Here is a 117878-nt window from a genome sequence, read left to right as displayed (position 1 = left end):
AAACCACTTATTCTGCCGAAGTTGGAACCAGTATTCCATGGACCCTGTATCCAGTATTAGTGGTTAAAACTGTGTAATTTGTGGTTCCGTACTTCCTCTATCCAGTTATTGTGATTTGAACTTTCTAATATGTGGTTCCACTAATCATATTTGTGAACTTTCTAATATGTGGTTCCGTAGTTCCTCTATCCTAACATTGGTTTCAAGTGGTTCGAAGTCTCTAAATAGTGTGTTTGTACAAACTTTCTGAAACATGGTTTTCTTTGAAGTATCTTTAATTTCAACTTTTCAACTATCTTCTCCCTAAAGTATCTTCCCCTCCAAGTTATTCTCCTGCTTTGTGCAAATAAGGACCGGAAGCGGCTCCCCTTTTACTTTGTGAACCCCACTAACCACCTAACCCAAAACCCCTATAGTCATGCAGCGCGCGAAGCAAAGAAAGAAGAATGTGAATGTAGATGCAGGGTCTTCCACCCGCAAATGGCGTGGGAAGGCTATCCATGAGCCCTCCCGTAGTCCTTCTGCCTCTGATGAGGATATGGGCAATGAGGATGCAGATGTAGAGGTTGGGTCCCTCGGTCGTGTAGAAAGGAAGGGTATACTCCGAGGTAGGAAAGTCATTTTTAAAGATGTCGAAGTTTATAATGTGAAACCCTTATTTCTGGCCTTTGGATGGGTCAATTTTCTCGAAATTCACTGTGACTCGTACCCGACTCTCGTCAAGCAATTCTATGCCAATTACAGATTCGACAGAGATTTGAAGGTCTTCCAATCCAGAGTAAACAACAAAACCATCCATATGACAGTTCAAAATTTTTGTGAAGTTGTCTCTCTTCCCACCACAGGCGACGAAATCTACTTTTGGCCCGGAACCATGGATGACATTAGTGCCTGTATACATGATCCAGTCGCCGCCTATGGGGAGCTTGGTTGCAAAGGCCCACCTACTGACGGGTCAACCAACGTATCCTACAATTCCCTGAGCCCAATGTGCAAAGTCCTACACAAGATTCTGACGAGCAATATCACGCCTCGCGGAGGCAATGCTGACATGGTCCGGCCTTTTGAGGCTTTTATTATGCACCGACTTCTTCGCGGCACGCCCCTTCACCTTGGCTATATCCTCCTTAGGTTCATGGAGGACACAAAGACGAAGGCCTTGGCTAGTCTACCATTCGGGATGCTTCTCACGGATGTCTTCAACCATGAGAAGTTGATACGAGGTGGTGAAGAACGCCTTAGTCCCGCAATTGTGTTCAATGCTAAAACTATAAAGGCCATGCAACTTGATATACAGGGCCCTGCTCCCCCTCCTCGTCAGCCTGCTCAGCGTTTTGCATCACATGAGTTTGTTGCGTAGGAGCTTCGTGCACATCGTCAGCACCTTGACGGGCAGTTTACCGCGGTTCATCAGCTTTTACAATCCCATCATCAGGACCAATTGGCGACTCAGCAAGCTTTGATTGGGGTACGCACCGAGATCTCCACCCTCCGCCAGGACTTCGTCACAGCGGTCACCTCACTCACGGAGCAGGTTTCTTCACTGACCAACTTGGTCCGCCATCTGTTGCCCCTAGATCATTAGAGCGTTGCTGTGGTTGATTTATGGATAGATGGATGTTATGTTTCTTTTTTTAAAAAAATTCTTTTTTTTTAATGGTTCATGGATGTTATGTTATATACGGGTTTCATATGTTATTATGGATGGATGGATTAAATGTTATTATCGTTATATTTCTGTGTCTTGCTTGCATGGTATGTTTCTGATGGTTCTTATGAATTTGATTCAAGTATCTATATAGCTATGGTTGTTTTAAGTGATTTTTGGTGGTTTAAGTTTGAATGGTTTTGCTTGAGTCTCGTACGGTTTGTTATGGTTGCTATTAGTTGGGGAGCCATATGTTGTTTGAACCGATGTTTGATTGTTTAAATTTGAAGGGATTAGCTACGGTTGTCATATATGGTGTTCATGATCTTTACGTCTGGTTGTTTCCAGTTATTTGGGGAGCCCTGTGTTGTTTAAAGTGATTACATATGGTTTCTCTATCCTTGTTGTTTCAATGGAGTAATACTGTGTTTGAATAGACTAATATTGTGTTTCAAGTGATTGTTGGTGGTTTCGGCAGATACAGACGAAGTTAACAAAATTGTTGATCTTTCCCATCAATTGTTTCCATTTTCGTGATGGTGAGTAACTGTTATATTTTCCGTCTGCATCTCCTGCTGTTTCTCGCTCAACTGTTTAATAGTGCCATTTTTGCAGGCGAAATATGTCTTATCTAGATGCTGTCCGTCACGCTTTCACGAGTCCCTACAAAATATTCAGTTACGGGATGTGCATAGGGATTTCATAAAGGATACCCCATTTACAGATTTGATTCTGCATGAGGGCCTCGAAGATGTCGAGTTGTGGAAGAAGATTTTGACGACAATGGTAAATAAATGAGATCCCAAACGGAAAGCATTTCGTTTGGGCGGCATCGTACTCCCATTTCTAGTTAGTGATGTAGTGAAAATATTAGGTTTAAGTATGATTGGGGAAAGGCCGCAATTTGATTGGTCTAGCAGGGATACTGTGGATGGTTGGAGGTTTGGGGCTCCAACCGCCACCTTTGACGAGTTGGTCAAGGTTATTCATGCCGATATGGATTCAGACGAAGAAGACTTCGTGAAGTTGACTGTGAAGCATTTGATATTGTTATTCTGCAGCACTGTCTTGTTTGCGCAGAGGGACCAGAAGGCATGTTCTTGCCTCTTCCCGTATATTGATCTGCAGACTATACGAAATGTTGCATGGGCTTATCCCGTTCATGAGTTCTTGGTCAGATCATTAGATTCACATGCTGCACTCCGTGGAAAGGGACATATATTGGGTTGCTCTATCATTTTACAGGTAATTTTCCATTCATTGCATATAGTTTTTGTCTTTCTATCTTATGCGGATCTAATCTACTTTGATATCAGGTATGGCTATTTGAGCATACCACGTTATGGGCACCTAATTCTCCTGATGCGTATCCGCGTCTATTTAAGTGGACCGCTAAGATGAATACGAAGAAGATGGAGCATCGACAGTTGATTAACTGTATTATTCATGGGACGGTGAAAGCCGCAGAGGTGAGAGTATAATGCATGGTGGTCGTTGTATGTTTTTCGTGTTATTTTTACAGTCGTATTTGTAATTAGTAATATGGAATGTATTCCAGGTGGTTAGGAGGGTCGAAGCTACGGCAGGGGAAGAATCTCTACTTCGACTCGATGATCAACACGACGATGGTAGTATTCCTTGCGATTCAGCCGGTTCAATTGTGGTCCCAGTGGGGGATTGCATGGGTCAAACTCTGCCTGTACTGAGGGATCCAATGAGGCCAATTGCGACATATCAGAGGAGGGAACGAAGGAGGAGAAGTACGAGAGGAAGAGGGGAACATGGGAAGTCTGAGGCACATGACTCTGTTACAAAGAGGTCATTGGGGGATGGCGTGGGTCCAATTGTGCGCGTAGTGGGGGATTCAATGGCGCCAACTGCAGCAGAGCAGAGGATGGAAAGAAGGAGGAGGAGTAGGAGTGGAAGTGGGGCACATGAGAAGTCCGAAGTAGATGAATCTGTTACAAATAGTTCATTGTTGGAGAGGTTAGCCAGAGTTGAACGTGAAATGAGGGAGGTAAAAATTCATTTGTTCGGGAGAGATTCCAGAAAGAGGGAAGGTTTGGACTCAGGGAATAATATCCCAACGAAGATAACGAGAAAGAGGGAACGAGAGGCCGACAATAGGGATGGGGAAGCCGAGATAGTGACTGCGAAGGGGGAAGTAAGGGATGGTGTTTTTGTAGATGATATGGGGAAACACATAGTTGATGATAGCATAGAACATATCTCTATTGATAGCCTAATTACTAGGGATGTCAGGGATGCTGCAGCTAAAATGGTTATCTTGCTTTACAGTCCTGATTTGAACCTCAGTAAGAGTAAGAAATCAAATAAGAAAGAAGATGAAAAAGTTATTGGGAGCATTGAAAAAAATGTGAAGCAACGTCGAAGGAAGTTACAACCTAGTAGAACAGTCAGTTCACCGTATGTCATAAGCAACCGGAAAAGCATGTATGCTCTTCGCAATATCACCGGGCCTGCAGCGATGAAGGTGGATGCACTGGGGGCGCTAGAACCTAGGTAAATTTTCGTACAACCTATATTGTTTTGGAATTCTAATTTCTTCGATTAATTTCATACATAGGTTGATTCAGTACAATTATATGACCAAAGGTTCATAGAGGTAGGTGACTTTTTTCTCGATTTGCAGTGAGAGAGTCATTCACAGTGATGGGTACCACATGTGTAAAGAAGACTTGCTTATACTAACCGATCGTAGAGGGTGGATATCATCTCCGGTAAGATGTTATGTGGTTCAATTAGTAACGTAAAACGTGAATAATGCGTTGGTACACATATCTTCTTAAATTCCTTCTCGTTGACCTATTCTCTGTTCTGTAGATTGTTAATGTATATACGGATTACTTGAACTTGCGGGACGAATGTTTGAGAACAACAGAAAAGGGATCATGCATTTGCCTTCCTACCCATCTACCTGTGAGATTAAATTCACTTATAAGTAATGGTTTTTGTTTTTGAAGCTGCGGGCAATTCTAACATTTCTTTTTCTGGTTGCAGCAACTTATTCTTGACGAAAGATGTGAACGTCCCGATGCATGTTCCAGATTCGTAACTCGTGTAGAGAACACCCCTCTTCAAGAGATACGAAAAGTACTCATTCCAATTAACATTGATATGGTTCATTGGGTACTTCTCGTGTTGGATATGGGGCATCGTACCTTCCTTCTTTACGATTCTCTTTACAGTCGCACGGATTGTAGGAAGGTGCAACCCCTTGTGAGTACTACTCTTTACTTCATTTGTATGACAATTATTAATTAATTTTTTGTTACTACTGCCCTAACATACGGAATTCTTGATTTGTAGGTCGATTACCTTGTTAAATGGTTCAGAATGGTCAAAGACATTGATATAAGTGCATTCCCCATTGATGTAGTGGTCGATCGGCCCCTACAAGGTAACGGTATGTTACGTGCAATTACTTCAGTTTACGATACCTCCGTAAACGATTAATTCATCTTCTCGGTTTTGCTTCATGTTTTGCAGCCATGACTGTGGGCTGTTCGTTTTGAAAGAGATGGAATACATTACCCGTGACGCTAGGCTCGATTTCACCCAGAAAGATATTACGGCTATGCGAGCTTCCCTACTTTCAGAAATGTTGAATGGGGTCTATGGGAAAGTATCCCTATAAGTTGTTCACATTCTTACCTCGGAGTCATTGTTGTTGGTTGTACATGCATTAGACTTCAATTGCTTGGCGGCTGATCCGATACTTGGTCTCCTCGTTCCTGAAGTGGGTGGGGGAAATCAACCTGCTAGGGTGAGTGGATATTTTGCAAACAATTGAGAAACATCAAAATGTTCTAGTTATTCATTATGATAATTGTGCTTGTTTGCAGGTAAGGGTTGTTCCAAATCCTGGCTCTCTTCAGCGTTAGTGCCAACTTGAAGAAGTCGTGGATGAGGAATGGCTTCAACATCTGCTCCTTCAATAGCAACCTTCTAAGTGACCAGGATCGGGAGAAGCGGAAGAAGTTGCAGGAAGAATGGGGGAGATGGGAGAAGCACTGGAGACAGTTGCATGAGATGGCGAACGTAGTGATGAATAGGAAGAATATGAAGCCAAAGAAGTGGAAGTTGAAGAAGTCGTGGATGTTACAGAAGAGATTGTCTCATATGATTTTTTAGTAGTAGTACTCATTGTTGACACTGATTTTTTTTTTCTTTTAACTTCTACATGTTGATTGTATCTTTATTTTGAACCCATAACTGACACAGCTGGGACTTTTTGTTTCAGTCCCTATGTTCAATGAAAGCAAGAGGCAGGTGCTAATTTCCCCCCCCCCGCCATTGGTCTCTCATGGGTCCATAAATGTAATCTGCAATTTATTATTTTCGCTGATATTGGCAGTACAATGTTTTGATATTAGGACGAACTCCTATTAAAAGTTTCATTTTCTATAAGGTAGTCCGACACAAAAGATATGTGCTTTTAAGATTAACTTCTTCACATCACGAGTTTACCCCCCAAATGATCATCATTAATATGTATTACACTTATGATCTAGGGCCACAAATGATGTACACATGTGATGAAGACCATTGAATTGGTAGATCCTCATGAAATAACCTACATGAACCCGGTCGTACACCACATGCACACTTGGCCTTGTATATGATCAACTCCCACAAAAATATTAGGGCGAATTCCACCATATTCGCTGTTGTTCTGGACTTTCTTCGGAATTCCAATTTTTTTTTCGGAAATCCGACGCGGAAATCCGAAGAACCGTCCGGAAATCCGAAGGAACTCCAGTGTAGTTGCTATGGTACTGGACTTCGTTCAGAATGCCGAGCTAAAATTCGGAATTCGTTCTCGGAATTCCGAACATAGTTTCGGTCTTCCGAAGGAAGTACAGGACAATGTCAACTCTACTGGACTTCCGTCGGAAGTCCGGACGTTGGTTCGGATTTTCGACTCGGAATTCCGAATTTGGTTCGGAATTCCGAAGCAAGCCCAGTACCATGGCAACTATACTGGACTTCCTTCGGATTTCCGGACCGGAGTCGGATTTCCGAGTCGGACATCCGAACAAAGGTTCGGACTTCCGAAGCAAGTCCAGAACAAAGTGTACTTCCATTTGTCTCCCCTCGGAAGTCCGAACACGTTATCGGACTTCCGACCGGAGACAAGTGATATTGCGCTTCCGCTCTCATCATTCGGAAGTCCGACGCTGGGTATGTGACGGCGCATCAAATGAACGATTTAGAGGATCCAAACAATGTGGGCCGACTGACGTTTTGGTAGTGAGTAAAAACCAATGATATTGCCAACACCAATGATACATTAATGATTACTTTTACAACAGTCACGGTCAGCTGTACAACCAATGTAATACTATAAGTCTATAATAACGTTTAATTTATACAAATTCTGTGTGAGTAAATATTTATGTGCAGTATGAAGAGTCCCAAAATCAATGTCACTTTGTACAAACAAACCAACAAATCCATCCCTAAGCAAAGAAAGGAGGTGCGAATGAGACACCGGACCTACAACAAAAACATGCAACAATCAATAAAATTATGAGTTTGATAGAGAAATCATATCGAGTGAGTAATAATGGAACATACGTATTTTCTGTAGGTGCGGATGGACCGATGGGCGTCATATTTAACTTAAGATTTACAAGGGGGGGATTTTTGCACGTTCTTTTGTTGTGTCCAGGTTCCCCACATGATTTGCAGTTGTGATGTTGTCCAAATTGTAGCCCTCTTTCCATTCGTACTTTTTTGGGTCGTCCAAGCTGTCTTCTTACTCGTGGTGGCAACACTACTTCTAAAACATGGGATGGCTTCGGCCATTGTGTGCGATCTAAAGTAGGGTGAATCACATCGTCATATGTAGTCCGATAAGTTGAAGCCAAAAACCAATCCTGGCAGTACCTATATCTGTCCAGCTTGTTGACTCCCATGGCTGCTATGGCATGCCCACACGGCAATCCCATAATTTAGAAAAGACCACACGTACATGTTCTCTGCTCTAAGTCCACACGATCCGTATTAGTTGACGATATCACTTCATATTCATTCCAACTACACGGCCGGGGTGTAAACTTACTGCCATACAGACATGATCTGGCTAACCATTTTTCTGCATTATGGGTCAAATGCGTTTTCCATTCAGAAGCAGCCTTGCGGCGAAGGTGGAAGTACTCTTGTACTTTCCATCTAGTGTGATCGATTAGAGCCGCGATCGGTAACTCCCGTGCGCCCTTTAATACGTTGTTGAAGGACTCCGCTGCATTAGTTGTCAACATATTCCACCTAGACCCTTTAAAGTATACATTAGCCCACTTGTCTTTAGGAATCTCAGATATCCATTTCTCTGCTTTTGCGTTCTTCGCTTTAATACATTCTATCGTCTCCTTATAGTCTCTCTCCCTTAAAGCATATGCGGCTCTGGAAAAAAGTTTGCAAAGTATTTGGCTCTCTTTGTCTTCAGGAAATTGGCATTGAGGTGACGAATACAGTAGCTATGATATGATCCCGACAATGCTTCGTCTATAACTCTAGGCAAACCCTTCATCATATCAGAGGAAATAGTGAATTCGTTGTTGTTTTTTTCTGCTGGTATCACCCTTTGCCGGAGTAAACGAAGAAACCATAGCCAGCTCTCATACATCTCATTCTCAACCACTGCATATGCTAACGGAAATAATCCATCGTCACCATCTACTGCAGTGGCAGCTAATAAAATTCCTTTATACTTGCCTCGGAAATGTGTCCCATCAATTAGTATCAGTGGTCTAATTGTTCGACTGAAGGCGCGAATGCTAGGGCCGAATGACCAAAATAAACGACAAAATGTATTATCTCCACCCGTCCATAGCTGACGACTTCGATATACACACATAATGGTGCCAGGATTGCATCTCTCCATCTCTTCAGCATATGCAGGAAGGATGCGGTAAGACACTTCGGCATTTCCGCACATTTTTTCGTGTATAATGACCTTCGCATTGAAAGCCTTGACATAGCTTATGGTTATACCGCACTTATCCTTGATGTATGCTCTTATCAAAGTAGGCCTCACGTCTCCTGGGCAGGGAAATAACCCAAGACAGGTGTCTGCTGCCCAAGCTGCTGTGACAAGGGGATGGTCATTACCCCTCATAGTACCTGAGCATGTATGCTCTGGCACAAACCGTTTTACCATAACATGATCCAAACAAATTCTCCCACTGATTCTGAAGGGGCAACTTTTATCCTTGCATCTAACAGCATACTTTGTAGGCTTTGAATCTACTGGGACGAATACAAACTTCCGTTCAATTGCGTACTCTTTCACTTTGTTATTAAATACTTTCAAATTCGGGAAGATTCCCCCCACCTTCATCTCCTCAAGTCCTATACGTCCCTCATTTAATTCATCTACAACCATCTCATCTACTTCCAACCGCTCCCTTCTATATGTATTACACAACGGGTCGCCCACAACGTTCTGTAGACCAACGAGGGGGCGTACAGCTTCGCACTCATCTTCCTTACCAAAGTCACCTTCGCTTTCACTGTCCTCAACGAAGTCATCATCACCCTTTATACTGTTACCATCCTCGCATTCAATGGCATCACTAACATGCATATCACTATGGAAATCCCTGCTGAACTCTGCATCATGCCTGCACAGTAGGGAGTACGTTACAATGCATATTGTATGAGAGAAACATAGAACTGGCGAAGTAAATGTAATTAGTAATTACAAGATTACATGGCAGTGCTCATATGTTGAGTTGTATTTTCCTCTGTCACATTAAAAATAGGGTGCTCATAGTCTTGGTTCAAGTCCACTGAATATCTTTTCGGATTCCGAGGAATATTGGTATCTACTCGGTTTATGCCCAATATTTGTATGTTCTTCGGAGCACCAACGTCATTTCGATTAGGTGTTGCTGACGCTGCACGGATGGATTTATTTATGAGGTTCAATGGCGGTTCAAGAGGAGGAGAAGAAGGTTCACAAATATTTCCATCTAAAATAGGATCTTCATAATGTTGAATTCGATCCCTCATATTCCTAAGCAATGACAAATTTCACATCACCTAATAGTGTAATGGAATGAGAGTTCACATAATGAAATTTTCCACCTTACTGAATATTTTACCTCCGGATGGGGATCGGTGCAGAACTAAGTCCTCCTACTCTGTACTCTTTGGTTATGTACAGGCTCATTAAATTGAAGAGGCTATTCTCAAAAAGCATCATCACCATAGCTAGGTCATCGTCATTTCGAATGTCGTACAACACGATTTGATATGGATCCACGACATATCGACATTTTATAGAGTGTGAGATACCGGTTGCTGTGGTATGAATTTTTTGGTGAACTAGAGACTCAAATTCTGCAAATTTTATATTTTGATTCACAATTAAAGACATCTTCGTCCCGCCAATATACTGAAATGATACTTTATCCTTCAAGTACCCATCAACGTGTAACATAAAAGAAGCCCTTCTTTCCACCATTTTCGCAAACCCTATTAGGATAAGAACCAATATGAAACCCTCATAAAATTAGAATAAAAAGTAATATATGAACAACCATTTACAATGATACAACCACAATTGGAACAATAAGTTACACTCTTCGAAGCACATTTTATTCCTTCGAACCACAGCGGATCCACATTTTATACCTCGGAACCACATTTTATACCCCGGGAACCATTTCGGATTCACATTTTATACCTCTGAACCACTACAGAACCACATTTTACACCCCACAACCACTATGGAACCACATTTTATACCACGTAACCAATACGGGATCACATTTTCTACCCCGCATCCACTCCGGAACCACATTTTATACCTCAGAACCACTACGGAACCACATTTTCTACCCCGGAACCTCTAGGGAACCACATTTTCAACCCTGGAACCACTTTGGGACCACATTTTATACTCTGGAACCACTAGGGAACCACATTTCATACCCCAGAACCACTAGAGATCCATATTCTCTACCCTGGAACCACTACGAAACCACATTTTATACCTCGGAACCACATTTTATACCTCAGAACCACATTTTCTACCCCGGAACCACTACGGAACCACATTTCATACACAAGAACGACTAGGGAACCACATTTTATAACCCGCAACCACTACGGAACCGCATTTTATACCTCAGAACCAGTAGGGAACCACATTTTCTACCCCGGAACCACTAAGGATCTATATTCTCTACACTGGAACCACTAGGGAACCACATTTTATACACCGGAACCACTTGGGAACCACATCTTATTTTCCGGAACCACTTCAAAACAACATTTTATACGCCGGAACCACTAGGGCACCACATTTCATACACCGGAACCACTAGGGAACCATATTTTATACCTCGGAACGACTACGGCACCACATTTTATACCTCAGAACCACTACGGAACCACATTTTCTACCTCGGAACCACTACGGAACCACATTTTCTATCCCGGAACCACTACGGAACCACATTTCATACACAAGAACCACTAGGGAACCACATATTCTACCCTGGAACCACTAGGGAACCACATTTTACAACCCGCAACCACTACGGAACCACATTTTATACCTCGGAACCACTACGGAAGCACATTTTCTACCCCGGAACCACTACGGAACCACATTTTATACCCTGGAACCTCTAGGGAACCACATTTTATAACCCGCAACCACTACGGAACCACATTTTATACCTCAGAACCACTAGGGAACCATATTTTCTACCCCGGAACCACTAGAGCACCACATTTCATACACCGGAACCACTAGGGAACCATATTTTACACCCCGGAACGACTACGACACCACATTTTATACCTCAGAACCACTACGGAACCACATTTTCTACCCCGGAACCACATTTCATAAATCGGAACCACTAGGGAACCACATTTTACAACCCGCAACCACCACGGAACCACATTTTATACCCAGCAACCACTAGGGAACCACATTTTATACATCGGAACCACTACGGAATCACATTTTCTACCCCGGAAGCACTACGGAACCACATTCTATACCTCGGACCCACTGCGGAACCACATTTTCTACCCCGGAACCACTACGGAACCACATTTCATACACCGGAACCACTAGAGAACCACATTTTACAACCCGCAACCACCACGGAACCACATTTTATACCTCGGAACCACTAGGTAACCACATTTTATACTCCGCAACCACTACGGAACCACATTTTATACATCGGAACCACTACGGAACCACATTTTCTACCCCGGAAGCACTAGGGAACCACATTTCATACACCGGAACCACTACGGAACCACATTTTATAACCCGTAACCACTTCGGAACCACATTTTTTACCCCATGACCACTCGGGAACCACATTTTATACCCCGGAACCACTACGGAAACACATTTTATACCTCAGAACCACTAGGGAACCATATGTTCTACCCTGGACCCACAACGGAACCACATTTTATACATCGGGACCACTAGGGAACCACATTTTATACCCCTCAACCACTACGGAACCACATTTTATACCTCAGAACCACTAGGAAACCACATTTTCTACCCCGCAACCAGTAGGGAACCACATTTTTTACCCCATGACCACTCGGGAACCATATTTTATATCCAGGAACGACTAGGGAAACACATTTTATACCTCAGAACCACTACGGAACCATATTTTCTACCCTGGAACCACTACGGAACCACATATTATACACCGGAACCACTACGGAACCACATCTTATACCCCAGAACCACTAGGGAACCTAATTTTATACCCCGGAACCACATTTTATACCTCAAAACTACTAGGTAAAAACATTTTCTACCCCAGAACCAGTACGGAACCACATTTTTTACCCATCACCAGTCGGGAACCACATTTTTTACCCCGCAACCACTACTGAAACACATTTTATACCTCAGAACCACTAGGGAACCATATTTCTACCCTCGAACCACTACGGAACCAAATTTTATACACCGGAACCACTACAGAACGACATCTTATACCCCTCAACCACTACGGAACCACATTTTATACCCGGGAATAACTACGAAACCACATTTTATACCCCACAACCTCTACGGAAACACATTTTATACTTCGGAACCACTACGGAACTATATTCTCTACCCTGGAACCACTAGGGAACCACATTTTTACCCCGGGACCACTCGGGAACCACATTTTATACCCCGGAACCAGTACGAAAACACATTTTATACCCCGCAACCACTCCGGAACCACATTTTCTACCACGGAACCACTAGGGAACCACATTTTCTACCGCGGAACTACTACGGAACCACAATTCATACCCAGGAACCACTAGGGAACCGCATTCCATACCCCGCAACCACTACGGAACCACATTTTATACGTCACAACCAGTAGGGAACCACATTTTCTACCCCGGAACCACTAGGGAACCACATGTTTGACCCCGGAACCACTAGGGAACCACATGTTTGACCCCGTCACCACTCGGGAACCACATTTTATACCCCGGAACCATTAGGGAAACACATTTTATACCCCGGAACCACTACGAAACCATATTTTATATTCCTGAACCACATTTTATACCACGGAACCAGTAGGGAACCACATTTTATACCCCGGAACCAGTAGGGAACCATATTTTATACCCCGCAACCACTACGGAACCACATTTCATACCTCGTAACCACTAGGGAACCAAATTTTATACCCTGGAACCTCTACGGAACCACATTTTCAACCCCGGAACCACTTAGGAACCACATTTTATACGCTGGAACCACTAGGGAACCACATTTCATACCCCAGAACCACTACGGAACCACATTTTATACCCTAAAACTTAGTACGAAACCAAATTTTATACCTCCGAACCACTGAGGAACCACATTTTATACGCCGGACCTAGTACAGAGCGACATTTTCTACCCCGGAACCGGTACGAACCAAATTGGGTAGAAACAAGTAATGGTCTTTTTCCAACAGAGAATATGGTGGTTCTAACTTTCTTTTAAAACCCAACAAAACAATGGAAACAATTATACAACCAACATAGAACAACTTGGGTAATTTCTCTCTTTTTTCCAACACAAAACAATGAAAACCTTCATAAAATGTTCAAACCTAACAAAACTGAAAACCTCCATAAAATGTAAAATCCCAACAAAATATGAAAACCTTCATAAACTGTTAAACCCTATCGAAGTAGAGGAGCATGGACATACTTGGAGCTATGTTTATCACCGACGTTCAAATTTCTCACAAGTAATGGTGTTTTTTTTTAACAAAATACAATGGGATTAGAGCTTCCAAAGGATAGGGATTGGCTGCACTGGTATTTTTCACGTTGCCTGGGTGAGGTGAGGAAGAAGAAAGAAAAACGTGGGGATTAGAGCTTCCAACGGATGGGAATGGCGGCACTGGTATTTTTCACGTTGGCTGTAACACCATCTTAGAACGGGGTCTCGGTTATGGTGAAACATTGGAACAAAAAATAAAAAACAAAAACAGTTACAAATCAAATCAACGAATTAAAAAAAAATCAAATTAAAGAATGTAAAAAAGAAAAAGAAGAAGAAGAAGAGAATGAAGCAAATCAAAAAAAGATACAAAACAGCTACAGAAACATGCATGCTTTTCAAAGTTCTTGATGTTCTTAGTTCTTATACTTCTTCGGCCAGATCACAAAAAAATCATGGTTAACAACGTTCTTGACCGGACATTGCAAATTTCTCAGACGGCAATCCAGGAAGAATCATTTTTCAGTTTTTTTGTAAAGAGCTGAGCTATCTAAGCATATTTTTTTAATCTCGACCCTAAAGTGAAGGCCGAGTTGTTACACAACCTCACAAAATTTATAACTGTTACCAAAATGAGTTCCTAATCTTTTTTTCAATAACCTCTCTCCTATCTTGTTTCTAGTAACAGCTATCTTGCTCTCCTCTACTGTTTCTTATTTCTAGCAGTGAATTATTAAAATCATATATGAGAATATCAAATTGTATTTGACCAAATAAACTCATAATACCCATATACTTACCGATGCTAATATAAGTATAGGTCTTTGGGCTTTTTCAATTTCTGCCACTATCAAGTCTTCAAGGAACTCTTAGCATGTAAAATTCCTTTCAAAAGAAATAAAATAGAAGATTAAAAAGCAATGCTAGAAAAAATTGCTTATTGAATTATAAATTACTCTTTTTTAAAACGTTAAAGATGATACCTCTTCCTCTTGCACTCGCAAAATCTGAGGAAATGAGGAAGAAGAAAGAAAAACGTGGGGACTAGAGCTTCTAAAGGATGACAATGGCTGCACTGGTATTTTTCACCTTGGTGAGGAGAGGAAGAAGAAAGAAAACCGTGGGGATTAGACCTTCCAAAGGATGGGAATGGCTCTGCTATTTTTGATGTTCCCTGGGTAAGGTGAGGAAGAAGAAAGAAAAAGAGCTTAAGAAATGGTGGGAAAATGAATGAAAGTGAGGGTATATTTGTCATTAAACTGATACTCTCTCACCTCCCAGCCCTTTTTTAATAATTTTTAAATATCTACCCTTTATTAACAATTTAGCATAATATTTGCATTTTTTTAATCATTTGCCCTATTTTCTAACTTTCTAATTAACCTGTAATTTCAATAATTATTTAGGAAGTACCCTATAAATTAGGGATTTGCATAAAAACACTCCACTTTTTATACTTGTAGTGAACCCACAACATGAGGTGGACTTTGTACGGTTGTGAGTCTTACTTAAATGCTTAACTCGATCGGTGATTTACTTACTTAAATGCTTAATTCACAACATTAGGTGGACTATTTAATAAGGCAACTGATATCAGTAACTGCACTAAGTCACCTTGTTTTTTTATTTGGCTTCTCACAGCTTTTTGGGAATTGTAATAAACTTTGACAGCAAGTTAATATAAGACAAGTTGGTTTAGTGCAATTATCAAAACATGCTAGGGGGGCCAGAATCATCGGCTTTTGAGAAATACTTTGTGAACTAGGGATTTGAATGAAAAAACGCGTACTTTCTATCTTGTAGAGAAGCTCCAACACATTAGGTGGACTGTACAGTAGCGAGTCAGTCTTGCATGCTTAACACAATCCATCATTTTCTTTCAGACGTCGACTTCCGGCACCCGGTCAACCATATGCCGGAGGCAGAGGGAGCAAGCTTCACCATCCTCTCCGACTCATGCCACAGAGGTGGACTCATCGACAAGGAGAAAGAACAAATCGGCCCCACCACCACTGATCCTGTGGGGTCCTCTCATCGCCCAAAAATCAGTCCCTTCTATTCAATTTGACCATCACCTATCATCCCTATCCTGTATCGAGTCTCCGAACATCGGCATTCACCTCTCTGAACTCTTTGCGAACAATGACAGCACCAAATTCCATCCGAATGATAACCACCCACGGATGGTACAGCCCAACGAGGGAATCCTACTAAGTGGGTGCCAGGCAAACGAGACGTCTGCAGACATGAATGCCGAAGGCAAAGGGGGAAAAGCGTATGGGGCGTTTAGTAACGCAGTTCAAATAATGTTGAAGGGAAACGAGAGTGCACTTAGCAATAGGGAATTGGTCACACGTGAGGATTTTGTGTTTTCTTGCATTGTCATTGTTCAATCAATCTATTTTAAGGCTGTTTGATCAGTGAAGTGAGGCTTTGTGTATGAACATTTTGAAAGTACGAAGTCATGATAAATCAAAGGTGAAGATGATCACTAACTAAAGTCTGTATATTAGTGTGGCCCCACACACACACACACCATATATATATATATATATATATATATATATATATATATATATATATATAGAGAGAGAGAGAGAGAGAGAGGAAACTGTTGGTGAGCTTAAGCTCACCAAACTTATGGTGAGCTAGCTTGCCCAATCACGGGTCCCACATTTTGGGGAGTGATCCAAACCATTCATTTGCAAGGCCTTATCATAGATAGGGGGTGTACCAAAAATCAGCTTCATAGGATCATCCTAACCCCTCCATTTGTGGAGGACAAAAATGGGGCAAATTTGTGTCTGTCCATTTTTGTCCTCCACAAATGGAGGGGTTAGGATGATCCTATGGAGCTGATTTTTGGTACACCCCCCCATCTATGTAAGGGACTTTCAAATGAATGGTTTGGATCATCCTAACAAAGTGGGCCCCCATGTGATTGGGCAAGCTAGCTCACCATAAGTTTGGTGAGCTTAAGCTCACCAACAGTTTCCTCATATATATATATATATATATATATAGCCACAGTATTTCTCAAAAAAAAATAAAAATAAATATATATATATATATATATATATATATATATATATATATATATATATATATATATATATATATATGAGGAAAGTGTTTCTACTCGGTCCCCTAGATAAGCTTATCTACTCCTCCCTTTAAAAAAATACAGTGGGCCCACGCTGTTTGGATGATCCAAAGCATTCATTTGATAGGTCTTAACATGGATAGGGTGTGCCCAAAAAATCAGCACCAAAGGGTCATCCTAGCCCTTCGTTTTGTAGTGCCTTGTGGTGCCCAGAATGGACACATATAAACGTCCACGTTTATATGCGTCCATTTTGGACACGGTGTGCCCAACAAAACGAAGGGCTAGGATGACCCTTTGGTGCTGATTTTTTGGGCACACCCTATCTATGTTAAGACCTATCAAATGAATGCTTTGGATCATCCAAACAGCGTGGGCCCACTGTATTTTTTTAAAGGGAGGAGTAGATAAGCTTATCTAGGGGACCGAGTAGAAACACTTTCCTCTATATATATATATATATATATATATATATATATATATGGCAACTGCCTCTTGTTTTGCTTTCTTGATGGAAGATAAATAGTTTATTAGAATGTTTCCATGACATACTCTGTAAGTGAAGATTGTTTTTCTGCTTGATGTTTTTGGTGAGCCCTTGGATACGAGCATCCCTCTATTCACTGCAAATCTGGTGCGGTGATATGATTGGAAAGTCAAAGAAGACTTCTGGTATGGATTGTGAAAGGTATCAGTCGATGGTAAAAGACCTCGTACCAACCAGGTCGGCCCAGGTGAAGGCCAAAGCGGAGGAACTTTTCCGTCTTACCGCTGACTCGTACACCGTGGGTTTGCTGACTGCAAGGCTATGGTGTCTGAGAAGTATCCATCTCTTTGGAGGAGATCTTCCTCGAACCGACAGCCCCTGAGGATGCTGAAGAAACAGTTCCTTTAGCCTCTCAGCCAATCAGGCAGGAGGATGCTCCTGAGGCTTGAGCCTTGTTCATCTTTATTGTCTCTCATTTGTGATCCTTGGCCTCGAAGCCCCCCTTATGTATCTCTTTTTGAATGACGAATGCAAGTCATGAAAATTTTCTAAGTCTCAGAGTTCAACTGCAAATTTTCGCCGATTTTAATGACTTGCATGTTATGATTCGTTATCGCTCGCTTCGTTTTTTATTCTTAACTTGAGGATGCTCGGATTATATTGACCGCTGAGACCGTAAGCGTAGTTGCTAGCTTTATATTGCTCGTGATTGGTGCCCTAGGTTTTATAAACTTTAACTAGCTAGTTCGGTTATAGTTCTTATTCCAAGGTTGGCTTTTAGTTCTCATTCTGAGGTCGTGCTCGGATTGGAGAGAACGTAACCAAAGTGGTCGGCTTTTAATCTACCTGAGCTAAATGACTTGGGTTTGGCACTCTTTAGCTAACCAGTTCGGTTTTAGTTGGAGATCTGGTCTTCCTCGGGTGGAGATCATGTCAATCGGGTGAGTGTGGATGTTGTTGGCACATACCGTTGCTCAGAGTTTGTTCTCTCTTGTCGGACCGGTGGAGTTTAGGGATGAGTTCATGGTGGGGGATGCTGAACCAAATTCTTATATTGATCTGCCAGCGGCCACTTGCTGGACCAGTGCATTGTATTGTTCTAAAGGGCACTGCTGCTGGAGCATGTGGCTCGGGTGGAGCCGAGGGTTGCCCTTCTATCGGAGGAGGGATGAACCTGAGGGGGTTGATCTAGACGTAGGTTATGCAACTCAGTTTGATACGGCCCGGCCGCTCTTCCTAACTACCATGTATTGAGATCTGTAATGGCTTCTTGTTTGGGTCGCACGGAGGGCGCCAATTTGTTGCGCTAAAAAATTGGAGATCTGCTTATATGGCTTCAGAAGAGCTCTTCTGAGGTGGACCTACACGAGTTAGCAAACGGTCAGACGACCGACCCAGAATGGTTACTCGAGGAAGGCCCTCTGATGCTTAAGTCAGTAAGTGCAACAAATAAGGAACATCTTTTATGAATAGTAAATTTTGAGATTCGGACCCCTACCTTGGAGTCATTGGAGGCTATTTATAGTTGTAGTCTGGGTATTAAATTACCCTTCTGTCCTCAGACAAGTGTCAACCTGTGATTAGGCAAAATTTACTCTAGAACCTTCTTCTAGAGGGGGTGGTATGATTACTTAGTTACCCCTTATTAGGTGGTATAATCACTTATCTATCCTTCTGCCACCTGTCGGTTTGTGATTCGAGGGTCATTTTTAGTCCCCATCACGCGTGAACTAGTTTTTTAAGAAAAACATTTCCAACTAAGTACTGGCCGTCGAAGAAAGAAGATGGCGGTGATATTGGAGGCCCCACTTAGATGTATTCTCCATAGTAACAAATTGCTATCATTCTTGGTTGGGGTCGACCATTTCGCAACTCATGTTTTTGTTGGATAGGGCAAACCATTTTACACCCATCCATTACATGGGCCCGGAATACTAGTATTCTTGTAAGAACATTCAAACGAAAGATCCCCTTTTTCACACTTTTTTTGATGACATAGGTTATCACCACCAATTTAGGGAAGGACTAACACCACAGATGCAAGCAACAAGGGGAGGGGCCCGACAGATTTGTGGAGGTCGGGGCGGTAACAATAGTGGAGAAGGGTCAGGGCAGCAGAAGTATGGGGATTAAGTTTAAGGTTTAGGTTTAGGGTTAGGATTAGGGAGTAATGGGAGGGAAGAAGGAATGAGGCTTCAAGATAGAGAAGAGGGGGCAGCAACATCAAGAAGAAAGGGAGGGGTGACGGCATGTATGAGAGGGGGCGGCACAGGGTGGCAACAAGGGTAGGGGGCGGAACTGTAGCAGCACTTTAGCGGTCTAGTTCATGCGGTGCTGTTCACATTTGTGAACAGTAATTTTTTGTTAGAGATTCTTCACTTCTCCTAAACGAATCAGAACGTACAGCTCCGATACCATGTTCGAAGCTCCATTGGAGAGAAAATGGAAGAGAGAAGAATGTCTCTCCCTCTCAAACATGCATTATATGCATGTGACTAAGGTTCATGTACAATAACTAAAATACCCCAACATGGATATGTATTTACATCACTACATCCAACACAACTGGATCCATTCTCTTACCAAGGAAGTCTAGGAACAGTTTCCATTGACAAAAATAATATATCAGTAGTCAATACCATGGATATTATAGTACACAGTATAGCTCAGGTTTGAATCCCAAATGTGAGATAGGTTTCAAGGGACAACAAAATACCCCCCGAAACAAAGAGAATGTGAGCAGCAACCATGATGAATAAATGAAACGTGATGTAGCAAAATTCATGGAAAGTTCTGGTTTTCAATGTGGCGAGAATAGCAATCAACACAGAATCAGTTATCAGGTCTGGGTCCCAACCTATCTCAAGTCCATTTGAATTACGCAACCAGCAGATTTTGTCAAAGATACCCTTTTCATGTACCTCTGTTTTGAACTGTAAATGACACTAGTCTACCAACAGATGCTCACACAGTCTTACAAACAAACACAAAGGCCACATTCGGATACCCACAAGATTTAGATTTGGATTTCTCACATTTGGCAATTGAGATTTAGATTTGGATCAAATCCTTAAATTTCCAAATCAGCAACGACAGTGGAAAAAGATCTGATTTTCAAATCTGTTCTGTAAGACATTATTTGGAAATTCATATTTGTGGCAAGTACCTTCAACCCCGCTGCTCCGCTGCTCCTCGAACTTGCTGCTGCAGCAGCAGCAAGACGTACCTCTCTCTCTCTCTCTCTCACACAACATGAGCATAAAGATGATTGATGTATTTTGTATCCAAAACTCAAATCCAAATACAAATACAAAAACATGAGGTATCCAAACGTGGCCTAAGTGTGTCTTGCAGGGAAGGGTTTTGGTTGGGGCTAATCAACATAAACTTGGTAGGCTAGTAATTAAATACTCAACATAGATCAACAAACTTCCAAAAGAGACTTAAAATGACCATAGGTTTCCACACTTTATCTCACGGTTAACAAGCAGGCATTCAACACATACTAGAGTTGTAATTGTAATCCTCAATTAAGAACTGTGGTGATATCAATCAACCCTCATTGTAGCAGATGTTAAGGCTTTCTTTTAATGATCCAAAGTTATCAGAATCATATAAAATGGAATAGAAGTTCAAGTTTTAAAGGGTTCAAAATTCATTGTTTCCAAGCAGCTCAAAAATACCACTCGTTTCTAGAATACATCTTGTCGTGTAATATTTAAATTCCTTTTTAATAGAGGACGTAAATGCCAATGGAGTGGCTAAACGAAACATGACAGAGAGGCACACAGATCCTATATTCTGATTGGATTTGGATGCAAGAATAGCCAAACAAAATTATAAGCACACAGATACAAGGCTACATTAATGTTGGCATAGCAACTCCATGGAGGAGGAAAATAACGGTCAAAATGGTACTCCCCTGAAAGTTCTAGACCAACTCTCCGCTTCCATAGAGAGCAAGAATTAGAATTTAAAACCTTGAAAATCGATCCAGATGAGTGTTGTCCAAAATCCAGATCTCTCATTTTAAAAAATGCCCAAAGTCTTATTTGATTTCGAATGCATTCCAGCAGGCTCCTTAGGTTTACTTGATTTATTTTGCTTGGATCAATGATCGAGGTACTCCTTTCTGGTAAAAACAAGTCTTTCCTTTTAGAGAAGATGCCAGGCCAGACAGGTGAAGGACCATTTTGTACAAAACGATTGGTTACAGGACCCGAGACATTTCCATCGGATTCTAGAGGATTCGGGACCAGGGTTCTTGGGGAATACCCCTTTCTCTTTTCCTTGTTTTTTCTTTGGTTGGTGTGGTTTGAATATTGAATTCAAGAGGGTGGGCCCTTAAGGTTCAACAGTCTTCCTTCCAAGGATCCTCCGGTCAGTCAACGGATGACTCTCAACAGGAGTCGCCGGTGATCTAGCACAATCGAACTTACGACCCACTAAAGAATCCATTCGATCCAAGACCGGCGAGCTCAATGGATATGGTGGATTTAGGCTTGATTTTCTATGGGAGTCGATGCTGAGGGAATCCGAGCATGATTGGGACCATTACTATCTATCGGATGGGATACTTCAATTCCTATAGTGAAGCATGCACCCAATATCCGAAGAAGAAGAGAAGGACAGGATAGCTTCCATCTAGCAGCGAGGATTTTAGCCGACGCAAAGCTCATACATTGTCTATGGCTTCCTTCCATCTTTAGTTCCAAAACCGGTCTAAAGATGTTTCCTAAGGCTTCAACCGTTGAAGTGGCCCATGCATGTAGCGGGATACCAGAAAAATTAACCCAAGTTTCTTCCGCACCCTGAACAAAGTTCCAATTCCAAGCAGAAAGAGAGAGCAACTTATTCCCACATGCCTCAACCCCCTTGGCCAGAATCTTGGCACCCAAATCCACTCATTCAAACATAAAAATAACTTCATTCCTTGCTAGGGCACAGGGACATGTGAGGGTAGGAATATCCCAAAATCTTTTAGCCCAATGCCAAAGATCATCTAAAGTCCCATTTTTATCCTTCTTCCTACCAACTAAACACGTTTTTAAGATATCCATTCGTACTTCCACTTCCTTACCCGAGATAGATAATGACGGGATCCCTTCCTCAACAGTTGTCGAGATAACCCCGGAGTCCGGCCACGAAATGCCCTCACCACCACCGCTTGCCGATGGCTTGTGTGGATGAGTGATGGGAGTTGAACCAAGTGAAGGGATCGTTTTCTTTTTTGTCCTGATAGCACCATCGACACCACCATCGACACCGATTCCGCCATTTGAAGTTATGGTAATCACAGAATGAGCAAGCCCAATCCCCAAGCCAACTACCCGTTTTTGCCTTCTTATTATCTTTAGGCATCCCTCTTCCCGACGATTTGCCTTTTCATTCAAACAGAATTTCTGAATTACAGGCTGATATTTTTATAAAAAGAGTTGAGCAGCAAACTGCATTTTCCACTATTCAAAAAAATCCTATAAAAATGATGCATACTGATCAATATAATATCATATGCGCCAAGGTTTCAGACCATGAGAATACCCATTTTAGCAGGAATACCTCAACATACATATATAAATGCATGCACCATGAAACAGGTAGAAGAACTACTCAACATGCACGTCAAAGCGTCCTCCCCACTGAAATATGCCCACGGAAATGTGGCATAGGTTTTAAATAACTATATACAAGGAATGACCCAAAGTATATTGCATACATCATTTAAATGGTGTATACGACACATGGACATAATATCATGACCTGATGGTGAATCCCACTACATTATAGACAGTCATGGGCCCAGAATGCAGGGTCATGCTTGAGCACGTGGTAGAACCAGCTGCCTGAACACTCAGATAGTGATCTGATGCATCTGATGGTAGTTTATTGTACATAAATCATTGAATAAGTTTATATCTGATGCATGAGATTTGCAAGTGACCATCACAGAAGGCATCTCGAGGGCCGGCTGTTGCATGAGAGAGCAGCCACATAGGCTCACTTTTTGTCTTATTCATTGAATTCATCCTATGTGGCTGCTCTCTCATGCAACAGCCAGCCCGCGAAATGCCTTCTGCAATGGTCCCTAGCAAATACCCTGATGCATTGGATCATTCCTCATTCCATGTACGTACGCATGTAAATATATATTATAAAGGCATGACTTATCACTGTTGTAAGAAGAAACTCCACACTACACTATACCGTATGCTCAACTCAACTCAACTCAACAAAGCCTTTGTCCCAAACTAGTTGGGGTCGGCTCAATGAATCCTTTCGAAAAATTTCATGAAGAAGGTGAAAGGAATCTACCCCGGCTCTAATCCTGGCTCTAGTTGGGTTCTTCTACGTGGATCATTTTCTTCCATTATATCCTATCCAAGGTCATGTTCTCTGTTATGTTCCTAGCTATCAAGTCTTTCCTCACTGTTTCTACCCAAGTTGTTTTCAGTCTGCCCCTACCTCTTTTTTTTGTTTTTTGAAAGATGACATATTTCATTAATACTGAGATAGCATTCGGGACCAGGAGTCCCAGCCTGCAATTCAAAATATTAAAATGAAGTGGGACGGGCATTCCCAGATCCAATTCAAAGTAAACCAAAACAGTTACAATGGATTGTAAGCTCTCCTATTCTCTATTCAGTGGATTACAACCTTTAGATCTTTCTTAGAAACATTTGCATCTATCATCTGTACCATTGTCACAGATACCAGGACACCCATACCCCATAAAAACTAGCAATCTTCACAGGAACACCAGGCCACCAAAAACCAAAAAGCTTTAGCACCGCCTCCCACAACCAGACTATGCCCCTACCTCTTTTTACTCCATCAATTTGGCACGAGTCGCCTCTTCTCACCGGAGCATCCAAAGGCCTACGTTGGATATGTCCAAACCATCTTAAGCGGTGCTCTCTCATCTTCTCCTCAATTGGTGCCACCCCTACCTTTTTACGAATGTCTTCATTTTTAATTCTATCTAACCTTGTGTGGCCGCACATCCATCTAAGCATTCACATCTCCGCTACACTCATCTTATGCAGATGCTGCTTCTTGATGGCCCAACATTCTGAGCCGTACAGCATGGCTGGCCTCATAGTTGTCTTATAAAACTTTCCCTTCAACTTGGTAGGGATTTTACGGTCACACAGAACTCCTGAGGCAAGCTTCCACTTCAACCAGCATGCTTTTATTCTATGGTTAACATTCTCTTCAATCTCTCCTTCCTTATCAAGAATTGAACCAAGATAGCGAAATATATCCATCTTAGGTACCTCCTATCCAGTCATATTTACTACATCCTCGCACCGCCTCCTTACATTACTAAAGTTGCACTCTAAAATATTAAAATGAAGTGGGACGGGCATTCCCGGATCCAATTCAAAGTAAACCAAAACAGTTACAATGGATTGTAAGCTCTCCTATTCTCTATTCAGTGGATTACATCCTTTAGATTTTTCTTAGAAACATTTGCATCTATCATATGTACCATTGTCACAAATACCAGGCCACCCATACCCCATAAAAACTAGCAATCTTCACAGGAACACCAGGCCACCAAAAACCAAAAAGCTTTAGCACCGCCTCCCACAACCAAACTATGCCCCTATCTCTTTTTACTCCATCAATTTGGCACGAGTCGCCTCTTCTCACCGGAGCATCCAAAGGCCTACGTTGGATATGTCCAAACCATCTTAAGCGGTGCTCTCTCATCTTCTCCTCAATTGATGTCACCCCTACCTTTTTACGAATGTCTTCATTTTTAATTCTATCTAACCTTGTGTGGCCGCACATCCATCTAAGCATTCACATCTCCGCTACACTCATCTTATGCACATGCTGCTTCTTGATGGCCCAACATTCTGAGCCGTACAGCATGGCTGGCCTCATAGTTGTCTTATAAAACTTTCCCTTCAACTTGGTAGGGATTTTACGGTCACACAGAACTCCTGAGACAAGCTTCCACTTCAACCAACCTGCTTTTATTCTATCGTTAACATTCTCTTCAATCTCTCCTTCCTTATCTAGAATTGAACCAAGATAGCGAAATATATCCATCTTAGGTACCTCCTATCCAGTCATATTTACTACATCCTCGCACCGCTTCCTTACATTACTAAAGTTGCACTCCATATACTCTGTCTTAGTCCTACTCAATCTAAAACCTTTGGATTCCAAAGTAGTTCTCCATAACTCTAACTTAGCATTTACTCCTGCTTTGGTTTCGTCGATTAATACTATGTCATCTGCAAATAACATACACCACGGCACCTCATCCTGGATACGGAGGTAAGCTCATCCATAACTAGCGTAAAAAGACAAGGGCTTAGAGCTGATCCTTGGTGCAATCCTATTGTAATTGGAAACTCACTAGACGTGCCATCCGTGGTTCTGACGCTAGTTACTACTCCATCATACATATCCTTAATCACATCAACATAATTTCGTATGCTATCCTAAAAAAATAAAATAATAATGAATGAGCTTCCTGCATTAATGCTTTTCATTAGTTTTAAGCATAAAGTAAAGGCTTTCGTTTGAGAGGGAAAGGCGTGACAAAGCCAATGCATTTTGAGGGTAAAATAGTGATTTTTTTTAAAGGCGATATAAATTCATTAATAACAAAAGGGGCATTCGGGACCAGTGGTCCCAGCCTGCTGGCACAACATAATATAATATCGGGCTCGGGTATATACCCATGATCCAACCACACCTCATCCGGGTACAAAATATTACAAAACCAAAACCAACTTCCCTGATCTGTTCTCCTAATTGGAAGTAATCAAAGAAATAATCTACGAAACGTTTCCCTATTGACAAGATCCACATCCCAATCTTCTAAACTTACTAGATCCCCTACCTCTTGTCAGAACTGACCTCAAGAGGAAACCCAAGAAAAGAAATGCAAGAAAAAAAAAAAAAACCTCATACAGCAAACCAGAGCAGAATTTAACCCCAAAATAAAACGGACAATACCTCCAAATCTTGCTATCAAACCAAAAGCCCCAAAGAAGAGGACCGACGTTCACCCATAATCCATTCAAAACCAAACCTTAAAAAAGTATATAAGAAAACCCCAGTCAATTGGCTTAAAGATCAAACTCGACCGACCCCCGCCAATGAAAAACAAATCAAAATAAGGTCAACTTTCCAACGCACCCTAGGAATAGTTAGGAAATTTGAAATTTGAAATTTGAAATCAGGCTGGGTGTCACGAAGGCAAACTAGCAAGAACTCGGCTACCTAACTGGAAACGATTCCGAGGCCAAACCAGGCAAGAGATAAGGCTCCTGGGAAGACAACTTGGGTGAGGATCTACTCTCCGGAAAGTCAAATGATTCAACACTAATTCCATAGATATGATTCATTAGGTTAATGGTAACACAAGACCCTGAGATGATCCTTCGGGGAGCCAAGATTTTTGCCGAAACAAAGCTCATGCAATGCTGATGGTTTCCTTCCATCTTAGTTTCAATGACTTTGCCAAATAGACTTCCCAATGCTTCCACCGTTGATATGGCCCAGGCATGGAAAGGGACTCCATAGAATTTAACCCACAAACTTTTCTCACCTTGGATAAACTCCTTACTCCAGGGAGCAAGAGAACACATATGAGGACTCAAAACCTCAGGGCATTTGGATAAAATCTTCGAAGCCTGGGCCTCAGATTCAAAACTAAAGATCAGCTCCTCTTCTGACAATATGCAAGGACATTGTAAAAATGGAGCATGCCAAGCCTTTTGCGCCCAAGCCCAGATATCCTCAGTCGATTCGTTAGGGCACTTCCTTTTCCCAATTAAACAGGATTTTAGGGATTCCATACGGGCATCCACCTCCCTACCCGAGATGACCAAATCTTCTCTATTCCTGTAAGATATAGAGCCAGAATCGGGCAATTGACCATCCTCTTCTCTAGTCAAGTTCAGGCAAGGCTGAGACGAAGACAGACGAGGAACCCATCTGGATGGCACTTTGCTCTGTCGACACCAACAACAGTTTTCTCGCCAACTGAAGTTAGAATATTGACATGGGGTGCAGAACCAATTTCCATACCCTGTTTTTTGAAAGGGCTTCTTAAGGGATGAGACCCCCTTTTCCTTCACACCCCGATTTTCTATTTTTCGATTACAAATTCTACATTTCCACCTCCAAGTAAAGTTCTGGTAAGAACAATGGTGACATTGCCAATCCGCCCATCAGCTCTTTTCCGGGCACATCATTGTTTCCTTGCAATCAATGTTCAACGCCCTGACTACTGAAAAAGATCTGATCCAGAAATTACCAAATGATGAAGCCTCTAGCCGGACGCCAGCAGGAGCTCCGGTGCCGGAGAAGATGGATCTAGAAGGAAAATCTGAACCACTCTCTCTCTCTCTCTCTCTCTCTCTCTCTCTCTCTCTCTCTCTCTCTCTCTCTCTCTCTTTGTGCTCTAAATTTTTTCAAAAATTGCAGAGCGTTCAAGTCTTGAACATGGTGGATAAGAAGCTTAGGTGGAGAAGATGAGAGAAGAAGTGATGGTAGTGGAGAGGGAGATGGCAACGTAACAGATCTGACCTTGAATGGTCGGAAATAGTTGTGGGGGAGATGGTTGCGGGGCTTTTAGGGAAAGAGAAGGGTTAGATCTGAAGTTAGCTAGAGGTGGAAGATAGTGAGTAAGAGGATTGGGGAGAACATATCCGAGTGGAGGTGTTGGCCGGAGCTCCGGCAATCCGGCCAGAGAAAATGGTGGTGCCGATGCCCGCTCTTCTCTCTGATTTTCCGATTCAGTAAAATAGTGATTTTAAACAAACCAGTCTCAGAAAATGAACTTCCTCAATTGAAAATGATGCCTTTAATTAGGCCGATCCTCAATTCCAAATAGAGCTAAATGGAATAATGGTCCAATGGAGTTGGACAGACACCACTATCTCCATAGAGGTTTCTCGAGCCTATTCTTACAAGCCACATATAGTTTTTTTTTCCAATAACAAAGAAGATTAAAGTGTTATTTTCGTGGTAGTTACTGCCGTCACTTGTGGAGAGATGAGATTGGAGAAAAAACTTGTCCAAACGTCCCTGGAATTGGAATTTGGCACCAAGACCAGATTTTAGGAAAAATCCTACTAAGAGTAGTAGGTTAGAGGAGTCTCATTCCAGATCAATGGCTGAGATATATTCAGTTAAAGAACTGGATTGCAGGAAAAAAAACTTCAAGGAATTCAGAATCTAATGATCAGAGATGAGGTCCTTCTTGTTCCATCTTGAAAATGAGCAAGAATCATAACAAAAACTTCATTAGAGCAGCAGGATACCAAACAAACAGTAACTATGGGATTCATGGCTCCATTTCTTCTAAACGATTTCATTAGATTTGGATTGAACTGATGATCATTTCAGGGAAGACACTTCAAAGCTTGTGCAGAAGAGAAGGTCTTTGCGAAAGCTATTAATTCAAAACTTCAAGGAAGATCAGCAACTCGCTGGATTAAAACGGAGGGAAAATCATCACTAACTTTGAGAGGATTCTATGCATTTCCGCAACAGCTGCTCATAGACCAATAAGGCACAGATCAGAGATGATATCTCTTAATTTCCTTGAAATTGTACAGAAAGTTCTCTAGAATCGGCAAGAGCTAGGAAGCCTTGGAGCAAGGCTCTCATACCAATTGACGCAATTGGATCCGGAAGGGTTCTTCGCCAATTACGGAGATCGGATAGATCTAAAAAAATTTCCTCTTTTTTTAAATTTTTTGTAGAAAATGATAAAATTTTGATCTGTGCCATGCGCAAGGGGACGCATGGGATCGATCAATTGCGGAATTGAAGTGATAACAATATTGCATTCAACAAGAATTGAGAAATTGATGATATGGAACAAAGATTAGGACACCAAACTTCAAATCCCATAATCCTAAAAGAAAAAGATGAAAGATAAAGAGAAGAGCAATGCTCTATCTCAAATTTCTCTCAAAGGAAAATCCCTGCCCAAAAAAACAGAGGCCTAATTATAAGAAGGAAAGGGGCCTTATATAGGCAGCCCCTAATACTCAACTCAACTCAACTCAACAAAGCCTTTGTCCCAAACTAGTTGTATAGGCAGACCCTAATACAACATGAAATTCGTAAACTACCCTTAATGAAACATGAGACTACTACTAAGGTCATCACTTAATGGCCTAATTATAAGAAGAATGCAGTCCAAACATATAAGGCTGATGCGCCGTGGAAAAATACCACATCAGTTTGTTCTCTACTCAGATCAGCAAGTGCTCCACATATAATAAAAGAAGTATAAGATGTGATCCAGACACTACGCCATTGAAGATACTATTTGATTTCTAAGGAGTTTGTTGGTGGAATACATCGCATCAACCTGGGAGCATTCGACGAGATGGACTTTACCAAGGATGAGAAAGGACCAACTATTAAATCTTGGATGGAAATTTCTTTTACCTACTTCTCTGGGTAATCTATTATTGACAACTTCGTGGCAACTCCTTTCACTGTAACAGTGGCTCTTTTAGGTACTTGAATATTTCCCAATTGTTCAGATAATAAGGTGGTTGACGCCTTAAGCAAGGTTGTGTATTTCTTACACTCCATGATCGTTCACGTCATTGGCTTCAACCAGTTGAAAAATCACTACTCTGTATACAAAGATTTCAGCACCATGGAAGATGGCATTCAAAACGAAGGACGAATTCTACGAGTGGCATGTTATGTCCTTCAACTTTTCCAACATCCCAACACATTTATGATAATTATTCACGCTTTCTTAGTTGTGTATTTTGATTATATTCCTATATATAGCAAATGAAAGAAAGAGCATCTACAATGACATCATCATCAGACAGCACGATAGCACCACGGACTACACTATTCACAATGGGTGTCATTTCAAGCATACTATCCTCTGTCTTAACACACATTCTTGTGTGATCAAGTAGTTTGGGAGTTGCATTCTAGGGGCGTTGCAGAGCATTTTGGTCGTTATAAGACCACTGTCATGGTAGAAGATCAATTCTTTCGGTCCAGCCTCAAGAACAATGTCACTAGAATCAGTAAGTATTGCCGCATTTGCCAGCTAGCAAAAGGACGACAGTATAACAAGGGGTTGTACATGTCACCATTAGTTCTACATGAACCTTGGCAAGACTTGAGTAAGCACCTAATGGAAGAATCGTAATACAAAGCTCCAATTATCTTTGCTTTCCATACACTGATCGACGATGAAACAAAAGTTGTAAATTGAAGTTTCGGTGACCTACTATGATACTTAATCGGTTATGATGTAGATGGGATCAAATATTGTCTACTGCAGAATTCATTCACAACACAGCTCCATTAACAGATCCACAGGACAGAGTCCTTTTGAAGTAGCATAGGTATCCAACCACGAAAGGCAATTGACCCCATACATTTACCATCGAAGCAAGAACAAGTATTGAAGTAGACGAATTCGATTGACATCTGCGTGAACTACACAATGAAGTGCACAAGAAGATTAGGCATAGCAATGAAGCATACAAGACAAGGACGGACCTACATCGTCGCTAGTTGACTTTCAAGAAGCAGATGTGATCATGTTCAGAGTTCCAAAAAGCAATTTCTTAAGGACTCCTATAAGAACCTAAATTCGTGAAGTGCGGTTCTATATAAAATTTTGAGGAAGATTAGTTCTACCACCTATGTACTAGAAGTTCAAGATGACATGGGAATCCGTCTGACTTTCAATGTGAAGGATCTCAAGGCATATCAAGGGAACAATGTTGACACTCAATCCACACTTCCCATTCCACGACCAGTCTAACACAAAAGAAAGGTAAGGCATCGCATTACAAAAAAAAAGAAAGAAAAAAAGAAAAATCCAATAATTCAGAATCAACAACAACAAAGTAATAAACAACCAACAACAATGACTTCATTGCTCCATTTCAATGGTCACATATGGTTTCTAACAAAATTATAAGTAAAGGGGAAAAGGCACAGGAAACTCTAAGTTATTACAACTTATAACAAAACCGTTTTCACGGTTTAGCCTGCTCCCATTTCGCTCTATTATAAATGAATTGGAAAACACACAAGTAATAAATTATTGCCAGCACACATCATAAGTTTCTTAATATCAGGCCAGACCCAGATTTAGGCTATCTTTTTTTTACCAAACATAAGGTTGAGCCAATGAAGAACATAAACCTAAAGGGCATGATTCATATAAGCAAGGAGAGAAAGGGCAGACTCTTGTAGAGGAGATGCGACGAGTCATTCCAGGACTATAAGTGCAGAACTCCTCCAATCTTGTGTTGTTAAGATGGTAGGAAAATATCTTACCCCATCCCTCAAGAAAAACAATGTCGAAATCTGGATGAAAAGCCTTGGCTTGGAATAGTATACAATGATATTTGTTTTCCAAGGTTGAGACATCAATACTATGCTTTAGGATCCACTCATTAGCAGCATTATCATAATCCTTAAGCATCCAGATTTGCAGCTGGAAATCGGAGCATTTTGCATAATGGAGATACCCACCAGTCACACCTAGACATCCTAAGGAGCAATTTTCCACGTCCTCGGGCAAACAGATCACTCGATAACTCTCTTCCTTCACATTGAATCCAAAAATGTAATACGGGTCTACTAGCTTATGCACAACTCCATTCAGAAAAGCATTTCCATCCAAGTACCTGCCTCCAAAGAAAGAAGATGGTGGCAGTTGGAAGACCAGCTTAGACTCAACCCACTTGCACATCTCCGAAGAGAACATCTGAAGCCCTATATGGGAATGTTGCTGGTCAAAATAGAAGAGAATGACTTTAAAGTGAGCGGAAGTGCAAGGATCGAAAGCTAATGCAGGATAACATGGAAGATCCATTTCTTTGCGGGGCGGACAAGGAGGCAAGACAATCCATTTCTTCGTCAAAAAGTTACAAACGTAGAAGATCCTTGAAACCCATTTAACTAAAAGAAGCAACCCATTTTGGCAATCTACCAATTGAAGATCAGAATAGGATGGCAAAAAACTGAGAACTTGTTCTTCTGCACCTTGTCCGGATGATGCATATTCCACACGACCAAGACGAGCAGATACAGTAACATCTATGGTCGTATATAAGAGACCAGAGAAGTTTAGGGTTGATCTTTTCGAGAGGAAATCTAAAATTAAAATGTTCCATAATTTACAAACACATTTGGATCTAATGAGATCCTTTGCAGGCAATCGAGAGAGGATTTCCATGCAAATATCACCATTCAAGTAGCCATCCATCAGATTAACAATATCCCTACCTTTAAACATCTTACGACTACAACTTATCTTCGAAGCCATTGAGAATTAATCTTCTATGTTGATCTTCAGAGGCTATTCGTCTAAATCTGAAGAGCTAAAAAACCCAAAACTACATTGATAAATATAAACCAAAGAGATAGGGAAGGGTTGTTACCTGGAGAGATCCTCGTGATCTTTTTTAGTACTCACGCCAACCCTCTTCTAAATTACAGATACCAACATCTTGAATCACAGAGAGGGCGTAGTAATAAACCCTACTTGTGTTTTTAAAGAAACCTGCGTTTGGATAGAATGAGATATAAGAATTGGCATCATATTCCTATTCCCATGTAAATAGAATGAAAATTTTAATTCAAAAATTTAATAAAAGTTTTACACTACTAGTATTAGCAATAGTCAGTACCATGTTTTTATAATATGGGCCTAACTAGGGGTGCAAGTTTGGCCCGGTCAGCCCTGAACCCGAACAGGGTCAGGGCTGGATTTTCTAACCCAGAGGGCGGGTCAGGGTTCATTTTTTTAGACCCTGACTCAGGTCGGGCGGGTTTTAGGTTAATGCCTCGGGTACCCTGACCCGGCCCGACCCTGAGTTTTCTATTATAGAATTGAACCATCTGTGCATGTTTCTTTTGCTAATGTTTTCTATTATCTTGGATTGATGTTTCTTAGATTATTATTATTAATTGTCTCTGTTGCCCGGCATGTTGTTGAATTCATATTGTCTTATTTTGTTCCCTTTCTCTATTTATTGATCATTTTGTTCCATATGATAAGTGGTTGCTTTATTTTTTGCACTCTTAACAGGTATTTGCACTAGGGTCAATTAAGGCCGGGCCGGCCCTGCCCAATCAGGGCGGACCAGGGACAACACAATACCCTGTAGGGCGGGTAATGGGTTGAGGTTTTCCGGCTCTGACTCAAGGTCAGGGCGGGTCAAGGCCGAGATAATGGGATCCAGGGTTGGGCTAGGGTTTTGAAAAACCCGACCCAACCCGACCCTGTTGCAGCCCTAGGCCTAACTTACCTTGTCTTTTATCATTTAACCATGTGTCAAAAGCTATTAGTACTCCCAATAACCTCTCAAGTAGCCAATTAAAAAAGAAACAACAATGTGAGATTGGCCCATTATCAAAACATGGGAGTCCCTTGTGTTTAGGAAACTCGCCCGGCAAATCCGATCCGATTGTGTACAGATTAAACAGAAAAGTAAAAGTAATAAATCAAACCACAAGATGAACACCGAGATTTTACGTGGTTCGGCCAAGCCTACTCCACAGGCAAGACTCTACAGGCAAGACTCCACAGGCAAGAAACACAATCTTCCACTACGAGAAAAACAAAATACAAGAATTACAATGAATTAAACCCGAAACCCAAAGCCCTTTCCTTGCTTCCCCACCAACCAAGACCGTACAATAGTAACCCGAGAAAAACCCACAAGAGAAAATGCAAGAAAAAAACCCAAGAAGAAACCCACTTCCTCTTTCTTCTTCTCTTTCTCTCTCGTCACTCTCCTCTTTTGCTCCTTCTTGTGAAACCGACACACAAAAAGTCCTCCCACGACTCTTACCCTAGCCGTGCATACACAAGAGAAAAGGTTCTCTTTTATATCATAGCTTTTAAGAAAATCTAAAGGCTACTTTCCTAATTCCATTTCCTATCTAATATGGAAACAAGGCAACTTTCCCAACAATCTCCAACTTGGGTTGTTTCCCAGCCACCTGAAGATTTTCCTTTGATGTCGCCACTGGTCCGCTGTCACCACAAACCACCATTGACCTTCTAAAGTACCAGCTACACACCCCTCGAATCATCCTTGTTCTAACTCCTTCTGATTCGATCAAAACGGCCAATGCACATGTGTAGCTGCTAACCCGTTGACCCACCCAATCAACCTTGGAGAAGGATATCAATTATGCACAAGCAGTTAGTTGTTCTACTCGTTAAATAATATCTAATCACTAGATGGAGGAGAAACAACCTCATTGTTAAATAAGATCTAATTACTAAGTTTTAATTAAAGTTCAATAAAACATGAATCGTGGATCATGTTAAATCAACTTGCTCGTACAAGATATTGTAGTAATGGATGAAATTTTGAGAAAATGTTATTGATTTTTTATGGGTGTTTTATGATGTTCCCACCAACCTGTGTTTGATTTCTTATACCCTTCTTTATTTCTGAAAAAACCTAGTTGTCTTTCTCTAGAAATAGAGTTTTAAATTAAATAACGGGTTTAATTTATAAGTTTTATTAAAACCATTACTAGATAAATAGCACGGAGTGATGGACATATGTGTGTGTGTGTGAGAGAGAGAGAGAGAGAGAGAGAGAGAGAGAGAGGGGAGGAGGGGGGGGGGGGTTGTGGGCGGTGGGATATGCCTGACAATTGGTATGTTTAATACAATAAAAAATTAGGCTTTTCTATAAAATTTGACACACACACACACACAAAAGATTGGGTCTTCAAAAAACACGAAGCGGGGGTACATGATGAGAGGTCGAGAGGGCATCGACTGAGAATGAACTTTCGTCAAGGAAGGAGGCTGCAAGCGGGAAAGAGACACCAAGACCCCAGTAAACATGGCAAGAAGGGCTGAAAACGTAGGGAGAGAAATAACATCCAGAAGGATGCGTTGTGGGGCAACAGAAGGGGGGAAGTTAGAAAAAAATAAGAACAAGAAAAACGAGGATTTTACAAGTAGGAAACGCGAAAAACCACTAAAATCAGGCTTTTCTATCCTGCCATATAGTAGTGATGAACAATATTTTAATTGGGATTTGCTAGCGTACATTGCTCGCGGATGGGCCGTTGCTGCATGCAACAGACCATCCGCGAAATGCCTTCCGCAGTGGACACTAGCAAATCCCATTTTAATAAGATCTAATAATTAAAGTGAAATGTTATCAGCATTACTTTATTTTGATGAAGGCACTCCTCACTTTATTAAAAGTACGGTATGGCCCGCACCATAGGATGATCCAAACCGTCCATTAGATGGGCCATAGCCTAAATAGGTTGTTCCCCAAAACTTATTTCATAGGTTGATTCTAACCCTCCGATCTATAGAGGTTTAGGATCAATCCTCTAACGTTCAGATCGGAGGGTTAAGGTCAGCCTATGGTAATGATTTTTGGGGCACAACCTATTTAGGCTGTGGCCCATCTAAAGGACGGTTTGGATCATCCTATGGTGCAGGCCATACCGTACTTTTAATAAAGCGTAGAGTGCCCTCATCAAAATACAGTAGTGCTGATAACATTTCCCTAATTAAATACATTTAGGTATGAAAGAGAAGATATTTTGGTATTTAATTTTGGAAGCAAACTGGTCGCAATGGTAATTTCATTTTTTTTAGACAGAGAAGTGGGGTTGTGGAGACTGAATTATCCGACGGCAGTGGTCTTTTGACAAACTTACAAACACTAGGTGCTGTTTAAAACTCCAAATCTTCAGGTTTTTTTTAAGAATATATCATACTATAGGCTGTGTCTTGTAAGAACCGGGAAATTCTAACAATTGGGCCGACCAAGATACTATAAAAATGATTTGTAACCAGTCATCTGGTGGCCCCTTTAATTTATAGACATGGCATAGCCCAAAAGTTACATCAATAAAAAAATGGAACCATCCATCCAAAGACAAATTCCAAAGATCTATATGACGGGCTTACCCGATATTGTAATCATCGTTGATCAGCAAGAAGAATATACGGCTCTTCGAGAATGTCTCACTTTAGGGATTCCGACGATTTGCTTAATCGATACAAATTGTGATTGAAGTGATTTTGGGGTATAGCATTTTTGTGGTGAGCCCTATCGGATGAACCATCAAGATCATTCTGGCATTATTTGGGACCGTTCGATAAATGCATCTCTTTGGAATTCTTAGATAAGTGCATCTTAGAATGTCTCTCTTGTAAATAATATCAAAACATGCCTTCTTTTTAGGGAAAGTTATGAAAAAAATGCAAAGTTTATGCTAAATTGTGAATAAAGGGTAGACATTTAAATTTTATAAAAAACGGGCTGTTAGGTGAGAGAGTATGAGTTTTAGGACAAATATACCCCCACTTGGTTTTTCCCACCATTTTTTATGCTCTAATCCCTAAGCTTTTTTCACCTACCCACTTCACATTTTTCTTTCTTCTTCCCCACCCATCCAACGTGAAAAACACCCTTTGCAGCCATTGCCATCCATTGGAAACTTCAATCCCATTGTATTTTGTAAAAAAAAAAACACCATTACTTGTCACAAATTTGAACTTGGGTGATAAACATAGCTCCAAGTAGGTCCGTGCTCCTCTACTTGAATAGGGTTTAACATTTTATGAAGGTTTTCATGTTTTCTTGGGTTTTAACATTTTATGAAGGTTTTCATTGTTTTCATTGTTTTGTGTTGAAAAAAACAGAGAAATTACCCAAGTTGTTCTATGTTGGTTGCATAATTGTTTTCATTGTTTTCTTAGGTTGTAAAAGAAAGTTAGAACCACCATTTTCTCTGTTGGAAAAAGACCATTACTTGTTTCTACCCAATTTGGTTCGTAGTGGTTTCGGGATAGAAAATGTCGTTCCGTACTGGTTCCGGAGTATAAAATGTGGTTCCCTAGTGGTTCCGAGGTATAAAATGTGGTTCCGTACTAGGTTCAGGTGTATAAAATGTGGTTCCCTAGTGGTTCTGGGGTACGAAATGTGGTTCCCTAGTGGTTCTGGGGTACGAAATGTGGTTCCCTAGTGGTTCCAGCGTATAAAATGTGGTTCCCAAGTGGTTCCGGGGTTGAAAATGTAGTTCCCTAGTAGTTCCGGGGTATAAAATGTGGTTCCCTACTGGTTACGATGTATAAAATGTGGTTCTGTAGTGGTTGCGGAGTATAAAATGTGGTTCCCTAGTGGTTTCGGGGTATAAAATATGGTTCCCTAGTGGTTACGAGGTATAAAATGTGGTTCTGTAGTGGTTGCGGGGTATAAAATGTGGTTCCCTAGTGGTTCTGGGGTATAAAATGTGGCTCCCTAGTGGTTCTGAGGTATAAAATGTGGTTCCGTAGAGGTTGAGGCGAATAAAATATGGTTCCCTAGTGGTTCCGGGGTATGAAATGTGGTTCCCTAGTGGTTCCGGCGTATAAAATGTGGTTTCCAAGTGGTTCCGGGGTATAAAATGTGGTTCCGTACTAGGTTCAGGGGTATAAAATGTGGTTCCCTAGTGGTTCTGGGGTATGAAATGTGATTCCCTAGTGGTTCCGGCATATAAAATGTGGTTCCGAAGTGGTTCTGGGGTAGAAAATGTAGTTCCCTAGTGGTTCCGAGGTATAAACTGTGGTTCCCTAGTGGTTATGAGGCATAAAAAGTGCTTCCGTAGTGGTTGCGGGGTATAAAATGTGGTTCCATAGTGCTTCCGAGGTATAAATGTGGTTCCGTAGTGGTTCAGGGGTACAAAATATAGTCCCCTAGTCGTTCTGGGGTATGAAATGTGGTTCCCTAGTGGTTCCGGCATATAAAATGTGGTTCCCAAGTGGTTCTGGGGTATAAGATGTGGTTCCCTAGACGTTCTGGTGTATAAAATGTGGTTCCGTAGTGGTTTCAGGGTAGACAATATGTTCCCTAGTGGTTCTGAGGTATAAAATGTGTTTCCCTAGTGGTTCCGGGGAATAATCTGTGGTTCCCGAGTAGTCCCGGGGTAAAAAATGTGGTTCCCTAGTGGCTCCGGGGTAGAAAATGTGGTTCCCCAGTGGTTCCGAGGTATAAAATGTGGTTTCTTAGTGGTTGCGGGGTACAAAATGTGGTTCCCTAGAGGTTACAGGGTATGAAATGCGGTTCTCGAGTGGTCCGGGGTAAAAATTGTGGTTCCCTAGTGGTTCCGGGGTAGAAAATGTGGTTCCCTAGTGGTTCCGACGTATAAAATGTGGTTATGTAGTGGTTACGGGGTATAAAATGTGGTTCCCTAGTGGTTCCGAGGCATAAAATGTGTTTCCCTAGAGGTTGCGGGGTATAAAATGTGGTTCCCGAGTGGTCCCGGGGGAAAAAATTTGGTTCCTTACCGGTTCCGGGGTAGAAAATGTGGTTCCCTAGTGGGTCTGAGGCATAAAATGTGGTTCCGTAGTGGTTGCGGGGTATAAAAGGTGGTTCCCTAGTGGTTCCGGGGTATGAAATGTGGTTCGCGAGTGGTCCCGGAGTAAAAAATGTGGTTCCCTAGTGGTTCCGGGTATAAAATGTGGCTCCCAAGTGGTTCCAGGTTATAAGATGTGGTTCACTAGTGGTTCTGGGGTGTAAAATGTCGTTCCGTACTAGTTCCGGCGTATAAAATATGGTTCCCTGGTTGTTCCGGGGAAGAAAATGTCGTTCCCTAGTGGTTTCGGGGTATAAAATATGGTTCCCTACTGGTTCCGGGTTAGAAAATGTGGTTCCCGAGTGGTCACGGGGTAGAAAATGTGGTTCCCTAGTGGTTCCGAGGTATAAAATGTTGTTCTGTAGTGGTTCCGGGGTATAAAATGTAGTTCCCTAGTGGTTCCGGGGTATAAAATGTGGTTCCCTAGTGGTTATGAGGTTTAAAATATGGTTCTGTAGTGGTTGCGGGGTATAAAATGTGGTTCCGTAGTGGTTAAGGGGTATAAAATATGGTTCCCTAGTGGTTCTGGGGTATGAAATGTGGTTTCCTAGTGGTTCCCAAGTGGTTCCGGGGTATAAGATGTGGTTCCCTAGAGGTTCTAGTGTATAAAATGTGGTTCCGTAGTGGTTCCAGGGTAGAAAATATGTTCCCTAGTGGTTCCGAGGTGTAAAATGGGTTTCCCTAGTAGTTCCAGGGAATAAAATGTGGTTCCCGAGTGGTCCCGGGGTAGAAAATGTGGTTCCCTAGTGGTTCCAAGGTATAAAATGTGGTTTCGTAGTGGTTGCGGCGTATAAAATGTGGTTCCCTGGTCGTTCCAGGGTATGAAATGCGGTTCCCGAGTGGTCCGGGGGTAAAAAATGTGGTTCCCTAGTGGTTCCGGGGTAGAAAATGTGGTTCCCTAGTGGTTCCGAGGTATAAAATGTGGTTCCGTAGTGGTTGCAGGGTGTAAAATGTGGTTCCCTAGTAGTTCCGAGGTATAAAATGTGTTTCCCTAGTGGTTCCGGTGTATAAAATGTGGTTCCCGAGTGGTTCTAGGGTACAAAATTTGGTTCCTTACTGGTTCCGAGGTAGAAAATGTGGTTCCCTAGTGGTTCCAAGGTATAAAATGTGGTTTCATAGTGGTTGAGGGGTATAAAAGGTGGATCCGGGGTATGAAATGTGGTTCCCGAGTGGTCCCGGGGTAAAAAATGTGGTTCCCGAGTGGTCCTGGGGTATAAAATGTGGTTCCCTAGTGGTTCTAGGGTATAAGATGTGGTTCCCTAGTGGTTCCGGGGTATAAAATGTGGTTCCCTACTAGTTCCGGCGTATAAAATATGGTTCCCTGGTTGTTACGGGGAAGAAAATGTCGTTCTCTAGTGGTTCCGAGGTATAAAATATGGTTCCCTACTGGTTCCGGGTTAGAAAATGTGGTTTCCAAGTGGTCCCGGGGTAGAAAATGTGGTTCCCTAGTGGTTCTGAGGTATAAAATGTGGTTCCGTAGTGGTTCCGGGGTATAAAATTTGGTTTCCTAGTGGTTCCGGGGTAGAAAATGTGGTTCCGTAGTGGTTCTGAGTTATTAAATGTGGTTCTGTACTGGTTGCGGGGTATAAAATGTGGTTCCCTAGCGGTTTCAGGGTATGAAATGTGGTTCCCTAGTGATTCCGGCGTATAAAATGTGGCTCCCAAGTGGTTCCAGGGTATGAGATGTGGTTCCCTAGTGGTTCTGGGGTGTAAAATGTCGTTTCCTAGTGGTTCCGGCGTATAAAATGTGGTTCCCTAGTGGTTCCGGGGTAGAAAATGTTATTCCCTAGTGGTTCCGGGGTAGAAAATGTGGTTCCTGAGTGGTCCTGGGGTAGAAAATGTGGTTCCTTAGTTGTTCCGAGGTATAAAATGTGGTTCCGTAGTGGTTCCGAGGTATAAAATGTGGTTCCCTACTGGTTCTGGGGTAGAAAATGTCGTTCCCTAGTGGTTTCGGGGTATAATTCCCTAGTGGTTCCGTGGTAGAAAATGTCGTGCCCTAGTGGTTCCAGGGTAGAAAATATGGTTCCCTAGTGGTTCCGAGGTATGAAATGTGGTTCTGGCGTATAAAATGTGGCTCCCAAGTGGTTCCAGGATATAAGATTTGATTCCCAAGTGGTTCCAGAGTATAAAATGTCGTTCCCTAGTGGTTTTGGTGTATAAAATGTGGTTCCCTAGTGGTTCTGGGGTATAAAATGTGGTTCCCTAGTGGTTCCGAGGTATAAAATGTGGTTCCGTAGTGGTTCAGGGGTATATTTTGTGGTTCCCTAGTGGTTCCGGGGTATAAAATGTGGTTCCCTAGTGGTCCCGACATATAAAATGTGGTTCCCAAGTGGTTACAGGGTATTAGATGTGGTTCCCTAGTAGTTCCGGTGTATAAAATGTGGTTCTCTAGTGGTTACAGGGTAGAAAATATGGTTCCCTAGTGGTTCCGAGGTATAAAATGCTTTTCCCTAGTGGTTCCGGTGCATAAAATGTTGTTCCGGAGTGGTCCCAGGGTAGAAAATGTAGTTCCCTAGTGGTTCCGAGGTATAAAATGTGGTTCCGTAGTGGTTCCGGGGTATAAAATGTAGTTCCCTAGTGGTTCCAGGGTAGAGAATGTGGTTCCTTAGTGGTTCTGATGTATAAAATGTGGTTCTCTAGTGGTTCCGGGGAATGAAATGTGGTTCCCTAGTGGTTCCGGCGTATAAAATATGGCTCTCAAGTGGTTCCAGGGTATAAGATGTGGTTCCGTAGTGGTTCCGGGGTATAAAATGTCGTTCCCTAGTGGTTCCGGCATATAAAATGTGGTTCCGTAGTGGTTCTGGGGTATAAAATGTGGTTCCGTAGTGGTTCCGAGGTATAAAATGTGGTTCCGTAGTGGTTTAGGGGTATAAAATGTGGTTCCATAGTGGTTCCGGGGTATAAAATGTGGTTCCCTAGTGGTTCCGGCGTATAAAATGTGGTTCCCAAGTGGTTCCGGGGTATAAGATGTGGTTCCCTAGTAGTTCTGGTGTATACAATGTTGTTCCCTAATGGTTCCAGGGTAGAAAATATGGTTCACTAGTGGTTCTGAGGTATTAAATGTGTTTCCCTAGTGGTTCCGGGGTATAAAATGTGGTTACAGAGTGGTCCCGAGGTAGATAATGTAGTTCCCTAGTGGTTCCGAGGTATAAAATGTGGTTCCGTAGTGGTTTCGGGGTATTAAATGTTGTGCCCTAGTGGTTCGAGGGTAGAGAATGTGGTTCCCTAGTGGTTCCGAGGTATAATATGTGGTTCCCTAGTGGTTCGAGGGTAGAAAATATGGTTCCCTAGTCGTTCCGAGGTATAAAATTTGTTTCCCTAGTGGTTCCGGGGTATCAAATGTGGTTCCCAACTAGTTCCGGGGTATAAGATGTGGTTTCCTATTGGTTCCGGGGTATAAAATGTGGTTCCCTAGTTGTTCCGAGGTATTAAATGTGGTTCCGTAGTGATTCCGAGGTATAAAATGTGGTTCCAAGAGTCTAACTTATTGTTCCAATTGTGGTTCTAACATTCTAAAGTGGTTGTATCATTGTAAATGGTTGTTCATAGTTTGTAATAATGGTTTTTATCCTAATAGGGTTTGCGAAAATGGTGGAAAGAAGGGCTTCTTTTATCATACACGTTGATGGGTACTTGAAGGATGAAGTATCATTTCAGTATATTGGCGGGACTAAGATGCCTTTAATTGTGAATCGGCATATAAAGTTTTCAGAATTTGAGTCTCTAGTTCACCGAAAAATTGGGACCATAGCAACCGGTATCTCGCAATCTATAAAATGTCGATATGTCGTGGATCCATATCAAGTCTTGTTGTACGACATTCGAAATGATGATGACCTAACTATGGTGATGATGCTTTTTGAGAATAGTCTCTTCAATTGTATGAGCCTGTAAATAACCAAAGAGTACAAAGTAGGAAGAATTAGTTCTGCACCGATCCCCATCCGGCGGTAAAATATTCACTCAGGTGGAAATTTTTATTCTTTGAACTCTCATTCCATTACACTATATCTCATGTGAAATTTGTCATTGCTCAGGAATATGGTGGATAGAAATCAACATTATGAAGATCCTATTTTGTATGAAAATATTTGTGAATCTTCCTCTCGTCCTCTTGAACCGGCATTGAACCCCAGAAATAATTCCATCCGTGCAGCCTCAATAACACCTAATCAAAATGACGTTGCTGGTCCCAAGAACATACCAATATTGGGCAGAATCCGAAAAGATAGCAATATTGCTCGGAATCGGAAAATATATTCAGTGGACTTGAATCAAGACTATGAGGACCCTATTTTTAATGAGACAGAAGAAAATACAACTCAACATATGAGCACTGCCATGTAATCTTCTAATTACTAATTACATTTACTTGGCCAGTTCTATGTTTGTCTCATACAATATTCATTCTAACATAGTCCCTACTGTGCAGGCACGATGCAGAGTTCAGCAGGGATTTCCATAGTGATATGCATGTTAGTGATGGCATTGAATGCGAGGATGGTAACAATATAGAGGGTGATGATGCATTTGGTGATGATGACTTGGTTGAGGACAGTGAGCGCAAAGGTGACTTTGGTAAGGAAGATGAGTGCGAAGGTGTATGCCCCCTCGTTGATCTACAGAACGTTGTGGGTGACCTGTTCTGTAATATGTATACAAGGGAGCCGTTGGAAGTAGATGAGATGGTTGTAGATGAATTAAATGATGGACGTATAGAACTTGAGGAGATCAAGGTGGGGGGAATCTTTCCAAATTTGAAAGTATTTAAGAACAAAGTCAAAGAGAATGCAATTGAACGGAAGTTTGTATTTGTCCCAATAGACTCAAAGCCTACAAAGTATGCCGTTAGATGCAAGGACAAAAGTTGCCCCTTCAGAATCAGTGGGAGAAATTATTTGGATCATGTTAGGGTAAAAAGGTTTGTGCCACAGCATACATGCTCACGTACTTTGAGGGGTAATGACCATCCCCTTGTCACAACAGCTTGGGCAGCAGACACCTGCCTTGGGTTATTTCCCCGCCCAGGAGACGTGAGGCCTACTTTGATAAGAGCATACATCAAGGATAAGTGGGGGATAACTATAAACTATGCGAAGGCTTTTAATGCGAAGGTCATTATACACGAAATAATGTGTGGAAATGCCGAGGCGTCTTACCGCATCCTTCCTGCATATACTCAAAAGATGGAGAGATGCAATCCTGGCACCTTTATGCGTGTATATCGAAGTCGGGAGCTATGGGGGGGGGGTGGAGATCATACATTTGGTCATTTATTTTGGTCATTCGGCCCTAGCATACGCGCCTTCAGTCGAACAATTAGACCACTGATACTAATTGATGAGACACATTTGTGAGGCAAGTATAAAGGAATTTTATTGGCTGCGACTGCAGTGATGGTGACGGTGGATTATTTCCGTTAGCATATGCAGTGGTTGAAAATGAGATGTATGAGAGCTCACTATGGTTTGTTCATTTACTCCGCCAGAGGGTGATACCAGCAGAAAAAAACAACAACGAATTCATGATTTCCTCTGATCGGATGAAGGGTTTGCCTAGAGCTATTGACGAAGCATTGCCGGGATCATACCATAACTACTGTATTCGTCACCTCAATGGCAATTTCCTGAAAACCTTTAAGAGTCAAATACTTTGCAAACTATTTTCTAGAGCCGCATATGCTTTAAGGGAGAGAGACTATAAGGAGATGATGGAATGTATTAAAGCGAAGAATGCAAAAGCAGAGAAATGGATATATGAGATTCCTAAAGAAAACTGGGCTAATGTATACTTTAAAGAGTCTAGGTGGAATATGTTGACAACTAATGCAGCGGAGTCCTTCAACAACATATTAAAGGGCGCACGGGAGTTATAGATCGCGGCTCTAGTCGATCACACTAGATGGAAAGTACAAGACTACTTCCACCTTCGCCGCAAGGCTACTTCTGAATGTAAAACGCATTTGACCCATAATGCAGAAAAATGGTTAGACAGATCATGTCTGTATGCCAGTAAGTTTACACCCTGGCCGTGTAGTTGGAATGAATATGAAGTGATATTATCAACTAATACGGATCTTGTGGAGTTAGAGAAGAGAACGTGTACGTGTACGTGTGGTCTTTTCCAAATGATGGGATTGCCGTGTGGGCATGCCATAGCAGCCATGGGAGTAAACAAGCTGGACAAATATAGGTACTGCCAGGATTGGTTTTTGGGTTCAACTTATCGGACTACATATGAGGAGGTGATTCACCCTACTTTAGATTGAACACAATGGCCGGAGCCATCCCATGTTTTAGAAGTAGTGTTGCCACCACGAGTAAGAAGACAGCCTGGACGACCCAAAAAAGTACGAATAGAAAGAGGGCTGCAATTTGGACAACATCACAACTGCAAGTCATGTGGGGAACCTGGACACAACAAAAGAACGTGCAAAAATCCCCCCCCCTTGTAAATCGTCAGTTAAATATGACGCCAATCGGTCCATCCGCACCTACAGAAAATAGGTATGTTCCATTATTACTCACTCGATATGATTTCTGTATCAAACCCATCATTTTATTGATTGTTGCAAGTTTCTCTTGTAGGTCCGGTGTGTCCTTCGCACCACCTTTCTTTGCTTAGGGATGGAGTTGTTGGTTTTTTTGTACAAAGTGGCATTGATTTTGGGATACTTCATATTGCAGATGATATTTACTCACACAGAATCTGTAGAAATTAAACGTTATTATAGACTTATAGTATTAAATTGGTTGTACAGCTGATCATGACTGTTGTAAAAGTGATCATGAATGTATCATTGGTGTTGGAAATATCATTGGTTCCAAACACTACCGAAAACTCAGTCGGCCCACATTGTTTAAATTCATCCAAAGCGTTCATTTGATAGGCTATCAAATATATAGGGTGTGCCCAAAAAATCAGCTCCATTGGATCATCGTAACCCTTCCATCTGTGGACCAACAATGTGTACGTAGGCCTACTCGGAAGTCCGAACAAAACTTCAGACTTCCGAACAACCTTTCGGAATTCCGAATGAAGTCCAATAGAATTGCCATTCCACTGGATTTCATTCGGAAGTCCGAAACGTTGTTCGGACTTCCGAGACAGACTTCCGAAACACCTTTCGGACTTCCAAGTGCAGTCCAGTAGAATTGCCATTCCATTGGACTTCATTCGAAAGTCCGAAACTTTGTTCGGACTTCCGAGACGGAATTCTGAAACACCTTTCGGACTTTCGAATGCAGTCCAGTAGAATTGCCATTCCAACGGACTTCATTCGGAAGTCCGAAACTTTGTTCGGACTTCCGAGACGGAATTCCGAAACACCTTTCGGACTTCCGAATGCAGTCCAGTAGAATTGCCATTCCACTGGACTTCATTCGGAAGTCCGAAACTTTGTTCGGACTTCCTAGACGGAATTTCGAAACACCTTTCGGACTTTCGAGTGCAGTCCAATAGAATTGTCATTCCACTGGACTTCATTCGGAAGTCCGAAACAAAATTTCGGACTTTTGAAAGAACTTTCGGACTTCTGACTGAAGTCCAGTGGAATGGCCATTGTACTGGTATTCATTCGGAAGTCCGAACGTTTTTTCGGAAGTCCGAAGCGGAATTCTTCATTACCATTGCTTGTCTTTGAAAGAGGGGGCTACCTTATACAAATTCAAACCTTTAAGGGGGTTTACATGTAACTGTTTAAGTAATATTGGGTGCAATTCCAGTAATTTTTTCGTATGGGCAGAATTCAAAAATGTTTGTCGAGCCGAGAAAAATAAATTTCAGGTGAAGGGGTGAAACAACGGCAGAGAGAACGATGAGACAGAGAGACTAAAAGCACTGCCTTATATACGCATTGATCCACAAACAAACCTGAAAAGTTCGAAGGGGAGAAACATATCTCATGCTTTGATAATAGAGCAAACTCACCTTCTCTTTTTTTATTTAACTACCTAAGTAGTACAATTACCAAAATGCTGTCATAAGCCAAAGATAAGAGGAGTTCGCCCTAATATCAAAACATTGTAGTGCCAATATCAGCGAAAATAATAAATTGCAGATTACATTTATAAATAGTGAGAGACTAATGGCTGAAAGAAAAATTAGCACCTGCCTCTTGGTTTCATTGAACATAGGGACTGAAACAAAAAGTCCCAGCTGTGTCAGTTATGGGTTGAAATTAAACATACAATCAACATTTAAAAGTTAAAACAAAAAAAAATTAGAGTGTAATCAATTCGTACAACTACTAAAAAAATCATATCAGACAATCTGTTCTGTAACATCCACGACTTCTTCAACTTCCACTTCTTTGGGTTGATATTCTTCCTCTTCATCACTAGCTTCGCCATCTCATGCAACTGTCTCCAGTGCTTCCATTGAAGGACCAGATGCTGAAGCCATTCTCCATCTCATGAACTGAAGGAACCGAGGTTGCAACATACCTGCAAATTAAAAGATGTTGCTTTTAAGGTTTAGAAATCTATATTCTAAAGAACCGAAAAGCATGGATGACTGGCAAACACATACCTTCCAGTTGGATCCCACTCAATGACAGTTGCCATGAAATGCTTAGCAGTGGCTATGGTTTGAAGTTTAGAATGTCAACAAGTTACAGGGATATTGTCCCATACACCCCATTCAACATTTCAGAAGGTAGCGAATCTCGCATAGCCGTAATATCTTTCTGGGTGAAATCAAGGCTAGCGTCACGAGTGATGTAGTCCATCTCTTTCAAAACGAACAGCCCACAGTCGTGGCTGCAAAACATGAAGAATATATGCAATAATAAGAATTAATCGTTTACGGAGGTTTCGTAAACTGAAGTAATTGCACGTAACATACCTGTTACCTTGTATGGGCCGATCGGCCACTACATCAATGGGGAATGCACTTATATCACTGTCTTTCACCCTTCTGAACCATTGAATAAGGTAATCGACCTACAAATCAATAATTCCGTACGTTAGGGCAGTAGTCAGCACAAATTAATTAATAATTGGCCTACGAATCAAGTTTAGAGTAGTACTCACAAGGGGTTGCACCCTTCTAGAATCCGCGCGAGCGACTAGAGAATCGTAAAGAAGGAAGGTACGATGCCCCATATCCAACACTAGAAGAACCCAATGAACCATATCTATGTTAATTGGAATGAGTACTTTTCGTATCTCTTCAAGTGGGATGTTCTGTAGACGATTTACGAATCTGGAACATGAATCGGGACGTTCACATCTTTCGTGAAGTATAAGTTGCTGCAACCACAAAAAGAAATGTTAGAATTGCCTGTAGCTTCAAAAACAAAAACCATTACTTATAAGTCAATTTAATCTCACAGCTAGATGGTAGTAAGGCAAATGCATGCTCCCTTTTGTTTTGTTCGCAAATATTCGTCCCGCAAGTTCAAGTAGTCCGTATATACATTAACAATCTACAGAACAGACCATAGGTCAACGAGAAGGAACTTAAGAAGAAATGTGTAGCAACGCATTATTCACTCTTTACGTTACTAAGTGAACCATATAACATCTTACCGGAGATGATAACCACCCTCTATGATCGGTTAGTATAAGCAAGTCTTCTTTACACATGTGGTACCCATCACTGTGAATGACTCTGTCACTGCAAATCTAGTAAAAAGTCATCTCCCTCTATGGACCTTTGCTCATATAATTGTACTGAAACAACCTATCTATGAAATTAATCGGAGAAATTAGAATTCCAAAACAATCTAGGTTGTACGAAAACTTACCAAGGTTGTAGCGCTGCCAATGCATCCACCTTCATCGTTGCAGACCCGGTGACATTGCGAAGAGCATCATTGCTTTTCCGCTTGCTTATGACATACGGTGAACTGAGTGCTCTACTAGGTTGTAACCTCCTTCGACGTTGCTTCACATTTTTTTTCAATGCTCCCAATCAGTTTCTTATCTTATTTCTTATTTGATTTCTTACTCTGACTGGGGTTCATATCAGGACTGTCAAGCAAGATAGTAACCATATTAGCTGCAGCATCCCTGACATCCCGAGTAATTAGGCTATCAATAGAGATATGTTGTATGCTATCATCAAACAAATATTTCCCCATATCATCTAAAAAAACACCATCCCCTACTTCCCCCTTGGCAGTCAGTATCTCAGCTTCCCCATCCTTATTTTTGGCCCTCCTTCTCTCTTTCTCATTATCTTCGTTGGTTAGGATGTATATATATATATATATGTATATATATTTATTACTAGATTAGGGCCTGCTTCATAGTTAGGTTTTCTTTCCTAATCTAATCCATTTTTCCCATTCACCCGTCTTTTGGATTATGCTCAGATCATTGGTTTCACATCATTATCTTTATAGCCATGATCTATCTTCCCTGAGCTTGATCCTTTGATCGATCTTGATCAGATCGCTCTGCATGCCAATTATGAGTCTACTTTGCCATTATCACTACCAGAGTGTGTTATTGCTGAGAGCCCTGTTTCATCTTGACCTTGTCGGCATATTCTTTATGCTTGGTTGCCGAGACTCTCCTTGTACAGTCGTTATGCTGCCGGATTTTCTCCAAAAACCTTAAGCGTAACCATTATCCTTTAGGGTTATTGATAAACCATGTGCTTACAGTACCATATCTCCTAGTACAGCTGTCATGCTGCCAGATTTTCTCTAAATGTCCTGAGTGTGGTCATCATCTTTTTAGGCTTGTTGCTAAACCATGTACTTACCTTACCACATCTCTTTGTACAGTCGTTATGCTGCCGGATTTTACCCAGAATATATTGAGTGTGACTTCCTTAGGGTTATTGATGAACCATGAGCTTACCTTACCATGATCCTTCTATGGGGCCGTCATGCTGCCGGATTTTACTTAAAACCTTATGAGTATGGCCCTATGCTTTACTGTTAGTGATAAACCATGAGTTTACTATGCCATGATCCTTTTGTAAGGCCGTTATGCTCTCGGATTTTTATCTGAAACACCCTAAGTGTGATGGTTATCCGTTTAGGTTTGATGGGCCGTCATGACCCTTCTTACAATTGTTGTACTGCTGGTTCTTACCCAGAGGAGAGATGTGTTTGTATTACCTCTTGTTTCAATTTGTGCATAACATTCTTTCTGATTATCTTAATTTAAATTAGTGTTCTTACTTCCATTTCAGGAGTCTGAGTTAAGCAATAGCCATTGCTTCGAAAAAAGTTACCATTTCACAGCCTACTTGGTCCCGGCAATCTTCTACGTCGAGGCTAAGTCATAGATATTCTTCACCTCTCCCACCAGCTTTATTTCCACTTTTCTCCCCTAGTCTTAACCAAATGGCCGAGTCAAATGAGATGCTGGCTGAAATGAGAGACATGATGAGGAACCTTACAAGAGAGGTATCTTCCCTAAGGAAGAGGTTACTCAGTTGAAGAGCGAGAAAGCCACTACCTCGAAAGCACCTATCGTCCAAAATCCTACTAATGTGATTCCAGGCTTTAATCGGTCTGTCATTTCCCCTGAAGATGATTTCTATGATGAGCAATATATAGAAGAGAATTGTCTTCCGCAATCAGCTAAGCCAGGCATAGAGAAGGAATTGGTTGATAGAGTTGAAAAGTTGACCCAACAAGTTGAAAGCATGCAAGTTAAGGGCCCAAAGAAGGTCAATATGTCTGATTTTTCCCTTTTCCCTGGTGTCACCCTTCCTCCAAAATTCAGAATGCCAGACTTTGATAAATATGATGGGACGGGGTGCCCGTGGAGTCATCTGAGGTCGTTCATTTCAAATTTAGAAGGGTATGGGCTGTCTCCAGAGCAGATCGCTAAAGTGTTTCCGATGTCTCTAACAGGAGTAGCTAAGAAGTGGTTCCTTCATCTGAAACCCGAAGAACTCGGAACTTTATACGAAATTGCTAACAAGTTCGTTGAGCAATTTTTGATGGAAGAAGGGATAGAGGTTACAAAGAGGGATCTGAAAGCGATCAAGCAAGGACCCCAGGAAACGTTTACCTCTTTTGTAAGAAGATGGAGGAGAAAAGCTGCCCAGATGACTAGCCGCCCTTCTGAAGAAGATCAGATCAAAATTGTGGTCAAGAATTTGTCTCCGCAATACTACCACTTCATGGCGACACAGTATTACTCTGATTTCAATCACTTGATCAAGATAGGAACCATAACTGAAGATGCGTTGTTGAAGGGTTCTCTGGCAAAGTCATCTTTTGATCCAAGGAATGGAAAGAAACCAATGGTAGCTTCCAAGCCTGAAGTTAACAATGTGGTTGCTGCGCGCCCTATGAGAAGAGTTGTAGCAGAGACAGAGCAGCCAGCGAGGAAAGCACCAAGACATTTTGACCCGCTACCTTACCCTTTATCTGTCGCTCTCAAGAAGTTACTAAGAGACAAAAAGATCACTCTCTTAGAACCGAGACCTCCACCGCCTATTCTCCCCAGATATTGGCGTGAAGATCAGCATTGTGCATATCATCAAGGAACAGGGCACCTAACAGATAACTGCATGGCCTTGAGGCATAAAATTTAGGATATGATAGAAGCGAAAAAAGTTGCTGTATTTATGCCAAACACTACCCGGAATCCATTACCAGCTCATGCTGCGCGCCCTCCACCTACAGTTGGGGCAGTTTTTACTGAAGAGCCTATTCTTGACCCTGCTTCCTTGATTTGTGCTATCACTTCCGATTCACCGACTGTCTTAGCATTTGGCGAGGAAATTGAAGAAGTAGAGGAAGAGAAGCCTTATGTGCTTGGTGGAGATGAAGATGATTATGCTGAGTCTTCTACTGGTCCCTACATCCTTCAATGTGATGAAGAGGAAGTTCAAGATGTGGTTCCGTATGTTCTGAGCTTTGATGACGATGAATTTGAGTTTCTGAACGATCAATGTGACAAAGTCCGCCATGTTACTCGAGGTGGGCGAATTTTCAAACCCGCCGAGTTAAGAGCTGAGAACCCAGCTGAAGTCGTAAGGGCCGCAGAAGTGCAGAAGCAGAACAAGCCGAGTTGCGAAGAAGAGGATGAGAATCTTTTACGTCAACTTAAAAAGACTCAGGCTAATATTTCAATTTGGGGTTTGCTCATGGCTTCCCCAAAGCACCGTCAAGTTGTACTAAGAGAGTTGAATGCTGGACAGGTATCTGTAGATATTACATCTGATGAACTTGTTGGTTTGGTAGCGATGGCCAGGGTGTCCAAGACTCTTTCTTTCACTGATGAAGATCTGACATCTGAGGGTCATAATCATACGCGTCCACTGAAGATCACTGTTGTCTGTAACGGTAAGAAGGTTCCAGATGTATTAGTTGACAACGGGTCCGCGCTGAACGTATGTCCGTTAGCCACTGCTGCTGTCCTGGGATTTGGGCCGAATGACTTCATCCCTTCTGAACAAGGAATTTTGGCGTATGACGGTACCAGACGCGATGTTATTGGAACGCTAGCAACCGAAATTCTGATAGGAGGAGAAATCTTTGAAGTAGAGTTCCAAGTGCTCGATATCAAAGCGTCCTTCCTTCTCTTGCTTGGCTGACCTTGGCTCCATAAGGTTGGAGTTATCCCATCTTCACTGCACCAGAAACTGAAGTTCATCAGAAACAACAGGGTGATAACAGTCAAGGGTGGTCCTGATTTAGAGGTAGGCCAAATTTCGCAGGAGGGTACCTCAGAAAAGAAAGGTGATGTTAGTCTGACCGGGTTCTCTGTAGAAGTCACGGCCATATCATTTGAAAAAGCAAAGAATGAAGAGATTTTGTTCCTCACCAGCACTAATCCCCAGGTTGAAAAGATGATGCGTAGACAAGGGTACCTTCCCGGTGCAGGTCTGGGTCGCAATCATCAGGGGATAGTCGAATGGCCTGTAATGAGAAAGAATGAAGGGTTGTTCGGACTCGGATATGAACCTTCTCGTGATGAGATTAGAGAAATGAGGAATTACATGCGGAAATGGTCCGAGCTCCAATGCCAGGGTCTAGAGCTGCTGATGAAACTGTTTAGTCTGATCAGAAATGGTAAGTACCGCAGAGAGGGAGATGACTTTGCATTCTGTGGGTTCGCAGAGCCGTAGGTTGATGAGTTAACAGGGCAAGAGCTGCCAGGGTTTGAGATATTTTTCGATATGGAGCTGCCAGATGAGTACCCGAGTTTGCAGATTCATGAGATCTAACCAGAGGTTGATTGGGCTGATATCCTTGAGCCGTGTCTTCTGAATTCCCTGTTCCAGGTTGAGTTACCGATTGTAGCCATGATCGGAGGAGATGCGCTGATCCTTGATCCTGAAAGCCTTATCACCCCAGCCAAGGGACCCCTCACGAACTGGAGTTCCTAGGTCATACCCCAAGTCGTCATCCAGTACAGTCCTGTTTCTATCAAAGAGTCCGTTGTCTCTAGCTATATGTCCATTTCCAAGTCAAAAATAGAGTTTGCTATATCTGATGTTTCTTTTGATGCAGGTACAGTTGTGATCGAGCCGGTTGATGAGGAGTTTCCCGATGCCGTTGTTCAGTCCGATGCAGAGTCCGTTGCATCTTCCGTTGAGTCTACTGAGTCTGTCGAGTCTGTTCATACGATAGTCCAGTCTGATGAGTCTGTAAAGATCTTTAAAGATTTCAATACTGAGCCCATTGAAGGTGCGTCAATAGATGTAACTTCGATTTCTTTGAATGAAATAAAAGACTCTTCTTTTTATTCGCCTGTCTCTACTTCAATTTCTGCTTCTTTATCTGATCAAATTGATAATAATAATAATTAAGACTCCCCCTCTAATGAGGATGCCGACGAAACTCCCCATGAAATCAAACACATGATTAGGCAGGAGGAGCAGCGTCGAGCAAAACCATTCGAAGAGGAAATCGAGACCATCAATATTGGTGATGAAACCCTAATTCGAGAAATTCGAATTGGCAAAACATTAACTCCCGAAGAGCGTGCGGAATTAATTGCCCTATTAAAGGAATTCAAAGAAGTTTTTGCTTGGTCCTATGATGACATGCCGGGATTAAGTGAAGACATTGTTCAACATAGACTTCCCCTAATCCCGGGTGCCAGGCCGAAAAAGCAAAAACTTCGAAAAATGAAACCAAAATGGGACTTGCTAGTCAGAGATGAAGTGCAGAAACAATTGGATGTTGGCTTTATACAAGTTGTTGAATACCCTGAATGGCTAGCCAACATAGTACCGGTGCCCAAAAAGGACAGAAAAGTCAGAATGTGTGTGGATTTCAGAGATCTGAACAAAGCAAGTCCGAAAGATGATTTCCCTTTGCCACACATTGACATCTTGGTGGACAACACAGCATGCCATGCTCTCCTTTCATTTATGGATGGATTCTCGGGATACAACCAGATCAAGATGGCTCCTGAGGACATGATCAAGACGGCCTTCATCACTCAATGGGGGACATATTGTTACAGAGTTATGCCATTTGGACTCGAAAATGCTGGAGCAACATATCAGAGGGCTGCTACCACTTTACTGCATGACATGATACACAAAGAGGTCGAAGTATATGTTGATGACATGATCGTTAAAGCGAAGACCAGGGAAGAGCACGTAGGGGCATTGAGAAAGTTCTTCCAGCGAATTCAAAAGTTCAAGCTCCGTCTCAACCCGAATAAGTGTGTATTTGGGGTTACGTCAGGAAAACTGCTGGGATTCTTGGTCAGCCAGAGAGGGATTGAAGTAGATCCGCAGAAAATCAAAGCTATCCAAGAAATGACGCCGCCAAAGACTGAGAAACAGATCCGTGGGTTCTTAGGCAAAGTCCAGTACTTGAGAAGGTTCATTGCACAGTTGACAACCACTTGTGAGCCGATTTTCAAGCTCTTAAAGAAGAATGCTTCAAAGAAATGGAACGAAGAGTGTCAAGAAGCTTTCGAGAAAATCAAGCAGTGTTTGGCTTTACTACCAGTGTTGTCACCAATCATACCAGGACAACCGATGTTGCTGTACTTGTCTGTTACTGACACAGCGATGGGGTGTATGTTAGCGCAGCAAGACCCAGAGTCGAAGCGAGAAAGAGCCATTTACTACGTCAGCAAGAAAATGTTGGAGTACGAGCAGAAATACACCATTCTTGAGAAGACTTGTCTAGCTCTGGTTTGGGCTACTCAGAAACTGAGGCATTACTTGTTATCGAATAGGGTTCTTCTACTCTCACGGATGGACCCATTGAAATACTTGTTCGAGAAGCCAGCTCTCACCGGAAGAACCGCCAGGTGGTTGTTGTTATTGTCTGAGTTCGATATCACTTATGTCACTCAGAAGTCAATTAAGGGGTGAGTGATAGCTGAACAGTTAGCCGATTCACCAGCATAAAATAATGATTTTTTGAAAGCAGAGTTTCCAGATGAGGAGATAATGACTGTGAAAGATGAAGTTCCAGACACAAAGTGGTTGATGTACTTTGATGGAGCAGTCAACAATCGAGGCCAAGGTGTAGGGGCGGTGTTGGTATCACCAAGAAAAGAGTATATCCCTATATCCATCAAACTTCAGTTCAAGTGCACAAACAATATGGCAGAATACAAGGCATGTATTGCAGGTTTGGAAGCAGCCATGGCCTTGCACATTCGGGACCTAGATGTATTCGGGGACTCAATTCTGATATTCTGTCAAACCAACGGAAACTGGAAAACAAGAGATGATAAGTTGATCCCGTATAATACGTACCTAGAGTCTCTGGTCAGAAAATTCAGAAATATCACATTCACTCACCTATCTCGAACAAAGAATCATTTTGCGGATGCATTAGCTATTCTGGCTTCAATGCTCGATATTTCTGCAGCAATGGAGGTTCAACCATTAGAAGTACGGCTTCAATGGGCCCCGTCGCATGTTAACGCTATTGAAATAGCAGCGAGGTGTTCAGATGGCAAGCCTTGGTACACAGATATCAAAAACCTCATCTTAGGCAAAGGACATCCGCCGGAAGCTTCAGGAAAAGAGCGAAGGTCTCTTCAGAAATTGGCCTCTAACTTTGTCATCTGTGGTGAAGAGTTGTACAGAAGGTCGTTCGATGGAATCCAACTTTTGTGTATAGATGAGGATCAAGCAGTTGAACTCATAGAGCAGACACATGAAGGAGTATGTGGGCCGCATATGAATGGAAAGATGTTGTCAAGAAAGATTCTCAGACTTGGATATTACTGGTCGACAATGGAAGCCGATTGCTACGCCTATGTGAAGAAATGTCACAAATGTCAGGTCTATGCCAATCTCATCCGTGTGCCGCCTTCTCAGTTGCATTCTCTCACTTCACCGTGGCCGTTCTCGGTATGGGGAATAGACATTATTGGGAAGATAAGTCCGAAGTCTTCTAGTGGGCATGAGTATATCTTGGTTGCCATTGATTACTTCACAAAATGGATAGAAGCTGCTTCGTATGCGTCATTGACCTCGGCTTCTGTTGCAAGATTCATCAAAGCGAATACTATTTGCAGATATGGAGTACCACATGAGCTAATTTCAGACAATGGGTCCCATTTCAAGAAGGAGGTGGCGCATCTGTGTGAAGAGTTTAAGATCAAGCATCATAAGTCTTCGCCCTATAGACCTCAAACGAACGGAGCTGTTGACGCTGCTAACAAAAACATTAGCAAGATGACCGAGACTTACAAAGATTGGTCGAGCAAACTCCCGTATGCTTTGTGGGCCTATAGGACGTCGATCAGGTCCTTTACAGGTGCAACTCCGTATTCTCTGGTGTACGGAATGGAAGCTGTCTTGCCTGTCGAACTGCGAATTCCATCCCTGAGAGTGATGATGGAAGCTGGGTTGCAAGAATTTGTTTGGGCTCAAGCCAGATATCAAGAGTTACAAATGATTGACGAAAAGAGGCTGAAAGCATTGTACCATGTTCAGGGGTATCAACGCCGCATCGAGAGAGCCTTCAACAAGAAGGTTCGAGTTCGAGACCTCAAGAAAGGAGATCTTGTTCTGAAATCCTTCCGAGCACCGGTTTATGATCCCAGGGGTAAATTCAAGCCGAAATGGTCAGGTCCATACATTGTTGACGAAGTCCTGCCTGGAAAAGCCATCAGACTCCTCGATGAAAATGGAGAAAAGCTAACAGAGCCAACAAACCTTGACCAACTCAAGAAATACTATGCTTAAGGCACCAGAAGGCCTTCCTTGGCCGACCAGAGCTTCAAACTAAAAATCCTTACTTAACATATCAAAAGAATCCTTTGCAAAACCCTTTTGAGCTTACACAAAATCAAAACCATTCTATTTTCATAACCCATAAACTAGGGGCATTTGTGCCTTGAACTACGCTCGACCTGATCCTCATCCTTTGGGGGTACGTAGGCAGTCTGGCTAGTCCGGATTCGGTCGAAACCTTGGAAAACTTATCAAAATTCCATCCCTTCAAACCCTAACCTACCTAAAAAGTCCTTTTGGTGCAATAGGCAAATGTTTGTGGCTAAGAAAAAAAGTAAAAAAAAAAAAAAAAAGAGTCTGAAGGCCTGTTAGATTGAGAACCCGCATGGCGATCTAAGCAAAAGTTAGGGTCATTCACCTACTAAGTTGAAAACCCGAAAGGGCGACTTTGGCAAAAATCAAGGTGTGAGGCTGCTGGATTGAAAACTCGCAAGAGCAATTCAGGCAAAAATTAAGGCAAACGGTCCGCCAGATTGAAAACTTAAAAATGACAATCTGGTCAGTGGCAGTGACTTCTAAAGAAGCTAAACAACTGGAGGCACACAAGACTTGTAACCCAATAACGGCATCATCAAAGTCTGAATAGTGCCAGCATGACTTACTTTGATATTCCTCTGAATTAGGGGCATTTAAGACTAAGCAATCAAAGGGATTTAATGACCATGACGGTAATACCGAACAGGGAATGAATCACTTTTAAGCATGGTATTCGAGTCACTCTAAGAGTGGTTAACCTTCACCAATTTAAAATATTTGTCAGGTCAAGAAGCAAGTTGAGTCTTTCTTGAAACCCAAGTCCTGTGCTTGTCAATGTCTTTTACGTGTCACTTGTCGAAGTCTGTCGCATGTCAAGTCAAAATCTCCAAGGTCTTGTATGGTCTGTACCTTTCCCAGAGCTGGGGGTGACAAGCGCCAAAGCAAGAAGTTGCTTCTTCGGAAGACGGAATAAATCAGAACAAGGTTCAGAAGAGTGGCAGGCTATCAGGCCTATTGAAATTTTGTTAGCTGGCAGATTTGAAAGAGACCTTTCAGGCAGAATTGATCTTATGGTTCTCATGTTTCCTCTACACACAGAGCTTTGTAAATCCAATATTCATGAAATGAAATATTTGTTTCCCTGCATTTGTATTGCTTTATTAAGACTCTAGTCATGGAAGTATGAAATAACTAGGGGCATCTTTTATGACTTGGCAAATCACGCCAAGTCATAAAAGCTGTCAAATCCACAAGGACAATTAGAATAAACTAATGTCTCCAGCAAGTTGAGATGAGAGAAGCTCGAGCATATCTCGAGTCAAACCTCCACATTCCCCAGCTAAGCTTACTCTATAGTCAGCTCATCATCAGAGCTAGTCCCCAATGGAGTCTAGCATCTGCTTCCCAGAGAGTCCGCTGGCAGCTGCTCAAAGCATTCAATCCCCAGCAAAATCCAATTCTTTAAAAAATGGTCAATATCCAAAATCCCAGCAAATCATGAGAGTCCGGTCCTCAGCAAGGAACTCGCACTCCCATTTTCTCGGCAAGAGACAAAGCAATTCTCAAGGGGATCAATATGATCCAAATCAATCAATCAAGCAAGCATAAAAAAAAAAGTTCCCGCTTCTTTGGAGAGACAAAGTAATCTCCAAAGAAATCAATCCAAATCCATCAATCCAAATCAATCAATTCAAATCAATCAATCAATCAAAAGCAGGAGAGTATCAATCTTTTCATAAGAGTTTTACTCCTCGATCAAATTTCCATTGCTTGTTACTGCGTGAGGGTTCCGCATAACAAAGTTTTTCCCTTTGATTAGTGCGTGAGGGTTCCGCCTTATTAAAGTTCACCTTTTGTTACTGTGTGAGGGTCCACATAACAAATTTCCATCGCTTGTTACTGCGTGAGGGTTCCGCATAACAAAGTTTTCCCTTTTGTTATTGTGTGATGGTTCCACATAACAAATTTTCATTGCTTGTTACTGCGTGAGGGTTCCGCATGACAAAGCTTTCCTTTTTAATTAGTGCGTGAGGGTTCCGCCTAATTAAAATCCACCTTTTGTTACCGTGTGAGGGTTCCACATAAGAAATTTTCATTGCTTGTTACTGCGTGAGGGTTCCGCATAACAAAGTTTTCCCTTTTGATTAGTGGGTGAGGGTTCCGCCTAATTAAATTCTCCTTTTTGTTACTGTGTGAGGGCTCCACATAACAAATTTTCATTGCTTGTTACTGCGTGAGGGTTCCGCATAACAAAGCTTTCCCTTTTGATTAGTGCGTGAGGGTTCCGCCTAATTAAAATTCCCCCTTTTTTTGTTACTGTGTGAGGGTTCCACATAACAATTTTTTCTTGCTTGTTACTGCGTGAGGGTTCCGCATAACAAAGCTTCCCTGTGGTTAGCGTGTGAAGGTTCCACCTATCCAAATCTCCCGTTAGTACGCGAAAGTCCCGCCTAACTAAAAATTCTATTTTCAGAGCGTGAAGGTTCCGCCTGATTATTCCAGCCTGATTTTCAGTGCGTGTGGGTTCTGCCTGGTTGTTCAAAGTCCAAATCGCCATTCAATATAAAAAAAATAGAAAAAATCAAATCCCTTTTGTATTTTTTTCATTTGAAATCTCGGGCCGATCAAAATGTGTTGCCTCTTCAGCTTTGGCATTCGTGCGACAAGCACCCTCTACCAAAGAGGGGCATTGTAGACACCCCATTTTGACCGGACCATTTTCCCCAAAATCGAATAAATCTCTGAAATCGAATAAATTCTCGAATGAAATTCCGAAGCCGAATCCCAGAATCCCAGAATTCCCGAGAGAGGTGGGCCCTAAGTGCAGAGAAAACTCAAAATGGTACCCACCCACTGCAGTGCAAAATCCCTAAGAGGCTGCTAATATCCCTAGGAGTGCATTTATCAAAGCATGCGTGTGTTAAATCACTTTTCCATGTTAAGCAGGAGGGGAGTGAATTAGGTAGCTTGGGGTTGCTTGGAGAAGAGAGAGGGAATAATATACCATTCCCTTTAAGAGAAGAAAAGCCAAATAGGGTATAGTGGCAAGAGGGTAAAATTGCCTTTTCCTTGGGGTATTTAGTAAAATGGGCATTTCTTCCTTTGCAAGCAACAGGCATGGGCCATGGGATTAAGGAGATGAGGTGTAGGGCTTAGATCAACTAGACACTCTAGGTTTCTAGGGTTTCTAGGATAGAATTAGGGCAAGAGGGATAAGGAATCAAAGGCCATAGGATCAAGAAAGGAAGGAAATGGATGGCTGAGATTAGAAGAGGGTTTTAACCCTAGCTATAAAAATAGAAAATCTCGTGGGTAACGAGGAGAGGAGGAGATTTTTTTTTCTAAAAAAAAAAAAGGAAGAGAAAGGGGTAGTAGAGAAGAGAGAGGGAGAAAAGCAGAGAGCTAGGCGGCCATCTTCTCCGGCCTCCTTCTCCACCCAAATTAGCACAACCACCACCAAACTCTCATCCATTCTCTTCCCCAAACCACCATCTTCACCCCATCCCACCTTCATTTCCACATCCGACCATTTTATTTTTATTTTTTCCCTTTGCCATTAATTCCGGCAACCTTGCCGGAATCCGGCGAGCTCAAGACCATCGCCATCACCATCAAGAACCATCTCTGACTCATCTCATTAACCCCAACCCTAGATCTAAACTTCAATCCCCCATCTTCTCCGGCCACTACTCCTCCAGCCGACACCATCCCCCACCATCTCCACCGCACCACCACCAGCCACCATCCTCAAACCCGAAACCCAAAACCCATCTCCATTTCCATCCTCTGCAACCCACCTCTTCCACCCCCATCGTCTCTACCACCACCTCCACCTTCAGCTTTTTTTTTTCTTTTTTTCTTACAACCCTAAACCCACTTCTCAAAAAACCCGAATCCATCAAAACAGCCACCACCACTCTGCACCTCCATTTCAGCCACTCACGCCCAACTCCCATCTCTTCTCCTCCATACAACCATCATCAAACCCACATCGATTTCACCCCATCTCCATTGATTCCAGCAAGCTTGTCGGAATCTGACCGAACCAACTCCTACCCTATTTTGCCCCAAACCCTGCCACCATCATCCCTTTAAACCCATCATCTCCATCTTATTCCCATCAGCCACCATCGATCTCTACTCCCTGCGAACCCAACTCATGTTCGTTTGTCTGCAAAAGAAGAAAAAAAAAAGAAAAAAGAAGAAAACCCTCTTCGTTTGCAACCCAAACCCACCTCATCCTCGCTTGAGAATCCAAACCGATCCCTCTTCTTTTCTCCTTTTCTCCCTCACCATATACTAACCCCAATTTGCAGACTCTAGCAGCAGCTACCTCCATCTATTTTGGTCTCATGCCCAAATTGGGTTTGTGAGGTGGGGTTTGAAGGGAGATTAAGGTAGGTTTTATATTTGAAGGCCTTGGTGGCTTGATCTCTAGGAATAGAAGGAGATTTGCAGCAGCTTCATCGGCCACCATCTTTCGCCATTGTCGTCACTATCACCGTCCGACCGTCTTCTTGGCTCCATTGATACGGCAATCGTCATTGTTCATGCTCCATCCAGGTGATTTCCTATCTCTCAGTTATGGATATTAGTTCAACCATGCTTAATAACTGCACAAGCTCAATTAGGCTTATCTGTTCTCATTATTTTTTCTTGTAGTCTCTAGTTGGGAATTGTAATAGCGATAAAAGACAAAGTGAATCTGTGCAGTTATAGGAACAAGGTAGTGGTAATATCATTTTCCTGGGACAATTATAAGGGTTGATATTCACACTACCATATTTCGAAGGTAGCAGCACTACTCTACTGTTTTGCTCTTCCATGATCAACCTTTAATGGCCATTTCACATGAGTAGTATTTCACTGAAATATTCAATCAGACATGTATGTAACATAGCATGTAATGCCATTGTTAGAGTGTTGTAGTGCGGATATCAGCCGCTATTTATTGATATTAACCTTACCAGATTTGAATAATTGCACAGAACCATCTTGTTTTCTCTATAGTGATTAGGTTATCAAATTTTTCCTTTTGAATTTTGATAATGATAGGATGCAATCTCAACAATGAGAGACAAGATGGGTTGTGGGGATTCCTCATTCTTTGAGGCCTTTGCTCCTCATAAGGTTCAAGGGTTCTATTTTCTCCTTCTTCGGGTCTACTCTCTTCGCGTTCCTTGGGATTCTCCTTGCATTTCGGGATTCCATCGATTTTGGGGACGCATCATCGGGTTTAGGCGATGACGGACGGCAACCTCTTGAGCCAAAACCCCCTTTAGATCAAAAGGGATAAAAATACATAAAAATCAAATAACAAAAATCCAAAAAAAAGACACTCAAAAGCGTTTTTCAAAAAGCTGTTTCGAACTACGTTGGCTTGATCCCTTTCCACAGGGTACGTAGGCAGCTTGGGATCTTCATCCCAAGTTCAGTCAAACTTTTCAATAAAATCATTTAAACCCTTCAAAAAAATCATTTCAGCATCAAAAAAATATCTTTCAATCTTTTCTCAAAAATACAAAAACCAAAATGGGCAAGGATGGTGATTGCCAGGTCACTCGAAGCCTTCTTTCCATTTTCATTTCCGATTTTAATCGTGGTTTTCCGGTTTTATCGGTTTTCCGACGTTTTATCAGGTTTTGGGACGGGCGACGACGTAGCGTGGCCCCTTCGCAGGGATTGTCCTCGCTGAGCCCAACGATAGGCTATGACGATCGTGAGACTTATCCGATCTTCAGCGGATCAGGATTGCTGAGCTTGATTCATTAGAATCGCTCCCTGAGCCTATCGTACGCTCCCTTTTATTTTCCCTGGCATTCTCGGTCCTCATGTACCGTTGATTTATCGATTCATTTCTTTCCTCGCATCTTTTAGCTTATCGTGTGTTTGTCTTTGGTTCCTTGTGTGTTTATTTGCAGCTTGCTTATTCCTTGTGCGTTTAGTTTCACATGCTTAGCTGTAGATATTTACTGCTTCTCTGCTTATCATATCTGCTATTACTTGCTTAGCTGTAGCTGTGCATGCGGATGTTATTGCTTTCCTAGATGTGATGGGTTAGGAGTAGATGCGGTGGGTTAGGATTTGGATGTTTATTTTCTTTTGCCCATCCCCGAGTCATGCATGCTTAGATAGACGTTTCTTCGGGGGTGCTCGTTCCCATGTCACATGATTTTAGCCCAAAACTCTTCAAAATTAATTAAAAATGGCATAAGAGACTAGGTGCTTGCACTTGGGCGAATTGGGGGCGCTTAATACCTTCCCCATTCGTCATCAGGCACGGACTTTTGTATCTCTGGTTATCCGTTGCAACAGAGTATTTCATGGGATCCAGGGCCTACTTCCTTGGATGGCGACTCTTCTTTGTTATAGGTACATCTTGGTTCCGGGCTGGTCCTTGAATCGAGAGGTATCTCATTTATATCGCCACCCATGCTGTGAGTGGCATCATTTCGAGAGTTCCTTGGTAGAGCTCTCATTCACATTGTGGAGATCTTAGAGGATCGGCGTGGGATCTCGTGTCCCTCGCCCATTCGTCCTCGGGATCGGGGTCCACAGTTCATATCAGGACTGTCAAGCAAGATAGTAACCATATTAGCTGCAGCATCCCTGACATCCAGAGTAATTAGGCTATCAATAGAGATATGTTCTACGCTATCATCAAACAAATATTTCCCCATATCATCTAAAAAAACACCATCCCCTACTTCCCCCTTGGCAGTCAGTATCTCGGCTTCCCCATCCTTATTTTCAGCCTCTCCTTCTCTCTTTCTCATTATCTTCGTTGGGATATCATTCCCTAACTCCAAACCTTCCCTCTTTCTCGAATCTCTCCCGAACAAATGAGTTTTAATCTCCCTCATTTCACGTTCAACTTTGGTTATCCTCTCCAACAATGATCTCTTTGTAACAGATTCATCTACTTCGGACTTCTCATGTGCCCCGCTTCCTCTCCTACTCCTCCTCCTTCTTTCCCTCCCCTGCTCTGCCGTAGTTGGCCCCATTGAATCCCCACTACAGGCACAATTAGACCCATGCCATCCCCCATTGACCTCTTTGTAACGGATTCATGTACCTCAGACTTCCCACGTTCCCCTCTTCCTCTCCTACTCCTCCTCCTTCGTTCCCTCCTCTGATATGTCGCAATTGGCCTCATTGGATCCCTCAGTACAGGCACAGTTGGACCCATGAAATCCCGCACTGCAACCACAATTGAACCGACTGAATCGCAAGGAATATTAGCATCGTCGTCTTGATCATCGACTCGAAGTAGAGATTCTTCCCTTGCCACAGCTTCGACCCTCCTAACCACCTAGAATACATTCCATATTATTAATTACAAATACGACTGTAAAAAATAACACGAAAGACATACAACGACCAACATGCATTATACTCTCACCTCTGAGGCTTTCATCATCCCATGAAGAATACAGTTAATCAACTCTTCTTCGTATCCATCTGAGCGGTCCACTTAAATAGACGCGGATATGCATCAGGACAATTAGGTGCCCATAACGTGGTATGCTCAAATAGCCATACCTGATATCAAACTAGATTAGAACCGTATAAGATAGAAACAAAAAACTATATGCAATGAATGGAAAATTACCTGTAAAAGGATAGAGCAACCCAATATATGTCCCTTTCCACGGAGTGCAGCATGTGAATCTAATGATCTGACCAAGAACTCATGAACGGGATAAGCCCATGCAACATTTCCTATAATCTGCAGATCAATATACGGGAAGAGGCAACAACATGCCTTCTGGTCCCTCTGGACAAACAACACAGTGCTGCAGAATAACAATATCAAATGCTTCACAGTCGACTTAACCAAGTCTTCTTCGTCTGAATCTATATCGGCATAAATAACCTTTAGCACCTCGTCAAAGGTGGCTGTTGGAGCCCCAAACCTCCAACCATCCACACTATCCATGCTAGACCAATCTAATTGCGGCCTCTCCCCAATCATACTTAAACCTAATATTTTTGCTACATTAGTAACTAGAAATGGGACTACAATGCCGCCCAAACGAAATGCTTTCTGTTTCGGATCCCATTTTTTTACCAATGTGGTCAAAATATTCTTCCGCAACTCCACATCTTCGAGGCCCTCATGTAGAATCAAATCTGTAAATGGGGTCTCCTTTATCAAATCCCTATGCGCATCCCGTAACCGAATATTTTTTAGGGACTCGTGAAAGCGTGACAGACAACATATAGATAAGACATATTTCGCCTGCAAAAAATGCCACTATGAAACAATTGAGGTAAAAACATGAGGAGATGCAAACGGAAAATATAACAATTACTCACCATGATGAAGATGCAAATAATTGATGGGAAAGATCCACAATTTCCTTAAGTTGGTCAGTATTTGTAGAAACCAGTAACAACAATCACTTCAAACACAATATTTGTCAATTCAAACACAGTATTACTCCATTGAAAAATAAGGATAGAGAAACCATAGCTAATCATCTGAAACAACACAGGGCTCCCCAAGTGACTTCAAACAACCATACGTAAAGATCATCAACACCAATTACGACAACCGTACCTAATCCCTTCAAATTTAAAGAAGCAGACATCACTTCAAACAACATACGGCTCCCCAACTCATAACAACCGTAACAAACCGTACGAGTGGGAGCTAAACCATTCAAACTTAAACCACCAAAAATTACTTAAAACAACCATAGCTATATAGATTCTTGAATAAAATTCATAACAATCATCACAAACATACCATGCATCCAAGACACAGAAATAGAACCATAATAACATATCATCCATCCATCCATAATAACATATGAAACCGGTATATAACATAACATCCATCCATTCATAATATCAACCACAACAACCATAATAACATACCATCCATATACATGCCAGAAACAGTAAACCAAAAAGAAAATAATTGCACAGTCATCACGTAAAGGTCTCATCAGCAGTAACAGTCTAATGATCTGGGGGCAACAGACGGCGGACCAAGTCGCTGAGTGAAGAAACCTGCTCAGTGACTAAGGTGACTGCCATCGCGTAGTCCTGGCGGAGGGTGGAGACCTCGGTGCATTACTCAGTCAAAGCTTGCTGAGTCACCAATTGGTCCTGATGATGGGATTCGACAAGCTGATGAACCGCGGTAAACTGCCCGTCAAGGTACTGACGATGTGCACGAAGCTCCTGCGCAACAAACTCCTGTGATGCTAAATGCGGACCCGGCTGACGAGGGGGTTGAGCAAGGTCAGGTACATCAAGCCGCATGGCCTTTATAGTTTTAGCATTGAACTTAGTAGAGGGACTAAGGCGTTCTTCACCACCATGTATCAGCTTCTCATGGTTGAAGACATGAGTGAGAAGCATTCTGAATGGTAGACTACCTAAGGCCTTCGTCCTGGCGTCCTCCATGAACCTAAGGAGGATATAGCCAAGGTGAACAGCCCTGCAGCGAAGAAGTTGGTACATAATAAAGGCCTCAGAAGCCCGGACCATGTCAGCATTGCCTCCGCGAGGAGTGATATTGCTCGTCAGAATCTTGTGTAGGACTTTGTACGTATGGCTCAGGGAATTGTAGGATACGTTGGTTGCGTTGTCAGTAGGTGGGCCTCCGCAACCAAGCTGCGTATAGGCGGTGACAGGATCACGTATACAAGCACTAATGTCATCCATAGTACCAGGCCAAAAGTATATTTTGTCGCCTGTGTTGGGAAGAGAGACGACTTGACAGAACTTTTCAAGTGTCATATGGATGGTTTTATTGTTGACTCTGGATTGGAAGACCTTCGAATCTCTGTCGAATCTATAATTCGCATAGAATTACTTCACGAGAGTCGGGTACGAGTCACAGTGAATTTTAAGAAAATTGATCCATCCAAAGGCCACAAATAAGGGTTTAACATCAAAAGCTTCGAGATCTTTAAAAATGACTTTCCTACCTCGGAGTATGCCCTTCGTTTCTAAACGACCGAGGGAGCCGACCTCTACATCTTGATCGTCATCGCCCATATCCTCGTCGGAGGAAGGAGGAGTGGGGGAGGGGTCACAGATAGCCTTCCCACGCCGTTTGCTGGTGGAAGACCCTTCGTCTACATTCACATTCTTATTTGTTTGCTTGGCGCGTCACATGACTATAGGGGTTTTGTCTTAGGTGGTTAGAGGGGTTCACAAAGTAAAAAGGGAGCCAATTCCGGTCCTTATCTGCAGAAAGCAGGAGAATAAACTTGGAGGGGAAGATATTTCAACTAGAAGATAGTTGAAAAGAAGATACTTCGAACAAAACCATGTTTCAGAATGTTCGTACAAAAACCACTATTTGGAGAGTTGGAGCAACTTCAAACCAATGTTAGAGGATCCATGAAACCCCAAATACGACAATTGGAACCACATATTAGAAAGTTCAAACCACAGTTATTGGATAGAGGAACTAGGGAACCACAAATTAGACCGTTCGAACCACTATTACTGGATAGAGGGTCCATGGAATATTGGTTCCAACTTTGTAATATGTGGTTTCATGGATCCAAATTCCATGGAATAATGCTTCCAACTTTCAAACCCCTAATTGAAACCCTTCAAACACATTCAAAACATTGCAACCATTGAAAACCATTGAAACACCAAATGAAACCCTTCAAACCATTGAAAACCTATATGCAACCATTGAAAGCCTAAATGAAACACTAAGTGAAACCAGTGAAACCATTGAAACCACAAATGCGACCCTAAAATATTGAAACCTTTTGCAACCAAAAATTAACTATTGAAATCCTTCAGAAACAAAAATGCTTCAAACTATATACAAAAAAGAAACGAAAGATGTACCCATTGAAAAATGCCGAAATAGAGGATCCTTGGAATCACAAATATGAGGGTTGGAACCACAAGTTAGAGAGTTGGAACCACAATTGAACAAAAATTGACAATTATGATAATTATTTCAACAGAAGGAACAATAGGAACCACTATTTTCAGACTTCGAACCACTTGAAACACAGTATTAGACAGTTGAAATCAAAATCAGTGGTTACAAGGATCCTTGGAACCATACTTACTGGTTTCAAGGGTTCTAAAGTTTCAAAAATCCCAAAAATAATGGTTCTGCTTCTTTGCCTTCTGTCAAAAGAGTGCAAAACAAAATCGATAACGGTCATTCTGCCAACAAAATCAAATGACACCCTTTGAAAACAAAAATAAAACCCTTCGCCACCAAAATGAAACCCTTAAAAACCTAAAAATCCTGAATGAACTCCTAACAAACCACAGTTGCACCTTTCATAACAAATGGAACCCTAAATGAAACCATTGAAAACATAGAAACCCTAAATTAAATCCTTCGAAACCATAGTCAAATACATGGAAACTAAGAAAATATTTGGTTTCTAAAATATATTTCTTTCATTCCATCCAAACCCTAAAAAAATGAAAATCAACAAAATGAAACCCTTTCCAAACCATTTGAAACCATTGATAACTTAGAAATCAATTGAAACCTTTTGAAACCCTAACACAGGAACTAATTATAGCTTTATACAATTTCAATAATGGTTCCAACTATTTCATATCCAACCCCCCAACAAGAAAACTCAAAAAATGAAACCCTAGATTAAATGGTTTAAAAAATACCTTGGAAGAGTTTCCATAGTGGTTTTCGCAAGAGGACCTACACTTTCCGGCTAGGAGAAAAGCTTTCCGATGCGGACCGAAGCTTTTCGGCAAGAATAGTCATCGCCGGCGAGGTAAAAAGGGGAGAACGAGTGAAAAAACGAGTGAAAAAAGAGTGAAAACCCGTGAAAAAAGGTAAAAGGGGGAGAAAGGGTAAAACGAGTGGTTAAAGTGATGGGAGGGTATTTTAGTCATTTTCCATTCCCTACTGTACCTGACAGCCCTTTTCTCATGAATTTTTAAACCCCACCCTTGATTCACAATATAACGTAAACTTTGCATTTTTTCATAATTTTTCCTTCTTTTTATGAAGAGTAACATATGATGTGACCATGTAAGATACTTTATGACCAAAAAACTATTCACTTTACATAAAGGGAAAGTAAAAGCTCTCAAAATGTTTCTCTTGGATCCAGTAGAGAGGAAAGATAAAGAGAAAATTCTGTCTATATTTTCTTCCCCCCTCCTTTAACGGTTTTGTGAGAATGGTTCACTGCATAAGGATAAATCCACCCATGTAACATTTTTCTTTGCCTCTAAAACTTAACGGATAACCATTAAAGGGGGGAATTTTGTCCGTCAGAGGGGGAAAAATATCATTCCCCTTTTCTATTGTGTTGGAGTATGGGATCCAAATGGAACTAAATAACCCAGAGAGAAATGGTGATTATATATTTTGAAAATCAAAAGGGAACTTTGTAATAATTTCAAGGCCAATAGGAAATACAGCATTTGAGTTCGAAGTTCAATCGTTATACACCCGGTTCTCATATCATTTTCTGAGTCTAAATTGTTATTTTCCCTCTTTTTTTTTATTTTTTATTTTTGAATCTTCAGTGTTAAAATTGGTCAATTTATGTTTTAGCTTCTTTTCTTTACCAAAAGTAAGCAAATTTAAAAATTTGAATAAATCATCTTTTTCGTAAGTCACTCTCCGAACAAGGTGGGTAAAATAAGGGAAATACTATGGGCACAACTATATTTTGATATTTTCACTAACCCATCTTGTCTTTTAATATTTATAGAGCTGTCAAAAGATTATTACATTTTCCAAAATGCTCTCACAAGAAGGGGTCCAACTTGGGTCCAACGTAGTTCGGAACAGAATTTCTTAACTACTCTCCTAATGATTCAAGAATTTTAGAATATTTTTATGTTTTCTAGATGTTTTTGATGTTTTTGAGTTTTTGACTCTAGAGGACAGAATCATCATAAGGGTAGGACAGACTCCTGATATCTCGCAAAGGTTGGACAGAATCCTATACTTTGCGAGGGGTCAGACAGAATCACGACTCTGCAAGGGTTGGACAGAATCCTAGGCCTTGCAAGGATTGGATAAATCACATGACATGGTGAGAGGTTGGACAACATCCTAGCTCCATATGATGATAGGACTGACTCCTGAAAGACTGAAGGACCGACTCCTATGCTAAAGACTGACTCTTTAACTAAGGATAGACTCCTATGCTAATGGACTAACTCCTAGACTAGTGACTTTAAGAGGGGGGCTAATGAGACAAGGCATGTCTCCTAGAAGAAGAGGAGATAAAGAAGGGTGCTAGTGAGACTGGGCAAGTCTCCTAGACACAGAGGTGGGCTCCAAGTATCCTTATCATCGTCCTTGCAATGATGAATAGGGTCAGGGCAACTAACAAGATTAAGTCTCCTACTAATAAAGGGGTGCAACGTGTGAGACTTGGATAACCTCCTATGAGGAAACATCTAACTCTAATGAGACAAAGCATGTCTCCTATGGGTTGACTCACTTATAAGACAATGCCCGTCTCCAAAGGGTTTGACTTTTCTATCAAGACATAGCTTGTCTCCTAAGAGGGGGCTTTAGATGACTCTTTCATTGCCCTTACAATGAAGAAGGGACCTAATGTTTTAATGGATACACATATAAAAGACTGGGCAAGTCTTTTAAATAAAAGAGGGGAGTGCTATATAGACCGACCAAGTCCCCTAATGATGGGCTTGGGCTAACGCCCTCATTGCTCTAGCAATGATAGGGGGTTCTAATATCTAAAGCGATATCTAACTAAAAGACTAAGCTAGTCTTCTACAAGAGAGAAAAGAGAAGGAAATGTTATTGGGACTATGCAAGTCCTCCTAAAGGATGGGCTTGGGCTAACGCCTTCATCGCCTTAAACATTTCCTAAATCATCTCGATTAAGAAAATGATACCAAGACCTAAATGTTACATTGCATTCTCTTGATAAACATATGTGAGGCCCGAAACCAATAAATTTTGAGCTGAAGAAGACAAGGATCAACAAATATAATCTCGGTTTATGACCCAAAATCCTACCCCCAAACAATGCAGAGTATGATCGAAATGAGTAATACTGCATTAAAGCCTAAGGACTCAGGTGAGTTAACAAAGCAAGACCCAAGAATCCCTATATTTTAGCAATTTGATCAATGTCAAGCATAGATTGAGAGAGGGATATAAGACTAAACTTCACGAGCTGCAAAATCTATGAGCATTTGGAGCATAACAGACACAAAAGCTAACAATCATTCAAGATTTATTAGATATAAAGATCATAAATGGAGTGCTAAAACTAGTATCGATGCTCTAACTTTGAGATACAAATCCCAAGAAATACGAAGATCTAAATGAGATTCTTAACGGCCTAGAATTCACAGACGACAGATCTACATAAGTAACAAAAAGAGTTGGAAAGGGAATCTACTCAAGAAATACCATTACCAAGTTATGGCTGAATTGGTATTATATGCCCAACAATCTGATGAAAAGGGAAAAGGTAGCTTACAGGGGTTACTAGAATCAATAGTAACTAGAATCAACACATGTTATTACTTCTAAAACCTTCACCATAACAATCATTTGATTTTCAGTACACTTTAAACCATATGAAATTTCCAATGTTCTTCACATTATAAATCCAAGGAAAATCTGTTTCTAATTGAAAGGTAAAATCCTAGCAATTGACCTAGATCAAAATCATAATATTAAATGACTACAATTCTCAGAAATTAACATCAGGAATCCAAATTGTAAAGCCAAATAATTTTCAAATGTCAAAATCAATGCCAAGCTCTTGATCCATATCGAAATCATAACACCAAATAAGCTATAAATTTTAGAGATTAGGCCTAAGAATCCGATCTAAATTCAAACCAACATGTCAATATGAGATGCTACTAATTGAAGAGCTTGATTTGAATCTAAATCACATTCATATTGGATAGAGATATTCAAGATCCAAAGCAGAATCAGGTATATGAAACAAGAAAAGCAATAAGAAAAATTCAATGATTATTACCTGATCCGGTAGTGGAAGAGACTGTTGATTCTAACAAATGTGAAGCTGCTAGGGTTGATGGTTGTTGACCGGTGATGATAGAATTTGTCGGAGATCCGCCGAGGAAAATGGAAAGAGCTAAAGATAGGAGAAGGAAGGAATTCGCCGGAGATCTGCCGGATCTATACAAGATCAACAAACCTGAAATGGTGTAGATGATGGTAGAATCTAAGATAAGTGTAGACACCCCATTTTGACCGGACCCAAGTTCGCTATGCTTGGACGTGTAGACACCCCATTTTGCTCTGCCTTAAGAAATTAGGGTTTTTCCATCGGTTTTCCAATGTCTTTCCTTTTCGCGTCCGTTTGTTACATTTCTAAATATTTTTGGTCGTTTCCGCCATGTTTCGTATTTTTCTGTTGAATATTGAGAAGGGTTATTCATGAGAATCCGAGCAAAAGAGAATGTGGGACCCACTGGTGTGGGACCCGTTTGTGTGGGACCCGCTAGTGTGGGACCCGTTTGTGTGGGACCCGCTGATATGGGACCCGTTGGTGTGGGACCCGTTTGTGTGGGACCCGCTTGTGTGGGACCCGCTGATGTGGGACCCGCTTGTGCGGAACCCACAAAGTGGGACTCACCATTAGCATGACTTAACTTTCTCTACCATTTCCACCAACTTCATTTTTCCCTTTAAAATAACACCATTATCTCCATTACCATTATATATTCCATTATTCCCACCACCATTCCCACCATTACCATTATATATTCCATTATTCCCACCACCATTCCCACCATTACCATTATATATTCCATTATCCCCACCACCATTCCCACCATTACCATTATACATTCCATTATCCCCACCACCATTCCCACCATTACCATTATATATTCCATTATCCCCACCACCATTCTCACCATTACCATTATATATTCCATTATTCCCACCACCATTCCCACCATTACCATTATATATTCCATTATCCCCACCACCATTCCCACCATTACCATTATATATTCCATTATTCCCACCACCATTCCCACCATTACCATTATATATTCCATTATTCTCCACCACACCCACCATTCTCATTATTTATTTCCACCTCTCCACTAAGTTTTTCACTATATAAAGAGAGGTGATGAGGGGAGAAAAAAAAAAGGGAGAGAAGGAAGAGGGGAAAAAAAAAGAAGAAAAAAAAAAAGAGGAGAACAAAAAAAAAAAAGAAGAGAGAGAGAGAAAATAAGAGAGAAAGAGAGAGAGGAAAATATAAAAACAAAGAAGGAAGCGGAGCGGATCGCACGTCGGCCGGATTTTTGGATTTCTTTGGCTCTTGGATTCGGCGAGGAACTCATCACAGGTAGGTACACTGTTTTCGGAATTTTTTAGAATTATTTGGTATATTTTCGGATTTTTGCATGATTTTTAACAAAGAAAACTAAAAGATATACTAAACAGATTCCACAAATAATGAAATTTCGTGGGAAAATAATATGATAATGATACATTCTACCATGAATTTGTGAGAATTTTTGGATTTTGTTTGGTATATTATTTTATGCATTCTTTGAAAATTATCAGATTTTGGGAGAATTGTTACTGATGTCAAATCACAGATACAATTCTCCAAATTTTTACAGTAGTCTTAAATTCTATACTTCTTGCTTCTGTAAAATTTTCAAGTGATTTTGATCTTGTTTCATATGAGCTGTAGTGTTAATTCATAATCTGGTTTGAAATTTAAAAAATCCGAAACTGATAGTAAATAGTTTTCTAAATTCATGGAAATCTTACAGCATGCTATTTTCACTTATATCTTACTAATGTAGAAATTTCATGGAATTTAGATTTCTATTTCTAGTAGTTTCTGTGTTATTTTTGCAATCTGGTCTTATTGTTGTTAAATCAAAATTAAATATGAGCTTAATGTACAAATCCACAAAATTCATCCCGTAAGCTGCATGGATACCCATCTTACTGCTGTAGAAATTTTGATTCATTTCGAATTCGTTTGCTACAGTTTCACTTGTAAAAACACTCATATGTTTAAAATTGATAAAATCCATTGAAAATCCGAAATTAATTGAAAATCATCTGAAAATTTCTAAAGAACCTTAAATCTCTGTCACATGTTAACTCATTAATCCATTGAAACAGAAATCTTAGGGTCTTTAGATTTCCCTCGAAAAATGGCCAGTGCATCCATAATCGTATCCCAATTGCAACCAATCTTTGACAATTTAGATATTTAAGCTATAACATGTTATTGGCTCCGAGGTTACTGTCCACAGAAATCCTGAGATCTGCCAGGCAATAAGATGCTATAACCTAAGTATTAAATTGCGCAAGGAAAGAGCGCACGATTCCCTCCCTTGGATGCCATTCTGGGCCGAAATTGGTGTACCCATAGGAGGCATGCTTTGCCTCATATAAGAGTCTTTGACTCATTTGTTTGTGTGATGTTGTTGTCAGTGAGTCTTTGACTTGTGTTTCCATCTCTTTTAGGGAGTCTTTGACTCGTCTATCCTTTAGTTGTTATCAGTGGAGTCTTTGACTCGTTTTTCCACCGCTATTAGAGAGTCATTGACTCATTTGCTCATTTGTACCCTTCTTTAATATTTTTAGTTAGGAGTTTCTCCTTTAGAGTTGTTGATTACTTCGTTTTAATTAGAGGCTAACTCAGTCTTATTAGAGCTTTGCTTGCTTGGGATCTTGGATCGTTTTCTCTCTTCTTGGGACGCTATCTTTCTTGTTATGGTTCGTCTCTTTGAGACGTTAGTTGTTTGTTCGGGGTTTCCCCTTTTGGATTTAGGGCTTTGCCCTAGTTTGTGGTTGTTCTTGCGTGTTCCCTTTAAGATTGAAAACATCTAAAGGTCCTGAGCATTGAAAAAGCTTTAAAATCCAAAAACATTAGAAATTTAAAACTCAAAAACATTTGAAAACTTTAAAAATATCAAAAACATTTGAAAATATAAAAAAACCTTAAAAAATCTGAAGTGTGGGTGTTTCTTTTAGAAGCGTAGTTTGAGAGTTCGTTTTCGAACTACGTTGGCTTGATCCTCTTCCGAGGTACGTAGTGCAGCTTGGGATTTATATCCCAAGTCCAGCCAAACTTTTTTTGTAAATAAACGTTTTAAACCTTCTTCAAAAACCTTTAAAATATAGTTTTCAAAAGACCTTCCTCTAGAGTTAGGAGTTTCTCCTCGATAGAGAATTTTAGAGTTAGAGTTTTTCTTTTGATAGGTTGTTTGATTGATTGTTTGCTGTGTGCTTGTTTTAGAGTTAGAGGTCTGTCCTAGAGTTATAGGAGCGCCTCCGTCCGGTCAGTCGGCGATCCATATCGCCGAGTGATGACTAGAGTAGGATACGCTAGTCCACCCTTGGTTTTCCGTAGGAAATACAGCCTAGTCACACATAGGTTGTAAGAACCACCTGCATTAGCTTAGGGCTAATCTGCATTTAGTTAGGGCATATAGGGTGTCATAAAATCCACAATTCACTGAAATTTAAATAATCGTACAAGAAACTTTAATAACCGGTTCGGTCTTTTAGATCGAGTCTAGGATAGAAGTCTAGGTGTCTTAGGCATCCTAGCTTAGAATAGGCGCGAAGAACTACGTTGCCTTGATTCTCGTGGAGGCGGGGATACGTAGGCTTCTTTGGATGAATACCAGATCATCTGAGGACTCGGGCTAATCACTTTTAAAACTGTTGAAACAATCAAATCACTTAGGATTTTCCATGAAATTAGAATTTTAGGAGAACTTTCACTTAGATTGAATCCAAACCAATTAAGAAATCAAGATACACATTTAGGATTCACATTGAAATTAGATCATAGGATGCATGTCACATAGATAGCACATTAACAGAGAGTTGAATGAGCCATTAAAAATGAATTTAAAAGAGTTAACTTTTGGAATTGAAGACCGATTATCGGGCAGGAATGGTGCATGTGGTGGATAAATCCCCATACCTTCCATTCTTGTAACCAGGTAGCGAGTCTAGATTTCTGGTTAATTATGGGTCCTAGATCCCACATCTAGGTGGCGACTCTGTCAGTCTCTTTTGTGTGGAATTCGGATTGCCTTAGTGATCCCAAGTTCACATAAAAGATGAATTAAAATTAATAATAAAAGGCACACGCCAATCGCGTGGGTACGAGAGACCAAGAGATAGTGCGTGGCGGCTCTCGCGCCACCACCCCTCTCGCGGGATCGGGTCCCACAGACTGGCGACTCTGCTGGGGACCACCTAACTTCATTACAATTCCAAAGGATAACTCATTTGAATCTATTTCAACTGGCTCATGAAAACTCTATCTCTTTTATGCTTGTTAGATTAGTTTGTATGCTTTATTTTCTCATCACATTTACTCAAACTTAATCTAACAAAACCTGAAGGCATCATAGATTGCGCGAATTTATTGCACACACTTACATCACTTTCATCTAAACCCCTGCATCTCACATGCACACACGTCCTATTTTAGGAACCCGGAGTGTTATCTAGCATGGTTGACTGGGATTTCATCACCTGGTGCCTCTGTGCTAGAGAAGCATTCCACCCTTAGCCTAGTACCTTTATGGTACGTAAACGGATCTCTTGTTCACGTACTGATACGCCGGACACTGGTACAGTATATCGAACATGGATTCGCGCTAAGGGAACTCTTGGCCTTACCCCTAGATTAACCCACACATGCATGTAGTATACGAACACATGTGCATCACGTGTGTGAGCCTAGTTTAGGATATCTTACCCAATTGTGTGTGTGAGCCTAGTTTAGGATATCCTACCCATTTGTGTCTAGATTAGGCCGTAGTCCATCTTTCAATGGCTACGATCGGTCCTAGGTACACAAACAAAGTCATGAGTCGAGATCCTCTCTCCACTCCGCTAGATTAGGGTTAGGGTTGATGCCTTCAGGTAACACTGATAAAATGTGCGAAAATTAAAAAACTTTTCCTTTGGGGTTAGGATGTAAATCCCATTCATTTCCAAAGATCTCATAGGATTAGTCATTCATGATCCATCTGTTGAAAGCAATCTTATGCTATCTCATCTCATCTTGATCTCATCTTGTTGTTGATATCCATCATTCAGATTTTAGATCTGGTCCTTGACCCGACTTTTGTCATTCTTATGGCCATGGTCTATTATCTGAGCCATTGATTTTTCATTGATCAATGTTTACCTATCATATATCTTTTACCTCTGGATCATATCGAAATCATTGATGAAAAAGTTTGATCTCACCTGTATTCTTTGAGTGCATGATCGTTGCTGAGATCGAAACTTATTTTGATTAGGGATGTTTATCGTTCCTGACTCTTTCATTCCCAAAAGAAGAACGGTTATACCCTTAAGGAATAGATTGAGGATTCTTTCCAAATTAACATACCCGTTGATGTATTTCAAGATTACTCTTTTCTCTATTTGTTCAGAATCTTTATCTCATGATTATTGATCTAGTATGTTAACTTCCAATCAGGATTCTGAAAGATAGCAACCATCGCTTCAAAAAAGGGCACCCAAGCTAAACCTACCTGGTCTAGACCTACCTCAATATCTAGACTTGTTCGTCACTTTGATCCCACTGTGTCACCAACAGCACCTTTACCATCTTCACCAGAGTTGTCAGGTTCTTTTGAAGTCAACCAAATGGCTAATGATCCAGTGGACCCCATGATAACTATACAGGAAATGTTGAGAAATATGTGTCGAGATATAGCAGGGTTGAAAGATGAGGTGACTCATCTAAAAGACCAGAGTACTCAAAAGGTCTCTACTTCTAAAGATCCCGCCATTCAGCCTCCTCCGGCCACATCTCCTAACCTCACCAGACCAGTCATCTCTCCCGTAGAGATCGATCTAAAAGATGAGCAATATGCTGGGGAATACTTTGTCCCTCCGGTTAACAAGGAGAATGAGTTGTTCGATAAGTATGAGAAGATGGCTCGTGACATTGAGAGCATGAAGGTTCAAGCGTCCAAGGGATTCGATATTTCTGAATTTCTGATGTCCCCTAATGCCATATTCCCGCCTAAGTTCAAGGCACCAGACTATGACAAATATGATGGAACTGGGTGTCCGAGAAACCACGTCAGATGGTTCATCACTCTTTCCCAGCAGCATGGCTTAAGTCGAGAGCAGATGGCTCATTTGTTTCCTATGTCTCTTATAGGGGTAGCCAAAAGATGGTTTTTGAGGTTGAAACCAGAAGAGATTAGGACATTAGAAGAAATCTCTAACCGATTCGTAGAACAATTCTCCATGGAGGAAGGGATCGAGGTCACTAAAAGAGATCTGAAGCTGTTGAAGCAGAATCCTCAGGAGACATTCACATCTTTCATTAGGCGCTGGAGGCGCAAGTCTGCCCAACTGAGCCATAGAATGTCAGAGGAAGACCAGATAAAGTTGGTCCTCAAGAGCTTGTCCCCGCAGTACTTTCACTTCATGGCGCCGCAGCACTATCAGAATTTCGATCATTTGATTAAGACCGGCACCCAGATCGAGGATGCTATTGCTAAGGGCCTCCGAGCCAAAACGCTATCTGATGTCCGAGAGGGGAAGAGGCCTATGATCCAACCGAAGGAAGTACAAGCAGTCAGTTATACCAGACCAGTGACCAAGCCTGTTGATGAAGTTGTTAGACCAATGGTGACGAAGCAGTTCAGGCAGTTTGACCCATTACCATTTCCACTGCCCATGATACTTAAGAAGTTGATCAGAGACAAGAAGATCAGACTTCCGGATGTCAAACCTGTACCTAATCCGCTGCCCGGAAACTGGAGAAGGGATCAATACTGTGAATATCACAGGGGCCCGGGACACATGACTGAGAACTGTTTGGCCTTGAAGCACGCGATTCAGAACATGATCGATAAAGATGAGCTTGCAGTTGAAAGGCCGAATATCACTCAGAATCCTCTCCCCAACCACCGTGCTGTTGCTCCTCCCACTACAAACGCTATCTTTGTAGATGAGCCCATCCTTGATCCCTCTGCTCTCATTTGCGCTATTACATCTGATAAAACATATGTTTTGAACTTTGACGATGAAGAGCTCAGAGAATTCAGAGAAAAAGAACCTTATGTGCTGTCGTTTGACGATGCTGAACTCGCTGAGTCATCTTCAGCCCAGTCATATGCGCTTCAGAATGTTGGTCTGGAAGAAGCAAAGGAAGCCACCTATGTTCTAAGGATGGAGGACTTTGAAGAGGATGTCAGTAATGCACCTTATGTTTTCAGAACGGACGAAGACGAACTGCTATTGCTGGATGATCAGTGTAACGAGATGCGTCACATGACCCGAGGTGGGCGAGTGTTCAAACCACCAGAATTGAGTGTAGAAAACCCGGCAGGGGTTGCAAGAAACTCAGAAAATCAGAGGCAGAATAAAGTGAGCGCAGACGAAGAAGATGAGAGCCTGTTAAAGCAGCTGAAGAAGACTCAGGCTAATATCTCGGTATGGGGTTTACTAATGGCCTCATCGAAGCACAGAAAGCTAGTCCTTCAAGAGCTTAATGCAGCACAAGTTTCTGTTAATACCTCACCTGACGAGCTTGTCAGTCTCGTAGCCATGGCCAGAGCTGCGAAAACATTGTCATTCGCTGATGACGATTTACCTCCTGAGGGCCGAGACCATACTAAGCCTCTTAAAATCACAGTCTTCTGTAACAAGAAGAAGGTGCCAGAGGTGTTGGTTGACAACGGCTCTGCACTGAATGTTTGCCCATTAAGCACCGCAGCAACCCTGGGGTTCAGTCCTGAGAATTTTATTCCATCCGAGCAGGGTATTCTAGCATATGATGGCACTCGCCGAGATGTAATCGGGACTTTGGTCACTGAGATACAGATTGGCGGAGAAGACTTTGAGGTAGAATTTCAAGTCTTAGATATTAAGGCTTCATTCTTACTGTTGCTTGGCCGTCCTTGGATGCACAAGGTCGGGGTTGTTCCGTCTACTCTCCACCAAAAACTGAAGTTCATTCGCAGGAACAGAGTGATAACAGTAAAGGGGGATCCTGATCTCGAGATAGGGCAGATCACTCCGGACATAACTGGGGAAAGATCCAAAGATGTCAATTTGACGGGGTTTTCACTAGAGGTAACTACGATCACTTTCAAAGAGGCTTTGAATGAGGAAATTTGTTTCCTGACCAGTACAAATTCGAATGTCATCAGAATGATTCGCCGACAGGGCTATATGCCAGGCGCCGGGTTAGGCAAATATCATCAAGGTTTGACCGAGTTTCCTGTGTTCAAAACATTCAATGGTTTGTTCGGACTGGGTTACAAGCCTACAAAGAAGGAAATTGTAGAGATGAAGCAGTTGATGCTGAAATGGGCAGAAAACCGTCGTCGGGGCTTGGGGCTACCAATGGCACCCATTGATTTGAAAATGAACGGTCGATTCCGAAAAGAAGGCGCAGCCTTTCCTTTCTGTGGCTTTGCAGAGTTTTGGTTGGATGAGAGCACAGGTCAGATGCTTCCGGGGTTTGAGATTTTCTTCGATCTTGAGCTAGAAGATGAGCCAGTGGGTATGCAGATTGTAGAGACAGAGTCTGAGGCTGATTGGACAGAGCACATAGAGCCGAGTCTTCTGAATTCACTTTTCCAAGAAGGGTCACAGACTGTGGCCGTGATTGGCAGGAGCCCGCTGATACTTGACCCAACTCGTCTTATCACCCCGGCTGAGGAACCTCTGACTAACTGGACTTCTCAAGTCCTACCCCAGGTTATTTTCCAGTACAAACGAATCCCTTCAGAAGAGTCAGTCGTCCATAAATACGTGTCAGTCTCCGGGTTTGATTCAGAGTCTATATCTTCTAATGAGTCTTTTGATGCAGGTACCATAGAGGACCATTCACCTGAGATCGGCGACGTTTCTTCCTTTTCAAGCGAGATTGAGTTGGAGTCTGTTCATAATAAAGCATCTGTTGCTGTTTCCTTTTATAGTTCTGAGTCAGTTGACGCAGGTGTCAACATTTCCATCGAGTCTGTAAAAATGAGTCCAAAGTTCATTGTACCCCCCGATGAGGGTAATTCGTCTGTTGATGTATATGATTCAAATTTCAATGAAATGAAGGATTCTTCTTTTGAGTACATTCCTGTCTCTATTTCATCTGCTGAATCTGCTATAAAATCTGATAATCTTAATAATAACAATCAAGACTCCCCCTCTGATGAGGATGCCGACAAAACTCCCCCTGAAATCAGACATATGATCCAACAGGAGGAGAGTCGCCGAGCAAAACCACTTGATGAGGAAGTTGAAACTGTGAATATTGGTGATGAAACCTCAATTAAGGAAATAAAGATTGGCAAAACTTTATCCCCTGAAGAACGCGAGGAATTGATCACCCTGCTTAAAGAGTTCAAAGAAGTTTTTGCTTGGTCTTACGATGATATGCCAGGATTAAGTGAGGAAATCGTCCAGCACAGATTACCCTTAATCCTTGGTGCTAAGCCAAAGAAGCAAAAACTCCGAAAGCTCAAAACAGAATGGGAGTTGAAAGTCTATGAAGAAGTGAAGAAATTGTTAGAAGTAAAATTCATCCAGGTGGTGGAATATCCTGAATGGCTCGCTAACATAGTACCGGTGCCCAAAAAGGACGGGAAAGTCAGAATGTGTGTTGATTTTAGAGATTTAAACAAAGCAAGTCCTAAAGATGACTTTCCTCTTCCAAGCATTGATCTCCTGGTGGATAACACTGCTGGGCATGCTCTTTTATCCTTTATGGATGGATTCTCAGGGTACAATCAGATTAAAATGGCACCTGAAGACATGTTGAAGACAGCGTTCATCACTCAGTGGGGTACATATTGCTACAGAGTGATGCCGTTTGGCTTGAAAAATGCTGGTGCTACATATCAGAGAGCCGCCACGACTCTTCTTCATGATATGATTCACAAAGAGGTTGAAGTTTATGTTGATGACATGATCATAAAGGGGAAGACTCGGCCTGAGCACACTGTTGCCCTGAGAAAGTTTTTTGAGCGGATCAGGAAGTATCAGCTTCGTCTGAACCCGAGTAAATGTGTATTTGGCGTTACGTCAGGGAAACTCTTGGGGTTTATGGTCAGCGAAAGAGGGATCGAAGTGGACCCGCAGAAGATCAAGGCGATTCAAGAAATGCAGCCGCCGAAGACAGAAAGGCAGATCAGAGGTTTCCTTGGCAAAGTTCAGTATCTGAGACGGTTCATAGCACATCTGACGATGACATGTGAACCCATTTTCAAGCTTCTGAAGAAGAATTCCTCGAAGAAGTGGAATGAAGAGTGTCAGGAGGCTTTTGAAAAGGTTAAGCAATGCCTATCCTTGCCCCCTGTTCTTTCACCAGTTATTCCAGGCCAGCCGTTGCTGTTGTACTTATCTATCACGGATACAGCGATGGGTTGCATGCTTGCTCAGCAGGATCTTGAGTCTAAGAAAGAAAGACCCATTTACTACATCAGCAAGAAGATGCTAGAGTATGAATTAAAATACACTGTTTTGGAGAAGACTTGTCTCGCATTAGTTTGGGCAACCCAGAGGCTTAGACATTATTTGCTTTCAAACAAGGTTCTTCTGCTTTCACGAATGGACCCTCTAAAGTACTTGTTTGAGAAACCTGCCCTTACAGGAAGGACTGCAAGGTGGTTATTGTTATTGTCTGAGTTCGACATCAGTTATGTCACTCAGAAATCAGTTAAGGGGCGGGTTATAGCTGAACAATTGGCCGATGCTCCAGTTGAGGAGAATGCTGTTCTAAGAGCCGAATTCCCTGATGAAGAAATTATGGATATCGAAGAAGAAGAGGTTCTCAGTACCAAGTGGTTAATGTACTTTGATGGAGCCGTAAACAGTCGTGGGCAAGGAGTAGGTGCAGTCTTGGTCTCTCCGAAGAAAGAATACATTCCTATCTCCATCAAGTTGCAGTTCGAGTGCACCAACAACATGGCAGAGTACGAAGCCTGTATTGCCGGACTTGAAGCAGCCTTAGCATTGCAGATTCAAGATATTGATGTGTTCGGGGATTCCATCCTGATCATTTACCAGATTAATGGGCAATGGAAAACTCGAGAAGATAGATTGATCCCTTATAATATGTATTTGGAATCTCTAGTCCAAAAATTCAAGAGCGTCACATTTACTCACTTATCAAGGACCAGAAATCATTTTGCTGATGCTTTGGCCACTTTGGCCTCGATGTTAGATATCTCCGCTACAATGGAAGTTCAACCGTTAGCCATCAGACTGCAATGGGCCCCTGCGCACGTAAATGCTATAGAGATTTCAGCTAGATGTCCAGATGGGAAGCCTTGGTACACAGATATCAGAAACCTCATTTCAGGCAAGGGTCATCCTCCGGAAGCTTCAAGCAAGGAAAGGAAAACTCTCCAGAAGTTATCTGCGAATTTCATCATTTGCGGTGAAGAGCTATATAGAAGGTCATTTGATGGCATACAACTCCTTTGTGTTGATGAAGATAAAGCTGCAGAACTTATTGAGCAGACTCATGAGGGTGTTTGTGGACCTCATATGAACGGGAAGATGCTATCTAGAAAGATCCTTAGACTTGGATTCTATTGGCCTACAATGGAAACAGACTGCTTCGCATTTGTAAGAAAATGCCATAAGTGTCAAGTCTATGCGAATCTTATTCATGTTCCTCCTTCGGAGTTGCACTCCCTGACTTCGCCGTGGCCGTTTTCGGTATGGGGAATAGACATCATTGGGAAGATTTATCCGAGATCCTCGAGCGGACATGAGTACATTCTGGTGGCTATTGATTATTTCACAAAGTGGATAGAGGCTGCATCTTATGCTTCCATCACTTCGAACACAGTTGCGAAGTTCATCCGTACCAATATAATTTGCAGATACGGAGTACCTCACGAGTTGATTTCAGATAATGGATCACATTTCAAGAAAGAAGTGTTACACCTGTGTGAAGAGTTCAGGATAAGGCATCACAAGTCGTCTCCTTACAGGCCGCAGACGAATGGGGCCGTTGAAGCAGCAAATAAGAACATCAAAGTCATTATCAGTAAGATGACTGAGACATATAAGGACTGGTCGAACAAACTTCCTTATGCCTTATGGGCTTATAGAACATCGATCAGGTCTTCAACAGGCGTGACTCCGTATTCTTTGGTGTACGGAATGGAGGCTGTTCTCCCTGTTGAGTTAAGAATCCCCTCTTTGAGAGTGATGGTGGAGGCCGATCTGCCAGAGTCAGAATGGGCGAAGGCCAGACACAATGAGCTACAGATGATAGATGAGAAGAGGCTGAGAGCCTTATATCATATCCAAGGATATCAGAGACGGATTGAGAGAGCTTTCAATAAGAAGGTTCGTGTCCGAGATTTGAAGCCTGGAGATCTTGTATTGAAGTCCTACAGGGCACCGGTATTTGACCCAAGAGGAAAGTTCAGGCCAAACTGGTCTGGTCCTTACATTGTTGATGAAGTCCTGCCTGGAAAAGCCGTAAGACTGCTCAATGAAAATGGAGAAAAATTAAATGAACCTACAAACCTGGATCAATTAAAAAAATATTATGCTTAAGTACACCAGGAGGCCATCCTTGGACGATTTGAGCTTCAAGCCAATACCCAAATGTTTTAAACTATTTGCAAACCCGTTGGGCCTAGAAAAAAATGAATAATGAAACCCCTTTCCGCTAAAAGAACCTGTGAGCCAAAAGCAAAATCAAAATTTCTTTGTTAAACTTAAACCAGGGGCATCTTTTATGACTTTCGTCATAAAAGATTTTAAACCCGAACTACGCGTGACCTGATTCCCAATTTCTTTAAGGATACGTAGGCAGTCTGGAGGATCCAGATTCGGTCCAGATACATGCAAACATACCAAAGTCTAACCGGTTTGAACCTAAGCCCACCCGAAAGTCCTTCTGGTATACTCAGGCCCAGGTTTGTAGAGAAACAGAAAGAAAGAAAAATGATGGAGTCTTAGACCCGCTAGACTGAAAACCCGCAAGGGCGGTCTAGGCAAAAGTTAGGGTCATTCACCCGCTAAGCTGAAAACCCGAAAGGGCGGCTTAGGCAAAAATCAGGGTGCTGAGCCTGCTGGATGGAAAATCTGCAAGGGCAGACAGTCCAGGCAAAAATTAAGGCATATGGTCCGCCGAATCGAAAACCTGAAAAGGCGATTTGGTCATGGCAGTGACTTCATGAAGAGAGGACAAGGCTTTAAAAAGCCAGCTAAACTTTCGATTTTCTCTGGCACCTTCTCAAAGTCTAAGTAAGCACCATCAAGACTTCTTTTGGTACTCTTTGAGCCAGAGAAGTTGAAATCGAGCAATCTGAAGGGAGGATAACCATGGCAGAAATCCTGAAAAGAGGGTTGAAACACCTTTAAACACGGTATTCAAAAGACTCTAAGAGAGTGGCTTTTACCATTTTTTTTGTTTAAAAAAAAAAAAAAAACCTATCAGACTAAGAAGCAGATTTCAGTCTATCTTGGTATTTGAGTCAGGTGTCCGTCAATGTCCTCGTTCGTTGTTTGTCAAAGTCTTTCCTTTGTCAAGTCGAGTTCAATTCTTCAGAGTCCTATTCCTCCCCAAGCCGGGGTGGCAAAAAAAAAAAAAAAAGAGAGAGGAGGGAAAGCAGAACTCTCAGAGAAGCAGAGAATTTATGGCCCCTGTGAACAAGTGCAAAGCAGAGCAATTCAGAGGTTGATAGGCTTTCAGCCCAATTCCAGCATTAGCAGATGGTAGTGATGAAGCAGGATTTTGAGCAGAACCATGTTCTTGTATTTTTAAGAGCCTTATAAGCCCAAGTGTTCATCAGAAAAGTTTGTAACCCCAAGTGTACATTAATGAAAGCCTTTGGCCCATTTTTCTTGTGTTGCTCTCCAAATGAATTTTGTTATGGAAGTAATCATACTAGGGGCATCTTTTATGACTCACGTCATAAAAGATGTCAAATACACATTGATATTTGAAATGGACATTCTCCTCAAATAAGACTAGAGAGTTTGAACACGCTCTTTTTGTTCAAGCTCTCCTGTCGAGTATTTGGCTCGTGTTGCTTTGGTAAAGCTTCAATCTCTAAAAATAAAAAATAAAAAAAAAATAATAAAAAAAAAAATAATAAGAATGACTCTTTGAGTGTGGCATTTGGGACTTTTTTAGTGTCCGCAGCGTGTCCCTACCTAACAAGTTGGGAGTCAGGCATACCTGCGAGGGGGTTTGTATGGATCCGTGTTGCATGACGGGCATACAAATCTGGATTTATATGGAACCGTGTTACACCACGGGCATATAAATCTGGGGTCTTATGAGATAATTTAGCAATTCCTTTGTTGATGTGAGACTCTTTGAGTAGTTGAGACCCTTCGAGTGTTACAGACTCTTCGGGTAGTTGAGACTCTTTGAGTATAAATGTTTTGGTGTATTTAAGACTCTTTGAGTAGTTGAGACCCTTTGAGTGTTACAGACTCTTCGGGTAGTTGAGACTCTTTGAGTATAAATGTTTTTGTGTTGGTTTGAGACTCTTTGAGTAGTTGAGACCCTTTGAGTGTTACAGACTCTTCGGGTAGTTGAGACTCTTTGAGTATAAATATTTTCGTGTCGGTTTGAGACTCTTTGAGTAGTTAAGACCCTTTGAGTGTTACAGACTCTTCGGGTAGTTGAGACTTTTTGAGTATAAAGGTTTTTTGTGTGTATTTGAGACTCTTTGAGTAGTTGAGACCCTTTGAGTGTTACAGACTCTTCGGGTAGTTGAGACTCTTTGAGTATAAATGTTTTTGTGTTGATTTGAGACTCTTTGAGTAGTTGAGACCCTTTGAGTGTTATAGACTCTTCGGGTAGTTGAGACTCCTTGAGTATAAATGTTTTGTGTTGGTTTGAGACTCTTTGAGTAGTTGAGACCCTTTGAGTGTTACAGACTCTTCGGGTAGTTGAGACTCTTTGAGTATAAATAGTTTCTTTGATGTGTTTGAGACTCTTTGAGTAGTTGAGACCCTTTGAGTGTTACAGACTCTTCGGGTAGTTGAGGCTCTTTGAGTATAAAGGTTTCTCTATGTAGTTGAGACTCTTTCGAGTATAAAGGTTTTTGCATGTGTTTGAGACTCTTTGAGTAGTTGAGACCCTTTGAGTGTTACAGACTCTTCGGGTGGTTGAGGCTCTTTGAGTATAAAGATTTCTATGTGTTTGAAGCTCTCTGAGTGTTTGATTTGAGACTCTATGAGTGTTACATACTCTTTGAGTAATTTGATTTGATATTCTTTGAAGGGTTGATTTACGTCTGCATCGATAGTGGTCTGCTTTCTTTGAGGTAATTTTATTGGGTTCGTTTTCTTAAAAGCTTTGTTTTAACAGAGTATGTTTGTGTTTGCTTTAATAGAGTCTTTGCGTATTGATTTAAACAGTTGAGTCATGAGTATTAGGGAGAGACTATCTCTTTGAGTTGTCGTTGCCGAGTTAAGAGTCGGTGAGAGGCTATCTCCCTATTGTTGGTAGAGTTTTATCTCTGTGAATATCGTTTTAAAACTAAAAACCCAAAAATTTGCTTTGCTTTCGGGTCAGTCAAAATGTGTCGTCTGTTCAGCTTTGCCATTCGCGTGTTACACACGCTTTGCCAAAGAGGGGCATCTGTAGACACCCCATTTTGACCGGACCCAAGTTCGCTATGCTTGGACGTGTAGACACCCCATTTTGCTCTGCCTTAAGAAATTAGGGTTTTTCCATCGGTTTTCCAATGTCTTTCCTTTTCGCGTCCGTTTGTTACATTTCTAAATATTTTTGGTCGTTTCCGCCATGTTTCGTATTTTTCTGTTGAATATTGAGAAGGGTTATTCATGAGAATCCGAGCAAAAGAGAATGTGGGACCCACTGGTGTGGGACCCGTTTGTGTGGGACCCGCTAGTGTGGGACCCGTTTGTGTGGGACCCGCTGATATGGGACCCGTTGGTGTGGGACCCGTTTGTGTGGGACCCGCTTGTGTGGGACCCGCTGATGTGGGACCCGCTTGTGCGGAACCCACAAAGTGGGACTCACCATTAGCATGACTTAACTTTCTCTACCATTTCCACCAACTTCATTTTTCCCTTTAAAATAACACCATTATCTCCATTACCATTATATATTCCATTATTCCCACCACCATTCCCACCATTACCATTATATATTCCATTATTCCCACCACCATTCCCACCATTACCATTATATATTCCATTATCCCCACCACCATTCCCACCATTACCATTATACATTCCATTATCCCCACCACCATTCCCACCATTACCATTATATATTCCATTATCCCCACCACCATTCTCACCATTACCATTATATATTCCATTATTCCCACCACCATTCCCACCATTACCATTATATATTCCATTATCCCCACCACCATTCCCACCATTACCATTATATATTCCATTATTCCCACCACCATTCCCACCATTACCATTATATATTCCATTATTCTCCACCACACCCACCATTCTCATTATTTATTTCCACCTCTCCACTAAGTTTTTCACTATATAAAGAGAGGTGATGAGGGGAGAAAAAAAAAAGGGAGAGAAGGAAGAGGGGAAAAAAAAAGAAGAAAAAAAAAAAAGAGGAGAACAAAAAAAAAAAAGAAGAGAGAGAGAGAAAATAAGAGAGAAAGAGAGAGAGGAAAATATAAAAACAAAGAAGGAAGCGGAGCGGATCGCACGTCGGCCGGATTTTTGGATTTCTTTGGCTCTTGGATTCGGCGAGGAACTCATCACAGGTAGGTACACTGTTTTCGGAATTTTTTAGAATTATTTGGTATATTTTCGGATTTTTGCATGATTTTTAACAAAGAAAACTAAAAGATATACTAAACAGATTCCACAAATAATGAAATTTCGTGGGAAAATAATATGATAATGATACATTCTACCATGAATTTGTGAGAATTTTTGGATTTTGTTTGGTATATTATTTTATGCATTCTTTGAAAATTATCAGATTTTGGGAGAATTGTTACTGATGTCAAATCACAGATACAATTCTCCAAATTTTTACAGTAGTCTTAAATTCTATACTTCTTGCTTCTGTAAAATTTTCAAGTGATTTTGATCTTGTTTCATATGAGCTGTAGTGTTAATTCATAATCTGGTTTGAAATTTAAAAAATCCGAAACTGATAGTAAATAGTTTTCTAAATTCATGGAAATCTTACAGCATGCTATTTTCACTTATATCTTACTAATGTAGAAATTTCATGGAATTTAGATTTCTATTTCTAGTAGTTTCTGTGTTATTTTTGCAATCTGGTCTTATTGTTGTTAAATCAAAATTAAATATGAGCTTAATGTACAAATCCACAAAATTCATCCCGTAAGCTGCATGGATACCCATCTTACTGCTGTAGAAATTTTGATTCATTTCGAATTCGTTTGCTACAGTTTCACTTGTAAAAACACTCATATGTTTAAAATTGATAAAATCCATTGAAAATCCGAAATTAATTGAAAATCATCTGAAAATTTCTAAAGAACCTTAAATCTCTGTCACATGTTAACTCATTAATCCATTGAAACAGAAATCTTAGGGTCTTTAGATTTCCCTCGAAAAATGGCCAGTGCATCCATAATCGTATCCCAATTGCAACCAATCTTTGACAATTTAGATATTTAAGCTATAACATGTTATTGGCTCCGAGGTTACTGTCCACAGAAATCCTGAGATCTGCCAGGCAATAAGATGCTATAACCTAAGTATTAAATTGCGCAAGGAAAGAGCGCACGATTCCCTCCCTTGGATGCCATTCTGGGCCGAAATTGGTGTACCCATAGGAGGCATGCTTTGCCTCATATAAGAGTCTTTGACTCATTTGTTTGTGTGATGTTGTTGTCAGTGAGTCTTTGACTTGTGTTTCCATCTCTTTTAGGGAGTCTTTGACTCGTCTATCCTTTAGTTGTTATCAGTGGAGTCTTTGACTCGTTTTTCCACCGCTATTAGAGAGTCATTGACTCATTTGCTCATTTGTACCCTTCTTTAATATTTTTAGTTAGGAGTTTCTCCTTTAGAGTTGTTGATTACTTCGTTTTAATTAGAGGCTAACTCAGTCTTATTAGAGCTTTGCTTGCTTGGGATCTTGGATCGTTTTCTCTCTTCTTGGGACGCTATCTTTCTTGTTATGGTTCGTCTCTTTGAGACGTTAGTTGTTTGTTCGGGGTTTCCCCTTTTGGATTTAGGGCTTTGCCCTAGTTTGTGGTTGTTCTTGCGTGTTCCCTTTAAGATTGAAAACATCTAAAGGTCCTGAGCATTGAAAAAGCTTTAAAATCCAAAAACATTAGAAATTTAAAACTCAAAAACATTTGAAAACTTTAAAAATATCAAAAACATTTGAAAATATAAAAAAACCTTAAAAAATCTGAAGTGTGGGTGTTTCTTTTAGAAGCGTAGTTTGAGAGTTCGTTTTCGAACTACGTTGGCTTGATCCTCTTCCGAGGTACGTAGTGCAGCTTGGGATTTATATCCCAAGTCCAGCCAAACTTTTTTTGTAAATAAACGTTTTAAACCTTCTTCAAAAACCTTTAAAATATAGTTTTCAAAAGACCTTCCTCTAGAGTTAGGAGTTTCTCCTCGATAGAGAATTTTAGAGTTAGGGTTTTTCTTTTGATAGGTTGTTTGATTGATTGTTTGCTGTGTGCTTGTTTTAGAGTTAGAGGTCTGTCCTAGAGTTATAGGAGCGCCTCCGTCCGGTCAGTCGGCGATCCATATCGCCGAGTGATGACTAGAGTAGGATACGCTAGTCCACCCTTGGTTTTCCGTAGGAAATACAGCCTAGTCACACATAGGTTGTAAGAACCACCTGCATTAGCTTAGGGCTAATCTGCATTTAGTTAGGGCATATAGGGTGTCATAAAATCCACAATTCACTGAAATTTAAATAATCGTACAAGAAACTTTAATAACCGGTTCGGTCTTTTAGATCGAGTCTAGGATAGAAGTCTAGGTGTCTTAGGCATCCTAGCTTAGAATAGGCGCGAAGAACTACGTTGCCTTGATTCTCGTGGAGGCGGGGATACGTAGGCTTCTTTGGATGAATACCAGATCATCTGAGGACTCGGGCTAATCACTTTTAAAACTGTTGAAACAATCAAATCACTTAGGATTTTCCATGAAATTAGAATTTTAGGAGAACTTTCACTTAGATTGAATCCAAACCAATTAAGAAATCAAGATACACATTTAGGATTCACATTGAAATTAGATCATAGGATGCATGTCACATAGATAGCACATTAACAGAGAGTTGAATGAGCCATTAAAAATGAATTTAAAAGAGTTAACTTTTGGAATTGAAGACCGATTATCGGGCAGGAATGGTGCATGTGGTGGATAAATCCCCATACCTTCCATTCTTGTAACCAGGTAGCGAGTCTAGATTTCTGGTTAATTATGGGTCCTAGATCCTACATCTAGGTGGCGACTCTGTCAGTCTCTTTTGTGTGGAATTCGGATTGCCTTAGTGATCCCAAGTTCACATAAAAGATGAATTAAAATTAATAATAAAAGGCACACGCCAATCGCGTGGGTACGAGAGACCAAGAGATAGTGCGTGGCGGCTCTCGCGCCACCACCCCTCTCGCGGGATCGGGTCCCACAATAAGGCCGCTGGATTCCGGCAAGATTCATAGGAGAAGACGACTATTTCTCTCTCTATTTTCAGATCCGAGCTTCCCTCTGCTTAAAAATTGAGTTTTCAAGCGAAAATGAAAGAGATAATGGTGATGGATGATGCAAAAAGGTGAAGAATGATGAAGGTTAGGGTTTAAAAAAATGAAGGTGGATATGGCTTTACAAGGCTCGAATCAGTAACAAAGAGGTGACAATTGAAGCAGGAAAGTGAGGAAGAAAGATCCGATCAAAAATTGGCCGGAATCCGGCAAGGGCTTGATCGGAGAAGGAGTAGTTAGGGTTTCAACATGAACGCTCTCTCTCTCTGAAAGAAATTTCAGATCTAAAAAAAATGAGAACCCCTCTGATGCCCTGTTCGATTAATTTTTATAAGTAAAAGGGGGCCAATTTCATCATACTCTTGCTTTGATATCCACACCCCTATTTGTTTTTTTTCTCTTCACAAATTTACATATAGAAATGGGTATTGGCACATCTCTACCTTAATATTCCACCCCCCCTTCTACTTCCTTTGATTGGGCAAAGACATCATCAGCCCATGTTTTGTTATTTGTACTCCCCCACTTAATTTCTTCTCTCTCTGTTCTCAAACAAAAAAGTGAAATCCTCCCTGCCCCAAAAGACTTCCTCGAACTCCCTTTTATAGTTGTAGGTGGGCTGATGTTAACACCTCTCGAAGTTGGTAATAGCACCTCTCTCATATGATCTTTTCATTTCTTTGGTAATATAAACACCTGAATTGGTAGTGGCACATCCATGTGCTGATAATGCACCCCCTTGTCTTAAAGAAAATCAGCCCCCTCCAACCTTAGCCGATCATTCCTTTTTGTAAGTAAAGGTGGGGTGTGTGCTAATATTAGCACACCTTTGTTTTGGTACATGCACCTCTTGCCCTTTTAATGGGTAATGAACAGCCCCATTCATCTAATTCACCCCCTTCTACTTTAGATAAAAGTAAATGTATCAATATAACCATGTTTTGATAGTTGCACTAACCCATCTGGTCTTTTCTTCTTTCACTGGCTTGTGCATGGGGATAAGTGCCGAAACATCTCTGTTGGATATTACACCCATATTTAACCCCCTCTGCTTGATGAATTTTAACAGGAACACTCTTGGAGAGGGTAAGAACTCACTGGTACATCTTTACACACTACAAACAAGATAGGTTAACGGAACTACCACAATGAGGTTATAGTCCACCATTCAGAGCTTGCGTGTAAATAAAGGAATGTCACTACCAAAACTCAGGGGTATTCTGATTTTTCCAAATTAATGAGAAGACAAAGGGACCACACAAAAGGGACCCAACGAGGCTTGGGAAAAACACTCGGGCTTCCAAAAGATTTCAAAAATTACTCGCAACTGATCATTTTTCAGGTTCTTTCACATTTAGGTTTGATTCTTTGGGGATTTCATTCGATTTCAGGAATTGCTTTGACAGAATGGGGTCTGGTCAAAATGGGGTGTCTACACCTGGTAAGCTTACCAGAGAATTCCAAACCAGCCGTAGTCATGCCCTGGTTTTATGTGTCTACTTCAGATGGTTACTTTCCCAAGATATCCATTATGCTTCTCCTAAACTTTTGGACTTCGTATATCAAATTTTCAAAGGGATTAATCCAATCCCCACGATGCTTGCAGAAATCCTAAATGGATTGGATGACATTGTCAATGGAGTCCTTACCACTTTTGCTGGATCCCCAGTCCTTCTGTTCGTTTGGCTCTGTTTAAAACTCCAAATTTATGTCCCTTTGCAAAACAAAGACTTTACCTTGTCCAAGTTTGACCAATGGGAACACAAAACTTTCTCCTATATTAAGGATGAATGGATTGAGTGGTTAACTTCTCGTCAAGCTGACCAAATTACTTGGTGGTTCCCTGTTTATCATCAGCTTGTATCCCAGACCCGAGCTAATAAAATTGTTCAATTTCTTGGTTTGGAAAAAACCTCATTTTATATCCCGCACCGTATCTTCTGTCAGTTTAGAGGACTCCAAACCGAATGTCCGCATGGGGGTTTTCGAACTGAGTTTTATCTCCCAACGCCTGACTGTCCTCTTGCAAAATCCAATCGTCATATTGCCGAAGAAATCTGTAAAGATTGGGATCATAAAGTAATACAGTCATCATGGGGCATACGAGGCAAAACTTATTGTGGAGTGTTTGAAGGGTATTATCAATGGTTGATTGAAGACATCGAAAATCGCAAGCCTAAGAGGACCAGACTGGAGGAAAAAGACAATTGAGAATCTTCATCTATCTTATGTCCTAAGCATCTTGTTGTTCAGAATTTCAATGTTATGACCATGTTATCCTTTATGTTACCAATTTATCTTTGTAATCAGACCAAGTTTTATCAATGAAAGTGTGTTTGTTTTCTCTTATCTTTGTTTGATCAGAATGTCTTATTTCACTTATCATTTATTTGATCTAATATGTTCATTTCCATCCAGGATTCTAAAAGGGAGCAACCATCGCTCCAATAAAAGATAACCAATCCAAACCTACTTGGTCTAGACCTTCCTCTGTCTCTAGACTTGTCTGTCACTTTGACTCACCTGTAACATCTAGAGAGTCCTTATCCCCTGCGTTGGAATTACCCAATTCACATGAATCCTGTTCAATGGCTGATCCTACTGATATTCTAGTGAGCATCCAAGAGATGATGAAAAACATGACTCGAGATATAACATGATTAAAAGAGGAAGTCACTCAGTTGAAAGCCCAGAATACTGACAAAGCCTCTACTTCTAGAGGGCCTGCCATTCAACCTCCCCCTGTCACATTTCCTAACCCTGCCAGACCTGCTATCCCTCCTATGAAAATTGATTTAGACAAGGAATAATATGCCGAGGAGTATTGTGCCCCGCAGATGAATAAGGAAAAAGAATTATTCGATATGTGCGAGAAAATGGCTCGTGACATTGAAAGCATGAAACTTCACGAGCCCAAAAGGTTCGATATTTCTGAATTTCCGATGTCCCCCAGTGCTATATTCCCACCTAAGTTCAAGGCGCCATACTACGATAAGTATGATGGAACTGGGTGTCCGAGAAACCACATTAGGTGGTTTATTACTCTTTCTCAGCAGCATGGTCTGAACCGGGATCAGATGGCCCAATTGTCTCCCATGTCTCTTACAGGGGTGGCCAAAAGGTGGTTTTTTAGGCTGAAACCCGAAGAGGATAGGACTTAGGAAGAGATCTTTAACCGATTTGTTGAGCAATTTTTTATGGAAGAAGGGATAGAGGTTACTAAGAGAGATCTAAAACAGTTGAAGCAAGGTCCTCAGGAGACCTTCACCTCATTCATCAGGCACTGGAGGCGCAAGTCTGCACAGTTGAGTCAGAGGCTTTCTGAGGAAGATCAGATTAAGTTAGTGATCAAGAGTCTATCCTCCCAATATTTTCATTTCATAGCACCGCAGCATTATCCGAGTTTCAATCATTTGATAAAAACCGGTACCCAGACAGAAGATGCTATTGCTAAGGGCCTTAGAGCCAAGACTTTGACTGACATTCGAGAGGGTAAGAGGCCTATGGTCCCACCTAAGGAGGTCCATGCAGTCAACTATGTTAAACCATCTTTTAGACAAGAGGCCAAGGCTGTTACTAAGGTGGCCAAGCCAGCAAGGAAAAATATTTTTACACAATTCGATCCACTCCCTTACCCTTTACCCATGATACTGAAAAGGCTGATAAGGGACAAAAAGATAAAACTTCTGGATATCAAATCTGTGCCAAATCCATTACCCCCATACTGGAGACTAGATCAATATTGTGAATATCACAGAAATTCATGTCATTTGACTGAGATTTGTCTAGCCTTGAAGCATGCGGTCTAGAATATGATTGATAAGAAAGAACTCGCTGTCGAAGGGCCGAATATTACTCAGAATCCTCTTCCAAACCATTGAGCTATTCCTCCTCCTGCTACTAATGCCATCTTTGTAGATGAGCCCATCCTTGATCCCTCTACTCTTATTTGCGCTATCACGTCAGATAAAACATATGTTTTGAAGTTTGACGATGAAGAACTCAAAGATGTGAAAAAGAAACAGCCGTATGTGTTGTCGTTTAGCGACACCGAACTTACCGAGTCATCTTCATCTCAGTCTTATGTGCTTCAAAGTAATAACATGGAAAAAGAAAAGAAAGCTTCGTATGTCTTAAGGATGGAAGACTTTGAAGAGGAAAAGGTCAGTGGAACTTCTTATGTTTTAAGAATGGAGGAAGATGAACTGTTGTTGTTAGATGATCAGTGTGATGATATGCGTCACATGACCAGGGGAGTGCGAGTCTTTAAACCTCCTGAGCTGAGTGTTGAAAATTCAGCAGAAGTTACAAGGGCCAGTGAGAATCAGAGACAGAACAGACTTGAAATAGAAGAAGATGATAATCTTTTGAAGCAGTTAAAAAAGACCCAAGCCAATATGTCAATTTGGGGTCTCTTGATGTCATCCTCCAAACATCAGAAGGTTATGCTAAAAGAACTGAATGCAGCTCAGGTGTCTGTTAACTTAACTCCTGATGAGCTTGTCAATCTAGTCGCTATGGCCAGGGCAGCGAGAACTTTATCGTTTACAGATGAAGATTTGCCACCAGAAGGGAGAGACCATATGAAACCCCTTGGAATAACTGTTATTTGCAACAAAAAGGAAGTACCTGAAGTACTTGTTGATAATGGGTCTGCATTGAACGTATGCCCACTAAGCACAACAACTACCCTGGGTTTTGGACCCGAGAGCTTCATTCCTTCAGATCAGGATATTTTGGCCTATGATGGGACTAGGCGTGATGTGATAGGGACCTTAGTAACTAAAGTGCAAATAGGTAGACAGGAATTCGATATTGAGTTCCAAGTTTTGGACATTAAGGCCTCCTTTCTGCTGTTGATTGGTCACCCTTGGTTACATAAGGTTGGAGCTGGCCTATCCACGTTACATCAGAAATTGAAGTTCATCTTGAAAAGAAGGTGAAAACTGTTAAAGGGGACCCTGACCTAGAAGTGGGACAAATCTCTCAGGAACTCTTTGTTGGTAACTCCAGGGATGTTAGTCTGACCGGATTTTCCTTGGAGGTGACATCTATAACTTTGGAAGAAGTAGTGAATGAAGAAATATTTTTCTTAAGCAGTACTAATTCAAACGTAGTAAGGATGATACGTCTACAAGGTTACATCCCAGGTGCAAGACTTGGCAAAAACCATCAAGGTTTAACAGAATGGCCGTTTGTTCACACCTTTAATGGTTTGTTTGGGCTTGGGTACAAACCAACCAACGCATAGGTCAAAGAGATGAAAAAGTATATGTTGAAATGGGCAGAGTGCCGATGAAGGGGTCAAGACCTACCAATGGCACCGCTTGATTTGACTATGAATGGGAGATTCCGCAAAGAAGGATCTGAATCGACCGGACAGTGGCTACCGATCTTCTAGACTTTCTTTGACTTAGAGCTTGATGATGAGTTGATGAGTCTGCAGGGCACAGGAACTAAAACAGAGGCTGAAATAGACTGGGCAGATGCAATGGAGCCTGACGCATTGAGCTCACTTTTTCATGAGAGGTCACAGACTATGGCCGTGATCAGCAAGAGTCCGTTTGTACTGAACCCCACTCACCTTATCACCCCGGCCGAGGGACCTTTGACTAACTGGACCTCTGAGGTCCTACCTCAGGTTACTTTTCAGTCCTGTAATTTTTTCTCAAAAGAGTCAGTTGTTCATAGGTATGTGTCAGTTTCTGAGTCTGATTCAGAATCTTTTTCTTCTAATGATTCTTTTGATGCAGATACCGTAGAGGTCAAGTCTATTTCTGAGGTCGGTGATGGGTCTATTTCTCCAAGTGAGGTCGAGTTGGAGGCTCTTTCTGTTGATGGATCTGATGTTTCTTCTTTGCATGTGTTTGAGTTAGTTGACACTCATGTCAACTTGTCAATCGAGTCTGTAAATACGAGTCATGAGTCCATTGTAAAGCCTGATGTGGGCTCTTCATCATCTGATGTATTCAATTCTACTTTCAATGAAATAAATGGTTCTTCTTCTGTATACATTCCTGTTTCTATTTCATCTGCCGAATCTGCTTTAAAATCTGATAATGTTAATAATAATAATCAAGACTCCCCCTCTTATGAGGATGCCGACGAAACTCCCCCTGAAATCAAACATATGATTCAACAGGAGGAGAGTCGCCGAGCAAAACCGCTTGTAGAGGAAGTTGAAACCGTGAATATTGGCGATGAATCCTTGATTCGTGAAATAAGGATTGACAAAACTTTATCTCATGAGGAGCGCGAAGGATTAATCACCCTACTTAAGGAGTTCAAGGAAGTTTTTGCTTGGTCTTATGATGACATGCCGGGATTGAGTGAGGAGATTGTTCAGCACAAATTACCCTTAATCCCTGGCATTAAGCCAAAGAAGCAAAAACTCTGAAAACTCAGACCAGAATGGGAGTTGAAAGTTTATGAAGAAGTCAAGAAACTTCTAGAAGTGAAATTCATCCAAGTGGTCGAATACCCTGAATGGCTCGCTAACATAGTAGCAGTGCCCAAGAAGGACGGGAAAGTTCGAATGTGTGTGGATTTTCGAGACTTGAACAAGGCAAGTTCTAAGGACGATTTTTCATTGCCAAACATTGATTTCCTCGTGGATAATACGGCTGGACATGCACTCTTATCCTTTATGGATGAATTTTGTGGGTACAATCAGATTAAGATGGCACCTGAGGACATGATAAAGACAACATTTATTACTCAGTGTGGTACATATTGCTACAGAGTAATGCCATTTGGGCTAAAGAATGCTGGTGCTACATATCAGAGCTGCAACTACTCTTCTTCATGATATGATTTACAAAGAAGTTGAAGTCTTTGTAGACGACATGATCATTAAGACAAAGACTAGACCAGAGCATACAGTTGCCTTGAGAAAATTCTTTTAGAGAATCAGAAAATATCAGCTTCTCCTAAATCCAAATAAGTGTGTGTTTGGAGTTACATCAGGAAAACTTCTTGGATTCATGGTCAGTGGAAGAGGAATCGAGGTTGATCCTCAAAAGATCAAGGCAATCAAGGAAATGGAACCGCCTAAGACAGAAAAGCAGATCAGAGGTTTCCTTGGGAAAGTTCAGTACTTGAGAAGGTTCATATCTCATTTAACTAAGACATGTGAACCAATTTTCAAGCTTTTAAAGAAGAATTCCTAGACGAAATGGAATGAAGAATGTCAGGAAGCTTTTGAAAAAGTTAAACAGTGTTTATCTTTGCCTCCTGTTTTATCTCCCGTTATTCTAGGCGAACCATTATTGTTGTACTTGTCAATCACAGACACGGCAATGGGTAGTATGCTTGCTAAGAAAGATCCAGAATCTAAGCAAAAAAGGCCCATTTATTACATCAGTAAGAAGATGGTAGAATATGAGATAAGTATTCCATTTTGGAAAAGACTTGTCTAGCATTAGTTTGGGCAACCCAAAGGCTTAGACATTATTTGCTGTCAAATAAGGTACTTTTACTTTTACGGATGGATCCGTTAAAGTACTTGTTTGAGAAACCCGCCCTTACAGGAAGAACTGCAAGTTGGTAATTATTATTGTCTGAGTTTGACATAACTTATATCACTCAGAAATCAGTTAAGGGGCGGGTCATAGTTGAGCAATTGGCTGATGCTCCTGTTGAAGAGAATGCTTTTCTGAAGGCATATTTTCCTGATGAAGCGATTATAGATATAGAAGAAGAGACTCTCAGTACTAAGTGGCTTATGTATTTTGATGGTGTAGTAAATAATCATGGACAAGGAGTAGGAGCAGTACTTGTATCCCCTCAGAAAGAGTATATTCCTATTTCTATTAAGTTGCAGTTTGAGTGCACAAATAATATGGCAAAATATGAAGCATGTATTGTTGGTTTAGAGGCAGCCTTAGCTCTCCGAGTTCAAGACATAGTTGTGTTTGGGGACTCAATCTTGATCATTTGCCAGATTAATGGGCAATGAAAAACTCGAGAAGACAGATTGATCCCTTGTAACACCTACTTGGAATTTCTGGCCAATAAGTTCAGGAGTATTACTTTTACTCATTTGTCAAGGACCAAGAATAATTTTGCAGATGCTTTAGCTACTCTTGCTTCGATGTTGGATATTTTTGCTACAATGGAGGTCCAACCCTTAGCTGTGAGATTACAGTGGGCTCCAGCTCATGTGAACACAATTGAGATATCAGCCAGGTGTCCAGATGGTAAGCTGTGGTACACAGACATAAAGAACCTCATTTATGATAAAGGGCATCCTCCTGAAGCTTCGAGCAAAGAAAGAAAGACTCTTCAGAGATTAGCTGCCAACTTCATCATTTGTGGTGAAGAGCTATACATGCGATCTTTTGATGGCAAACAACTCCTATGTGTTGATGAGGACAAAGCTGCAGAACTTATTGAGCAGACTCATGAGGGAGTTTGTAGTCCTCATATGAATGGAAAAATATTATCTGGAAAGATTTTGAGACTTGGTTTTTACTGGCCCACAATGGAAGCAGACTGCGCCTTTGTGAAGAAATGCCACAAGTGCCAAGTCTATGCGAATCTCATTCATATTCCTCCTTTGGAGTTGCACTCTTTGACTTCGCCATGACCATTCTCAGTATGGGGGATAGACATCATGGGAAAGATTTATCTAAGATCCTCGAGTGGTCATGAGTACATTTTGGTAGCTATCGACTAGTTTACAAAGTGGATCGAGGCTGCATCTTATGCTTCCATAACTTCGAACACAGCTGCGAAGTTTATCCGTACCAATATCATTTGCAGATACGGAGTACCTCATGAGCTGATTTCTGGTAATTGATCATATTTTAAGAAAGAGGTAGTACACCTGTGCCAAGAATTTAAGATAAAGCATCATAAGTCATCTCCCTACTGACCTTGGACAAATGGGGCTGAAGAGGCAGCGAACAAGAATATCAAAGTCATTATCAGTAAGATGACTGAAACTTATATAGACTGGTCGAACAAGCTGCCATATGCTTTGTGGGCTTATCAGACATCGATCAGGTCTTCTACAGGTGTGACTTCGTATTCTTTGGTGTACGGAATGGAAGCGGTTTTGCCAGTTGAGTTGAGAATTTCCTCTTTGAGATTGATGATAGAGGCTGATTTATCGGAGTTTGAAAGGGCAAAAGTCAGAAACGATGAATTGCAGATGATAGACGAAAAGAGGTTGAGAGCCTTGTACCATATCCAGGGATATCAGAGGCGGATAGAAAGAGTTTTCAATAAGAAAGTTCGAGTCCGTGACCTGAAGCCAGGAGATCTCGTCTTGAAGTCCTACAGGGCACCGGTGTTTGATCCCAGAGGGAACTTCAGGCCAAACTGGTCTGGTCCTTACATTGTTGATGAAGTTCTGCCGTAAGACTCCTCGATGAAAATGGAGAAAAATTAACAGAACCTACAAACCTGGATCAGCTTAAGAAATATTATGCCTAATACACCAAGAGGCCATCCTTGATCGATTTGAGCTTTGAGCCAATGACCCACATGTTTAAAAACATTTGCAAAACCTTTTGGGCCTAAAAAAAAACTTGTTTTCTTTGATAGCCACAAACTAGGGGTATTTTATTTTTTATTTTTTGTTTGAACTACGTTATGACCTGATCCCTTTCTACAGGGGTACGTAGGCAACCTGATCAATTCAGGTTCGGTCGCAACCTTTTAGAAAAAATAAAAACAACAAACAATCTTTGAAACTCCAAATGGGCGAACTACGCATACCTGATTTTCATTTCCTTAGGGATACATAGGCAGTCTGGAGGGTCCAGATTCAGTCTAAATACATACAAACAAACCAAGGTTTAGCCTTTTTGAACTCAAGCCTACCTGAAAGTCCTTGTGGTGTATTTCGGCCTAAGTTTGTAGATAAATAGAAAGAAAGAAAAATGATGGAGTCTTAGACCCGCTAGACTGAAAACCCGAAAGGGTGGTCTAGGCAAAAGTTATGGTCATTCACCCGCTAAGCTGAAAATCCGAAAGGGCAGCTTAGGCAAAAATCAGGGTGCCGAGCCTGCTGGATGGAAAATCTGCAAGGGCAGACAGTCCAGGCAAAATATAAGGCATACTGTCCACTAAATAAAAAATCTAGGAAGGCGATTTGGTCATGGCAGTGATTTCATGCAGAGAGGACATAACTTCAAAAAGTCAGCTAGACTTTTATTTTTCTTTGGCATCACTTGAATGTATAAGTAAGCGCCAGCAGGGCTTCCTTTATTACTCTTTGAGTTAGGAAGGTTGAAACTGAGCAATCTAAAGGAATAATAACCATGACTGAAATACCGAAAAGGGGAATGAATCACCTTTAAACGCGGTATTCAAAAGACTTTAAGAGTGGTTGACTTTTACCAGTTAAAAAAAACACTTATTAGACTTAGAAGTAGACTCAGTCTCTTTTAGTGTTAAAGTCATGTGTTTGTCAAAGTCCTTGTTTGTCGCTTGTCAAAGTCTTTCTTTTGTCGAGTTGAGTTCAAGTTTTGAGGTCTTGTTAGTCAAAGTTCTCCCAAAGCAGGGAAGATAAAAAAACAGAGAATTTGTGGCTCCTGTGGATAATGTGAAACCAAGAAGAGTTCAGAAAGTGACAGGTTCTTAAGCTCTTTCACAACATTAGCATATGGCAGAAATGAAGAAAATTTTGAGCAGAACAAGTTTCTTGTACCTGTGAAAAGCCTTGTAAACTCAAGTGTACATGAGAAAAGTTTTTTGTAAACCCAAATGTTCTTGTGAAAAACTTTATAAACCCGAGTGTGCATTAATAGAAGCCTTTGGCCTATTCTTTTTATGTTGCTCTCCAATGAATTTTGTTGTGGAAGTAATCATACTAGGTGCATCTTTTATTACTTACGTCACAAAAGATGTCAAACAAATGTTGATATTTGAGATGTTTATTCTCATCAAATAGAGACTAGAGAAGTTTGAACACTCTTTGAGATGAACTCCTCAGTCCAGTTGTTCTCCTTTGGAGTCAAGTCTTTTGGAAATGCTTTACCCCAGCAGAATCTAGAATTCATTCTAGCAATCTTCAAACCTCCGCTGAATGTTCTTCACCTTTGGAAAAGGATTGATACACGAAAATTCTTTCAAGTTACTTGAGTCCGGTCTTTGACCAAGATCATGAACTCTCAGTTACTCTCTGTGAGAGATGATTGGTTCATCAATGAAATCAGTAAGAGTCGATCTTTTTCCTTCAATTGTTTTGAATTTTTTTTAATAAGGAAGAAATTTCCCAGAGAGTGTGTTTCATGGCGAGGTCATTTTCTTCCATCATTTTGAAAGTTTATAATAAGTTCTTTTTTCTTCAATCATTTTGAGTTTTAATAAGGATAGAGCTTGAAGGCTCTGTGTTTTGTGGTCACAATTATTTTCATTGTTTTGAGAAGTTTTCAATAAAAGGAAAAATTACTAGAGTCCATGTTTCGTGGTTCAGTCTTTTCTTCAGTATTTGGGAAAGTTTTTAAAAGAAGATATAAAGAAAAAGGAAACTCTTTGAGTGTTTGGTTTTCGTTTACTTTGACAAAATTTTGATACAAAAATGATAAAAAATAAAATTCTTTGAGTGTTTGGCTTTGTTCTTGTATGGAGCTGGTTTATGTGGCACCATATAAGTTTAAGATGATCCGCAATGTGTCGCTACCTAACTAGTTAGGAGTCAGCATATCTGCAAGAGAGGTTCATATGAAACTGGTTTGTGCATAATCATACGAATCTGGATTTACATGGAGCTGATTTATGCTGCACCATAATTTGTTTTGAAAAAGGTTTTGCAATCTCATATATTAAAAAAAACTCTTTGAGTGTTTGGTTTTATGCTTGTTTTGGTATATCTGAGAGGAAGTTCATATGGATCTGTTTGTGCGGAATCATACGAATATGGATTTACATGGAGCTGGTTTATGCGGCACCATATAAATCTAGGGTGATTCGCTATCTTGAAAGAGATGAGTCAGCATTACCCAGATAGCTAAACAAATGGATTTTCAGCAATGGTCTGTATAGCTATCGCCCTGGTATTAAACTCTTTGGGTGTTTGGTTTTATGCTTGTTTTGGTATATCTGTGAAAGGTTCTTATAGAGCTGGTTTATGCGGTAGCATACGAATCCGGATTTACATGGAGCTGGTTTATGCTGCACCACATTTGTTTTAAAAAATTGCATGGAGCTGGTTTATGCGGCACCACATTTGTTTTTAAAAAAAATTGCATGGAGCTGGTTTATGCGGCACCACATTTATTTTGAAAAATTACATGGAGCTGGTTTATGCGGCACCACATTTGTTTTGAAAAAAATTACATGGAGCTGGTTTATGCGGCACCACATTTGTCTTGAAAAAATTTCATGGAGCTGGTTTATGAGGCACCATATCTTGTTTTGGAAAAAAGTTTTAACATCTCATAAAAAAAAAACTCTTTGAGTGTTTGGTTTTGTACTTGTTTTGGTGAGGTTTCAATGTGATGATATATATATATATATATATATATATATATATATATATATATATAAAAATCTTTGAGTGATTAGTTTATACTTGTGTAAGTGATTTGGTTTGTACTCTTTGAGTGTTTGTCTTGTGTTCGCTTTTGTGAGACCTTGATTTCAAAAATAAAAGAGTGTGTTTGGGTTTTGTGCTTTCTTATTTTATTAATGTCCTTGTGGACTGATTTAGATAGTGGAATCATGAGCGTTAGAGAGAGGCTATCTCTTTGAGATGTTCTAGTTGCCATATTAAGAGTCGGTGTGTAGACACCCCATTTTGCTCCGCTTTAATCAACAAAGAAGTTAGTGTTCTTCTATCGGTTTTCTAATGTCGTTCCTTTCCGCGTTCGTCTCTTACATTTTTAAATCTTTTCGGTCATTTCTGTCATGCTTCGTGTTGTCTTGCTAAGTAATGAGAACGGTTATTCATAAGAATCAAAGCAAGAGAGAATTTGGACCCACCCACTGGTTGAGCCCGCATTAGACATTTCGGTTAGAATGAGATCAAGCAAGTGCGCCCTGCATTGATATTCAGAAAAAATGATTTGGGGATTTAGAGGTACAACTTGTTTACACCGCGGCCCCATTAATTTGGTAGCTCAAATTTGCCTATAGAAGCGGCTTTGAATGTATAACCGATTTGCACCATGTGGCCCATCTAAATGGACAGTTAAGATCATGCTTCGGAACCAATTTGGGGGCATAACCAAGATACATTCTGGCCCCTTAAATTGGATGGTTTGGATCATCTTACGAAGCGATTTAGGGGGTACGACGCATTTATATCGTGGCTCGGCAATTGGACGGCTTGGATCATTCTAGGGGATGAGTCCCACCAATTTCCGAGATTTTTTTATGCATTCGGCCATATTTGAGTTGGACCCACCATTATTTAAAACATGAAAATAATTTACCAAAAAAGAGACCCATTATTTCATTTATATTAGGTCAAATTAAGGAAAAGGGCTATTAGTGTTTTGAAATAATTGTGGGGGGACTCATGTATTTGGGCAATATTGGAGTGGGCCGCCATAGTTAATATCTTGGTCGGTCAAACTAAAGGTAGGGTCCACTTTGAAAAAAAAAAAAACAATATTATCGCCTTGTAAGAAGAAAAGAAAGAGAAGTATCTTCATTTAGAAGAAATTCTTTGCAAGATATTATTGTGGAGGTAGATTGATTGTTTCTAATTTATTTTTTGAGTGTTGAAAAGTTAAAACAATGGTTGATTGAAAAAGAACAAATTTGGGAAAACTTCTACATTGAATATAAAATTCTTTCCCTTATAGCATCTCATGAGATAAATAGCTCATGATTTTTTGGAACCAAAATTCTCTTGCTCTAGAAACATGCTATTGTGAGAAGGACGTTTAGTGGGTGGTATTGGGAAAGCAATAAAAAAAAGAAAGAGAAAAGTTTCTTTTTTTAAAAGGATGGAACGTCTCTCTCTTGCTTGGTTTTTTAAGAAAACAGGTCGCTCTCTCAGATAGGTCGAAAAAAAAGAAGAAAGGGAGGAGCGGCAGACGAAAGGAAAGAGAGAAAACTCTTGATCTGGGAAAAAACGGAGCGTCTCTTCAACTTCAAGCCTTCTCTGTTTTTCTAAATCCCTCTCTGCCTCTTATCCCTCTCATCTCCCTCACCTCTACACCCATCCCAAACAGCAGCCACCTCTCACTCTGTTTTTCTCATCTCCCTCACCTCTACACCCATCCCAAACAGCAGCCACCTCTTACTCTGTTTTTCTCTCATTCTCATCTCCCTCACCTCTACACCCATCCCAAACAGCAGCCACCTCTCACTCTGTTTTTCTCTCGATCCCTCTATCTCCCTCTATTTTTCCCGCACAACCATCCTCAAGCTCTCTATCTCTCACAATCTCCCCTCTCCTTCAACGGTTCCCTCCATCTTCCCTTAACAACTCTCTCGTCTCTCCCTTTTTCTACAACCCTCTCTCACGCCCACAACAGCAGCCTTGCAGCCCTTCTCCATCCCATTCTCATCTCTCTCGATCTATTAAAAAAAAAAAAAACAGAGCATCTCCACGGCTCTGTCTCTGTTTTCTCAACTCTCTCTCGATCTCTTTAGCTCTCTGTGTCTCTCTCCGTCTCTATCTCTCCGTTTTTTCTCTCACTCTTGATCACTTTGTCTCTCTATATATCCATCTCTCTGTGTCTCTCTCCCCCTCTAATCTCTCGGTTTCTCTCTCACTCTCTATCTCACTGTGTCACTCTATATCTCACTTTCTCCCTGTCTCTCTCACTCTATAGTTCTGTCTCTCAGTCTCGCTCACTCTCTCTCACTCTCCCTATCACTCCCTCTCTGTTCGCTCTCTCTCACTCTCGGATTCTCACTCCCTCTCTATCTCTTTCACTCTCAATCACTCTCACTCACTCTCAACTCTCTCTGTTATCTCTCACTCCCCACTGCGACTCTCACGCTCAACAGAGCAGTGGCTCCTCTGTGGTGAAGAAAAAGAAAAATAAAAAAAGAGAAAGAAAGAAAGGACATTGGATCGAGCGTCGGCGAGATTTTTCGGATTCTTCGGTTCTTGGATTCGGCGAGGATCTAGACTAAAGGTAGGTTCTTTATTCTCAGATTTTTCCAGAATTGTTCTACATTTTTTTATATATTTTTGCATGGTTTTAGCATTTAATTGTATTTAATTCAATATTATATGTGTGCGCTAAAAATCGTGTTTTACACAAGTGATTCAAGTCCGATTCGTCTCAAAATTTAATACACTGATCTGTTTAAATATACTAAAAGAACCATCGGATCGGATCGGATATTGGATCAAAGGATTTCGAAAATTTGAGTGAAGAATGGAATTTCATTTAAAATAATGACTGAGAAATTAAGAAATTGGAAAAAATAGCTATCTCAGGATGATCTATTTTTTGGAATATTAAAATTGTTTTGTGTTCATCACATCAGAACAAGGTTAAAGGACATTTTCAGAAGTCGTAATTTTCTCAAAAATCATGTTTTAAAAATAAAAAACTCTTCAAGAACATCTTTTTGAAGAAGAAAAATGGAACATATACTAAATAGCTTCGAAAATTAATGCAATTTTTTGGGAAAATAATATGGTGGTGATACATTTTACCATGAATTTTTAAGGATTTTTGGATTTTATTTGGTATATTATTTGATGCTTTCTTTGAAAATAATCAGATTTTGTGAGATTTTTTACTGACATCAAATCACAATTAAAATTTTCAAAATTTTTATAGTAGTCTTATATTCCATATTTCATGCTGCTGTAAAATTTTCAATTGATTTGGAATTTGTTTCCTAAGGGATGTAATGTAAATTCATAATCTGGTCTGAAAGTTCAAAAATCCGAAATTGATAGTAAATAGTATCTAGAATTCATGAAAATCTCATATCATACTATGTTTACTCATATCTTACTACTGTAGAAATTTTGATGAATTTAGATTTCTATTTCCAATAGTTTTCGTGTTATTTTAACAATCGGGTCGTATTGTTATTAAATCAAGAATTAATAAGAACTTAATATAAAAATCTGTAAATTTTTTCCAGTAAGCTACATTCCTTCATATCTTGTTTCTGTAGAAAAATTTCAGTTTATTTCGAATTTTTTTGCAATAAGTTCACTTGTAAAATCACTCATGTGGTCTGAAATTGATAAAATCCACTAAAAATTAAAATTAATTAAAAATCATTATGAAAATTTCTAAAGAACCTTAAATTTCTGTCACATGTTCACTCCTTAATCCATTGAAACAGAAATCTTAGGAGTCTTAGATTTCCCTTGTAAAATGGCCATAGCATTCATAATCGTATCCCAATTGCAATCGATCTTTGAGAATTTGAGTATTTAAGCTATATCATGTTATTGGCTCCGAGGTTGACTGTCCACGGAAATCCTGAGAGATATGCCAGGCAATAAGGTGCTATAACTTAAGTATTAAATTGCACAAGGGAAGAACGCACGATTCCCTCCCGTGGATGCTATTCAAGGTCGAAATTCGTGAACCATAGAGCCTTTGGTATTCCTTAAATGTTTAGAAATTGAAAATCTTTGAAATCTGAAATATATTAACTTCAAGAACTTGAGTCGATTTACCTCTTGTCTTTCGGAACCGTTGGATTACGGTTTCCGTCATAAGAACCATTAGAGCCCTATTTAGGAACACTTACGTCATGTCGTGTCCTAGGTTTTAGGGAGTCCTAGGTTTTAAGGGGTCCTAAAGTTAGGAGTCTAGCCTCATGACGGACGTTTGCTATGGATAGCAACCGTGTCATAGGTCTAGTTACACTAGTCACCCAATCTTTCCCTAGGACAAGCCTAGTTACCTAGGATGTAGGTCAACCTGCATTAGTCTAAGGGACAACTTGCACTTAGATAGGATCATATAGCATCTTAGATGAAATCCTAGGATAATAAAATCCTCAACTTGAATTAAATAACTTCTCTTAAAACTGTTGAAACAGTCAATCCAGTCTAGATCGGTGTCTTAGATGAGTTAGGCATAAGTAGCTTAGTTTAGGTGCACCGAACTACGTCGACTCTGATCCAAGTGAGGCTTGGGTACGTAGGCAGCTTGGATGCTTGATGGCATACCAACCGCGAGTCGGCTCCACAACAAATTGTGGGGTTTTATATATTTTCTTGTAAATTCTTAATTAAATCACTTAGGACTTTCCATGAAATTAGAATTTTAGGAGAACTTTCACTTAGATTGAATTCAAACAAATTAAGAAATCAAGATACACATTTATGATCTACATTGAAATTAGATCATAGGATGCATGTCACATAGTTAGCACACTAACATAGAGTTAAATGAGCCATTTAAAATAAATTCAAAAGAGTTAACTTTTGAAATTGAAGACCGATTATCGGGCAGGAATGGTGCATGTGGTGGGTAATTCCTCATACCTTCCATTCTTGTAACCAGGTAATGAGTCTAGATTTCTGGTTAATTATGGGTCCTAAATCCCACATCTAGGTGGCGACTCTGTCACTATTTTTTACGTGGAATTCGGATTGCCTTAGTGATCCCAAGTTCACATAAAAGATGAATTAAAATCAATAATAAAAGAGCACACGCCAATCGCGTGGGTACGAGAGACCAAGAGAGAGCGTGGCGGCTCGCGCCCCACCCCTCTCGCGGGATAGGGTCCCACAGTTTGGCGACTCTGCTGGGGATCACCTAACTTCATCAAAACTTCAAAGGATAACTCATTTGGATTTAATTTAACTGGCTCATAAAAACTCTATCTCTTATATACCTGTTAGATTAGTTTGTCTTATTTTTTTTTCTCATCACATCATACTCAAACATAATCTAACAAAACCTGAAGGCATCATAGATTACGCGAACTTATTGCACACACTTACATCACTTGCATCTAAACCCTTGCATCTCACATGCACACACGTCCTATTTTAGGAACCTGGAGTGTTATCTAGCATGGTTGTCTGGGATTTTATCACTTGGTGCCTCTGTGCTAGAGAAGCATTCCACCCTTAGCCTAGCACCTTATGGTGCGTAAACGGATCTCTTGTTCACGTACTGATACGCCGACACTGGTACAGTATATCGAACACGGATTCTCGCTAAGGGAACTCTTGGCCTTACCCCTAGATTAACCCACACATGCATGTAGTATACGAACACATGTGCATCACGTGTGTGAGCGTAGCTTAGGATATCCTACCCATTTGTGTCTAGATTAGGCCGTGGTTCATCTTCCAATGGCTACGATCGGTCCTTAGGTGCACAAACAAAGTCATGAGTCGAGATCCTCTCTCCACTCCGCTAGATTAGGATTAGGGTTTGATGCCTTCAGGTAACACTGTTAAAATGTACGAAGATTAAAAACTTTCCCTTTGGGGTTAGGATATAAATCCCATCATTTTCAAAGATCTCATAGTATTGGTCTATTCTTAATCTATCCGTTGAAAGCAATCCTATGCAATCTCATCTGATCTTGTGATCGTATGCCTTTCATCCTCCTATCATGTGATTCGATCATGTATTCATATTTTCTTTATACTGGTAGGAACTTATCCCAATCTTGTGTTCGTGTAATCTTGATCATTCTTGCATCCCTTCTTTTGACTTACAGGCGCCATGTCTACTCGTACAATTTTTGATTGGATCCGTGGTACATTAAGAGAATCTCACATCTATGCCATAAGTGAGCAAGAGAAAAATCTCTTTAGCTACGTGGCAACCATTAAGCTCGATTGGGGATTACTCTATGCCGCATCAGAGTGTTGGGATCCCGATCATCATGTCTTCCGTTTTGGCAACCAAGAAATGTGTCCCACCTTTGAAGAATGGTGTGCCTTATTGGAATATCTTGTGGATGGCGGCCCTCTAGTGAAGCCATCTTGTGTGCCGGATTATCGTCCTTTGTTCCTTCGCTTAATGAATAATCCAGATGAATCCATGAACTCTTTCATGAAAGGCCAAGAAGTGTCCATGCAACAACTGATTGACATTTACCCTCCTGTTGGACACATTGGTGCTGTTGATATTCAAAAAGCCCGACGTCGCGCTTTGAGATTTTGCTCCTTTGCCAGGTTCCTCACTGTCCAGCATTCCCGCTTTGCGTCAGCTGTTCTTTTGGACCTCGTTGATCAAATGGATCGTGGCGCCAATCCAATTCCTACTATACTTGCAGAAACCTTCAATGGATTGGATGATATGGCTCGCCTTCGTGCCAGCTCAGGTCCAGGCTCTTATGTTCGCTCTTTCGTTGGGTCTTTCTCAGGATGTCTTGCATTACTCCAGGTGTGGTTGTGCTACAAGCTAAAAATTGCAGCTCCTGTCCATTTCGATCATACGTTATACACCTTCAGTGAATGGCGTCATGGTGTTTCTTTCGATCATAAAAGCGATTGGGTTGAATGGTTAAATTCTCGCCAACAAGATCAGATTTATTGGCAAATTCCTGGAAACCAATAAGCTGTCTTCAACACCGGAGAAGCTAACTACGTTCGCCTTCTTGGTCTCAAAAAGACTTCCTTTTATGTTCCTGCTAGGATCCTACGTCAGTATGGAAGGGAGCAATCTATTGTGCCTCCCCTTCGTCATTTTTATCCGCCTGAGGATCTAAAGCCCAAGATTGTAAAAGCCGTTTCATCTGCTTGGGATGTCAGAATCATCAAACCTTTAAAAGAGTCAGCTAAGGAAGATTGTCGTCCGAAGAAGAAGTCTAAAAAGAATGCTTAGTTCCATGTTTAATCTTATCCGTTTATCTTTGAAAGAATGAACCTTGTACTCAAGCTTTAATGATTGATCAATAAAGTTCATCTTTCTCTCTCATTATCTTGGTCTATGTGTGCATCATTGTCTACTTCTTTCTGATTTTAAAATATGTCTTTCAAATATTTCAGGGCAGTAACACCATAGCTAACCCCACTACTCCTTGGGTTTGGATCTCTTCACGATTGGAGAGGAATTCTGTCTCTCCGCCACCCTCTCTGAGAACCCCAGCATCTCCTTCTTTCTCATCCTCACCAATGGCAGAAAACCAGGATAATCCTCCACCTGTTACTGTTACCGATACCCTCACCTTAATTCTCCAGCAACTTCAAGAGCTCAAAGAGGAGAACCGACTTATCAAAGCCCAGCTTTCCGAGAAGTTGGCGCCGTCGTCTTCCAAAGATAAAGGGCCTATGTACCAAGCAGCTACTTCAGCAGCACCTGCCCAACCAGTGTTCATCACTATCCCTGATAAAGCCGAAGAAGACTTAGAAAAAGAGCAGTACAGCGAGGATTGCAGTAAGCCTCCTCAGTCCACGGTTGATAAGACAGTTATGGAAAAATTAGAAAGTCTTACCAGGAAAGTTCAAGACATCCAACTTCAAGACCAGGGTGGTTTCAACCCAAGTGATCTTACACTGTTTCCCGAAATCCGTCTCCCTGTTAATTTTCAAATGCCAGATTTCGACAAATATGATGGTGTGGGTTGTCCAATCACCCATTTACAGATGTTTACCATCATGTGTCAGCCTCAAAGCTTATCTCCTGAGCAAATGGCTTAATTGTTCCCGGTTTCCCTAACCAAGGTTGCTAGAAGGTGGTTCATGGTCCTAGACAAGACTCGTTATAGGACATGGAAGGATATCGGTGAACAATTCATCAGACAATTCAAATATGATGATGGGACAGAAATCACTAGAAAGGATTTAGAAAGGACCAAGCAAGACTCGAGGGAATCTTTTCTAATTTTTGTGAAAAGATGGAGGAGACTAGCAGCCCAGATGATAGAGCGCCCTTCTGAGGAAGAGCAGGTTCAAATAATCATGAAAAATATTTTCCCCTAACTCCAGTATCACATGTCATTGCAATATTATCCAGACTTCAAGCACTTCATTGTGGCAGGCACCCAGATAGAGGAGGCTATGGCTCAAGGTGTATTCCACCGTAGTAACCCAAACACCAGAGATTTCAAAAAGTCCCCTCCGGCCCAAGTCAGTAGTATTTCTCGTTCCAATGCTCAGTCCTCTAAGTCCCAGGAACCTCTAGTGATGGACTATGCCCAACCCGCGACCGCACCTCGGCAACAAACCCAGGTAGAATTTACCCCTCTTCCTATTCCATCTTCAGAAGTGCTTAAGCAGTGTCTTGCTTCAGGTCGCATAACCCTACCTGCCATCCGGCCTCCCCCCAATCCTCTACCTGCAAATTGGCGAGCTGACTTACACTGTGAGTATCATAGGGGTCCTGGTCATCTTACGGACAACTGCATCGCCTTGAAATTTAGAATCCAGAAACTCATTGATGAGAAAGTCATTGCATTCCAGCCAAGACCCAATGTTACCCAAAACCCGCTACCTGGTCATGCTAACCCTCCTGCTGCCGTTAATGCCATAACCATAGGAGATTCTGAGTTTGACCCTCTCACCCTTATATGTGCCTTAGAACCCATTTCTGAACCCCAAATCATCTTCTGTGATGAGTCATACCTAAGAGAGTCAATACCTCCCTTGGTGATCACCTATGAGCCACAAGTCCCTCAAGTTATTACTTATGATGAGCCAGAATTGGATGAAGTTAGACATGTTACAAGGGGCGGAAGAATTTTCAAACCTGCTGAATTGAGAGTCGAGAATCCAGGGGCATTGGCTCGAGGAGAAGAGCCGCAATATGTGAAAGACCCAGATGATGAAGTTGTGCAACAGTTGAAGAAGACCCAGGCCGTTATATCTGTTTGGGGATTGTTGATAGCATCAAAGAAACACAGAGAGGCTGTGTTAAAGGAATTGAATACAACACAGGTGTCCTCAGAAATATCTCCAGAGCAACTGGTTGAAGTTGTCGCTCTGACCCAGACCACCAGAGTCATTAGTTTCTCAGATCAGGAGCTGCCTCCTCAAGGTCGGAATCATGCTAGAGCTCTTCATGTCACTATTGTCTGTGAAGGCAAGAAAGTACCATCTGTGTTGGTAGATAACGGATCCGCGTTGAATGTGTGTCCATTGAGAACTGCCATTACCTTGGGTGTCGGTCCCACTGATTTCGCCGAATCAACCCTTGGAATCCTCGCATATGACAACACCCGCAGAAATGTGGTCGGGGTCCTTACCACCAAGATTGTTGTAGGCAGTCAAGAATTTGAGGTTGAGTTTCAAGTTATTGATATCAAGGCCTCGTTTAATATGCTTCTGGGACGTCCCTGGTTGCATAAGGAAGGTGCTGTTGCTTCAACCCTTCATCAAAAATTGAAGTTCATCAAAGATGGGAAGTTGTTCACTGTTAGAGGTGACGAAGAGCCAGAAATAGGACAGATAACAGGAGAAACTCTGATCCTTCCAGTTGCAGAAGCAGAAGATTATAACTTGAATGGTTTCGCGTTCGACGTTGCTGCTATTTCCTATGAAGAGGCCTCTCGGGAGGAGTTGTGTTTACCTTTTGCTATCGGTCCTGTGGTTGCTAAAATAATGAGAAAAATGAATTACTTTCCTGGTATGAATTTGGGCTGTGATCCAAGCAAGGCATCTCACTGGCGCCCAATCAAAGCAAACCATGAAATTTTCGGTCTTGGATATGTACCTACTGAGGAGGAGGAAGAAGCCATGGAAGAATTGTTGAAATTGAAGGAAGAAATCCGCCGCACCGGAAGGGTACTCCCAATGGCTCCATATTCCTTATCGATGAATGGTCACTTTATCAAAGAAGGCGAGACTTCTCCATACTATGGGTTCTCCGAACCATGGTATGACTCGGTGACAGGAATCATGATACCTGATTTTGAAATATTTAGTGGCCTTGCTCTCCCAGAAACAGAACCACCGGTATGTTATGTTGAGAAAACTGTTGAGGACTGGTTAGTCTACCTTGAGCCAGATGTGTTGGGGTCCTTGTTTGAAGAAGATGTGCCTGATGTTGCTTGGCAGGAGTTGCCAGTTTTAGACTATTCTGAAGAGCATGAAGAAACAGACTGTGAAGATGTGAAAGTAGCAGTTATTCAGAGCGATGATACCTTTACTGAACCTCAGAGTCAGATTGCACCTGCAACAGAAAATCTTTCAAACTGGAGTTTTGATGTTTTTCCTGCTTATTTCATTGCTAAGTCGAGTCCAGTCAAGTCGGTTAAATCCGTGTCAGTGCCTAGTCCAAGCGAGTCATTTTCTGATTTTATTTATAATGTGAATCCTGAGCCTGTTCAGGATGAGTCCAATGATAACGATGTAATTTCCTTCCAGTCAATGAAATCTGATTCTCAGTATGTCTCTGTGTTTGTTTCTGACTTTAATAATGATAACACTCCGTCCTCAGACGAGGAAGAAGGGATCGACGAAACTCCCCTTGAATTGCAGCATATGCTCAAACAAGAGGAGGAACGCCGAGCCCAGCCTCTTAAAGATGAAATCAAAATTATAAACATCGGAACAGAAGATTTAATACAGGAAATACGAATTGGAAATACTCTATCTCCTGAAGAGCGTAATGAATTAATAAACCTACTTAAGGAATATAAAGAAGTTTTTGCCTGGTCCTACAAAGATATGCCCGGGTTGAGTGAAGACATTGTTCAGCACAAGCTACCTTTGTTACCAGGAATTAAGCCTAAAAAGCAGAAGCTAAGGAGAATGAAGCCCGAATGGGTCTTGAAAGTAGAGGAAGAGGTTACTAAGCAGTTGAATGCTGGATTTCTGCAAGTAGTAGAATATCCAGAGTGGCTCGCAAATATAGTACCTGTACCAAAGAAAGATGGAAAGGTGAGAATGTGTGTAGATTTCAGGGATTTGAACAAGGCAAGTCCAAAAGATGATTTCCCTCTACCACATCGATATCCTGGTAGACAATACGGCCGGGCATGAATTACTATCTTTCATGGATGGTTTCTCGGGCTACAATCAAATTAAGATGGCACCCGAGGACATGGCTAAGACCTCGTTCATTACACAATGGGGGACCTATTGCTATCGGGTAATGCCATTTGGTCTCAAGAATGCCGGTGCAACATACCAAAGAGCAGTTACAGCCTTACTCCATGACATGATACATAGAGAAGTCGAAGTTTATGTCGATGATATGATTGTAAAAGCTAAGGAAAGGAGAGATCATATCCCGAACCTTAAGAAGTTCTTTGAAAGAAAACCCAAATACCAGCTTCGCCTGAATCCTAGCAAGTGTGTATTCGGGGTTACTTCTGGTAAGTTGCTAGGATTCATGGTGAGCCAAAGGGGCATAGAGGTAGATCCTCAGAATATTAAGGCTATCTAGGAGATGCCGCCGCCTAAAACCGAGAAGGAAATTCGGGGATTCCTAGGAAGGATACAGTTCCTAAGGCGATTCATCGCTCATCTGACATCAACTTGTGAACCTATCTTTAAGCTCCTAAAGAAAAATACTTCCAAAGAATGGACGAAGGAATGTCAACAGGCCTTTGAGAAGATAAAACAAAGTTTGGCTGAACCACCGATAGTAGCACCGGTAATACCGGGACATCCATTGCTGCTTTACTTGTCAGTAACAGAAACCACCATGGGTTGTATGTTAGCACAGCAAGATCCAGAAACCAAGCATGAAAAGGCTGTGTATTATCTTAGTAAGAAGATGTTGGAGTATGAACAGAAGTACACTGTCCTGGAAAAAACCTGCTTAGCCTTGGTTTGGGCTACTCAGCGACTCAGGCATTACCTTTTATCGCATAAGGTCCTGCTGTTGTCAAGAATGGATCCTCTGAAGTATCTCTTTGAAAAACCAGCCCTGACAGGCAGGACTGCCAAATGGTTATTATTGTTGTCTGAGTTCGACATCACCCATGTAACCCAAAAATCAGTAAAGGGCCGAGCCATTGCTGAGCAATTGGCGGAAGCACCCGAGAAGAAAATCAGCCTTTCAAGCCGATGTTCCCAGATGAAGAGATCATGATGATAGAAGATGAATATCCAGAAACTAGTTGGACCCTCTATTTTGATGGAGTAGCAAACCAAACAGGGCAAGGAGTAGGGGCATTGCTTGTGTCACCTCGAAATGAGCATGTTCCCCTTGCCGTTAAGTTGCAATTTGATTGCACCAACAATATGGCAGAGTATGAAGCATGCATTGTTGGGCTTGAGGCCGCATTGGCCTTAGGCATAGAGAATCTTGACGTATATGGAGATTCGAAGCTAATCATTTGCCAAACTCAAGGAGAGTGGAGAACCAAAGAAGAAAAGCTACAGCCATATCATGAATACTTGGATGTTCTTGCTCAACAATTTCGGTGCATCACTTTCAGTTATTTACCAAGGTTGAAAAATAGATTCGCCGATGCCTTAGCAACATTAGCTTCTATGATTGACATACCTCACAATATGAAGATGAGGCCCATCACGGTTCAGGAGCAATGGGCTCCTGCATATGTTGATGCTATAGAAATAACTACAAGATGTCCCGATGGTAAGCCATGGTATACAGACATAAAGAACTACATCTCGGGCCAGGGGCATCCCAATGAGGCGTCGAATAAAGAAATAAGGACTTTGCAGAGATTGGCAGCTAATTTTGTCATTTGTGGAGGAGAGTTGTATCGACGGTCTTTCGACGGAATTCAACTCTTATGTGTCACTGAAGATCAGGCAGAAGAAATTCTCGCAGATATTCATGAAGGGGTGTGTGGGCCTCATATGAATGGGAAGATGTTGGCAAGGAAGATCCTACGCCTGGGGTACTATTGGCCAACATTGGAAGCAGATTGTCACACATTTGTGAAGAAATGCTATAAATGTCAGATACATGCGAATCTCATCCATGTACCACCTACCGAATTGCATTCTCTTACCTCTCCTTGGCCGTTTTCGGTATGGGGAATTGACATCATTGGCAAGATTTCTCCTAGGTCGTCTAATGGTCACGAGTACATACTCGTTGCAATTGACTACTTCACCAAGTGGGTTGAGGCCGCTTCTTACGCAAAGCTTACATCCGCATCAGTTGCTAAATTCATACGCACCAATATCATATGCAGATATGGAATTCCCCATGAACTTATCTTAGATAATGGATCTCATTTCAAGAAAGAAGTAATCACTCTTTGAGAAGAGTTCAAGATTAAGCATCATAAATCCTCACCTTATCGGCCGTAGACAAATGGAGCGGTAGAAGCTGCAAACAAAAATGTCAAGACTATCATTAGCAAAATGTCAGAAACTTATAAGGATTGGTCGAATAAGTTACCGTACGCCTTGTGGGCTTACAGAACATCAATTAGAGCTTCAACTGGGGCAACCCCTTACTCTCTTGTTTATGGGATGGAAGCAGTGCTACCTGTTGAGATCCGTATACCTTCGCTCCGAGTATTGACTGAGGTTAAGTTGCTAGAA

The 117878-nt window shown here is 41.2% G+C and overlaps 6 protein-coding genes across 6 annotated transcripts; 5 read left to right on the top strand and 1 right to left on the bottom strand.

The window, feature by feature from the left end:
• The first annotated feature begins 14970 nt into the window (after window positions 1-14970).
• Window positions 14971-16321, top strand: LOC143888941 (metacaspase-9-like). Its single transcript, XM_077393321.1, has 2 exons — window positions 14971-14982; window positions 15788-16321. Exons 1-2 carry the CDS (start codon window positions 14971-14973, stop codon window positions 16319-16321), a joined length of 546 nt encoding a protein of 181 aa, XP_077249436.1.
• Window positions 16322-31369: 15048 nt separating this feature from the next.
• Window positions 31370-33001, bottom strand: LOC143887454 (F-box protein At5g49610-like). Its single transcript, XM_077391537.1, has one exon. The coding sequence runs from the start codon at window positions 32796-32798 to the stop codon at window positions 31632-31634; it is 1167 nt and encodes a 388-aa protein (XP_077247652.1). The 5' UTR covers window positions 32799-33001; the 3' UTR covers window positions 31370-31631.
• Window positions 33002-50500: 17499 nt separating this feature from the next.
• On the top strand, window positions 50501-51370 carry LOC143888940 (uncharacterized). Its single transcript, XM_077393320.1, has one exon. The coding sequence runs from the start codon at window positions 50501-50503 to the stop codon at window positions 51368-51370; it is 870 nt and encodes a 289-aa protein (XP_077249435.1).
• A 3-nt stretch (window positions 51371-51373) lies between these two features.
• LOC143888939 (uncharacterized) lies at window positions 51374-55123 on the top strand. Its single transcript, XM_077393319.1, has 5 exons — window positions 51374-52333; window positions 52421-52853; window positions 53295-53471; window positions 54138-54346; window positions 54512-55123. The coding sequence occupies exons 1-5, from the start codon at window positions 51374-51376 to the stop codon at window positions 55121-55123; spliced, it is 2391 nt and encodes a 796-aa protein (XP_077249434.1).
• Window positions 55124-55357: 234 nt separating this feature from the next.
• On the top strand, window positions 55358-61699 carry LOC143888938 (uncharacterized). Its single transcript, XM_077393318.1, has 3 exons — window positions 55358-56223; window positions 56503-56800; window positions 61643-61699. Exons 1-3 carry the CDS (start codon window positions 55358-55360, stop codon window positions 61697-61699), a joined length of 1221 nt encoding a protein of 406 aa, XP_077249433.1.
• An 11468-nt stretch (window positions 61700-73167) lies between these two features.
• Window positions 73168-94767, top strand: LOC143888937 (uncharacterized). Its single transcript, XM_077393317.1, has 3 exons — window positions 73168-73290; window positions 77425-81911; window positions 94444-94767. The coding sequence occupies exons 2-3, from the start codon at window positions 77595-77597 to the stop codon at window positions 94765-94767; spliced, it is 4641 nt and encodes a 1546-aa protein (XP_077249432.1). The 5' UTR covers window positions 73168-73290; window positions 77425-77594.
• The last annotated feature ends 23111 nt before the right edge of the window (window positions 94768-117878 follow it).

The sequence above is a fragment of the Tasmannia lanceolata genome, unplaced genomic scaffold (assembly GCF_043159265.1).
Source record: "Tasmannia lanceolata isolate RefF3 unplaced genomic scaffold, GAP_Taslan_0.1 ptg000012l, whole genome shotgun sequence".
NCBI lineage: Eukaryota > Viridiplantae > Streptophyta > Magnoliopsida > Canellales > Winteraceae > Tasmannia > Tasmannia lanceolata.
The sequence above is the reverse complement of the archived record's forward strand: the minus strand, read 5'-3'. Positions and strand labels throughout refer to the sequence as shown.

Bases quoted from the DNA above. Each gene is read 5' to 3' on its own strand.
- LOC143887454 (XM_077391537.1), bottom strand. From the start codon at position 32,798: ATGGCTTCGAAGATAAGTTGTAGTCGTAAGATGTTTAAAGGTAGGGAT.
- LOC143888938 (XM_077393318.1), top strand. From the start codon at position 55,358: ATGGCAGAATACAAGGCATGTATTGCAGGTTTGGAAGCAGCCATGGCC. The intron at 56,224-56,502 runs GTATGCGTCATT...GTGGGCCTATAG, and splicing joins AAATGGATAGAAGCTGCTTC to GACGTCGATCAGGTCCTTTA. The intron at 56,801-61,642 runs GTTTATGATCCC...TTTTTCTTGTAG, and splicing joins TGAAATCCTTCCGAGCACCG to TCTCTAGTTGGGAATTGTAA.
- LOC143888940 (XM_077393320.1), top strand. From the start codon at position 50,501: ATGTCTGATTTTTCCCTTTTCCCTGGTGTCACCCTTCCTCCAAAATTC.
- LOC143888939 (XM_077393319.1), top strand. From the start codon at position 51,374: ATGATAGAAGCGAAAAAAGTTGCTGTATTTATGCCAAACACTACCCGG. The intron at 52,854-53,294 runs GTAAGTACCGCA...CTTTTGATGCAG, and splicing joins GTTTAGTCTGATCAGAAATG to GTACAGTTGTGATCGAGCCG. The intron at 53,472-54,137 runs GTGCGTCAATAG...TGGACAACACAG, and splicing joins CAATACTGAGCCCATTGAAG to CATGCCATGCTCTCCTTTCA.
- LOC143888937 (XM_077393317.1), top strand. From the start codon at position 77,595: ATGGCTAATGATCCAGTGGACCCCATGATAACTATACAGGAAATGTTG. The intron at 81,912-94,443 runs GTTGCCCTGAGA...TGTGCCCCGCAG, and splicing joins AGACTCGGCCTGAGCACACT to ATGAATAAGGAAAAAGAATT.